At 40.6% G+C, this 144179-nt stretch overlaps 9 protein-coding genes across 15 annotated transcripts in view; 4 read left to right on the forward strand and 5 right to left on the reverse strand.

The window, feature by feature from the left end:
- Positions 1 to 1217: 1217 nt before the first annotated feature.
- On the reverse strand, positions 1218 to 75039 carry LOC117207613 (neprilysin-1). Of its 2 annotated transcripts, XM_033447990.1 has the most exons (19): positions 74801 to 75039; positions 70578 to 71015; positions 69677 to 69877; positions 62186 to 62405; positions 49335 to 49442; positions 34636 to 34850; positions 26464 to 26559; positions 11824 to 11955; positions 11542 to 11640; positions 11287 to 11465; positions 6371 to 6557; positions 6074 to 6250; positions 5874 to 5974; positions 5495 to 5550; positions 5138 to 5424; positions 4910 to 5068; positions 3597 to 3673; positions 3243 to 3512; positions 1218 to 3161 (listed from the first exon to the last, which is right to left on the reverse strand). In XM_033447990.1, exons 2-18 carry the CDS (start codon positions 70578 to 70580, stop codon positions 3413 to 3415), a joined length of 2397 nt encoding a protein of 798 aa, XP_033303881.1. In that variant the 5' UTR covers positions 70581 to 71015; positions 74801 to 75039; the 3' UTR covers positions 1218 to 3161; positions 3243 to 3412. The 2 variants fall into 2 exon arrangements, with proteins under 2 accessions (XP_033303881.1, XP_033303882.1); XM_033447991.1 differs by lacking the exon at positions 26464 to 26559.
- Positions 75040 to 83082: 8043 nt separating this feature from the next.
- On the reverse strand, positions 83083 to 121645 carry LOC117207586 (neuroendocrine convertase 2-like). The gene is given in 13 exon segments (XM_033447944.1): positions 83083 to 86029; positions 86135 to 86252; positions 86354 to 86518; positions 86908 to 87141; positions 90165 to 90265; positions 94624 to 94836; positions 99416 to 99680; positions 102690 to 102766; positions 105632 to 105669; positions 108605 to 108869; positions 109747 to 109851; positions 121217 to 121405; positions 121408 to 121645. Coding segments are annotated over 13 exon segments (2172 nt in total). The 5' UTR covers position 121645; the 3' UTR covers positions 83083 to 85864.
- Positions 121646 to 122454: 809 nt separating this feature from the next.
- LOC117207590 lies at positions 122455 to 125034 on the reverse strand. Its single transcript, XM_033447950.1, has 2 exons — positions 124626 to 125034; positions 122455 to 124556 (listed from the first exon to the last, which is right to left on the reverse strand). Exons 1-2 carry the CDS (start codon positions 124699 to 124701, stop codon positions 122851 to 122853), a joined length of 1782 nt encoding a protein of 593 aa, XP_033303841.1. The 5' UTR covers positions 124702 to 125034; the 3' UTR covers positions 122455 to 122850.
- Positions 125035 to 125207: 173 nt separating this feature from the next.
- LOC117207602 (protein C15orf41 homolog) lies at positions 125208 to 126691 on the forward strand. Its single transcript, XM_033447973.1, has 6 exons — positions 125208 to 125465; positions 125541 to 125645; positions 125721 to 125851; positions 125929 to 126008; positions 126089 to 126138; positions 126206 to 126691. The coding sequence occupies exons 1-6, from the start codon at positions 125368 to 125370 to the stop codon at positions 126588 to 126590; spliced, it is 849 nt and encodes a 282-aa protein (XP_033303864.1). The 5' UTR covers positions 125208 to 125367; the 3' UTR covers positions 126591 to 126691.
- An 88-nt stretch (positions 126692 to 126779) lies between these two features.
- On the forward strand, positions 126780 to 130303 carry LOC117207607 (myb-like protein V). Of its 3 annotated transcripts, XM_033447981.1 has the most exons (4): positions 126780 to 127261; positions 128008 to 128098; positions 128196 to 128628; positions 128912 to 130303. In XM_033447981.1, the coding sequence occupies exons 2-4, from the start codon at positions 128009 to 128011 to the stop codon at positions 129109 to 129111; spliced, it is 723 nt and encodes a 240-aa protein (XP_033303872.1). In that variant the 5' UTR covers positions 126780 to 127261; position 128008; the 3' UTR covers positions 129112 to 130303. The 3 variants fall into 3 exon arrangements, with proteins under 3 accessions (XP_033303872.1, XP_033303871.1, XP_033303870.1); XM_033447980.1 differs by having other exon boundaries at positions 127964 to 128098; positions 128196 to 130303; XM_033447979.1 differs by having other exon boundaries at positions 127985 to 128098; positions 128196 to 130303.
- Positions 130304 to 130336: 33 nt separating this feature from the next.
- On the reverse strand, positions 130337 to 132365 carry LOC117207600 (protein FAM50 homolog). The gene is made up of 5 exons (XM_033447969.1): positions 132034 to 132365; positions 131067 to 131779; positions 130823 to 130977; positions 130625 to 130737; positions 130337 to 130543 (listed from the first exon to the last, which is right to left on the reverse strand). The coding sequence occupies exons 2-5, from the start codon at positions 131716 to 131718 to the stop codon at positions 130423 to 130425; spliced, it is 1041 nt and encodes a 346-aa protein (XP_033303860.1). The 5' UTR covers positions 131719 to 131779; positions 132034 to 132365; the 3' UTR covers positions 130337 to 130422.
- A 98-nt stretch (positions 132366 to 132463) lies between these two features.
- On the forward strand, positions 132464 to 134617 carry LOC117207599 (protein enabled homolog). Its single transcript, XM_033447968.1, has 8 exons — positions 132464 to 132694; positions 132765 to 132981; positions 133085 to 133235; positions 133298 to 133412; positions 133508 to 133561; positions 133672 to 133830; positions 133905 to 134029; positions 134099 to 134617. The coding sequence occupies exons 1-8, from the start codon at positions 132598 to 132600 to the stop codon at positions 134270 to 134272; spliced, it is 1092 nt and encodes a 363-aa protein (XP_033303859.1). The 5' UTR covers positions 132464 to 132597; the 3' UTR covers positions 134273 to 134617.
- Positions 134618 to 134709: 92 nt separating this feature from the next.
- On the reverse strand, positions 134710 to 139951 carry LOC117207583 (probable ATP-dependent RNA helicase spindle-E). Of its 2 annotated transcripts, none has more exons than XM_033447934.1 (10): positions 139866 to 139951; positions 139576 to 139771; positions 139218 to 139515; positions 138671 to 139128; positions 138209 to 138578; positions 137976 to 138142; positions 136706 to 137896; positions 135511 to 136647; positions 135099 to 135433; positions 134710 to 135021 (listed from the first exon to the last, which is right to left on the reverse strand). In XM_033447934.1, exons 2-10 carry the CDS (start codon positions 139753 to 139755, stop codon positions 134883 to 134885), a joined length of 4275 nt encoding a protein of 1424 aa, XP_033303825.1. In that variant the 5' UTR covers positions 139756 to 139771; positions 139866 to 139951; the 3' UTR covers positions 134710 to 134882. The 2 variants fall into 2 exon arrangements, with proteins under 2 accessions (XP_033303825.1, XP_033303827.1); XM_033447936.1 differs by having other exon boundaries at positions 139576 to 139655; positions 139866 to 139945.
- A 99-nt stretch (positions 139952 to 140050) lies between these two features.
- LOC117207585 (protein O-mannosyl-transferase 2) overlaps positions 140051 to 144179 on the forward strand; it is a 4184-nt gene continuing 55 nt past the window's right edge. The window contains exons 1-16 of one of the 3 annotated variants that reach the window (XM_033447941.1): positions 140051 to 140142; positions 140273 to 140325; positions 140832 to 141025; positions 141100 to 141183; positions 141273 to 141357; positions 141425 to 141529; positions 141602 to 141710; positions 141786 to 142054; positions 142121 to 142227; positions 142296 to 142488; positions 142564 to 142767; positions 142840 to 142991; positions 143070 to 143158; positions 143308 to 143456; positions 143515 to 143924; positions 143995 to 144179. The exon at positions 143995 to 144179 is cut by the window's right edge and continues 55 nt beyond it. In XM_033447941.1, coding sequence (XP_033303832.1) covers positions 140910 to 141025; positions 141100 to 141183; positions 141273 to 141357; positions 141425 to 141529; positions 141602 to 141710; positions 141786 to 142054; positions 142121 to 142227; positions 142296 to 142488; positions 142564 to 142767; positions 142840 to 142991; positions 143070 to 143158; positions 143308 to 143456; positions 143515 to 143924; positions 143995 to 144100 — 2178 coding nt within the window. In that variant the 5' untranslated portion in view covers positions 140051 to 140142; positions 140273 to 140325; positions 140832 to 140909 and the 3' untranslated portion in view covers positions 144101 to 144179. The remainder of the gene's footprint in view (positions 140143 to 140272; positions 140326 to 140831; positions 141026 to 141099; positions 141184 to 141272; positions 141358 to 141424; positions 141530 to 141601; positions 141711 to 141785; positions 142055 to 142120; positions 142228 to 142295; positions 142489 to 142563; positions 142768 to 142839; positions 142992 to 143069; positions 143159 to 143307; positions 143457 to 143514; positions 143925 to 143994) is intronic. The other 2 variants (XM_033447942.1, XM_033447943.1) reach the window with 2 other exon arrangements.

Below are 144179 nucleotides of genomic sequence, written 5' to 3' on the forward strand. Positions count from 1 at the left end.
TTGACGAACTTTGATCACGTAGGGATTTTGCAGAGGAATTTTTTTCATCGTTATGGGGTCCAGCACGTGATCGATTACTATGAATTTCTCTTCGATTTCAGTCTAATAACAGTATTCCGTTATTACAAAATGTTGATACGTAGTTCGTGATATCGTACAATATTTAAATGTTTTAATTTTTTAGAACACAGTAGTAAAAGGAAGAAAGTTCTACTAAAAATCGTAGCATCGTCAAAAATTCTATAAAGATCGATAAGCAGAACACCTTGCCGATATTGTTGAATCTCATGCTGATAACGATGTTCCTGATGCAGTTTGTTATCGTCCCTCGATCCTGTTCCTCGTCGTGCCTACGTTTTCCACGAACGTGAAGATCATCCCCTAACGTTCTACGAACGAAAAACCAAGAATCGATTCTGCCAATCGCTTGAAATCCATCGAACTCTATTCTAATTATTCTATATTTTATTCTTTCCATTCCGATAACTATATTATGCAACATTCACATTAATAATGCAGAAGTCAAACGAAAACTTATTGTACTTCTCCCGTGTAAATGCGGAGCAACGAGAAACCGCGGCCCTGATCTCGATCGCCGGTCGATTCCATTCCTCCGAATCTTCGTCGATGTGTTCGCGATTTGTGAACCGAGACGGGCAGTCAGGATTTCTTGAGGGATGAAACCGAGGAACGTATTCGAATTGCGACACATAGGAGGAGCGGGTCGTGCTCATTCTGGGATAAGAGACGAGTGTCATCTGCACAGATCGATCGCGAAATGAATAAAGGAATTTCCCGGACGAGACTTCGGTTATCTATTCACGAAAGTGTATTCGACAGTCGACGCGTTTATCGGGTTACCCAAAGGATCAGGAGATGCCAGACAGCCAGTGACATGTTAGATTATCTGCCAGGGAACTCATCCTCGGCTACAGGCGCGCAGCCTCAAATTTCTCGTCATGTAAGAATTTTCCACGCGTGCAAGAATGAAACTGGATGGAAATTTCTTTCTACCTTTTTTTTTTTTCAAATAGCGATATCTCCTGACAGTTTTCGATTCGGATCGATTATGTTTTTCTTGGATGTTCCGTGAGGTTAGAAGCAGAGGAACGTCGAGACACTCGTCTGTTTCCCGATCGATAGGGAAATCGAACGTTAACGTGATTTTGTTCTGTATACAGGAAATCATTATACTTGTAAATATATTACAATCTCAGTTGTATATAAACCATATTTATTTGCCATATCAGCTATCAGCCATTTACATTTACAACGGTGTTTGAATAACGTGACTTTATGCTTTCGATTCGACGAGGGACATCCGAGCGCCATCGATGACAGCTCTTCTTCCTTTTACGATCCATTAAACATCGTTGAACCAATAGAATTTTTCCTACGATCAAGATCATCGAGAAGACGCGCGTCGAACCGTCCCTCGAGTTGCTTAAGTACTGCTTAAGAATATCACAGATCGCGATTCTTGCGTAAACGCACTAAAATTGTAACAACCTTCGCTAGCCGTCGGCTCGCGACAATCGGATCTCCTTTTTGGAGATCCTTTTCGCGGCACGATTGGTTCTTTTCGCTCGAATGCGAACCATTGCGTCTTCGTTTCGACGACCAAGGGGAATTACAAGCACCAGGACGAACAGCTCACCAATTTCTGTTTCACAAGCTCGTTGATAAAACCAAGTTACTGGGAAACAATCGCTCGACGAGAGTAAACGAAATCTGTGTACCTACCGTACGAGTATTTTGTGCAAGGAACGTTTAGAAAGGGAAACGTGAAACGTGCGACGTTTCTCGAATTGTAAAGGAATCGTTGCGAATTCCTGGATATCTCTTATTTCTAAGGTGTTGATAAAAAAGTTCTCGAGATTCGTAGGGATCAAAACGTGTAAGATAAGAAGATTGAAAGGAGAAAGTAGAGTTTGGTGTGTAGATGCTGTCGTCGATTCGCCGAGGGAAGAGTGAGCTGCTCGCCTGCAGCGACTAGACTCAACTGAAAGCCGAATTTCCATCGAGAACCGAGCGAAACGGTGTCACGAATAAAAAGCGAAGCGTTAATCGAAATTTGTGTCCGTACGGAGAAAAACCGAACGAAACAGGTGAATAGAAGCGCGCGCTAACCAGCTTGATCTCTCTAAGCCTTCGTAGAACCAGCGTAAGGCGATCTATCCGCGACGAGAGATTTTCCAGCCAATCTATTTTTCAAACGATACAACACGGACAGCTCCTTTACGCAAACTTCATTTACGTTAAGTTAACTAAACTAAACCGAAAAGGATCATCAGGGGATACGTTATTTACAGGCTTTACAGACTAACAAGAGCGAAGACAATCGGTGCGCGAGAAACTAAACGATTCGCTTCGTAAATGTTTTCAATTCGCGTTCGTCAAGCCGTTTGCACGACACGGTCTGATCGACGAGATTTCTCTCGCGAAGTACTTGCACTTCGCGTTCCATCGAGGCCTAGTCTCGATCCTCCGAGAATCATTTTCAACTATACTCGTTACTCGAGAGATTCTAGAAATTGTTCGTTAGCCTTCTTACTCGATTTTTAACTCGAATAGAGACGCGATTCAGAGATATAACTCGCCTTTCCTATAAAGTTGCGCGTTGATCACGTGTTCACGTGACTACAACGTGACCGTATACTTTTATTCTTGTCTATCGAGAAACTCTGATCTCGCTAATAAACGACATGCTTTGCTAATTCCATTAGCAAGCTTGCCGGTTCTCTACTCGCCTTGTCGCAAACTGAACGATCGAAGCGCTTTTTGTAAATTTACTTATTCTGCGTGTGTACGTGTACGTCTTTATTAGTTTCCTTTTTATTCGTATTTTGCTCGTGTGTATCACACTCTCGTCTGTTCCGCCGTACAATTTATTGCTTTCACTATAATAAATCTAAGGTCCTCTAAAGCGTCATAGGGAGAGATATTAACATTAATGGCGCGTTTAAAAGAGATTACTTCGACGACCGTACCGAAGATCGACATCTCCTCGGTTGGCCGTTCTTTAGACTCTGAAAACGCTGTAACAAGCTTATCTATCGGTCGATCCTCCGTCATCGCGAATCGCATCTTCCTAGCGCAATACTCGTCCATCTCTCGATGCATCCTTCCACTTCGACTCTTCAGTTTTCCGGATAGAATTCCTGCGAAATATCGATTCACGTAGTTGGCGATAAAACACTAATCAAGATAAAAATACGATATCTTGCAAGTATCGGTATTACCTGAACCGATTCCCTCCGACGCAAGATCGCTCGACAATTGCTGAAAAAATGATTAGCCCTTGTCGCTTAGAGTGTGTCCAACCACAGCACGCCATTTTCCGTATCGAATCCAAATGATCGAATATGTCGTAGATGAAATCTGTCGGTGAACGATTGTCCAAGCCTGATCATCACCATGTGGTACATTTGTTAGGGGGGTTCATTTTGGTTCCGATCGGGCAACGGAACGCATCCGCGAATGCTTGAGAGTTCATCATTATACCGTTGACTCTAAACACATTTTAATGGGTGGTATTTATTTCTCAATAACGTTAAATTCTTCGAGGTACGATTAAAGAGTAAGACGCTGGCTACCTTTCAGGCTGAGGTGTGTGATAATCGAGCTCAACGGAAAGAATATAGGCCTCGGCAGTCATATTGGAACAGTAAGTCTGCAATATAATTCAGAAATAAGATTAGATTCCTACGATCGTCCCTCTCGCATAGTTACAATTACACTAATTTCCATACGTTTATGAGAAACTGAAAGATTCAAAAACGCGTAAAATGCAAAAATACATATATTGAGATATGTATAATTTTGTGTGGTAGACTAGATTAGCCGCGTAGTAGTGACACGCGTATGTGAGTATGAGTGTATGGAAGTATGTGTGTGCACAACTTCTCGAAAATCAGATGAATACAACTGTTCCATTAGTAGTGTGGTATGGAAGATGGTGAGACCAAGAGAGTGCTGAGACGCGTGCAAATATCGACGAAGATGCTGGAAATCGTTTATTAAATAAATCTAAAACTATTTTAATATAAATCCTAACCCCAATCTAAGTATTCCTTTACTTTTATTTCGCTGATTAACCCTTTCGCGTCGGCAGTCCAGTCCGCCGAAGTACCGTCACTGAACGGAAACGCGCGCCAGAAATACGCACAGTGTGCGTGGTTGCTGTATGTTGAGGTTATTAGATATATGAACGGAAGAACGCGTATATAAATTGTGAAGTAGAAAATATATTTTAATACAGATGTGTAAGTACAAGTAGGAATATAATTTGAGCTGATCCCGATCCGCACGCTAGCAGTGTTACCCTATAACTGAAAACCCCGAAGCCATTGTAACGTCAATTCACATCAGAGACCAGGCCACACACCACGGGCACGATGGCGCTCAGATATCTGCACATCCTTGGCGCGTACCCTCAATAGTCTTAAGTACCCATCAGGGGTCTTGGAATTTTCATATCTCTCGAAAAATGGCCGACTCGTTTCTCTTCACCATTCGCGGTTCGGGATAGAATGTCCTTTTGTTCCAGGTCGAACTGATTCTTCCCTTCGTTGCCCATCGATATCCCCACTAGCGTGCGTTCATTAGATGTGCCGCAGCGGCTGGCGCGTGTATGCTCTTCCGAGAATTCGGCGGAAGAAGCGTGAAGATATCGATGGCACATCGAGCACGTCGGTGTTGCGCTTTGACGGCGTAGCGCTTTGTATCACGAAGCCGTTGGAAAGTTCCGTGACACGTGCCGCCACACATAGAGTGTATAATATTTAGCGCAATATATATGGCTACTTACGCTCTGAGCTCTACTCCTCTAATTATATTCATAGAGATACGAATTCGTAGAGTGAGGGCGAAAATCTGAAAATGTGGATGAAAGGCGTCGTATGTTTACCTGGGCGGCGCTTATGAAGAAAAGCTGGCTCGGCCGAAGTCCCTCTAATCCGGGAAGACTTCGATCCTTCCCATTCGTCAGGGTGTGCCAGGTTTTATAAGAAATTTGCAAGGCTCCGATATCAGCGACATTCTCGTTCCTCGTCACGTTCCAGTCAAACTGAAAAGTCATTTGAACGAGTTCCACCCAACTTGCTCGAGGAAAATATGTGAAAAAAATATTCTCTACCTGTACAGCAACGTCGTTCCCATAAAACTGAACCTTCCTCCAGAAGCTTCTGGCATAAAGCCTCGCGACGCATTCGATCCTCGCTTCCAACCTCTTCCAAGACTCTGGCGTGATCCAGAGCCACTGATCGACGTTCATATCGGGATCCAATGGCAGTCGACGTCGATGGAGGTCGAAAGCGTGGAGAATCTCGTGACCGATCACCGATCCTAGAGTCGCGTGCGCTGCATACGCTGGCCCAGCATCCCAGGACCATGACCAAGCTATCATCATCGCCAGTGGAATGCCTAAAATCGATGAATTCCCTCGTCATAATTCTTTCGGCAAGCTTATAAAATGTTCAGAGATCCATTTTACCTATTGTGTTCGTCGAAGATTCGTAGTAAGCGGATACGCTATAGGGATGACGACGTCTGCAAAGATAAAATTAATTTTATCCCATTCTATTATCGATGGGTTTGCAGCAATAAGGAGACAGCCCCGATATCTAAAATCGTATTTATCGGAAAAGAAAGAGAGACATAGGTTTCCTGTTCAAGAATGTAGAGATTTAGTACTACGAATATTAGCTGACTACGACGAATGCACAGTACGTTGCAAAGCGACTCGATTTTGATCGATCGTGAATTAGTTTGCTTTTAAATAAATTTTGTTGCGTCAGATTACTAAGAAAGTGGTCACTCCACTTTTATTTTCGATCCTATTGTTAGGATGTTCGGAGTAAGAAAATGCTCACTTTTCGGTGACGTTCCTGCGCAAAACCTTGTCGTCCACGGTGCGAACCTGTCGAAATCGTTTCAACACGGTGTGGAAGAAATCTGCCGGATCGATCTCCACCTACCGGAAGTGATAGATGGCAGTCACGAATAGCTGACGGAAGAGTATCGCTAGGAATACGCGCGCGTCGCATGCAAAGAAGCACGAGGAAGGCCTCACCTCGGCCATTTCGCGGGCCAGCAGGCTCTCATTGTGGAAACCAGGCCACACGTGAAATCTTCCCCGCAACGAGTTCAGCTTCAACAACGCCTGCGTCCTTGTCTCCTCGTCTAGCCAAGATTTCACCAAAATGCGCTCAGCTACTGTCTCTTTCACGCGTTCGAACAGCCCTCCCACCTGTTCGCGACACGACGCAATTTGTATCGCAACGTTTTCACCAAGACAAAGGGAAGAGAAGAGAGAAAGAGCAACGAGAGTAGAATAGAGAGAAGCAGATGCTATTTTTCATCGCCTTACCTTGTTAGCTAGGTTTTCTAAATACTGCGGTGTGTACTGCTGCACATACAAAGCACCCACGATTTCGCTGAAGACATCCTTCGTCAGCTTGAAACAGGACAGCTCCCAGTCCTTGCTCCCGGTCACGTTCACGATGTCGTGCAGGGTGTCCGTCGCGTACAACAGCAACAGTCCATTGTGAATAATCCTTCGTAAGGATATGCACTTGTGAGTATTGTTTGCGCGTTTAAAACATCGCTTTCTATCTTCGTTTTATTCGATCCACGACTTCGAAAATAGCTATAACTCTCGTACGAGTGTTCGTACGAAATAATAGCCTGTGAGGATATATATTTCAGTGGAAAAGAGAGGATAATGTCCTGGTGGCTATAATAATGAACAGCTGGCCCCGAAAGCATAACGAATTAGCGTTATCGATTCTATCGAACCTTGCCATGCCTCCGCCACAAGCGCGAGCTCGTTTCGACAAATTCGAGGATACGTATCCCTTTCTTGCCTCCTTGAGCTACGTGCATGTGACAGTATTAACGGAACTATAATTTCAATTGAAGTGAAATCATCGTTCCTATTAGTAGAAACTCGATTCTGGTTGATACAGAGCGAACAGAGTAGCGCAGATGGGCGGAATTTTCGCAACGAAGGGTAATGGACGAATTAGGCACCGATTTACGATGCATGCTCGCTGCTGGTATCAAAATTTACGGTCGTACCACGTTTATTAACCGCATACGGTACGCTGGCGTGCACTGCGTACGAACTTCTCTGCTCATAAATGTTACGCCAGACGCTGATAGCGTTCTCCGTGCTAACAACCTTCGCGACATTTAACCTACGCTACGCTTCCATTTTCATCTGCCCCCGAGCTCTCTACGAGATTAATTCTGGCGACGTTGCGACGGTTTAAGAGATGATTTGGAACATCATCTGGAAATTAACTGGCGCACACATTCCTACGAACTTGAAATAAAAGTTGCAAGTCGGACGTTGAAAATTTCAATTTCAAAGTAAACGATGAACGATCGTAATTCCCGACGATTGATATTCAAAGCTGCAGCAAATGTGAAAAAAACGTTCCATATCCGAAGAACGCAACGAGTCCGAATATTAAGGACGATAGATGGGCAGAAATTGGCGGTAGGATGCGAGCGTCTGGTTCTTTGTTGCGCGGAATACCTTCGGCAGTAATTATCGCGGTTTGCTGGCTGTATTCATCCTCCGGTTGTGTCTGTCTGTCTGCGAGAGATAATAGCGAGGGACGAGCATAGGCTGCCAACTGTGGCGTTTCGGAATCCCGAGTGTTTGCTCCGCCAACCAGTCCGTCCTGCTGATATTACCGTAAACTGACAAAGTTCGAGTTTGATAATTTGTAGCTAGCCCGTGTCTTGCTCGTTACCCAGAAGAAGAGAAGAATGTGACAATCAACGATCAAGCTACCCTCTTTAACTTTCCAAGACTAGTCGAATATTCGAAATAATTGTCCCCCTGTGGTGAGATATACAAAAGGCGAAACTATCAGTCAGCTTGACGTTATAACGTGCTCCGGAATCTGTTGCTTCGAATGTAAGCTTTACATCCGATCAGCAAAGAATTTCACCTTGGATTTGCTGGAAAGGCCGAATTCCACGTGTTCAACGACCGAATAATCCGAGTCAAGGTATCCGAACTTGATCCTCCGGCGAATACCGCATCCTGCTACCTCTTTTACAACGTGCAATTTTTTTCCTTCTCTCTCGATTCACTGAACAGCAAACATTGTCGTGGGAACTCGACCGAACCGGGCAGCCAATTTACCCATCGAACTTTCTGCTTTCTAATTAAATTCGATGTTTCGTCGATTTTCTTGTTCCTTCGCGTCGCTACCGTTTCCGATAAACGCTACGTAAGTCGAGTTACCGATATACTTTACGAATGAAAAGAAAGTTACCACTTACCGGCAGTTCCACGCTCGAGCGTTTTACGCGATTAAAAGTTAAACCTTTCTAATCGTTCGACGACGATAATAAGCTTCGCAGGAATCACTTAAGGGTAGAGAACATCGTGTTGCCGTTTAACTACGTTGGTACGCGGCTCATACGCATGCATTATGCAAATTCATCGGCGGCCGCATCGTCAAAGCGGAGTTTGTCAACGTTTACGACGTTCCGCAATCGGTACGTGTAATCCAACCGGCATCCAGCGTGAAATTCAACCGAGCGTGGCGAGAACTTCGTTTAATGTAATCAGTACAATTTGCAATAATCGAAGCTTCTCCAAGCTACTTGCAGCATGACTCGCTATATTCCCGCACATGGTTCAAACTATCCTAATAAAAACTGTCTACGGTCGCGTAACTATCATGGGAGTCAGTTTGTAGGAATTCGCGATCTACGAAACCCATCGCGCTGAATTTCGCATATTTTTTTGAATCTCCCGCTCTGCGCGAATATTCGGATTTCCTCTCTCGATTCGCTTTTTTTTTTATTCGACGTTGAACCGAGAAATTATGGGAAGCAAAGTTTGCTAATTGACGCAACGAAAGGCGATTTAATCGCGTTTCGATTGCCGGTTGTTCCATAGCTTGTTTCGATTACCAACCGGACAAACACACATATCGACGATCTGGCAATTTGTACGTGCGGCTGGATATATTAATCCCCCTGACGAAGAATCCTCGTGGTGATGAAGCTTTCGACCGAATCGGTGGATCGCGCGGTGAAGATCGTTTTTCTCAAACCCCTTGATACGAGGATTAAACGATTGGCGAAACACAATCGCGAAACCGCATCTGCGTGACCGACCGCCATTTCAATTGGCTAGCTCAGCCGTTTTTGAAATTACCACTGTTAATAAAACCTCCAATGAGCGTATCGTTCCTCTTTCACGAATTATTTTACAGATTATTCAACGAAACAATAATGTCATTCACGTTCTTGCTGGCGAATACAAAATCAACAAGCTCTTCTAACGTTTGCCCTCCGTTTAATGGATACTTCATTCGTGATCGAACGTATGAAATGTTAAGCAACTTGCAACAATTCCAATCGATCAGGTTGTCCGACGACAGCGGCAATTTGCAGCTCTCGATCCCAAAGGAGCAAGCCGGAAAACGAATGTATCGGAAGCGACGTAAATTTGAACGCGAAACGTTCTTCCGATCAGCCAGTTGTAGCTCGTTCAATTAATATTCATTCGTTATGCAATTCTCGGATCGGCAGACCGATATTTACACGCGATCATCAACTTCCGCAACATCAACCGCTCGTTATCGGCTTGTATTTCGAGCCAAAGATCAAAACAACATTTACGTCGTATAACGTTATTTATGAGGAAAATCAAGGGAAAATGGGATAACTGACGGTTGAGCTGTAACTTCCGCGTTCGTGAAATTATCACTAGCATACATTGAGTGTTACCTCTGAATATATTTCGCTCGTTGACGAACAAACAATATACGGGGAATGTGAAAACTACGTTTCAAACGAATGTTTTAATCGAATGAGTCCGCCTCGATAAACGAGTTTACGTCGAAAGGAGCCGTGGTATCGATAATTCGTCCTATTTACGTCTGCTTTTACACTCGCCATAAAAGTTCTGTTTAGCATCTATGGCACGACGAATCGATTGGTTCGACTAAAAAATATCCGTACGGCTGCCATAAAGGAGAAAATTACGGGCAAAATGTGAATCTCGCGACGAAAAATGGTATGGCGATCGTAAAAATCACCGGTGCACCAACGATGCTCTCTGTCGTTATTTTTAATACCACGCCGGTAGTTTGGTTAATAAACAAGTCGCTATAATAATGGTGAGCGTGTTTTTACTCGTTTTTTTTTTTTTTTTTTTTGGACGCGTTGCTCTTTGCCGCGGTAAACGCGCGTGCAGCTGCAGAACGGTAAACGTGTTCGCGTGCATTCGATCCGCGAACCATTTGCCCTTGTTTTAATTAACGCAATCGATCGACGAGTATTTTTGTTGTACAGAACATGATCCTAACGAGCAGGATTTATTCCCCAGACGCGAAAGCGTGATTATACTGCTCCACCTAGAACCGTGAAATTGCAGCTACAGCCACGGTGTTGTTATTTTCAATTTAGTTCGTTTATTAGTCATTATGGGATCTATCAATCAACGTCCATGTAATTTATGGTATTTGTATTTCCTCTGCGTTTTCTCCATTTGAGATTCTACTGGCTCGCGTGTTTCATCCTTTACTATCTTAATACTAATTATGCATCTGTGAATCCTGTTATGTGAAAGTGTAGTTGATCGCTTTGACTTCGACCGGTATGAAGCCAACAGATGTCCTAAAGTCTACGAACTGAAGCGTACATTTTCTGCGTTTAAGGTTAAAAGAACGAGGGCCACGTACGAAGACGCGATGGATAGAACACGAACATTCCGCAGTTCTACGATCGATTTTGTTCTACGATTTGTGTAATCAGCTGTTAAGGCAGAAATCATGCGCCGCAGAAGTGTTCGATTAAGCTTCGCGGGTTCCACACGGCCAGGGCCTTTAATACTCCATGGATCGGGCTTAATGTCGCGGAAAGACCAGCAGGAATCGAATTCGTACTTCCATGGAAGATACGAGCCTGCGAGATTGCGCTTGGCGCTGCATCTTTTCACGAACGCGATAAATTATTTCCTAACCTTTTCACGGCGGATTTAAATTCCGCCTTATCAAAGCGGCGATACCGCGAGGTTACGAGAATTTATGGCAGCTGTTTCGTTTCACTGCGATACCGACACCACCTCTTTTCAAATTTTAACGCTGAAAATACCACGCCAGCCCGCGTAAAGTCCACCGCGCGTACGCTCTGATTGTCAGGTGCTAGTTGCTCTCGAGGGAAGAAACTGGTAATCCTCGAATTTCGTGCGAGCGAGAAATTCTGACGGACGTTCCCAGACAATATATCGAGGCGTAAAGTGGCGCTTACCTTCGGGAAAAACGATTCAGCAGTTTCCCAAGGCTGCGGAAGTAACGCGGAGCGGTAACATAAACGTAGACCAGTTGATCGTCGTAGCCGTAAGCAGGACGTTCCCGATTGCGACTGTGATTGTAAAGATCGGCAGTGGCAGCGCCTAAAGTGGCATTCAGCAGCGTCCCCCACCTTATCTAACCCAGGAACCAAGCACATCATTTTTCCTCTGCAAAATTGCCGATGGTATCGCGATGGTTAACGTCTACTCACATAACCGAAACTTTCTTGCAGATACGACATGTTGAAAGGAACGTACACCCTCTGATCCACGTCCACCCAATTGTATAGATCCTTGTGCTTCGGATAGATCTGCAGGGTCGAAGCAAAAACGTTATTCGATGGATGAAATGGCGCAAAAGGGCGCAGAATTGGGCGATGGACAAAGAATGAATGCGATTATAAAGTAAATTGTCAAAGGGTCAAAGTGAAAAACGCTTCAAAGATATTTAGGTAGCGATTCGTTACTGGGCTGTAAAAGATGTATCGACTCACCTTGCTGAGAGATAGACAGAACTGTAGCAGCAGATCGGTTTCCGAGGCGCGATCCTTCGGATCCATCGTCTTCGGCAGAAGGCCGTCAACGATCTTCTGAATCCTCCGCGACCTTTGCTCTTCCATTTTATTCTGAAAGCAATCGTCCACTGCGTGAGATCATCCGATTAATAGACTTCAGATCGGTGTGTATTTAATCGGCCACACGTGTAAAATCTGCTCGCCCACTCAACGAGGATAAGCCCGTGGATTCGTCAAAAAGGTTCAAGTGTTCCTGGTCTGGTGGTCGTTAAAGGATCAGGATTGATGATCGTGAAAGGGAAACGACGAGATAGGCAGCCGGACAAATGCGTCATCCGTGACGGTGGAGAAAGATCGATGGTTTGAACGTTTGTGAAAAGACGGCGGACTGATACTTGGAACGGCGAATCTCGAAAGAACTTGAAAGTTTCATCGCAAAAACTAAACCGCGATTGTCTTCGAAGATGCAAATCCAAGATCCTTCTTTAAAGTTGGAACATCTCAGACGTTTATTACTTGCTTCCATGATAACGACGAACCAACTTTTCCAACGCGGCTTTTCTCGAGGGGAAGGCCGGAATTACTCGAGCGTAAATAATTTCGCGGGAGATCGATGAGCGCTTCCGGCGCGACTCCGCTATCGGAGGGAACGCGTCAACGGGACGAAAAAAGAGAAATTGATCGAAGCTCGCGTTGATAGGGCCATTCAGGACCGAGGATGGCTGCTGGTTCTATCTTTGGCACGCATTTCGTCGGAATTTTTCCGCTCGAGGAAGGTTACAGCACGTGCGCCGCGATTCGCCCCGGCGCCGGTTGTACTTCTCCGAATGTTCATGTATGTAGCGTAATGGTACGACTATCGAACAGCTTCTTTTTGCCTGCTTCATTTCCTTCTTCTCCCCCGGCGAGCAAAGTTTCACGCGTTCCCCCGAGAACTGGAACAGCGCTCGCCGAAATGTCTTCCGGTAGCCTTCGCCGGGCCATTCTCGCCATCGTCGACACTTTCGTTGAGATGGTCTCAGAGAAGAGGTGTATTTAATAGACCGCGATTTCTTGAAATTCTCTTTGGACGTCTCGATGATCTCCGTACACGATACCTAAATTTTACACGTATTCAAGACACGCGTTTAAATGGAAATAATTTCCATTTGAATGGTCGGTCGACTACAAGAGCGTAGATTTCACTGCAGAATTATTAGATCCTCTACATTCTATCGTTTCTCTATTTCCGATATTTTAGCAAGTTCTCCATTAACGTTCTTCTCATTGAGACGAAGAACTACTTGAATCCTCATCGACGTTGGCGAGTAGCATCAGATCGGAGAACAAGACCAAGTTGATTGCTTGAAATCCTTTATGAACAGTTCACGGACTGTACAAGTCCCGTTATTACTAACGGTTCGACGAATTAAAAGGAACACCGTGAAGTCGATGGGCATCGTTATCGAAGTCGTTAGCGTGGCACAAAGCTGCGGCTTCCATTTCCTTTCGCGACAGTGTGTCATCACGTGCGATCCACCCTCTGCTTTTCCTCCCTCTCTCTCCGGCTCTTCAGCTTGTTCGGTCGGCTTACCCACTTTCCACCCCTGCGCCCCACAAAAATAACGCGACCCAATTTCTCCAAGTTTCCACGGGATCGAGCCATTGATTCCGTGGACGTAGGTTCGATGGGACGAGATTCTCGTCCAACTCCGTCTGTCCTCGAGTGTTCTCCAACGATCGTTTCCTATTCGCTGTGTTCCTCCTTCGGTAAATAAATGAAGTCACGGCGAAGAAGCTCGTCAGCCAAGCAGAGCCAGCGAATGGTATGGTAACTAAAGCAATATCCGTTGGTTCGTGTTTTATTCGCGCGGAACGAACGGCGGAATTGAAAGCGCGGCGGGGGATTCCGACGAAGAACCAAGCCGAAAACCGGCGGATGAAACGGAGAAGCCGAGGCTACCCGAAGGAAAAATTCATCTAACAGAAAGCAGCAACGTCCCAATTATGGGAAATTGGCGTTAGATATTCTGGAACCATTGGAAGTTCGGTCGTTTTCTTCGTCGGGGGGAAATTTTAAGGAAAGAATTTTCTAAAGAATTTTTATCTTTGCTAAATTTAATAAAGTTTCTGAGGATTGGTGTGGCAGAACTTGGTAGTTGGTATCTTAGCTATAGCTAGCGTGAAGAGAAAGTAACAAGGGAGAAAGGAAAATGGACTGTAGCGATACAGAAAAGGATAGCAGCGATACAGAGACAGCGATTGTGCCTGGGGAATATTCGGAAAAAAAGTTCGAAACAGCGACGCCGAAATCGAAACGACGCCCAAGCGGTCAGGGCCGAATTAATGAGTTGGATTCGATTACTCGTCTCGATACCTGGTCAGATTTTTTTGTCCCGACCACGCGCTAAAGCGTCGTAGGGATTTTGAAAATTCAGCCCCAGGCTGCTCCGTGCTTCGGTGAATTTTTTTTTTTTTTTTTACAAAACCACCATTCGATTCTCTTCGTTAGTGAAAATTTCGCTCAAATTGACCGAACGAAAGATAATTTGAAAAAATGATAATACCTGGAATTCCAAAGAAAACCTATTATATTGTTTTAGATTAAATTCACGCTTAGTTTTGAAATTGAATTTATTTAAATTCTTTCTAGTTTCTACAGACTGAATTTATTTAAATTTATTCTACTTGACTAGTATCCTTGCATGTTACGCGTTACAACGCGCATGTCGAGAACAGGTACGGAAATAGTAATAATTCGTGGAACAAGGAAGCGTTAATTAAGTAGACGCGTTGTCCAATTCTTTTAATAAACGTTTTAACGCTGCTGGGCTCGAGTAAATTAATAAGGTGAATCCGATAATTCCCGGCCAACGGTCGCGGTTTATTTGCACCGGTTAGAGCTTAACTACTTATATGTATTTTCAGGGTGACAGGGTAGCGCGGTGAAAAAGGTCCGACCGTCGCGTGGCGTTTTATTTCACAGGAGACCGTGCAAAACGCGGCCTGCAGATTAAGCGTCGGAATATAAAACGGTGAAACGCGAATTTATTAAATCCGCGTTGCCGGCCAGTCTAACAAAACCAGTTACGAATGGCTGCTCGTCGTTTTCAGAAATTGAGCAAAATGATCCGTGTCTCTTTGCCGTCATCTGTCCAATTGCCAAAAAAAAAAGAACTTGATGAAACCGGCCGGTGTAATTAATTTTTGGGACGTAGTAATATTTTTAACCAGCAAGAGGACGCGATTGAAATTTTGTCATTCTGTCGCGAGTGCTGGTATAAGTAAACTAATCAAAATTATTCTTTATTGGAATTTTAAAATATCGAAGCTTAGATGAGTCGCATAACCCAATCTTACTATGTATACGTGTCCTTTTCACTGTTCCACCGTACGAGACGAGATATTCTTCTAACAAAAGCCTTTTTCGCATGCAGATTATTAAAGATGTAGCACGACGTCGCATCGAGTCCCACGAGCAGAGCAACGGGGCCACCGACGAGCCCGGCAAAGTCATTAATTTAAATTTCAATTCGATTTCCATGTTACTCGTTCGCAGAAGCGACGGGGTCCGGCAAGAAATCGTACGGTCCAAACGAAGAACGGTGCAAAAGAGGAACGCGGATGACGTCGCCGTCCGCGTTCGTGATGATGCAAACGGTCACGGTGCATTTAGTCGAATTTCCAGCGTTAATTAAAGTGACGTAATCGTGGGACACGTGTCAGAGATGAAAGCGAGGAATCGGACATCGGGTCGGATATGGCTGGAAAATAAATTGAAGATGGATCGTGCTGAATGGTGCTTCTGTATGTTCTAATGCTCCTCGAAGGATGGAAAATAGAGAGCCGCCTCGGCAGAGGCTGACACGGACCAACCATAATGTTCTTTTCACGAGTCAATTTCGTTTCGAGATACGAGTCGCCCGTAGGCGAAAGTCGAAGGCGCATGTTACGTTCAATCGTTCGCTACGCATTTGTTACGCTTTAGATTAATGCACGCACTATTCCACAAAACGAGCATGGAACTACCGTGTCATCGTGTTGAGAATTTTGGATCTTAATTGCCGAAATAATGGTATAGAAATACTAAATTTGCACTTGGAGTTTATATTAGAATAGTTATATATTCATTTGATAAACGATTTCAAAGATATTCATCGATACACACTTGCACGCGTCTCATCTTCTTCCATACCAGACTGTTAACTGAACAGTTTACACTCCTCTGTTTTCGAGACGTCGTGCACGTATATACGTCCACACACTGATATTCACATACAAGTGTCATTACTACGTAGCTAACGTAGTGTAGCACATAAAATTATACATATCTCAATATATCGTATTAATACTGTTTGCTCGTTCTGTCGTTTGCGTATGGCAATAACTGGCGGGAAAAAGATCGCGCGCGAAAGTAATTGTTTCAGTGAGATTGTTTAACAAGTTTAATATCACGCTCGGAGTCTCTAGTCCCTCTATCAATTTTCCTAGTTCAAACATCATCCGCCGCGTAACATTTACTTTCCATTCGTTTTCTGACAGTAGAGCGAAACCGTGTCATTCGTAAAGTGGAGATTTGTCGAAAAGTCGCAGTCATATTTACCGCGATAAATCGCCGGGAAAAAGTGCTTACGCAGATTCATAGCGGATACGAATGTTTTTAATCCGTGGAATATCAGTGGTTTGCGAGAGCAAACGAGGCGTCACGACCTCGCTGTGCATTTGCCCGGATATTCAGCCACTTTGACTGCGGATCGATGTTCTTTTGATTTCTCTTGATAATCAAGACATTGGTCTAGAACCGATCGATTCTAAAAACTTGGATCGAGAATGAAGCAAAATCATCGGCTGGTTTACAGAGGCTCAATCGCTTCGCTGAATCACTGCAGAAATGATAAAGATATCTTACCGGAAGAATTCTGCATTTCCACGATACACGACACATTTAATTACTGATAATTCGTCGTTCTGTAAACATTGGGTTGCGGGAAATTTCATTAAAAGCTGGCACGCGCGCCGGCAGATGTTAAACGAAACCGCGCGTAACTCGCCAAGCTTCATTAATCAAAATCGCCGTAACGTTCGTACGTCGATGCATCGAGGAAGCTGGTCGTCGCGTTCGATGGATTAATTCCACTGGATCGTCGTGTCCGGTGAATCAATTCGACGGTAAATGATACGAATAAATATAGATACGCTGGGAAAATAACGAAGTCGTATCTACTCTCGGAGGACGTTGCCGAAATTTATCGCGTTCGGTGGTAAAAAAATAAAACTTGGCAGATTAATTTTCAGCTCTCGGCCACCTTGCGATCTGCTCGTAAATTGCGAGGTGTGTTTCCTCGGAAAACGGAAGGTCCCTGGCGAGGTATCGCTGTTCGAGTAACGTGCAATTTTTGAAGAGAAAATTCAGGCGCGAGAATACCCCGGGGAACGACTCGATATCGCCAAGTCAGAAAGCGTAACGATATTAATATTCATCGTGCGAATTAATATCAATGGCCACTACTCTGACCGGAATTCGAACGTGGCATTTATTAAATTTAATCGAACCCTTGTATCTGAATTAACGATCTCTCCGCCCGATGAAACGAGCGGCCAGAACGAGGACACTAAATATCGTTGCCGGTTACGTCTGCGCGTTTCGACCTCGTGATATGACCAACAGCCGATCTCTCGTGTTTCTTTCCTCCTTCCGTTGCGAACCGGTCAGCTCGATACAAAATTTATACGCGTTAATTGTTGAATTTATCGAATTCTCTATGTAAATCAAACAGATTTAGTGTGCTTATATATATATATATATATACGTGTGTGTATGTGTGTATGTATTAATATTTATGGATGAAATTTAGTGGCCAGTTATCGTAAATTATATAAAGGGCCACAATAAAATCCGTAAATTATTTAAGACCCACGAGGAGGATGTGCATACAAAGTAAACCAAATATCTGAAATATATGTGCTCGTAAAGATAGTCTATCTTTAATCAATAAACGAACCAGTTTATACAATTTTTTAATCGTTTACGAAACGGACATTTCTCATTTATGCAAATAAGCTTGAGGGTACCTATTAGAAGTTATAATAATTCCATTGATATATCTGCAGGGTTATTACGCACATGTTTTATCGATCGTCGCAAGATTAATAATGATCTAAAGCATAAAACATGAAAGAAAGAGCAAAACAGACCCTTGAACTCTCCCTTCTCCCATGATAAATCACGCACCTGAGAATCATCAATCCAGCCGAAACCACCATCGGTAACCTACGAAGTTATACGGCATTGAAAAAGTGGTTTAGAAAATACAGATGAAAGAAAGAAAAATAAAGACCGCGGAGAAGAAATATCGCAGAGAATGTCATGGAAAATTAAAAAAGTAGTGTTGTCAACGGGCTAAGGAAAACGATGAACAAGCTACAATCAGATCTACGAGGATCTGGAAACATCGGTATGGATTGGGGTATTTTTTTTCGATTAGAAATCAATGTCGAATCAGTAAATTAATTTTCCAAAAGCAATCGAAGGGTATCTCGCTGCTCCAATCCCTAAGCATCCATCTTCTCGTCTCTTGTTCGATTCAAAGCGACAAATTAAGACGAATGGTAGAAATAGCAGAAAAAACTACGCTCGCGAACCGCTTCTCTTTCGAACTCGCAATGTACACCGAGTTTGATCTCCATTCGAGAATTTCGTACGAGTGGCCAGTTCGAGGGGATAGTTCGAGAGGATATCGGCGTAATTTCAACGGAAAGCTGCGATTTGCCGCGTGTACATGATAGCTGAGGCTAAATAGGCCAGCCAACGAGTCTGTCGGACTATTTATTCCATGGATGGACCTCTTTATTGCTATCTCGAGGAAATTTCACTCGATCGTGACTTGTCTGGCGTCGGTGCTGCTTCGAACGATGCGCTTTCACGAAATTTACCGATTCGTGGGAACAAAGGACGCTGGGGCGCTCGTCACTGCTGAAAAATTCGACCAAGACCGATAGAAAATTACAAAAACGATATAATCGTTTGTTAACGCCGACATATAGACTCTCGATGCTTCTATTCAGGTTCAATGGCTGATTAATGTCCCTAACTGCTTGTCATCAAAGACCGTGAAAAATGGGAACGATCCTCGAGCGGATTTGACTCGAGTTTGAACGACTTCGACATGGCGAAGTATCGTTCAGTGGCGTGTTATCGTATGAATAGCTCGACAGTGCCGTTGTTTCTTTGAAAAACCGTACTCGCTCAAACAATAGCCTGAATAGATGAACGTTATAAATTGTATTAAGATGAGTTAGGCAGTTCGCGTATTGCTCGTGCTGCTAATTTCCAGTTCACGTTGAATGCATCAGTCGCTAGTTAATTAAAGCTACCTGTTTCCGCGTTATAATTTTCCCAGTTTGGTTTTCTTCCGCGTGGCTCTTTCCTTCGAGTATATTTTCCGAAACAAGCTGCTCGAGCGCGCTGAAAGGGAAACATCTTTTTAAGTATCCAACGAGCAGTTCTAGCCAGCCCCCACTTCATTTACGCGGCCGCTGAATTCACAATTTCGTTACCACTTTCGGTCCTTGTTTAATTGCAGTTGCAGAAAAGAAAGAATTTATCTCGTCCGCCGACTGAACTAGGCCGAGAGTTAAATTTGTTTTGCCGTATACTGCTCCGTTCGTGATGCATTTTCGAGGAAAATTCGCGTCACGAGCTGCGCTACGTTTGTTCCTCAGCGCGCACCATTTGTCGGCCAACGTCGCCGGATGAATCAATTACGCAAATTAAATCCGACAGTTTCACCCGCGTGGCGGTGGATACGTTTCTCCGGAGGATGTCGTTCGATTTTCATGAGTCGCATTGATTGATTTCCACGCATCCTCGATCTGATCGCGTGCAAATTCGTCGGCCAACCAGCTCCCTCGCGATCTATTTAAAGCTTCCATCAAATTAATTAAGTGAAAACTACCGTTGCAAGCATCGTCGCACTGGCATCGTGTTAAAAATACAACGTTCCAAAGTTGAACGACCCCTTATCGTTGTAGACTCTTCAACCGCGTCGCTTCTTAAATAAAAATCATAGCATCAAAATTAAAAGATCAATAAGAAGGTGCTCGTTATGATCTTTAGTCTTCTATAGTTCTTGTAGTATAGTTCTTCTATAGAAACACGGTGGAACGATAACGTGTCGAAGACAGCCAAAGTGAAAACGGTCGACGATTAACGCAACGCGGTAGACAGGGTACGTCGATTTCCAAGATGATGTCACGACGATTTCCAAGAAATTTGATCGTCTCCCGAATTTTCATCGGCTCGGGCTTATCGACCTTGCTCCCTTTCCCTTGTCCTTTTCTCTCTGTTCGCATCGGATTCTCTATGAGATTGTTTGCCGCCCTCGTGTAGGCTTTCCCGTTCCATGCGCGCCGCTCTTCATTTACTGATTCATATTGCGAAATCGAGTGGAAGACCTCCCTTGGATCGCAGTCTCGCAATCTCGCAGATCGTTCCACCTTCTCTCTTTCTCGCCTTCGCCTGTAATCATGGAACGCGCGTTTCCTTCATTTTTACTCGACTAACTTCATGGAAATGCAGCACCTTGCTAACACAGTCGGAAATGTCTCTGTTCTCTCGCTGCAGATTACGAGAGCCGGTCCTCCGTGTCTGGTTTGCATCTTTTCTGATTGTCCGATTTCTTCGTCGTCGATGTCCTGCAGAGAAGATGATATTGTAGTTATTTCTAAAGCATCGTCGCATCGCGCACCAACAATTCGAACAGGACATCTAGCACACTCCGGTGCGCCTCTAGACGCTATATCCTTTCAGTAAGGAACGCGTGAACGTTGTCGCGTCGATGGTTCCAAAATATCCAATTTCGCAAAGATTTCTTAACGATCGGTGAAAATACGATTGGCAAAGAGAATGATTTTACGCGAGAAAATAAATGGAATAAAATGGAAAATGTTGAGCAGAATTATTTGATGCGGCGCTTCGTCCTCGATAAATTTGCAAACTTGATTAGTATATGTCGTAAATTGCTGTTGTTGCCCTGTATAAAATAAGTTTGACAGAGAGAAACGCGTGACAATTTAGGAAACAGAGTGGAAGCTGCAGCTCGACAGGATCGATGTAACGAGATATAAATCGGCACGAAGTTATGCACCCTTCGAAAGAAGCGTAATTTTTTAAGGCTATGATTTAGTGCATTGATGCGCGAGACTGGGACGATCGTATTTCTGCGGTATGGCGCGTCCTGAATTAAAGACACGGGGCTCAGCTTCATTCTGCACAAAAGACATATATCTGAACGCGTTACACCGCGCCAACCTGTTCGTATGAAAGCTGCCGTACCGTGTGTTTTATTACGATATATTTTTCCGGACAGCGCAATAACTCTTGCGCGAATTTGTACGGCCGATCATCTCTCGGGAATCAGGTTGCCAGTAAAATTTTCTCCCAGCATCGGCGAATCTGCATGTTACACGATCCGAGCTTACCGGGAAATGTTTGGCTTCTCTTTGTACAAACTGAGTGCAGTTACTTTGTGTGCGTTAATTTTAAGTTTGCCTCGGAGCTATAAAATCGTAGAAACTCGTGAGCTCAGATTTTTCGTTATTAAACGACACGGATGTTGAAAACCACGAGGAGTAAAAATTTGCAAGTTCTAATTAAAGGATGGTGACAGATAGCAAGCTCGGCTGTGATAACGAGTGAAATTGAAAAATATCACGTGCGAATATTACAAGCTCTAATTGAGAGTCGGGTAATAGTGGCAAGCACCAACTTTTACGTACTGCAAATTACGAGATACCGATATGACATTGAAAAAAAAAAAAAAAAAAAAAACGGAAAAGAATTGCGAATAAAAGTAGCAAGTTGAAGTGTTATCGGTGCAACCAAAGGAATTGTCAAGTCTAACTAAAACACGATAGAACGTAGTCAGTCGCATTTTTACATTCCATTACAGGAATTTTTAGAAACATTCTTTCTCCATCTGACATCCATACAAACGTAAACCGATCGTGAAACGACAAGGATAGCTTTCGCTGGCAGCATTAAGTATAATTTCGCGTGTATAACTATTGCAGGAGTGAAAAAGAAATGGGAACACACACGCTCGTATATGGAACTATAAAATCTACACTCAGTGGAAACGTACGATCGCGAAAGGATTTTTATTTCTTTGGTCGCTATCGACGTCAATGGAACGTACATTACTGCAGTCTCCTAAATACGGGCTTCTAAGTGGTCGCAATTTCAACTGCTCTTTTCTCGCGACACGGTTAACTGACCGAAATCAACCGTTCGAATAGAGTCGTCAGAGTTCCAAACAAGACAACTGGAATCACGATTTGTCTTGACTAACCAAATCGATGTCGTATCCTACATTCAAACAACACAAATTTCGATGTTCGCCAGTTCGCTGCTTCTGGAAGGAAATTCCGATCGATTTACGAGAGACGGGGAATTTTTCGAACGGAGAAATTGAAATTTATCTCGACGTCGTCGCGTCGTGTTCCCAGCACTGATTTATAGTCGCTTTCCCGGAAGGATGGAAACAAGCGAGTGAATTAGGACAAAATGCAGAGCGAGATCTCCTTGTTGTGGAACTAAGAAGTTTCCAGCCGAGTTGCTCGCCTCCTTTCCCTTCTCGTGTCAGTTTCCCGTTCTTCGTCGGACCAACTCTCCTCCGTACGGAGTTCCGTGTATCAAATACGATTTCAATGGAGGGTTCACGGTTCTTCGGCGTTTCCCCGTGGGACGTTCGAATTTTTGTAGCAGCGTCAACCTAGGGGGAAAGCTGTACGACAAATCGTCCTGGGGAAAAGTTTCGGCGGCTTGGAGCGTGACGAAACGATGGATACATTTATTCGCCTGTCTCCGTAGGTCTTACGTTTTCTTAGAAATTGCCAGTTCCGTATAATTCATGAAAGCCTGACATTGGGCAAAACGCTGTAACGGAATAAATATATGTAAGGTACTTGACGCGAAACGACCTTGCTGCATATTTTACTGGCAGACAGGAGGGTTAGTTCTACACTCGATATCGCGTCCAGCCGTTTTGTTGAACTTTGTGCTTCGTTGAGATAAGTAGGGTACATCTCGCGGATGATTCATGGACCCTAGTTTCTGGGAAAGTCTGCTTGGCGCTCGCCAAGCAAAAGACGTCGTTGAACTTTCGGTCAACAATTTGAAATCGAGTCAGCTTACAGTACATTCATGAGTCGTTTCGATAAAGACGGTTGCCCCTAATGCGCTTCGAGTACCGTTCGAGAATTCGACGTTATCAGCGAGTCACTTTACTGGCCAAGTTCGACGAAGAAGTTGGCACGAATTACGCGCATAGTTCACCGCGGTGCACCATAACTGTCTCGCGATACAACACACTTAGCTTAGAATTAATTCCGGTGGTGGAACCGTAATACTACGAGTGATTTGCTAAGATCGCTTCCGGTGGTGTTCGAGTTCGGATACCGTGAAACCTATGCCAAGGCATAATGCCAAATAACGCTATAACGAAGCGAATTATTGCAGGCGCGAGAGGATGCTGCAAATTTTGACGTTTCGACGCCCACTCGATCGATGCTCGCGGAATTTTCTACCAAATTCGATTACACCTGCCGCATGAAAATTCCTATGACGTACTGCGCGATCGCTTGCATAACGATGAAACGTTCCGAATGACACGGCCTTCGTAAATGACGCTTTGACGAATATACTTTTCCAACGAAGGCTAACGCGATGATTTGGTTGAAATCCGCGCCCCATCAAGATATCGAAGCAGTTTCTTTAAATTTATTCGAAAAGCATCCGGACGCAAGTTTCCGAATTTAGTCGCGCTCGTTCCGATAAACCGAAGTAGAACAGATCGTTTCGTCTTTCCAATTTCTCCTCCATTTCTTCCTCTCTCGTTCCATTAGCACGGTAACTCTGTTTCGCCGAAACAATCGTTACCTCGGGATAGATAACACGCGAAGTTGGAAGTTTCCAAACGTAATCTGATCCTGATACAGCGTGCGTTCCTGTTGCGCTTACGAATCCGCCTGAAAACTATTTCCAGCAACGTCGATCGAACGGAAGTTCGTCTGGAATTAGAGGAAGGGGTTGTCTTTGGCAGGAAAAAAGCGGCTCGGTAAACGTAACTGCTCCAGGCGAAAACTTCGATGCAGTTTATCTTTGGCCGAGAAGCGATTTCGTTATCGGGTCGGCGCTCGTACAGACGGCTGCTTTTTCCATACGGGCAAACTTGTTTCGAATTTCTAAATTCCCTTTCGGTACAGCGGTTCGTCTCGCCAAAGACAATTAATCGCTCCAAGTTCTACGAATAAATCTTACGCCCTTGTGTTTACCAGCGCTCGTTTTTTAAGATTTCTAACACTTACGCCACGTTCGCGTCGACCAAATCATTGAGATCTTCGCTGTTCGCTATTTGCAAAAGCCAGTAGCGAATATACTGTCAATGAATATTTTTCACCACCTATTCATCCACTGCTTTCCAACACCCACCAGGATACAGCACAACGTTTCCTCTCGGAACCCTTACTTTCAACTCGCCCTTTGGATTTTCGCTCGTCACGCACTATTCACCCTCAAGAGATCCCATCCCCGTCTACGTACACTGTATACACACACACACACACACACACACACACAACGATCACGTATGCACGTCTCATAACGCTTGAAATATGCGCACACGTACTTGCACGGTTCTCAAGCGTCTTACAAATCCTCGCGACTCCACTCGCACGACATGACAGAGCTTTGTCGCGAATCATTTATAATCCTCCATCAACACTTGCCGAGCTTATGAATTCAAGCTTCTGCTCTCGCGAATATTCTCGCGATCAATGAAACCAGCGAAACGATTCCACGCAACAGATATCGTTTCGCAGCGTTGGATATCGCGTTCGTTTCGACCCGGTGATCTTCTTTCTTTTTATTTCTTTTATGTAAGTTCGCGTTTAAATAGCACGATATAACGGAGTACTCGACTAGGCTGGATTTATACGACGGTACAGCCAACCTAATTAGGTTCCCGACATTCGATCGATCATGCCAGGCCGCATACCATACCGCGAATACTTCTGGATCGGATCGGCACGGCGATCAGCGGTTAATATCGAGATTGAGATTTCGACAGCACTGACAAGTGGGTCACGTGTACCTGACGTCTCGAGTCGCAGGCTTCTTCGCCACGCATTTACATTCCACGGAAAATGAGAAAAATCTGCATCCTCGGTCAGGTTTTGTAAACTCCGTTGAGTGTCGATCTCGAGGAGGTTGCAAGGTTACGTGTAAGACGAGCTGCGTATCGCCACGAATGTTGGCTCGTCTTCTTCTCCTTTTTACATTTCCTAATCTTATTGCTATATCGTACAGCATAGTAGTACAGACAATTTTTTAATCATTTCTGCAACAAACACGCAACAGATCGACACGCAAAAGTGTCGCTTGAGATTCGTCGTTCAAGTTACCAACGAATATAAATCGACGCGTATTATATGCCAACCCTTAGCAAATGGGACGATTCGATTAATTTTTTCGTAATACGAGAAGCATCGATAGGTAGAACAACGGAACAACGGTTTCGTTGAACTAAATACGTTTCAGGAAACTCGACCAATACGTCAGTCTTCCGAATGCAACCATAATTTGTACTCATCCATTACATCGAAGCAGAGAAACCGCAAGACCGGTCGATCAGTCATCGTAGCGAAACGCTCGATTGCTCTACTCCTACCCCCGAGCAAACTAGAACCAGTTCCCAACATATTAATTGATATTCGAGAGGGGTTCCAAGTGCCTGGCCATGGTTCTCGAAGACGAGAGCTGGAATCCGGGTAGCACGAAATTAATAATAATTTCGATCGCATTGGCGCGAGTTTAATTCGTATTGATCGGCTGCGTCCCAATTTCAGAAGGGAAGGGGGTGCAATTATCCGCCTCTATATGCTCACTGGCAGCCCACGATAAAGGAAATCGAAACAACAACGCAGCATACGCTCGAATCGTACACGAGCTCGTTTATTCGTAACGTTTGTTTAGTAACGTTTCGCTGCGTTCTACTCTCCCCGCGATCGAATCGCCATCGCGAGTAAATTTAGACGATGGAAAACGAATGACCGAGAGCAACTAACCGGCCACATTTCCGTTAAAATGTTGGAAGGTCGATGCTTCGTCGACCGAGATATAAAAGCGGATCGAATTAAAAAGACGAACAACGCGAGGAAAAATGGCAGAGATTTCGTTTATTAGCAACGAGGATTTACGACGGTCGTGCCGTGGCCAAACTTGTTATCGAGTAATTCGGGAAAGTCGTAGAGCACGCAGACAACACGTCACGATCGTCCGACCAAAACTGATAGCGTGATATATTGCTACCACGTTGCGTGGCACGGCTACCGAAATACGAACGTAAACGCGAGCAAAATTCTCGCGCACATTTTGAAAAAAAAACCTGTCCTTTCGTACACAGGGAGACCCTGTTCCATCATTTTGCTGTCGAGTTTCGAGGAAATATTTTTTCCATGCCGTCGACTGAAACGCATCGGTATTTTATTTGACGAAAAATCATATGTTCCGCAGGTTCGCGTGTAAAGATTGGCGTAGTGAAGGAAATTTACTCGGCTGTCAGGATACAATTACTCACGTACCTTGATCATGGTGTAAGCTCGGCTTTCCTCGTGGACCGCCCTCTTTCGCTGCTTCTCCATCATCGAGTACGCCTTGGCCCATCGTAATCGTTCTTCCTGTGACACGACACAGTAGATTCAGCTAATCGTCGATTATCTACGCTAGTGGTTACTAAAACTATCTTCCATGATACATCGAGTCCATAACGGTAGGAAACGTAAACGTGACGCGTTAAATTAATCGCGATATTCCTGGCCAATTTGTTTCCAGAACAAATATTTCCTTTCGTTTAAACGATCCGACGTTCGACTTCGTGCTAGGAATACGTTGCAGCGGAATCGACGCTGGAAAATTCACGCAGAGTCGCGCTAAAAGGCGTAAACGCTCAACGAATCGGTGGGAATGAAGCCTCGGCAGTTGTTTTTCTCGTATCGCTTTTCTCTCCACTATTTACACGCGGTGAGAAACACTAAACGCTTTAAACTCGAACCTCTTAAAATGGAACGGATTTCGCATTGCGCGGGGTTACGCGTCGTTGCCGTTTCAACGCCACGGCGGCAGCGCTTAATTGCCCGGCAAAAATTAGCTCAGCTAATTTCACCCTTTTATCGTGCACTTCACAGTTTAACAGAGAGACGCGGACGTTTTTATTGGTTGAAATTGCGCAAACATCCGACAGCAGAATGCTTTGACAACTCTTTCTTAATTCCTGTCTCAAGTTTATCGATTCGTTCGTTTCTTTATTTATCTTTTATTTAGTTCGCTGATTCGCAATATCTTCGAAACAGAGGATTCGTGTGAAAGCAATTATCGACAGCGACGTATGCACGCCAACGTGTATTAAACGCTTTGACTGCCACATGTTTCGCTCAGGATACCACGGGAGTATTTTTATTATTCAAAGCATATAATGGCAAAATAATAATAAACTGATGATGTAAGACAACGTTCTTCCCCAATGGACCGTTTATCTTACCGGTGGCCACTGTGGCGCCTTGGTAATAGTTGATAGCGACATATTATAACGAGGCTTCGTTTATTTCAACAAACCATGCGCATTCGTTATTTCGTCGTAAGCAAAACGTCCAGAATATATTGTTGAAACGTGTAGAAGATATTAGTAAACAGTATTTGCTCATTCTATATACTAGGTTGACCGAAAAGTTGCTTTCGTTTTATGAGGAAATGATAGATGCACGGCATTTTGTCTTTTATATTATTTTATTGAAATGTACATGACCCACTTTGTTTTATTATTCCAAAATGGATCGTACATGATTCAATAAAATAATGCAAAACAAACCATGTTGTGCATCCACTAATTCCGTATAAACAGAAAGAAACTTTTGGGACAACCTGGTACAATAGTAAGGTATATGTGCACACTTCTAACTGTGCGACACGAAATGCAGAAGAAAGAAGGGCAAGCGTACCTGGTACGAAAATTTTGCAGAGAGTGCTATAAAAAAAATGTTAAATAGTTAGGATCAAAAATTGCTAAGAATCGGACCCAAAGAAGGTGACCACCTATTGTCCAGATTGTATTGATGTGCCACATTTATTTTTAAAGTGTTTTAACACAGTGCACCGTCAGATGCGATATTTGTTCTCATTTTTTTTTTTTATTGATGTTCTAATAAAAATGTTTAATTGTCCAATGGGGCACTTTTTGTTTCAAAGTATCTTCTATTTATCGGTTATATTCAGAATGCCCTAACTGTCAATTTTCATTCAATTTTTACAATTGTAAGAAGTTGAAGCGCTTCGGTCATCAATGACCAACGTGGTATCACAGGAGCAACGTGGCAGTCAAATTGTTAAAGGGACGAGACAAAGAAGTTTGTCTCTCTGGATCGGATAAGAAGCGTAAAACAACGAGGCTCGAACGATATAATCGCGGTATCAATTAATCGATTTTGTTAATGATTCGTAACGCGGATGAAATACGTCGACCGCAACACGAACGTTCCATTAATCATGGAGATCGAGCCGGTAAATCAGTGACAGTGCAGGAAATAGTTACTAACGAGGTGTTTTAATGGCACCGCTAGGAACACGATAGATCGTTCGCAGGTACCATCTTTATGGATAATACATGATTTTGCACGCGGTAGAACGCTTTAGAACGTAAATAAATAAAACGAGCAAAAAGTAACGTTTCTAATTGTAAGCCTGGATATTCAATTTTCGGACGTAGCTCGCTTAAAAATGATTGATAAGCGAATTTCTTCAATTAGATGCCAGGTAAACTGATTAACTCGGCTCAAATAACTTTAACTCGCAGTATAATACAAACGAGATAGTCACGGTTCCAAAAATTGAATTTGTTACGATTCTTAAGATTTCAGCTTAGAGCCGGTTTCACTTAGCGGTCGCGTAATCTGGATATGAAAATGTTTAGGGCAAACACGTTAACAGCGACTGCGACAAGGCCAGTCGCGTATCATGCTCGTCGTAACAGTAATTCTACACAGTCGAATCAGACTCCGTGCATTATCATAATCGATATTTCGTTAGCATAATGAAACGATACTCTTGCTCGTTACGAAATGGAACGTCCGCACGAAACGCGACGCGGCACATCGATGTAATTTGCCCTCTGAAATGGCTACAATCGAAACAGGAACAGTCGCGCGATTAAAATTCTCCTCGCTTCCTGATACACGCGCTGTATCGTTTGTTTGTTTAAAGCAATTAATCGCGCATGCAATTTCCCTCTACACGCATAACCTTTATCCGGTTATTGGCGTATTAAAAAACGATTAGAAACAGCGAAACAACTGTTCCCCGATCTGTCGTTTTATAATTTACCTTTTATGCGCCTCTTGCGAGTACTCGTTAATTCCCCGCGACTTCGACCAAACAGAATCAACGAACAGCATCAAAAATGGTCAAACGAAATGGGAAAAAGCATATTTTCACGGATGTTCGAGTTACAATAGTTCGCGAAAATATTTGCACTTTTGCCACAGAAAGCCTTTATCCACGTATTGTACGTGTTGTACGTACAAAACACTTTGTAGTTTCAGTATCATCGTAACGAGATACGACTGTCGCGATTAGATTGGTAAGATCAGAAAGCACTCCGAAAATGCATATAGAAATTTCAGTAATTTCAGTCGACGTTCATAACCATGCTAATAGGATTGAAAAATGTCTCGTGTGACAAGCGTAATGTATTCACAAAAGACTTCTACGAGCGTTCAGTCATCTTCGCTACTTAGTATCTTGCGCAGGAAACTTTTCTTACGAAATAAAGTACGGACAAAACGATACGTTGACGAGTAATCTGCAATTGCCAATCGACCATCCAAGCGATCTTTTCGTGAATTTTCAAACGTTGGACGATTTTGAAACTCGCGATGATAAGCAAATAATATGGAGAGAGAAGAAATCACGGGTGGTGATGCAGAAGGCGCCGGATCGGAAGGTCAAGCTGTGCGGGGAAGATGGAAAATTAGGAAGATAGTTGTTCGATGTGAGCCGAGGACTTTGGCGGTCGGCCAACCAGCTCCGACTATTTCGAAGTACACCTCGCCGGTTGAAGTTCCTGGCTCCAGTCTGTCCTACTCTTCTGTCTGCCCTAGCAGCCGCGTCTAGCGTAGTCCGCGTATCTGGCATCCAGCTAACGGAGCTGCACGAACCCCGGCCGACTTCCTCTTCGTTTCCAGCCTTCCGGCTTCCCGGTTCTGGCCGAGTTTCCCCACCCATTGCTCTCTTTGCTCCGCGATTTATGTTATTTTTCCAGCCACAGCTTATCGCCTCTCGTATCGCGCTCGCTTCGTTCGCGAGACATTGACAGAATTACAGATAATCTGTTGGAAATTTCTGAACCTACGTTCGAGCTCAATCTTAACACTGTTACGTTCTCTCGGTAGTCTTCGACGTGGAATTCTACCTTTCTAACATTCAAAGATATCTCAAGTTTGAACAAAATATGGAAAGGTTCGTCTTATACGATAGAAATTGGTTTTATTTGAAAGTTTTGTTTAACGTTTAATTCAACGAGGATTTTTCTACTTCCTTCGGAGGAGAGCTATTCCAAGATATTTCGAGCGATCTCCTAAAAGATAGAAGGAATGCATCGATCGAGCATCGATCCGCAAATATGCTACATTTACCACGTCGATCAGGAATCGAGCCATTATTCATCCACAACGAGCTCGTCACGAGCAGTAGCGTTTGATTGAAATTCAGCGTACTGCTGTCTCCTTAGCGACCGAAATGACGCCGATATTGAATTCGTGGCTCCAACATTATCGAACACGTGCTTGCTGCCTGCATTCATACGACAAGGATGATCTTAGCGATACAGGTGTAAGCGTAACAAGGACTCGCATAGATGGGACAAACTTTATCATCGTGAGAAGTTAATTACAAGTCGATTTCGTTTCATTGTCCGCGCTGAATCTACATAATACCATGTTCATACTTCGAACTATTTCATTGTAAATCGTCAAAGATTGGTAAAAAAACTTGCCATACTTCCTACTATTATTAGCATAGAAGTAAACTCAATGGAATATGTTTACAGTAAAACCAACTTTTATATGTTTGCGGTAAATATCTTGCAGCTTTCATATACGTTTTCACGTGGCTTTCGAATTGGACCAACATAATCGTCACAGTATGCAGCACGTGCATAAGCACGTAATCTACGCGTGTGTATATAAAAATTGTTTATGGTAAATGTTCAGATACTTTCGCGAACCAGTGTACGACAGAATTGGACGAAACAAGATACCGGTGAAATCGAACTCGATACCACAAACTCGCACCAACGAGAGCGCGAGAAAGAAAAGAATACCAGAGTCCTGCGTTGATTCTTTTCGTCGGTGTGTCCGTCAGCCATTTTCTCTGCAACCGGTCTACTAACAGACAAGTTAAAGTGTCATCGGGGCTGGTGCCCTTTCACGTCGAGGTTAAGTATTAAAATCCTCTCAGCCTTAAGCTCTTATCACAATCACAAGGAGGTTCGTCAGACAAAAGAGTCGACGCGTTGAGATGGGAACATCCAGCGGGAGCTGCGCCCCGATGCACCGTTTTATGCAGCGTGCCAAGCTCCCAGCGAATGTCCGAACGCCCCTTTTTCAACGTCTCCCTAGGCTTTTATTAAAAAAGTCCTGTCAGCCGCGGAAATTATCTGGCGGTTAATACGCCACCGTGCTTTAATTTATCATTCCGTAATTAATTCCCTGTGCGCGCGTTTTGTCCGACTAAGAATGGATATGACGTTCTTTGAAAGAGCGTTAACCAGAACGGAAATTCGACGAGAGAACCTTCTTCCCTACGAGCGACAAAACGAGGAATCTGCGCTTATGGTCTGCTGCTTTTAGGCTTTTCTCTATTTCCCAGAAAAATAGAGAATCGACAGACAGAGGGTTTTCGAGAGAGAACGAGTAAGAAAGACTCGTCGATCGAACATCACGATCTTGTTTAAGACGGTGAACAGCTGAAAACTACTCGAAAACCCTCGACTCAGCGAAGGAGCATCGAGAGACGCACTCGAAGCGTCTCGAGCCTGCGACTCCTCGTGCACGGACACCGTTTCCCGCAATATTCTCTCCATCCGTGCCACTCATACTTACACTTCACCTTTTACAAAAAGCAACCACTTGTTTTCTAAAAGATTCTTTGCAACAATTAAGCGGGGGAATCTGCAGCTCTGGCATAAGTCAAAGTTGCAGGAAACAATGCGAGGAGCGAGATCGGTATCGCGAAACTTTAACGAGAAATTTAATCACATCGGGCTGCCGATCAACCAGTTCTCTTTAATCTGAAAAGGGTCGTCCCTTTTCTGGTCCAATGAACTTCGCCGCTGCAATTTCGTCCTCAGGCCTTGTAATTAGCATCCGAAATTCATAGGGTAATCCGATTCCGGCCAGACCTCCGCCGTTGACGAAAATTTTCTCGTCAAATTGGCCGGCGCCTGCTTTCTTCGTGCCTCGTCTTCGAACCTCGCGCGCTTTTCGTTAGCTCGCTGTACTCGGGTCTGTCTTCAAGGGGATAGACTCGGAGGAAGATTTTCCACGCGACAAAACGACAACTTACGGTCAACGAGTTTCTTTCTCGAGATCTTTTTTCAACGTCTTTCCTGCAGCCTTTCTTCCACGAATATCCTCGACGAGTACGCCGACCGATAAATTCTGGTTTCGTAGCACTCGACGGAAGTTGCCGGAAGGGACCTACCAGTTTACCGAACACGATCATCGCGCGAGACGTGATGACGATGGGAAACAGTTGAAAGAACCGGCCGAATAATTAATGCCTGGCACGTTCTCCGCCTTGGAACGCGGCTCGATACACGTAGCGCAGTATCGAACTGCCATCGTTTTCAGAAGCTTTGCAAACTTTCGCAGACACCACCGTACACCGGAACTTTTTCCTGCCGTTAATTACAAATTAACTCATCAGAATTATTCGTAATCCCTGGCCTTGTCGCATAGAATATCGAGTACACTTAATATTTAGTAGATAGTTTTTAATATTGTGGGAGTGGAAGTACGACGCTTTAAAGGTGGGCAAATTCTTTTAATCTGCAGACTTAATATAGAAGTGATACGATGAAAAGGAAATCAGTTAATCATCGTTAGTTGGGTACATCGTTCGTTTTAGTCACGCTACAGTTACTTTCAATTCGCTAGCTTGTACCGTTGCGAAAAAGCCATCATCAATGATCGACTTCTTCATAAAATCTCTATAGACTCATACGGTTCACTCTGCCCGACACACGTGTTAGAAATTTTTATGGATTGCTCTTTTGAGATTCCAAGGTAAGTGCCCGTGTGCGATCCCTCACAGTCCGCTTACCAAGAGGCATCAGTGTCTTTCGCACTCCGTGGCCAAATCCTTTAAAAACAAGGTCTCTGTTGCTCGGCAATGCAACGCCGTATCGCTCGCCATTAGCAAACTATCTGCCGCATCCTCTCAACAATCATATCGTCGACAACTTACACACTCGTAGTCCGCACGTAGCTCGGCGACTTTGAGTAGCCTGCTATCGACTTTCCAAACACTCGCTCAAGCAACCTGCCGCGTATGCCAAAGCTTTCACTGAGCCGTCATACATTATGATAAGGTTAAATAACGGCCGACTATCTGCCATCACATCGTCAGGAAAGTACGTTGCCGTTAACGAACGTGTAGCCAGTTCCACGTTCGATATAAAAAATACATACTGGAAGTTGCAACCGCAGGTGCCGCGAGTGCACCATGTTAACGAGCTCATGTTTCGATAATTAATTTATAGACGATTAAAGAACACTATTTGGTCACAGCTTTCGCGCGCTCATTCAAGAAGAAACAACGCGAGAGCTTGGATCCAGCCATCGATCGATTTTCAAAGCCAAGCGCCATATGCACAGGCTTATGCTGTCAAATAGGCGATAAGCCTGGTATTAAACGGTTCCACCGTATAACGAAGACGTTTCTCCTGTATTTTTCACCTAAACCGTCGCGAGCATGTCGACTAAAATAATAAAAGTGTGGCAGCCGATCTCGGGCACAAACAATCGCATTTTCCGAAACCTTGAAGAGGATTTATGCTCGCGTCGCAACTCGCCACACATTTGCTTGAGGAATTAACCGACGCTCCTCCGCTTAATCGCGCAATCAATTAGCCCGACCGAGAAGTATTCGTCCCTGGAGTCTCGATAGCGCAAGCAAACGCGGCGATCCCGCTCGTTAATTTCCTGCGAAATCGATGGACGCTGCGAGATTAGGCAGATTACGCAGGGAAAATGTTGTTGCGCAGCTGAGAAAATGCAGGATGAGAATCCTGGTTGGCTTAATGGCGGCGAGAACCGTGTAGAAATAACGAAGCTTGTTATGCGAGCGAGATGTAGAAAAATAAGTTGGATGGAGCTCGTAGATAACGCAGCGAGTATCGTGCGTAACTACGATCTCGACAACTTTTGAATCGGTTAATAAATCGGTTCCTTTGGTTAATAAATTAATTAGCCGATATTAATCGCCGAGCAGATTTTACGGGAATGCGTTGAAATTTACCAACATTCCAATTTATCGCGTAATGTCGCCAGAGGAAAGCTCCCATGCACTAGAATTCACAATTAAGTCTTATCTACGATCTTTGCAAGAAACAACGAGTTATCTACATCTGTTACTAAGAATTAAACAGCTACATCGCAGTACACGCTATAAATTCTAACAACACCATGAACTGCAACACTCACCGGGTTCTCCGCGAAGAACGCGTCTTCTTGATGTTTCGTAGGCAGGTCCAAGAAGACGGACGACCTAGATCGATCGTAAAGATCCACATCGACAAAGAAGTCGAAGAGGGGGGCGCCGTTCACCCTCAATAGCCTCGAAACTAGGGGTGTAATGTCGGCTGGTGCGATGCTCTTCGGGGGTAGATAGCCGCCGAGTTCGCGTAAAAGCTCGTAAACTGAAACAAGCGATAGTAAACAAGTTTTAACGAGGTTCGCGAAGCTGCAGCGTGTCGTAGAGTGGAATTCGTCGTGGGAACTCGGCGTCTCCGTAACAAAACGAACAGAGAAAGGAGGAGAAAATAGGAAGGAAAAAATAGACGCAACGAAAAAAACACGAGTTCCAGCGGAGGTTTCGTTTAAAAATCGATGCGTCGATTCGACGAATACGTACAATGAGAACACGGGTATTCAGCGGAGAATCAAGTTCGAATCTTGATATATCGCTATGTCCTTCCTCCCTCTTTTTACGAGAGCCTTTTCATCACCGACCTTCGTATCCCTTCTTTATCAACGTTACGCGGTCCAACGTGAACGCAACGATAAACCATAAATGAAATCCCAGCACACGCCGCTTGACACGCGCGTGGGATCCGTGGTAAAGATCAACAACGCCCTTATCGAGTTTAACGATCTTCGTTTAACGCGTCTCCACGAGAGAACCAACGACGACCTTCGGTTCACAGATACACCGCTATCGAAAAGCTGTCGAGCTTCGGTGCTGTATTCCACGATCGTCGCACACCTTTTTAACCAATATTTCCCGATATCTTTGCAATCATGCTATAAAAAGAGAGAACGTTTCTAAATTGCCGTGGATTATATCGTTGAAGATTGGTTGCCACTTTATTAGTTCTTGGTTACCACTTCCAGCGGACTCTTATCGGTCGATTAACGTCGCGCTGAATTCCTCGTTACGTACAGTATGGCGACGTACGACTCGAATTAACGCACGTCGGCCGAACGGAAGTCGGGTTCCAAGGGAATGAAAAAAGTGCCAGTAGCGTTAGGCTCGCGTGTGGCAAATGATACCGATCTCGGTATAATACAGCCGCTTATAATATCATTGGCTCGATTAATCTGACTGCGAGATCGCTATTCGCAATATAATTTATTTCGTAGCGTGCGAATCGAAAGGAACGTGTTTAGCGAAATCGTATTTCTCGTCCTGCAGTTTAACACCGTAAACTTAGGCTTCGATGAAAATTGATTTCCATTTAAAGACATACGCTGCACGAGACCGATTCTATTCGTCCGAAGTCATCACGACAAACGAGAAACTTCTGCTCTTAGCTCCGCCTTTTGCCAAGGATTCGTCCCTGTTCTCATTCTTCTTTTCTTTTCTTTTTTATTATTATTATTATTATTATCTCGACGTTTCGCATAGGGAAATTGTTATACGGCCGAATGGCCGGCGAAGAATTTCGGTCACAAACTCACCCCGTCTGTCTTCCTGGAGGAACCAACCGAAGCGCCATCAAGGGGCGAACCCGGGGCTCGGTGAATATATCCGAGCTCTCGAAATCTGCAAGTTCTCCGTTAAGTAAAGCTTCGCGTGATTTCAATCGCACCGAACAATCGCGCGCGCACCCCTCTTACATATACGAAATCGACATCAAGCACCGCGTCCTCCAGCCACAGCCCCTCTCTGTCCCCAAGCCCCCGACCATTCGGTTACATCTATATCTTTGCATGACGCAAGCTGCACACGCCGGCCAGATTGCTTTCGATCGACGCCCGAAATTCCTCCCTTTATTTTACACCCCGATACGCCCTCCAATCTCTTCTAGTCATTCATACTTCTCTCTGCTACGAAATAACTCAACACGTTCCGTTGTTACGCAACTTTTAATCTTCCGAGCGTTTCTTACTTTGCTACTTTGATTTTTTACATTCTGAAACCTATGGAATTGTGGCTATCCGGAATGCCAACCCTTTGAGAATGAGTTTAACGTTGAAAGTAATCGTATTTCGATAACAAGAAACAAAATCTTGGTTATGTAAATGCAACCGAGAAATATAAATAAGGTCTCTTAGGAATAGAATGTAACAGAAATAAAATGTAATAGAAACGAAATACGCTTCCAATAAAAGGAGTATCGTAACCTAATATCGTAACCTGGCAAATTTCAAATCGTTCTCCAGTAAGGAGCAAGAGACATTTTCATATCAAATTAGTCTCAAACGAAAGACACTTTGTTTCTTCCTCTTTGCATATCTAATTACGACTCCAATTTGCTGCCGATTTCTGCCCAGACTTTTTTCCAAAATATTACGGATCGACGATATCAGCAGCATGTTCCCTATCGTTGAAATAATCATGGATAGTACTGTATATCGAAAGGATACTAGGGACAAGTATAACGTCTGTTATGCATTCGTACAAGTATCTGCTCCAGACTGTTGCTATTCACAACTGTTCAGCTTTGAATACAACGTACCCTTTCCGATTCTCTCGTGCCAAACAAGCATCGCTACAAACCATTCCAACACGGTACGCTGTATCCAATTTCAACTTTGTATCAAACATCGCTCTATTTAGTATCTTTTCTCCACCCACGTAAAATCCTTGAACAGATACCAAACTCATTTCCCTAATTCCTTTGGATGAAAATGGATCTTTGCTCGATCGGTTTGCATTTAATTGTGACGCGACGAATTCCGAGGGTGGCTGGCGCCATTGCGGATGGACGACTGAAGGATCGTCGGCGTGAATTAAGCCGGTCGGGCATGGATAATTTCCAAGCCATAGCTGGCCGTATCTCGATTGAATTCCCATGCCGAGGAAATCGGGGAAGACTGTGGGTTGCGGAAATGGAACTTCCGGATTGTTTCCATCGTGCGGCGGACTCGGCGTTCCGTGGCTGCCGCGTTTTCGATTCGGCTGCCTCGCGACGACCAAGCCGAGTATACGTGCCACGATGTCTCGTTAAGATGCCTCTAATTACAACAGAACCCAGTGAGACCAACTGGCGACGTTGCGCAGCTGGAAATTAACTCGTTAAAGGGACTCGCACGAGGGAGGGAAAAAGTGGCGACATTAGAACCTACGAACAACCTACGAATTTCTAAATTAATTTTCTCGTACTTCGTCAACGTCGACGATGAAAAGCCGTTTCTCTCTGTCTTTCCACGTACAGACGTCGTCGTCCGCGTATTACAAACAGCGAGAAAGTTTGAATTATTGAAAACAAAGGTTGAAAGCAGGTCATAGTGGAAGCATCGGTACTCCTGAGACTTTGTATGAAGCTTGAAAACTATTCTTAATTCCGCAACATTATAGCGCAGGAATATTCATTGGGTTTTGATATCGTTCGATCAATCTACGAAAGATAATGTATTTCCAGTGCTTATTATTATTATTTAGTTTCTTCTCTCCCTTGCTTAACTACTATTCTCTTAATTATTCCAAAGTAATCGACGTTACTAAACAGAAGGTAAACAGGCGTGAACAAACAACTAAACAGAAATTAAATGGGAACATTTCCGCTATGGTGAAGAATAACGCGATCCATTAAAGCTCGTTCCCATAAAGAGGAAAAGGCGCGAAATCGATCGTGCAGCTGGAAACGAGGAAAGCGCGGAAAAGGATCGCACACGTACACAGAGGCGCTCGTCTAGCTTCGAGCTTTGCGCTTCTCAACCTTTCCATTCAGTTCTCCGGCGACGGGGAGACGCGAACTTGCCGCTTTCAGTGAAAAGTGTGCTCTTACGCGTCAAGAGCGACTTTGACGAACACTCTCGTCCGGTTGCTATACGAACGTACGCGAAACATTGCATCCCTGTTGTCTCCTGTCGATGAAATATTTCGTAGAAACTTGTGCCAAACCGCTCGATCCACCGTCGCGGATGAAATTACGTCCTTTTCATTCGTCCATCTTTCTTTCGTCGATCAAGAGGCGCTGAAACCTAAATACTCGGAACGACCGGATCGTGCTCGTTTCCAATGAGCCGAGAAAAGTCACGGCGGTGTCGACTGATCGAGATTGTCCTTGACACGATTCCGAGTCGAGCATTAACATCGCAGGGGGTTAAAAAAAGCTGCTCGTCGACTCTAACTCTCTAATGTACCTCGATGGCGTCTATATATAGAAGCACTTTGGTACCTTGCTTTTTCTTCGCTCTGTCACGCTGCCAGTATTTCGCGCCCAATGTTCCTACGCTTTTTCTCTTTCCACAAACTACATTTCTTATATAATTTACTTGAACATCGATGGCATTGAATATTTTCATACACCGTACGTTTCAATGGATCAGGTCCAGGTTCAGGTTGTCCGCTGGCGCTTTCGAAACTGACGTCCCATTAGCTGAATTTTGCAACTCTATTTCCAGAGCGTAATTAAACGAATACCATTAGCGAAATTATACAACTCGTGCAAGTAGATGGTAAATGATCGTGCGAGCGATCCCAGGATATACAGTTTCGTGTATGGAATGAATCCGTTCTCTGGCTGCGCCGTCAATTGCAGACAATCTGCTTCGAGAATAACTGGCTCTTGATATAATTCTCTATTCTGTATCGTGATACTCGGTTTAAACTGGTAAATAAAGCAAATAAACGAAATATAGTTGGACGAAGAAGGAAAAGTTCGTAACCGCGTGGAACACGACACGGTGGAATAAATAATAAAATAAATCGCGTGAAAAAGTTGCAGACTCGTTCAGCCAAGTTCGACGGATAGGGAGAATAGCTAGGATCGAATGCAACAGAACAAAGTTCGAATCGGAGCATAGTTTCCTCGCGACATCCAACACCGAATAGTTTCTCGACCAGGCGGACAAGTAAATCATCCTGCGGACGTAGCCCGAGGCCAAATTGTCCAACCTTGACACCCTTGGCGACTTTCGACTCGCGATGCGCTCGTTTTCGTCCTTTTCTTATTCGCCAGCGGCTATCCTGCCGCTAACTATGCCCGTACTGAGATTAATCTTCCCTCGTTAATTGGGTAATGGATCGTCTATCGTGCGCATGGAACGCAGGGTACAGGTGGCAAGCTAATAATCGATTTTTCGCGCTGCATCGTGCCGCGTATCCAGAACAGAGGAAACCACTCGATCGTCTGGCTGGGAATAATAACCGTGTCTATCTTGAAATAGAAAACGTTTCCTTCGAAACAATACCGCCGACGTACTACTTTCAAAGTTTGTAGCTCTCGCTATGGCAACTACTGCGACAGCGGCGTAAAGGGGGACGTTACCGCCTATACAAATAACGATAGAATTTGGCGTGCGTATTACGAAAGTATCGGAAACGTATGGAATACACCAGGCGAACTTTATTAACGCGAGCAAGAACCTTGACTGCGACCGCGAAAGACCCAAGTTCGAACTAATGGCAGCCTATTAGCAGCAATTGCTATAATGAGGCCACAGTTAAATCAACATCGAACGAACGCCGAACGTTTCTACGATGGAACTTGTTCCCTGCAAGTCCGCTATGACTACAAATTCTCCAAATAAGGAAATTTCTCTACTCGAACGTTCGAAACTCCGGCGAAAGTTCGCAGAGTATCAAAGCTTGTTGCGAGCACTTGAGAATGAAATCCGTGGAGAGACGAAAGCAAGGGAAAAGCTATCGTGTTACCGAGAGCCATTGTAACGTCCAAAGCAGAGGCTGCTCCTATTGCAAAGTGCAGAGAGAAGGCTGACGAAAGTCGTTGGCGATAGTACGCGCCTGGCTACAATCGTATAGAAAAGAGCAGAGGATCCGTACGACCGCCTCCTAAAATAATGTCGGCAAAGGATGTGAAAGACATCTTCACGGAAGACGTTCGACTCTACCGATACTGCGAGTTCGCGCGAACGCGAATATCGCGACCTTCCTTCGAAGAGGATCGAATGTCGAGCACGCGGTCGACGGGGAGACGAAAGTGGGTCACAGATCGTGACCCCCGTTGGCAAGACGCACGCGAACTCGTGTTTTCGCTTCGTCGTTCCCCTTGGCTCCATAGCATGCGTGTACGCCTTTTTTCCCTCGGGGTTCACCGTGTCGCCGTTATCGACGTCGTACGCACGCGATCGGCTCCGCTGCGCAAAAACCACCACCGTCTTTGCCACCATCTTCGCATCGCGGCTGAGAGCTTGAAAAACTACCTCAAGGACCCATCGCGTGGCCAATGACGTCATCAGATGCGCATTCGTTCGTATAATTACGCATCGGGGGTGTTTCCAACCCCTTGAGCGATTAAGCGCGTCAGCCACGTTTCGAAAGAACGCACGCCAGTACCTGACCGTTTAAAACGGTCGATGATTTTTACGCTCGTCCATCTCTAAAGAGTGTGGAAAGTCTCGTAGCAAGGTTTTCGTCGCAAGGATTATAGTTATTGCTTTATTATTCCGCACGATTTTATTATTCCTTCGAGCTGACAGATACGACTGCTGCCGTTACCGACGCGACTTCGACTTTACGCTCTGAAAACTTTCAAGGTTCTGTAGAATTATTAAGACGGCCCGCGAGCGATATACTCGACGAGGCTCCGAACCGCTTTAAACGCACGGTTATTCCAAGAACATGTTCACTGGATTTACGATTCATTTCCGCGAAACGAGCACGAGCTAATCATTCCATGTTGGAAAAAGTATCGATAGCGTAGTGGAAGACGTTCGACGAACCAGTCTGGTTCCAGTAGTCGTTTCCGACTGTCGCGTGATCGATAGCCCGCCAACTATTTTTATCAATCGTTGCGGTATAAAAGGCAGTCGTCCAAGGTTGTGCTCGATACTACGGACTAATCATCGTTGTTTCCAACATCCGATAGCAGCGAGCAACCTGAAACGTTCTCCGTTCTCGGGGACTCGCAAACGAGCAGCACGCACACACGCACCAACCAACCAGGCGTAATATCCACTAATTGTCCCGCGATTAATTACGCGCCCGTCCGCACATGGCCAACTGCGACCAAGCTAATCCGCCACTGACATTATTATCCGGCTGATTGTCAGCCACGTTACCGAGCTTCGTGCCGGTGTCGTTTCGATCGTCTCGATTAGAAGTCATTTACACGAGCAATTTTCGCGACGATACCAAGCTCGATTGCACCGTGGCCGAGTCGAACGAATGACTGTACGTTACAGGAGTTGAGTTATTTAATGACAACGGCCGAATCGAGAGATCTAATCTACCAGCCACGGCTAGATATTGATGTTAACTGGCAAAGCGCAAGCTACTTGGTCACGGAAAATAAAAAAGCTTGCGGTATTTCGTAGGAATCGATAGCTTTTAGAAATTTAGCCACTGTTCTCTGTTTGATATTAATAACCTCGTAATATCTCCGTTAAAACGCGTTTTAACGGTCGAAGAACGATAATGGGACGTGACGATCATCCTTCGCCTGGTCATTTGTTTTCATCCGAAGAAAAATATGATCGGTTAAAACAAAGGCAGAATAAACAGGAATCCAGTGTACCTCTCAAAACCTCGATAGATTCATATCAACGACGATCCACTGTATCTATATTAATTCGTGACAGCCACTTTTCTTGCGAGCTCGCGTCCAACCATAAATAAGCACAGCCGAACGAATGAATTTCTTTTTACTTTTGAAAAAATTCCACTCGATCCAGCGCATAAATCGCGGTCAGGTGGACGCGCCATCGATCAGAATTACCAAAAGCCACAGCGTCGAAGGGCTGGAAATGCCCGTGGCGAAGGGAAAAATTTGTTTCGACCGTTTCACGCGCGATGTCACTGAAATGCAAATCGCGGGGCGATAAAAAGGCAGCGTGCTGACCGCCGGCAAACTGTCCACCCCAAACGCCGCATACGCTCGGAGAATGCTCGCACGCGGAGCATAATCCTCGAATCAACCCCGAAAACCAGCCGCGGGCGTCGCTAGAAAAAAAGGGATCGCCTCTGTACCGTTTCGCCGACAAGCTAATCGATCGCCATCAGTTCCATTTCTATCACGCTGTACCTTTTTTCCCTCGCCTCCACCGTCTCTCTGTTTTTCCTCCTGCCGATGGCTTTTTTGCGCGAGTTTCAATTATGGTAAAGAATTTTTTGTCAGCGATCGCTGTCGGCGCGTGGTCTGACGCCAGGTCCTCTCGAAACGAACCACAACCGAGCAGGCCGCAGCACTAGAACCGCGGCCGGCACACAGCTGAAATTCTGGCGTTCAATTAAATCCGCGTTGACACGCGGTCAGAAATTAAAGCCGTACCTGGCCTCCAACGAAATATCGCGCTTCACGTCCCTGCCGTGATATATTTTTGCAATTTTCTGATAAGAAACGCGCAGTACGTTCGCGCAATGAGTGAAGCGAGGGTATTTATTCGTTTATGAGGAATTAGAAGATAGAAAAATCCACGGATATATACCTTTGAAACAGCCGAACTAGATTTACATTTCATTTTTTTAGTCACGTTCGTGAAGATATGAACATCCACACTCTGCTAATAACTTACGGTTTTATATTTGCGGGCGACGGTTGGTCGAGTTGTTGTTTAAATGACGAGATTACTTGGTTTTGAAATATCGTCAAATATATTTGAAAATATTATAAATATAATTGAAAGTCAAGCGTAGATTGCTCGATTCTGATCGTTAAAAGAATGTTCGATAAGAACGCTCGATACTAACCGATTCGCTAATTGATCGCTAATAAAATTGCTCAAGACTGAGACTGACAAACTGGTCATCTTACGATCGCGTTCGTTTATTTATACTGGTTATATTGGTCAGGAGTTTGTTTATTATTACATTACGTATATTCTAACGATGTTGATACTCCGAGGCAGAGCAACAACATGATTCGAATTGTCCTCTAGCTCATGTGCCGCTACATATTTTTCTCAGTCTTTTTATCTAGGATTTCGAAAGACTAGGATTTTGTAACGTCGCGAACAATTTGTCGATTAGAGGGGCAACCACAAATAATCCAGTGAAACGGATGATCGTACGCGTACTCGTTTCAGAAGAACTCCCGAGCCGAGAGAGCAACGCGATTCATCGACAGCCGGCTTAACAGTCAATTAACGTCGAATGAACTCGATGCACCGTGGCGAGGATGGCGAACGAGTACATTTTTCCTACACAAAGCGAACCGCCGGCTTTTTGTTTCCCGCTTTAGACCGGCTCCACCAATTTCCAGGGTCCGCATTATCGCGGTGCACCGTGATGACAACGGCCTTGAAGCGCGTTTCCATGGGATATGCGAGACCGTAGTGAAACAAGCTCCGTTTCGATCGTCGTCCCGAATAATCAGTGGAGAGCAACGACTTTTAGAAGGAAACGAGGGGATGCAGAACAAACGGAAGCGAAAGTCCTTCATCCAAGTTTTCGTGAGTGCAAATGGATAGGTAACGAGATTTCGCAGACAGAGACGCTGCGAATTCCCCTCTTGTAGAAATCGTAGTTGCGATCGATTTCCAGCGGAAAGCCGGAAATGATCGGAGGGCTGTGTTTTTCAGGCAAACACGGTCACGAAGGGTATCAGGCATCGATTATATAACCGCTATCGATCCAACTTTAAGAAGCTAAGGTAGAATTGAATGATAGGTCGCTAGGGGATTCCCGGGAGGAAGCACGTGGCCATACGTTCCACGTTGCATTATGAAACGATAAGAGGATTCTCTCTACCTCTGTTCATCTGCCTCGCTCTTTCTTCCTTCGTTCTGCGATCGAAGCGATACGAGTACGGTTCCTAAAAGAGTCATGTCAATTTACCGTGGCTCACAGTTCCACGAAGATTTGCAACGCGATCGTTTCACAAATCTGATCGAAATAAGTGTAGTGTAAACGAGCGAAATCAGTTTCGTCGGAGTTTAACAGCGGTCGCTGCAATCACGTTTTAATCAAATATTCTACGCTAGCGATCGAATCGATCGCGTTCAACGACTGCCGGTATATTTTCGAGCAAACAATCGGTGCTATGGGACAGGTTCCCAGAGCGTAGCCAACAGGTTCTCGTCACGTCGCTTTGCGTACGCATCTCGCGTCACGTCACAATTATCCCATTCTAACCAAGAACCTCTCTTCGCCCGTAAATAGTGCAAATGTGTATCGCAGAAACTACCGTCACCGTGATACCGTAGCGTATGAAAGAATCGTCTCTGGACCGTGGATGACCGTTCTAGCGTTATGTTTCGCTTTGAAGCTCGTAAATACCAGTGCCATGAATCATAGTGGAGCAAAAAGAAGTACTCTATTGTCGCGATCGCTTCGACAACGGCAACGATAGCGAGTATCGCCGTGATATTTCGACGAAACGAGGCTCCGTCGAATTCATCTCTGATTAATGCCGCTGGCCGACGATTTGGCGCCGATACTGATTGATTAATCGCACTGTCGGCCGTACGGTATCGGCTCCACCGTACCCGACATTGCCTTGCTTCTATTCTTAGACCGCCTACATTGACTTTCTGGGTTAAAGCGTGCGGTCGTATCGCAGTGACGCGAGAGTCACGACCAACCTGCCTCTTCTCTTCTCTTCTCTTCTCCGAGTCGAATCGCCCACTTTTTACATCATCGAAAAGTTTTCGATTGATCCTCGTGACCCCGAGCTTTGGTCGGGAGATAAATTTTATCCGAAACTCCACCCTATTCCGTGCTTACAATTAACCCTTTCTTCGGAGAAATGAATTTCCTTAGGGAAAGAGGGAATCTGCTAGATTGGTGAAACTGCACGAAAATTTCAGCGTAAATAATAGCCAACCGCTTGGTCCATGGGAAACGCCCACTCGAAGATGTGGTAGCCGGAACCTTTAGTTTTACTAGATTTCAGTATCGTTAACAAAGTAGATATAATTATCACAGCCAGATATTCGTTGGTTTCACTCGATTTAGTAACATCGTGATAATTCGAAAGTTACATATCCAACGATCTACGTATACGTCTCGAGAATTATTTTATATCTTTGTTACACGATCATACGATTATACGATTTTCTATACGATTTCAAGAGCCATTCTGTTTTATCGTCGCAACGTATCACCAAATAATTCAATTACGACAGTCGCTCGTTCCTAATTCCTTCGGTAGAATGTAAAACTGCATCGATAGTGCAATCGTTCATTGTCCGATGCTGTTGAGGTTATTAGATGTATGAACAGAGGAACGCGTGGATAAATTGTAAAGTAGGAAATATATTTTAATACAGAAGTGTAAGTACAAGTAGGAATATAATTTGAGCTGGTCCCGATCCGCACGCTAGCAGTGTTACCCTATAACTGAAAACCTCGAAGCCATCCTCGCCTGTCTACCGTCTATGGTCTGCCTTCGTCCCAGTCTATACGCTGTCGATGGCTTCGTTGCTTGAGAAAACTAAAAAGACCAGATGTAGAGTTTCCTTAGAAGTGGTGACCACTTCAACAGATGCAAAAAAGCTAAAGTCAATTCTGGAGAGTCAACGAGATATGGTCTTCTGTTTCACCATTGTAACGTATGACCAAGTAATTCAATTATGACAGTCGGATCGTTCCTAATTCCTTCGGTAGAATGTAAAACTGCATCGATAGTACAATCGTTCATTGTCCGATGCAAAAGGATAAAGTCAATTCTGGAGAGTCAACGAGATATGGTCTTCGAGGCTCGCTTTAGAATAGTCTCGCGTACGTCGCTCTTCTTCGCTTATTCTTCACGCATCGCGTTTCCGTGATTCGTTGCTCTCACCACCGTTACAACTCGCTACCACCGATAACTCCGTCTTCCGTCACCGAGTTGTTTCTCCCTCCACCGTACGACTTTTTCTTTCTGCGGCGTAACATCTTTCTCGCCGCCGCATCATAATACGAGAAAAGATGAGAACGCGAGGAAGCATTAGCGACCGCCATCGGAAAATGCCCTCTTCCCTTTCACGGCGATACCTCGCCGTACCAGCCTTTCTCGCACGAAGCGTTCCGACGAATTCTTCGTTATTGTTCGAACGACGGAGTCGCGCGTGTCTCGCTGAATCCATTGTCGTCGACGAGTGAACGAAAAACCGGGCGAACCGCGACGTCTCTCGATCCTCTCCGGCGCCGCGAGTTTTAAACACGCGCACGCGATTCAATGGAATTTAACAAACGCGGTTTGTCGTTCTGCACGCTTCTAGGTATCCTTTTGCCAAGTATCCGTATACCCGTAGCACAATGAAAAAGGCACGACGCGTGTCGTCGCATTCGTATTTTACCGCCACTGTTTCGCTTTCAAGGTTTGACCAAGAACTGAGTAGTACGAGTCAATGATATCTGACGCTGACAAGGTAATGGCATGGTCGTACCGTTTCATTCAGTTCGTTTGCACTTGTAACACGGTCGAACGTGTAATGTACACGTGTGAATTCATATTTTGTCACGATATTTTGCTTTTCAAACTTTGCATCAAGTAATACGAGTCAATGATATCGGACTTCGTTGAATTAATAACATAGTCGTACTGTCCCATTCAGTTTGTTTATATGCCGAACGCAGTGGAGAGGATACAACGTGCCAATGAATTCGTATTTTGTTACGACATCTGCGCTTTTAGTTTGACGGAGGGGAACAGTAGTACGAGTCGACGATATCTGACATTGTCCAGTTAATAGCATAGTTATGTACTGTTTTATTGGGTTTGCTTTACTCTGAACACGGTGAAAGGGATACAACGTGTCACAGCATTCATATTTCGTTACAAACCTCTGATTATTGAAGTTCGACGTGGGATGAAGTACTCAATAACACGCAACACGGCGGAGTTAATATCGTACGTAGTACCGTTTTATCGAGCTTCATCCATCGCTGAATCGGAAACGACGTCTCGTAAAACGAAATACGTAATTTAATACTCGTCGATTCTAGTTGCTATTAATTCTATATCTATACATAAAAAGAGTCGGCAAGAAGGAAACGGTAGGAGTCAATAATATCCGGCGTCGATCGCTATCCAAGTGTCTACCGAAAGTTGCCATCGCAATCGCCCACATCTGCGATTCCAATTTCCCTGCTTATTCGTACTGCTTACGCTCGCTTCGTGGAAAAGGAACCCGCAGGCAAAAGCGAAACCTTCACGATCGTACAAATTTCTGACAAATAATATTTCTTACGATGCGAAACCAACAAACGTATCGTTGAACATGCACTTTTCTTACGATGGAAAGTCGAGAACGTTGCGGTACGAGCAAATAATTTCCGACGTCGTAGCACGCCATCATCGTGCTTCTCGATAAAGACGAACGTTTCGAGTGTCGTTTCGTTGGCGAGAAAGAAATTTCCAACGGGTAAAAATCGTCGTGGTGCGGGCGAACGGGAAACAAATCGCTGAGAAACGTTAACAAAACATCTACTTCGCGAGGAAGCCTCGATGTGACGTAAATCGCGTAAAATATTCCCACCACGCCGTTCATAAATATTACGTAACGCGTTGCACGATACATCGGTGCATGTACACGCGTAATATTTACAGAATCAGCGACGGTCGTTCGAGTTCGATCCGTGATCGAAAATGCTCGTTTTATTGGCCGCGAGAGTTTCGTGATTCCCGTGCGTATGAATAATCGATCAGCGTGGAGCCGTGAAAGCTCGGCCTCGGGGATTCTCCGAAGAGAAAGAGAGAGAGAGGAAATAGAAGCGCGAGGAAAAGAGGCCAAAGAATGGAACATCTGTGTCGGCGATTGAATATATGAATGAACGTCGCGACAGATATATCATGGCTACGTTGCCGCACTACGTGTCGCGTACGATGCGGCACGAAACGCAACACGTGCACCTTTGCGCTAAAATTTATGGCGTCTTCCCCCGTTCTTTCTCTGAGATTTAATAAGATCTTGCGACGCGGGCTAGCTGGCGACTCACGATATCTTATATTTGCTACTGTAGTATCGTGGACAAATGGCCTAAGAAATATCGGCTGAATCGTAAATAATGTTGCGAGAAAGCCCAAGTGCCGACAGGTCCATCAATGTGTCGTCGGCCCTTCGGTCGAATAGTCACGCGGGAAAGAGACCTATGTGACCAAGGCTATGGACAATTGCGGAACGCGTACGTGGTAGGGCTGTGAGAAAAGACAAAGGGATGCTTAAGGGAGAAAGACGAATTAACAGTCAGCGTGAGTTGAGCAGTCAGAGTGTTGTCGAGGAGGATGGTCCGCGTGGAAGAGAGCGTTGGAACCGTGGTGACGAATGTTGTGAATTAACCATTTAATTATCTTAGTTACACTGTATTTAGTTCGCGTTAAATAACCATCGTTTCCTGTTTAATTCGTTCTAAATAAATAAATAAATCCTACTACTGTAATTGCACCGCGATTTGAAATTGCACAGAACGCAATGCGGATGATACGCAGAGATGTACAAGACGTTGGAAATAAAAATATGTCCGTGCAGGTTCCATTTAGTCGCGTTTATAAAAACCTTAATTTGCATAGGTAATTACCGACGATTTGTCGAAAGCACGTGATAGTTGTACGTACATGGCGAAAGATGGAAAGCCAGAAAGATGCGTGACGAGCGATCGTTCGCGTAAATGCGATTCAACGACGAGGATACACGGCGCACCGGTTTCATTCTCATCGCGTGAGGACGTCGCGAGCGAAGAGACGCGAATGTGACGCATCGTCCGCGGAAACGGCGTCGTTAACATGGACGCAACGACGCCTCGGCGTTATTTCCGGTAACGACACTGCATTTGTCTGTCACGCGTATCTCTTTCAAATGGAAAGTCGCCTCTGCCGTCGCCGTATCGATCGACGCGTTCAGGATCCACTTACCGGGTGTAAAATTCACCGGTTTCTCCTTGAATTCCAAGCAACCGTTGTAAAACTGGCCCAGCTTCTCGAACACGCCCACCATATGGCCCGTCCTGTTCCCCAGCAGCTCTGAGAAATGTTAAAAACGCGTTAATTATTAAATAGGTCGAATACGGGACTGGAATTCGGTCGATCGCTACGGGGCACTTTTCGTAAATTCTCAATATAATTTTCGTTGGGAAGTGTAAGACGTTTAGCGATGCTACTCTACTTGAATGTTCTTGTCTTAAAAGAATCTTAACGTCGCGAAAATATTTTTACGCGTGGAGTTGAAACACGAAATTATACACATCGATAGCGATTCTTGTTTCGAGAGTTAACAAACTTTGTAATCCCGTAGAATGCTTCAAATTTTTATACCTCATCTCGTATTTGTTTCACCGAGCGAAAAGACACGATACTTTGAAAAAAAGTTGGGGAGAAAATTGGAACAAAAATTCTTCCCTATTTTCCTCGAACTTGAGAAAAGGTTAAGAAAGAAGTGGAAGAATCGGTAGAGAAGATTGTAGGGTTAAAGGAAATACTAAATCGCGAATAAATTCTTCGAAATGTTTCAAACGCATAGTAGGGTGAAACGATAAAAATGGTAGACAATCGTCCAGAAACGGAATATAGCATCGTGGAAGAACCGAATGTTTCCCGAGTGCACGCGAACTCTTTGTACCGAAATATTTTTCGTCGCTGCAGATGCACCGTGGCACGAGCAAATATAAATCACGGATTCATTGCTCTATAAAAAGATCGACGCAAACCTCGACCGACACTCCGGCCAAATATACCACGACTCGGCCATTCAAAGTTCGAAAATGGCAAAGGTTCGCTTGGGTATCGCTAAAAGCGATTGAGGAGGTTGTCTCCGCCGAAATAGATCGAACGAGGATTCGTTCCGTTTTAAAAGCCGGTGTTACAGTAGTCGGAGCAGTTAATAAAACTAAAGAAAAATAGAGTCGCTGTACGTTCGTGCTAAAAGCGTAAGTTCGCATTCTAACGAAGACAGACGCGCACCGAAAGGATTCGGGAATCTGGTGAGCTGACATTTATGGAGATAAATTTTCAGTATTATACCAGTAGCTTTCCAACTATCGTTTTAATTAAAATCAACCGTCGATTCGAAATTCTTTCCTTTTCTTCGAATTCAACGATTTTTATACTTGCAATTTTATACTTCTGCAAATCGATTTATGATAGCATTTCAGCCCGACTACTAGTAAATCACCGAGAGCCGAACGAACGTGGAATGGAGAAGAAAAGGAAGAAGAAACGGGAACGATGGCGAGCGACGAGGCAAACGTTCGACTTCCTCCGTTCGTCGAGGTCGTTCGACCAACGATCGTAGCCCGTATGTGGAGCATTGTGTCGAGTCATGGGACAACGTGCATGACACACTTCCGTGTGCACGTATATCGATTAACATGAAATATTTATAGTACGGCCAACCGAGTGGCCGATCCGGCCTTCCGTGAGGCCTTTGCTGACCTCCTACGGGACGTCCTCGACTTCCACGTCTTCTCTTCGTTCCCACTTTATTTCCACTTTATGAGCTTTTATTGCTTCACGCTTTGCATTGCGCATATTCGCCGGCCAATCGTTACCGTCCTTGCGATCCTTGGCCATTTTTCAACGCGTTTCTATAAACTCCATCCATCTTTTCCGTTTCCACTTCTCTCTTCTTTTATTCTCTGTCTCGCGAGATTTTCCACGATCGAACAATGGACTTTGGCGGACGATAACGTCGTGAATCTAAAGAGGTGTCGCCAAAGACGACCTTTCGCCTTGCTTTTACGAATCGCATTTACGAGTCGTTTATTCGACGATTATTACGTTTTCACAGACTCGTATACGCTTTTTCCATCCCTTTGAAGATTACAGTGGTTAAACTCGACGATGATTGAATTTCTACAAGAAATAAGACGAAGATCCAAAGAAGCTTTCGATTGACAATTTCTTCGAAACGTGTCAATTCCGCGAGGGATAAGACCGCGAATCGAGGAAAGCTTCGATTAATAATCTATGCGAAGACTCGTGACCGCGGCAACGTATATTGAAAATCGATATCACGTCTACGTTCTCGCACTACACCCTCACACTCTGTGCCAGACTTAGCGGTCGTACAAGGAATTAGAATTTAATGCAATCAAGAGCGACGCCGTCCTGGGTATCCTGACGCGCTCAACAATTTAAGCGAAAGAAAAGCGCCGTTCCTCGTTGCTTTGTCGATCATTTCGAATCGACTAAACTAAAAGCAGCGAAACACCGAATAATGCCTCCTTAATCGATCATTATACACGACTAGGTATATACTCGATATTCAAAGGTTCTCCAGAGAACCGTGTTTAATCGGCCAGTTCGATTGTACGAGCCTAGTCGGTTGAATTTTCACGGCAACGAGATTCCGCGCGAGATTCCACGAGCAACAGTTATTTCCATGGAATCGCGCATAACCGTGAGCTATCCGGGAAACACGGTATAACTGCTTTCGTTAATTCCTTCTGTATCGATGCTTTCCATTCGAAACAGACCGCGGTTTTGGGATCGTTGATTGCGCCAAGTGAAAATCAGAGAAGCACGAGAGGGGAAAAAAGAAACGGAAGGAAACTGGAGAACAAAACGGGCAGCCGCACGAAATAGGTGAATCGCTATCTGCAAGCTCGTTACACGCCGTTTCGAGACGAGTTTCGCAGCCACTCGTCGCGACTTCGCGATTCCAAAGTACCAGCGGAAGTCCGCGCCCGGTTCTTTCGTTTCCAACTCTGTGCACGCTCGCCCCTCCCTCCTTTTGTCGTCACTTTCTCGTGCCGCGGTTCCGTCTAAATGGAAACTCGAAATTTCGGCCTGCTAACCACGCGTACAGAAGCCTGGCCAGCTTTTGTCGACACTCCCGAGATAGCCCGGACCTGTTTTCATTTTCTCCATTTCGCCCAACCCCTCGTTTTCTTCAATTCATCCTTCTCTCCTACCTCTTCGTGCTACCGCGTTTTTGTTTCCCTACTCCATTCGTTCGCTATCCGTTCCCTCTCTTGCGTGTTTCTAAAAATAAGAATAATAAAAAGAAAAAAAGAAGAATAAAAGAGGAATAGGAAACATTCAACCGCGTACGAGCGTTCTACGAACGCACTACGAGGGCCAATGGAACGTTCGCGTCCGCGGAAAGATTTCCACTTGCAAAGTTGGAAAAGTATGTCGGTGAAGTTGTCTTGGCGCGAACGAAACCGAAGTTTCGACGATTGAATTGTCGTTAAGACGTTGCTTAAAAACCGCTAAACGCGAACGTGAATATTCAATCTACGGCAGTGAAAAGGGGCTGGAGAACAAAACGCGAGAACTCGAGTTCGCTGTAACTTTTTCTTTCCGGATGAATCGTGAAAGGTTTTGCGGAAGAAGTTTCCACGGCGATGGCAGTTTCCAGGCCATGCAACTTCCCGGCAAAGTCCACTGAATAGATTAAAACGCGACGTTTCAGGATCTTTGCGAAACATTTCTTTTTACAATTAAACGTTTGCTTTGCTTTTTTCTTTCTTCTTTTCTCCCCCCTTTTTTTTTTCGTTTGGCTTTTAAAATACATATTTACGAATAAAGGCACGAATCCAGGCGATGCATCGTGACAGCCATGATGCAAATTACGATCACATAATACGGGATTTTTTACGAGCAATCCGGTTAGAACGTTAACAGAGGCTGCTGCGTAGTATTTCAGCGTAACATCCCGGTAATGCGCCCGGACATAATGGCCGGCCCGTAATGTATTCCATAAAAAAAAAGAGACATTAAAAGCCGGCTGAACGCAAACTTCCCTACACCGACCGAATAATCTTCCATCTCCTCTCTTTATGGATTTCTTTGATAGTTAACAACCGCGCGATTAAGATCGCGATTTAAAATTATCCACTATCGAGTTGAGCTTATAAAAGTCGATTGATCGTTGAAATTTTTGATAATCTTACAAAGCGATTGTAACACCAGTGTGCGATGTTGCGTATATTCTAATTACAAATTCATTTTTAAATGCGGTAGAAAATTATCACAAGCCTCGTTGATCCTTTGCCTTAATAATATCGTATCATATTCGTACCGCCTAGTATAATCAATGAGACAGCGAATTTTAGCGCAGCTATGGGAATCGTTCTTATTTCAGCTACTGGAAAAATCGCGAAACGAAAGTTTAAGCTGATGGTCTTAAAACTAGCTACATTCTCATACTATTAGCTACATCTTTAAACGCTAGTAAACAGGAAGAAGTGTCGCGTTACAATACCTTCACAGTGCAGTTTCGCTTCGCTGCGGCAGCGTTCCGAAACGACCAAAGAAAAGCTACAGCCCCGCGGAATTTCAATTTCTCGCTTTATTACGTTTCGTTGCCCTAAAATAACCAAGCGGAAATCCTACGGATTCACGGATCCAAAAAAAAAAAAAAAAGAAAAAGAAAGAATATTCCATGGCTACACGCAATCCTATTACCAACATTACAAAACGGTTTTGCTTTTCCTATCTCTTTCAACCTGCTTCTCCTTTGCCGGCCTATCTTTTCATGAACAAATTACGGAAACGATGCATTCAATTGCCAGTGAATATTGCACGCAGTCAATCGACAGAGAATTACTCTGCCCAAGCTCGTGCTCGATCGGATCCCATTGCCATTTTCAACAGGATCGATAACAATTACGGTTACGCGCCATTAATAACATCCGCGCGTTAACAAACGGAAACACAAGACCAGAGTATTCGACAGGGTGTCGAACTATTCCTTGACCAATCTCAGACACGCGTCGCGACAATTTACGAAACGACGAGGCGCTGGGATTCTCCGTGTCGCGTCGATCGAACACGCAATTCCCAGTTTAGTAGCTCTCCTAGTTCTGTCACTAGATACGGATATATTGGAAAATATATTGTTGGAAATTTTCGTTCGATGTTTTTACCGGACACCCGGACACTTGAGGAGAAAATTATAGGTTTGAGGAATTAAAGAATTCAAAGTTTGAGAAACGCAATTACGCTGGCAGCTCAGAGCTTGGCATCTCTCTTTGATTAAATCTATACCGAATTTACTATAGTAGCATAGTATGAAATTGATACTACGAATATCGATGGCAATATTCTTCAGCTGGAAAAATACTTTCCGAGTGTAACGGAATTCTAAGCTTTGGATTCTGTAGAAAAATTCTTGGATTCTTCGACTATATGGAGCGACAATTCCAATTTCTAGGCTGTAGATATCACGCCACCGTGTGTAGTGCGGATATTCGTATTATCATATAATAGAATCTTCGAAGTTGCTTCGTATCATAGGGAATTAATTTTCTTCGTCGCATTGAACGAAAGAAGAAGAAACAAAAGCGTCTATGTCGTGTTTCTCTAAACTAATCTTCGACTACGAAGTTACCGTTTCCTGACAGATACACCGATTTGGTTGCACAGTCTCGTTCGTGGTTTCCTCGGCTCTCATAATCGTTTTAGGGTAATCGGTGTCCTCGGGTTATTCGCTACGGGTGGTACAAATGTTCGCGGGTCGTACGAGGCGATTTATCGTTGAACTTGCAGCAGTTTGATCGCTTTAAATGGGGGCACCTTTTTCCCAATTACCAGTTCAAATTAATCGTTCGTACGTTTCCCGTAAGATCAGATTTCCACGTGCGTTCCACGTCCATTTCCTCGATTGAATCAATTCGAAAGTGGTCGTTACCAATTACACGGATAAAAAACACAAGAACGTTTTGGCGAACACAGGAAAAACGCGAATGAAAGTCGATACGGTGGCAAATTTTCGCGGCGCCAAATAAACGCGTAGTCGAGAACGGTACGAAAGAAAGGAGAATCTCGACAGAAGGCAATTTTCCTTGCGAGAGGCAGAGAGAGCTGAGAAAATTTATCGATGCAAACTATTAAGACTCGGCAGGGACGAGGCGAGTTTCAAGGACCATCGAACGAAAGGCTAATTAGAGGAGTTCTCTTCATTGCCCGGAGCTATGCCATCGAAACTGGGCTGTTTGCACCTCTAGCTCTGGTCGTTTCATCGTCTAAGAATAATTGATTCTCTCCTTGATGTCCCTTTCGAATCGAACGTTTGGTTACCTTCCGAATTTTTTGCGCCAACGAAACGCCAGCCATGTTGTCACAGTACTTGGCCATCTAATTATCAACACTCAAAACTTTCCGAATTTTTCACTTTTCTAGCAAAGTAGTGGGAACCTGTGGCAATTCTAAAGGCAAAATTTACCGAGATGACGCGTATGTTTCTAGCTTTTGCCTTTTTACAAATTACGAGTTCCACCGTTTTTAATACGCGCGCCATATATTTCCTGTCCTTGTTATTTTACTAGGCATCCTGAATTTCCGTCTTCGAATTTTCGGATAACGAGATGGTCTATGATTAATACAGAAAAAATAAAAATAGCAAGAAAGTAAAAAGAAAATCACTAAACTTCGGATATGTTCGATGTTCGAGTAGAATTGCCAGATCACAGGAAATATGGAGGATATTCTTCCGGCCAGGGACAACGCTCGATGAAAGATCGTACTGACAAAACTTCGCGTATCTGAATCATCTCGCGTACAAGTAGCAAATAAACTGCGTCCAGCGTAAAGCAGTGTCACAGTTTGCGACCATGAGGTTCCTTTGCTGACACTCGGCTACGAAAATAATCTTCATAAATAGCGTGGCGTATGTAAAGAGGCAAAAGAACAGTATTCAAAGCTCGCGCGCAGTGTCACGCCGCTTTTCACCAACTTTTTTTCCGCGCAACTTTCGATAAGGGGGATTTATGAAGTGCAGTTTGCCAGGAAATTCCCGTAACACCGAGTCGCCGTCGCTGCGGTCATAAACGGAACTTCCACGGAATATAGTCAGGCGCCGCTTAAGACCCTCTTGCGAGCCGCGTTCACGCGGATTACGATTAGCAGCGGAATTTCAGGCGACGACGATGTGCTACCGCGCGTCTCTACTTCCCCGATAACTTCAATTTGCATCCTGTTTCAACCGCCAACAGTCATCCAGGAGAAAAGTTCGCCGAGGGACGATGCTAAATTATTTGATACGTTGCTAACTTCTTCCGAGATATTTTGCGCAAAATTAACCCGCTTGTAACTACGTCGGTATATCTGTGTTCGACTTTAGGTCACGCTTGCGATGTTGATGAATGGTACAGTGGACAGCAATGAGAAATGAAGAGAGTTCTTGCGGATGAAATTGGTGATTCAGATTGTAGCACAGACATTGTTAGGTCAGTGAAACGGGGATAAAGAATATCCGACAGTGACGATGTTCGTAGTGATAAATATATCGCGCATGTTCACGCAAATTTGTATTTTTACGAACATAGTTAAAAAAGTGAAACCTATGTAGAGGATCGTTTTACTTGTTCTATATCACAACGAGTACTATGTGTTTTTAATATTTCGTGTATTTTCCCGTATTATGTGCGTTCGAATGATTTTACGAAAAAAAGGAAAAACGACGCTCATTTATAACTTCGTTCCGCACGGTAAAAACACCAATCTGCGTTGCTTCTTTATTATCGAATATATTTTTTTCTGCATAAAATGCAGGAAAATTAACGCGTACCACAATTAGCATTTCGTTAAACAATTTCTCCGAAAAATTTCCCCCTATAATATATATAGAAGACCGAACTTTTTCAGGCGTTTGTCTCGGTAAGGGACTGGCTCGCCGCGAGTACAATGCGATTACAGGGATAAAAACGTACATACGTAATGAACTGTCGGGGGAGGAGGGGGCAGCTGCTTGAATTTGAATTCCAACCGTATCCTTAATGCCTAAGAGCGTCTGAAACACGCCACGTTCGTGCCAACGGCATGTTCCAATTCGAGTCACCCTGTCGCGTCGTGTGTGCATACCGTGCACGGACGTTTGCGAATTCGTCGCGCGGAAAACGAGAAGAATACAGCGTCTCGTGGTCGAAACGCGTGCCCTCCGACTTAACGCGAAAGTAACCGTGAAAAAGGTGCATTGAAAGAACCGTACCTCGTCCTTTTCCACGAAATCTTGGTAATCGTACAACTGCCGAGGCTTAGCTTCTTAAGATTTCGACAGAAAATTAGGGAAAAGCTGGTGTAGTAAAATTAAACGGTCCATTCTCCTCCGCCTGCAGGGATTCTTAGAATGCTAATCGTAGAATTGGCGAGATTTAGAAAGAAAATTATAGAAAAGGTAGGAGAATATAGGGCGGCGAGATTTAACAAACTCCACTTTCGTCTACTTCTCATAAAATCTCCGAGTATCTCGATGGCTAGATTCGAAAAATCTCGGAGGAAAAATCAAAGGAGAGTTCCGTGGAATTAAATATGGACGACCCAATTTTTGCACAAGATTCACGGTGGCTCGCTGCGCGGGCCAAGAAACAAATAGAGGTCAATTTATTTTCGCGGGGCGAAGCAAGTACATAAACTGCAGGCGAAAATACCATGTCTAGACGAGGTTGAAATAGATCGAGCAGGCCGCAGTGATAAAGCTAATTTCACCGGAGCCCGAGAGATTATCGAATTTGTGGTCAGAGTGTGTTGCCGCGCGTCAGGCTGGATCCGCCGCGTGCAATACGAAACCAACTTTCTCGCTTAATCAGTGAGCTTCCCTTCGAGGGAAGGAAAACCGAACAGTTCTACTGTCGGTTCGTTTAAACTTTCGCAGCAGAGGCGAACAATAGCGAATTAACTGAACTGTATCTTGCGAAGAACTCTAAGAGGAAACAGCTTTCTGCGAAAAAGAAGAATTATCGTTGGCTGGATATTTTGGTTGAGACGCGACGTCGTCGTTAAGATTTTGCTATGCGATTCGGCAGGAATATATTTTTAATGGCGCAACGTATACGACCGGTTGCTTCGCGTTATTGGGAATATAAAGCTGCTACGTCGTCGCGTCTAACCGATGACGCATCGCTTCTCTGTACCGAGCATGATATTTCCAAGCCGCAAGACGAGTGGGCAGAGTTACATTTTTAATGGTACAATGCACAGTCGGTCACTCGTCTGCATTGGGATTTAAAAATATAAATCTCGAAAATAGCGTGTGCTTAAAATCGCAACGACGTCGTGTAGCTCGTTTGCACCGAGCTTCGTATTGCCAGGAATTAAATTATCGATCAAATTTTTAATAACGTAATGCACGAAAAATTGCGATTTCTCTGTTATAAATAGAGGCGTAGTCACAATATGGCGAAGAGGTTGCATCGTTTGTTCGCATCGGCCTTTAAGAATACAAACCTTGCAAATCTACAACGTCATTGCTATGCATCAGGAAATCACGACGACGTCAGACGACTCATCTATGTCGAAGTCTATTTTTCGAGGCTTATTTACGTTGCACGGCGTTGAAAGATCGTAAATCGAACGAACCACGAGGAATTTCGACTCGTAACTCGTCTGGCTTATAGGGCGAACTTGACCCATTAAGCAGGTTGGATTAATCAAGTTTGTAACCCCCTTCTTTGTTCTTACGTAAATTTAGTAGCTAAGGCTTCGTCGCCGGGGTTCCGGAAACTAAGACGACGCGTACGCGACCATCAGCCTATTTCGCACCGTCATAGGTTTCTATCGGTCGTACATTGAAAGACAAACAGGACACTAGATCGCTCTATGCGTTTCTGTTATAATATAATTCGGCCATAAACGATTATCGATCTGAAGCCGAGCATAAATGGAGCATATTGTTTGAACGAGATAGGGGCGAGCGAAAAATTACGCCGCGCACACCTGAAACATTCAAGCGGAAATCGATCGACCGAGACTCGCACAACGTGCACATACGGAGGACGATAACTTTCACGAGCTATAGATGTTTAAAGACGCGGCGATAAATATTTGGAGAGACCGCCCACGGAAACCGGGCTTACGGGCTAGGCATCGAGCAATCGGAAATTCGAGACGTCTGCCTTTCGCAATCAGAATTTTGGTAATCGTTAGCGTATCACATTTTAGGGGACTAAAAAATCTCAAATCAAAGGAAAAATCTACGTCGTGATTAGAAAAATTGGAAGATTGTCGCGATAGAAAAAAAGAGGTAGATAGTTGATCTATACTTTCAGCAACTTCCAAATACATTTTCGCGTCTCGTCACTGAGTTAATGAAACGTTAAAATATATAACACACACACACACATACGACATACATATACGAAAGAGTTTTCTATGATAAGCGTTCAGATACTTTGGCGAGCTATCCGATCTCGTGGAAACGCGTTCAAGGTGGAGAATCTGCAGAAGAAAATCTGCTGGAAGAAAAAAAAATAGCCTAAACGAATCGTCGACTGACATCGAGGCTGATCCAACGTGATCCGTGGCGAGACGAATCGAGCGAAAAAGGCGTGTTTCCAAGGCGAGAACAGGCAGCCAGGGAGATTTCAGTTGATGAGAAAATTCGAAAAAATCCTGGCGCCAAGCGGTCGTATCCCGGACAAAAGAGGAGTTGATTTTTAACCCTTTGCCAAACCCCTCGTTTCGTTTCGCTCTTCAGCGCGACAGTTTCTCCGCTTTTTGTTCGCCTCGCTTGAAAACGTCGGATAGTCCGAGATCCTTTTGGAGAAATAGGAACGATAAGTCACTGGGAACGATCGCGTGACGAGCGAGCAAATGCTCGGAGCACTCGTTTCTATTCCGAGCCGGAGACATTTTCCGGTCGAAAACAATTCCATAAATGCGAGGCGCCGTGATATGCTACGAACGAAAGATACACGACCCCGCGATTCGTTTCCTCGCATTAATCTCCATTCGAGCAGGTTCTCGCGAGCGTAACTACGACTCGAAAATTTACAAGCCCGAGTGAGTGGCGTTCGCGCGAAAAAATGAGCAGGAGAAGCGATGAATTATTACGCGGCGTGTCCATGTGTTATTCTTTGAGCACGCCGCGTGTTTTTTTCATAGACTTCGTCCCTGTAAATCTTCATTTCCGCTGACCCTTTTTTACCCTTCCATTCAGAACGTAAAGGGGAAAGGTAGTCCTGCACGGGCTACGAAAACGTGTCCCCCTTAAAGGGAACAAACCGATAACCGAAATGCTGACTTAACGACACCACAGGAACTCGTTTAAAACACTGCAACAAGCAATCTGTACCGTGTACATTACTGTACATACGCACGCGATTTTAACGAAGATGCTGCAACAAGAATAAATAGCTTGTCGATAAAAATCGCGGTAGCAAATACTTTCGCCGTGATAATCCAAACTAGTTTGCAGTTTGTTGATAATTCCAGCGTTGGGTTTCCACTAAAATTATTGCATCCGACGACGATTGAGATGGAAATAAACGTAGAAAGACAAAGTGGAACGTATCTCCGTAAGAGAAGACGAGTGGCGGAGAAGAATGCGAAGCAAAGGGGGAAAGAGCGAAGTTCTGGTTTAAATTTTTGAAAGAGTTCGACAACTATCGTGCCTGCGGACTATTCGCCAACTTTCCAAGTAAAGCAACGAGAAACAAAGTTGCTTCGATTAAAAGACCAGCTGTTCGACGCGTGAAAGTGTTTAACCGTGTTCGCGGTACGCTGCACGGTAGAAAGAAATCGCGAAATAAAAAAAAAAGCGATCGGGTAAAGCGCGTCGCGAAACTGGATATCAAAATTTCAGAGGGTGACTGGTCGTTACCCAGGGTGAATTTAGGAAAAAGCAACGAAACTGGCCAACTTTTTTCTCTGTTTTCGTGGGTTGGACACTTAGCGGCTTGTTTTTCAACTCCTACGTCAGCGTACCGTGACGTATGCACGTCCAGCTCTTTTAATCGCGTGTGACCTACATAGCCGCGGCTCGTCTTCTGTTTACTCGCATGTAGCCGCGGCGGATATATCGGTATCTCTGGATAATTCGCGTGCCGATTAATTCCAATTGTCGCAAACCTCGTTGACATTTTTCGCTCTATACGTCCGCCAGTTGATTTCAATTTGCAGCGACACGGCCGCGTATCTCCGTGGCATTCTGATTCATTCGAGTCGACGAGCGATCCAACTACGTTTGCCCGATAATTCCCGTGAAAAAATAGCCGACGAGCCCGATCAATCTCGGCTCGCTGAACCATTCGATTATCCTCGACGAGGAAGCCATAAGAAATAGGGTAGTGGAAGCAACAGATTACGAAAGGGATCGCCGCGGCTTGAAACGAGCGGCTATTCAAAGAAAACGCAGCAACGGAATTTTTAACGGCCACTTTTCGTCCACAGACTTTTTCGTCCACACTTTCTAAGGACACGGGCCCGAGCTGATTAAGGTCGGTCAAGTGGATGAAAAGGAGGTACCGAGGGAAACATAACTCCGCCAGTCACGATAAGACGGTGGAAAACGGACGATCACGCGTCTAGGACGGTGTTTCGTATCGCCAGGATGCGAATTGATCGGACGATCCAAGCTCGCGCAAACAGCGACACGTTCAAGGCTGAAACTTTCCTACTCAATGAGAGCATTTGGTTAATTGAAAGTTGAAATGACGGCGGGAAATTTGGCCGCGGTTCTGAATCAATTATCCATCCCTCGTCGTGCTTCGAGTTTCCCAACGATGGAAAACCCCGGCATCCTCTCTCGTTTTTTCTCGGGTCGACGAGAAATTAATTCCAGCGCTCGAAATTCGGTTCCATCGATTGCCTCGGTGTAACGAGCCCGGCGGAACGTCACGGATAACGACGCTCCTCGGTGGAATTATTTTTATACGAGAAATATGTAAAAATACATTTATACGTGTAAAGTACATTTTAATTGGAGGCGGGGACTCGCGTAAATATTTGCTGCTTCAAGAGAAACTTCCCCTGCGACTATCTTAGCCAGCGAATGGAGTTCCAAAGGTATCTTAATGGGAAAAAAACGAGCAACGAGGTTCACTCACTGTGAAGACGATCGTCGACCCTCGCCTGAAGCATGTTGAAGCTCGAGCTTGGCCGATACGGCTGCTGATCGCGAATGCCGCCGCACGCGAACTGATAAAAGTCCTTGCAAGGATCCACCCCCTTCTTCATGAACGCCACCATCTGCTTCGACGCTTCCTCGCAGGCTTTCGAGTCGCACAAACCCTCCGGGCCATCCCTCTCCCTGATGCAGGCTTCGTCCTGGAATGGAAATTCTTTTTCTCGTGTTTCTACAATGCTTCCTATCTTCCTTTCTTTTCTTTCTTTTTTTCTTTTTTTTTTTAATTGTACCGTCACTTGACAGGAGCGAAAAGCAATTCGAGTTAGTGTCAAGGATAGCATCAAAGATTAGACGGCATTACGAGGACAATTTTCCGTATTCCGAGACGGTAAATGAGGATACGGGAAACGACTGAAGAACAAAGTTTAAGGATTAACGAGAACATCTCGCCGAGAGGCGAAGGATATATTTAATCGTGTTATACGTTCAGACGTTTCATCGTAAAATTATTAACGCGTGGAGAGACGTCTTCGCGTTCTATTTCGCTAATTCGTTCGCGCTATGAACGTCTACTGTACTGGATCGTGAATGATCGGAGCAACGAATGTTTTTTTTTTGAAAGTTGACTCGATTCCTCGGCGTGTAAAGGTGAGCTGCTGGCTTCATCCTCTTCTTGCTGGTTAACGCGTTCAAGTCGCGGAATTTTTGCCAGCGAAATCTGGCATCATACGTCTTCCTCGAAAGAGACGAATGACGCGACACGAAGTTCGGGTCTCGCCGAAGATAAATAAGAAGAAAAGAGAAAGGGCAAGAAGGTGTGAAGAATCACTGGCGAGTTACGTCGGCAACCTATTCGACGAGTTGCTAAAAATTCGAGGACCTAACGAAAGGCCAGCCGTGGTTGCGTCCACGACTTTCATTGTCATCAATTGCTTTTCATCCGGACCGGATGGCCGTACGTCTTTTTGACAGAGACGAATGATCGTTCCGCCAATTGTGCCTTACTTCGCCAACAGACCGGAAACGACCGAGTGAAATTAACGTCAACTCGACTCTCCAGAACTCTTCGTTTATTTCCGTGAAAAACAGCATCTAAGCGTAAGAAATCGTTCGAAATCGAATCCCTTAGCTGCAATACTTTGATAACTTAATAGACAAGATCCGATATAAATTGAATTGGTCAGAGGGAAGGGAAATCTGACAAGTGCAAGTTTCTTCATTTTTTTTTGATTTTCATATTATTTGCTAGTTAAAAAACGTGTACTTTTCGTACAGTACGGAAAGAGGAATAACTTGTTGGAGGTGACGTAGCGACATGTAAATCGCCGTCGAAACATTTCACCCTTCAAGGAAACCTAATCTACATCGTCCAGTTTAGCCGCCGCGAACCTCGTAAACATCATAGAAGCCATGTTATCAGGCAGTTATCTGCTATCGAGCCGCCAAAATGGGGCAAGTACGATCTCGACCCTCGATAAATCCTTCGAGTATCACGACTCGTTTCACCACAACTCGTCGGCTTGTCTACTCTACGATTACCTCTGATTTCCTATATCGATGTATCTCTTATTAATCTGATTAATCGGAATTCCTGCAGACTAATCAGACATTCGTCTTGGGCGATCCGATCCGGCTTGCCTGGCGCGAGCGACTTACTCGTCAAATTTCTCGATTCAGAGACGCGAAGCTTGCGAAATTCTTCGCCAAGTCGTCTGCAAAATTTCGGATTCTTCAACGCACGCGAAATGGAAGGAACCGCCGAAAAAGATCGCGTTCCCCATCGCAAGGGGAATATCCTCTGGACCGATGGTTTCTTCGATACGAGGAGTCTCTTGATACGCGGGAAAAATGAATTCAGGATAAATAGAATGAAATTACGCTCGTAAGCTTTCAATTTATATTCCAGGCACGGCCTACCGCTCTCTATCTAAATCACATCTTGGAGAAGATGGCTGAGCTCGTTTCACCGTGCATTTACCTCGTCCCGAGCTAACCCGCACGCACACACCGCTTACGGAGCGAAATCGTAGCTACGACGAGCACGTTTCGTGGTTGAACCTCGGTTACACGTAAGAAAGCGTTCCAGATGCTATGGAATGCAAACGGAATTTTCGCCCGCCTTTGATGCCACGCGTCGATCCTCAACGTGAATTCTGAAGTTGTGTGTATGATATGCGTCTGCGACAAGGAATACGCTGTTCTCGTTAAACGCGTATTTCTCGTGGTTGTGATATTGTGTTACAGCAACGAGGCACGAGGGATGTGTTCGCGTGACATTTGGTATATTTGAGTTTCGTCATAATCCATCGTCAACTATTTTTAAATTTCTTACTTTTCCTCCTCTCGTTACCGATTATTTCTGTTTTAAGCAGTCGAATTTAAACTACCTTGTTAGAACCAGAAGACTTCTCGTTTTCATCTGCTGTGATATCCATACGTGAAGTATCAGCAACATTTTTCCACAATTTAGTGATTTTTAATTCGCGTTTAATTCGAGTAACGCGCATTACGCATAACCCGAAATGTTTCGAGAGGATGGCAAATACGCTGGATTATCCAGTGGACTAAATACCGTGAAAGAACAGGTAGTGTAGAGTACCTGTTTTAATCAGACACTTCTGACTGTAGCAACTTTCGAGTTGGAAGTTCGAAAAGGAATGAAAAGAGGAAAGTTGCAAATGCACCGGACGAAGGAAACTTGGGAGAGTGAAAGAAGATGCAGCAAAAGGATGAGGGATTTCCTCGTCGATTCAAGAGTCCGGATGGGAAAAAATAAAGGTCAGGAAGAAGGGCGAGACCTTGATCCAGCGTAGGGTTGACATTTGCCTCGAAACCTTAGCTCGTAGTATGGCTTCGTCGCGGTGCAGCACGTGCTGCTCTAACGACCCGGCTCGAACTTCCATCGGGAAAAGCATTCAACGACTCGAATCCATCATTTGTCGGCGACGCTGAATATTCGATGTCGAATAAATCATCCACAGGATTCTCCATATATCCGCCACAACGACAACTACGATCTTCTCGACGTTCTCGATTCTCGTTTACCTAATCCTCGTTACCTAGGATCGTGCAAACGTTTTCGAAAGTAAACTGCACAATATATATCCTGTATATTCGGACGGCGTATAATTCACATATTTGACCGCGATTTGAAACCAGTTTGATCTAATTAAGTCTCAAATTTTCGTTTGCGTGAGGTGCCAACACTTGAAAATCCTTTCAATTAGTTTAACAGTTACAGCTACGAATTCCAAAGATTCTCTCGATATTATACTTCCACATCGTTTCTTGCAATTTGATTCTACAAGAAAATTGAGCTATTTATAAACCGTGGTCTGGTAATAACAAAGAACGGGGCTGTTGGCTTTTCGTTTTTATACGAACCAGCAAGGTTTAAAAAGGCGGACAAAAATGAATACGCAATGAGATTAAGATAAACATTGTTAGTTAAGCTAGAGATATTTAAGCGAGATATTCCTAGCGTGAAATAGCTGTATATAAGGCAAATGTGTTAAGTTAGGGGAACGTCAGCGGTATATTACGTCGATATAATCAATCCTCTGGCTACGTCCGGGAAATTCGAGCGGCAATCTGCTTCGAGTCCCTCTAACTACCACCGCAGACGTAATTGCTGCAAACTTATTAACAGGCTAAAACCGAGCGAAGACACGGCGAAAAAGAACCGTTTAATTGATCGCGGATTACCTGCAGGCTTTTCTTCTCCGTTTAATCCTCCGGAAACGGCGTTTAACGTGCCAAAGAAAATTTGACGATTATCATACAACCGAGACGATTACGATATACGATATTTAATAAGATCTGGTGCCAGAGAACGATTCGAACGAACGCGTCCGCCGAGCATCGACCGCGCTTTAAATAAAATAGGGCGTCAGCGAAAGGCGGCCTCGGTTCTGATAATTCCCCCGTAAAAGTGTCTGTAACGGGCGAAGGGATTTTTATACAGCTGGCCAGGCAAATTGAACCACTGTTTAATCGAAACGTATGTATTGCACGCGCCACGTCGAGTTTCGTACTATTCGCAATAAACTAGCCTGCACGACGACTGCGTATAAATTCGTTTCTTGCTCGTCTATTTTGAAAGGAAGAGTCGGTGGAAATTCGCTTTCGGGTGAAAGTAAGCGCGAAATACTTCGCTGGTTTTTCCAACTTTTCGACGAAAGTGGAACGACAGGAATTTGACAAAAGAGAGACAAACTCCGAATGAGATGGAAGCAATTACGGGGCTTGACTTTGCGGCTGATCGATGTATCAAATCCGTTGAACAGAGTTCGAAATGCGATAGGTTTCCGATATATGTGTGTATAACTCGAAATATGGATATTGGTATCGATTAATAGAAGTTTGTCGGGCATCTCGTAAATGCACGTTGATGACAGACTAACGCGTAACAGTCATTTCTGTCGGTGACAATGAAACCATAATTGATAACGTTATCCTGGAAATTTCGAGCGGCTGTTGATGATTAACTACTCTCCTTTCCTTTTCAGTCATCGCGTACATCACTCGTTTATAATTCCTTTTTTTCTTTTTTTATATTTGGAATTTCTCAAACGGCGAAACACGTCGTTCGAGTAACTTTAAAGTTACAACGCCCCTTCGCCCCGCGGTAATATCCCGCCGATAGAATTAATAAATTCTTGTCGAACAGACGGTCGTTCGAGGGAATCTATTTTTATATTCCACAGTTTATTCTCGCCTCTCCGCGAGACGATCGATCGATCGCACGTTAACGATTACACCCCGGCCTTTAACCCCCTTTCGAATTTGCAAACAGCTCGTTTCGCGGCCGAGCGTCCAAGCTGGCAAATATTTTTTCGCTCGCTGTCCGCGAACGTACATTAACTGGCATCGAAGTAGCAACTCCTGGAGGCAACGAATCCGCGAGCAAAATTAATGTTGTCCGTAAAAGCAGCGTAATCTCAATAACCCAGCTCTGCTAACAATCAGTTGAAACTTGTAAACAGCTTCCTTCTATTAAAATCTTCTCGTTCATATTTCCCTGCGAAAGTATTTCAAATGCTCTGCTGCGAGTTGAAATATCCGACTCATCTATATAGATCGTTTAGGGAAGAAGAAACGCGATGAATCTGCTCGATGGCGATCAACGTATAAACAGCTTGTCCAAGTGCATATTGAATTACGATCGTCGTATCCAAGGACCTTTAACTGAATTATAGCTTGCTTAATGTTAATTGAGAAGCCGCATAAGGATAACTGCGAACTGATACCAATTATACGGCCATTACTCATTCGAGAACAACAAGGGGTGCTACGCATTTAGCTCTGTTGAAGGTTTCCGGCAACGACCGTGTCAAATCCAATTGAGATTACATGCTCCGTGTATAATCGCGTTCTATCCTGTTGATAGCGACGGTTCGCATTCCAAGGCATCGAATTCAGATTCGAGATACTTCGTCGCAAACACGCGAAAGAACGAACATTCGATGTTGCAGATTTCGATTTGTGCGTTGTGATCCCCAAGGGGCGTACGTTTCAAAATATTTCCTGAATGATCGACGCGGTTATTGCATACACGGATATCATTTTATATATTCTACAGTAACATTTTCTATGAATTATCTTTGACAAATATACCGCGGAATTGTAAAATTTTAAATATACAAAAAATGCACACAATGCGCGTAACATGTACACGGAACAATTTAACCAAAACTTCGGTATTAGCCGAGGTGCTTTGAACTTTGCCATAATTTTATCTTCTGCGAAATTTCAACAACGAAAGCTAGCTAAACACGGCCAGGTATCGTGAAAGCGTTTGATCAAACTTTCCTTCGATTAAATAATTAACTGAACCTAAATACATGTACGACATTATACGATCAAAACGTTTTCTACGAACGCTAATGGACTTTTCCGAGTATTTTCTTAGGCCCGAACCATATTACCTCTCTGACAATCGAAGTTCTACCGTACATTCAAAATAGGACACTTTCTGCCTGATACCTGATAGGTGAAACTATTTATTCTTTACACAGTCGATAAGCGAAACGGTATGTTGTTGTTGCAATTATTTGCCTGTTACACGAGGATGAGCAATTTTAAAACATATCGAGCAACGCTATTCCGAGTTGAAGAAAGACTGAGAGACACCAGCGCGTCTCAATAAAACACATCTAGAAAATATTCGATCTCGTTTACATCTGGAGAACGTCTCTTATATCGGAAGCGAATGGAGAGGAGAAAAACGCGAGGAATCAGCTAAAAGACGGAGTGCGACATTTTTCTCATTCCTTGGCGTGGCACGAGTTCGCGAAACCCTTCACGACAACTGATCGCCGAGATATATGGGCGAAATTTCCGTGGATAACCGCTCGTGTTTTGCTCGTGACGTCTCCAGCTTTGGCGACATGAAAGCGCGTGATATAACGCTTCAGGGAAACACTGCCGGTGAGGACATAAACTCTCACGGTCTGGCTCGCACGGACAAAACCTGTTACACCACGCTAACTAGCAAACAGCTTACAAATCGTGCTCCTTCATTGAGCCTAGACAGCAGCAAAGACAAATTTACAACGTACGTCGAAATTCGTGTGTTGCAGTTAAACGCGGAAATATCTTTACTTCATCGAAGTGATAAATCATCGCGAGCCAATGTACATGCATGGATACGCGGTTCGCGTATAATCGAACGTCACAATCTTTCAACAACCTATTGGATAACTCTATGACGTTCGGTTAGTTACGCGGATCGTTTTCACGTGAAAAATTGAGCCTCTCAGAAGCCAAACTGATCGACTTCGCTTTTTATAAATCCCTTCGTTTCGTTACGATCGATACTCGAATTGCTCACTCCTGTAAGTTTATCGGTCGCCAGACGACAGCGGCGAATTCCAAGGTAAAAAGTTTCCACGAAAGATGGTAAAATTAGAGACTGGATAAAAATTCGGATAGCGATCGTTCGATAAAATAAGCGAACCGATGCATCATGCAAAAGACCGGTGATAAAGGTATCGATATCCCAGCGATCGAAGCAGCCTATAGAACACGAGACAAGACCGAGAAGCATCGAGTACATACGTCGCTTTATGGTGCACCCTTCGTTTTACGAGGATACCAGCCGACGTCACGTTGGATCTCGTGGAAATATCGTTCGGAACGTGGATCGGTCTCCCCCGTGATTTCATTTTTCGGGAAAACGCGACACGTCGATGAAATTCTCTCGGCAACGTCTCGAGATTTCCACTTACTATCTTGTATGGCGCGCTTTATATCTCCTTGACAGACATTTAAACGCCGATTTATGCCTCTTCATCGCATTGAACCGCGTGGAAAAACATGAAGCTCGTCGTGCTACCTCGAGTTGCTCTTAATTCGCTAGCAAGGGAACAACGATGCAGAAAGCACCGCGATATTCCATTGAATAGCGGAGAGGTCTCGCGCGGAATGGTAAAAACAATGGTGCGGATTTGAAAAGATGGCTGTCACTCACCACCGGTACGCATTCACGCGGCTGCTCTCCCTCCGGCAGCGTGGTGATGAGGAAGAGGACAGGACTGGTGACGAGCAAACTGGTGACAAGCAGCATCGCGAACGTGAGCAACGCCTTGTGCACGGCCTTACTTCGACGAAGCCAGTAACACGGCACGCAGCATATCCAAGTACCCTGTTGCGCGGCTCTCTCCACATGTACCTGAACAACCAACACGTTGCTTCGATTAACAAGAAAGTTGTAGTTGCGGAGTTTCTTGCTCGTTGCGGACAAAATTGCGCTTTGGATTAAATAGAGTTCGATACGAGGCAAGAGGGAGTAGAAGACGTAATATAAAAGTTAGAGAACGAAAGACACTGGAGAAGAGACGCTGGAGTACGTGAAATTGCGTTAACAAAAGATGGGTGAGAGCTTCTCTGCTGAATTCTTTTATTAGGACAGCAATCGTTTAAAAGGAAAACAGAGAAGGAATGGAAAAGAAATGTCGGGGAAATGGAATGTCAACACCATACTGGATTACCGTGAGACGACGGATAAGTGACTGAGTGAAAAAGGAGGATCAAACACAGCAGAATGTCGTCATTTAACTTCCATGTTATAGATCCTGCTAATTTCAACTGCTCGTAAACCGAGTATATCACCAGCTACTCGCAAACTAAACTGGTCAACTCCATTTTTCGTCAATTTTCTCCATTTCTTTGCGTATCTACGTGCTACGATCAATGTCCAATCTTCAAGAACCACGTGATTATCTTCAAAAAATTCGCTCGTAAGGAAACACAGCGTAAATGACGATAAATTTCAAGTTAAATTTAAAGAGACCACGTTCACGTTTCTCAACCTTTCTATTGGTAAAGTTGAACAAAAAATCGTACGAAAAGTCGCGAGGAAAAATAATTACCATTGGCTCGTCTGGAAGGCCGGATCCCTCTTCCGTGCCAGGATTATTTCCGGTCCCAGGGGGACCGGTCGGCGCGGCCGTAGTCGCGCCGGGTCCGGTGCCCTGTGCGTGCACATGTGCGCCACCTCCGGCCCCAGGGGCGCACAAAGTGCGAGGACTCAGGGGTAGCCTCACGCTTGCCTCGCCACGGGATCTGCTCCCACCGCCACGGGCCCCGCGGCCCCCGTAACCCCGGCTCACCGTGCACAGAGCCACATTTGCCGGGTCCCGTGGAACTCCCTAGCTCTCTAAAGGCCGCCAATCTCGAACGACACTTCGTTCGCGATCACCAAACTTGCTCAGTACCCACCCCGTCACCGATACTGGCCGAGTAGATCAGTCGATCAGCACCCACGAGTCTCTCTCCCACCTCTGCATATTTCTTCGTTTCTCGTTAATCTGTCGAAATAAGAAAATGGAATCTTTTATCTTTGTAACTATTAATATATTGTATGGTATTCTTATAGTATGTTATGTAATATATTCAGTAACGAATAGGCTGCGGATGTCTATGTATTTGTCTATGGGAAATTTAGAAAAGAATTAGTACAAATATAGATAGCATATAAGTAAGATGAACAAATGTGTAACTATGCAAAGATGGTCTATGAAATTTTCCTGCAATCTCGCGATCTACAGTAGCGAATTACAGCAACTGTATAGACTTGTTAATTATTGGTATTTGGAATAATCTTTGAAAAATAAATTTGATATTTGGGTGGATAGCGAATAACGTTCGAACGATAGAGAACTTTTGTCTATTTAATGGTCGGTTTGATCCTCTTTCGAACACCGTGTAAAGATTAGATTCAGACCAACCGCGACCAACTAAAGTACAGAGTTAAAAAGGAACCGCCGATAAGAATGGCTTTGCCAAATGTGCTCTCGGGTATCTTGCACACCTTTGGTTGTCTCCCTGGCATTGCAATTGTCGGGCTCATCTAGATAACGCGATCTTTTGTCTATGTAACACTCTCTAACTTTATCTTGCATTAACGCTATTGTTTAATACGTGTAATCTTATCCTTATCCTGTCTTGACGAAGAAGAATCGTCTCAACTTGCGCGAATTATTACGTACTAATTAGCACATGGATAGATGGAATTCAATCCTTCAATGTCAAAACGTCAAGCACAATGGACACGAACAGATTACTATAATCGAGCTAGTGAACAATTAATTGTCTCGGACGTCAAGTTGACGTGCGCGCACCTTCGTGACGAAACGTAGGTCTCTCTGAACTGAAATTTCTGTCACATTGATCATTCGGTTCGTTTCTTCAAGATATTGTACTAGGCTCGATTAATCGCTCGGTTGATCTCGAAGATAAGATCGTTCAGCTAAGAATTCGATGGAGCAGAGTGCGTGACACGGAATCGTTTGCCCTGGAGCGTGTCGCAAGAGCAGAATTATCCAGATTTTTCCATGCTTCTCTTTACGATGGAAATTCTTACGCAAAGCTGACTTCATAAATGCAACGTTGTTGCACTGGTAACAAGCCACGTGCGATTTATTTTCACATCAAAGTACGATCGTATCTAAACGACTCCCGATTATATTTCATTAGAAGGGAATTATGTTCGTGTTTAGCGGTGCGTAACACTGTGACTCATTTTAAATGGGACAAAAAATTTCAGAATAAGTCCTCTGCTCGAACGTAGATGTAGATAAAACAAGATTTATAAAAGCCAAGGTTACGCACGAATTAAGTCATTCTCCTATCGTAAGAAGCGATCTTAGGAGTCTACTAAATCGCCTTTATAGAATCCTCCGTTTAATCTGGATTACTTCCAAGTTGTTTGCACCGTGGGATTTCTAATTTATGCGCATTTCTTTGTCGCAGCGAAACGCACCGCTTCATCGACCGAACGCGAATCGAGAGCATTCTCGAAAAAAAAGAAGGAAAAAAAGAGGGAATAAAACGAACGAGTTAAACATCAAGATCCGCGTGATAAGCTACGACAATCTTAAAACGTCCACTTGCATGTACGCTTTGGTCACGACTAGGCCGCCCTGCCTATCTCATTTATTTACAAGTAGCGTGATTGCCTTAACAATTCATTACGTTTCCTTCGTTGTTAACTTCTCAACTTTGAAATTTACATTCCAGTCGAAACACGGCCAATGACGAGACCAGCTGCTCGACAGCCAACCTTTCCATCGACGTTGTCCTGTCCAACAACCTTTCCAGCTTCCTAAATAACTCCATTGGTGGGGCCACGTGGCGGAGGTAAGAGGACAAATATGCTGGGAAACTTTGGCAGATTTTTCTTCCTACCGTTCAAATTACAAACAATACGAAACTTTTAAGCTGGGCCAATAAGAAATCTGCCGGATAACTCGATAAACCAGAGACTTTGCGTATAGTATATCCCGCACGAGCGCTGAAATTTTCTCAACATCGCGGAGCTGTCTCTCGTTCCGCGAATAAGAAATAAGGTTTTGTCGTTGACTGAAAGTTGCAGTCGTCTGATAAGAAAAGTATAAGCTGCCCGACGTAAAACCGACCCCATTCGCTAACCAACACGCTGCAACTCGCCAGAGACGAATCGGTCTTACGCGGGGACAGGCTGTGTACGTTTGCTTTGCTCGATTGTTCGCAACTTTAATACGAAACATTCGATAGATCGTATCTATCAGGGGGAAAACGGGTGAAAGGTAGTTTGCGTTAGAGGTTTCATGCATACGTATCATCGAGATGATTTCAAGAGTAGGTCGATCAGCAGTTGGTGGAGATTTGCCAGCCACATCAACGTGTATCGAATAATTTGGAGCGGGGCTTACGCTAATATCGCGCGGCGCGATAAGGGATGGCCGATCGGCCGTCAGGATTTATGAAAATGACAGCAGACGCGTCGGCATAGTTTATTCATAGGAACGACAGCCACCGAGCTGATATATTCACCGATTATTTTTTGCATCGGGATAAAAATATTCAGGGCCGATGCGAGATCACATTTTCCAGTCAATGGAGTACGTGATCGAGGCCTCGGAACCGCGGCGAAAAGAAAAATGTAAACGAACCGGCCGAGCCGAATCGGGCGTGAAACGTAAATCCAGAAAAGAATGGCAAGCGCACTTCCGCTTCGTGTCGCTGTTTCTCTTTTCGTATTTCACGCGAGCATAGAGAACGGCGGCTCTGTCTTCTTAAAGTTCGCCATCGAGTTACGAGGATCGACTACGCTTCGAATATCGCGTCTTTCGAAACGTTGATCTCGACCAACTTTTGCGCGGCCACCCAGAAAACTTTTCCAACGGAAGCGGATTCGCTTCTACGCAGTTTCAACGAGAACGCACCGATCGGCGGGACCCATTTCGGATTGAAAAAGTTTCGGCGCACCCACGTCCTCTGGTTAATCGAACCGATGCAAAGTTTCCAGTATTTTTAGGCTCTAGCATTTTCGTATCGAACGTGCTCTACCTTACGTGCAAATAAATCCCAAGGTCGAATCCCTGACCGATCCATGTTCGCGAATTTCACTAAGATTTCGATCGACACCGATCGCTTCTTCGAAGAAACGTACACGTAGAGAAGCTACAGCAATTGTGTAAAGCTTAATCAATATCTGCGGAGTACAATACATCGAGCAAGGTATCGTATCGGAACATGTGGTCGTTTCAAGGGTAACGTATTTCTCTGTTTCGCGTAGGACGCGTCGTCAAACTGTGGCAAGTTTGATACACTATGCGACTACGAACGTCATACGGTGCTATTTTCGCGACATCAAACGTTACATGTAAACAATTACATAAAGTCGCCGAGGCTCAGCTCATTAACAAGGTCGTTAGTGGGTACAAACTGGTGCGAGCTTGCTGGTTCGTGTAACAATTTTTTCCCAACCTAACGCACTACGCTTACTATTTAGAACGTTATTTATACGACGCTATATAAGAAAAAGAAGAAACGAACGTATCAGCCAACTCTCAGCAACAACGATTAATCCGGCATCTGAATTTTCCAATTGTAAATTTCTATCTCGAGGAGAATCTAAACGTTTACCAAGCAACGAACTTGCTCGTTTATTTATTGCAATTTCGAAGATCCGAGTTTGCTGGTTAACAACCACGGAGAAGATCAACGAAACCGACCATCAATTTTCACTCTCGCCGTGTATCATTTCCATACTATCCTCTTTAAAACGGAGAAAGGGGAAAGAAAAAATGAAAACAATCGATCGTCTTACCTGTATAAAATCCAGCAACGTGACGACGAAGCTTCGACGAGGATTATTTCCTGGCGATTTCACTGGTTCGAATGCCACTTCCGGTTCACTGGACGTCCGCGGGAACGAATGACCGAAGCGCGGTTCGCGTATTTCTGCGTCTAGTTGTGGCGGGTACGGGATAACCGGAAGTCGAGAAAACGCGGCCCTGCTTTACGGCTGGGGGTAACACGCGGACTGTCGGACCAGACTCAACCTGCAACCACCGTGCCGCCTCTCTCTCTCTCTTCCTCTCCCACTCTTTCTCTCTCTCTCTCTCGCTTCGCCCACCACCTCCCCATTCTATTTCTCCCTCTCTATCTGCCTCTCGCCCCTTCTCTTTCTCGTCTAGCGTCCTTCTTCAATTTTATCGTTTTCTTCCTTCCATCTGCCTTTCGAAATCCCATTCGCGTTTCCTTCTTTCCTTTCTTCAATTCACTTGCTTCGTTCTCTCGCAACGAACGTCTTTCTCGCCCCATTTTCTCTATCTCGCTGTTTATTCCCTTGCCCTTTGTCTCCTCCCGTCTCTTATACAAATATTACCTTCTCTGTCTTTTCTTGCCTCTTCCCGTCTTGCTTCTGGCTTCGTCCACCTTCTCCTTCTCTCCAACATCCGCTATCAAAGCCCGGTCGCAACGCGCAAGCCCTCGATATTCAAACGTTGCGAGCGTGGTCTACGAGCCACTACGAAAGCTCCGAGTGCGTTCCTTTTGTTCGCCGTGGAAACTTTGTCGGCCCGGTAACGCGGCTCTAAATAATGGCTTTTTTTTCACCGAGTACACACCCGCTACGAATACGCTGCCACGGGGAAATTACTCGTTGCTTTTTGCCAACCGGGAATCGTTGTTGCCGCGCGTTTATCCGCTTAATCTCACCGACAGTCGAGATCGATTAGAAGCTAGACGAGCTTCGATCGCCAATTGATCGCGTTCGCTGTCGTTGGATATAGCAGGATATAAGGGGAGTCAAAAGTGTCCTTGAAGCGATTTCTGTCAAACTATGCACCATTCGATAGTTTAGCAAAAGAAATGATCTTGTCAACTTGTCTTCGACCCTTAACCGAAAGGCTGGTTTATAGGGAAAATTCGGATTTTCCCTATTTTGCCTATTTCATGGAATATAGAAATTGTGAAAAAATTCTAGGACACGTTGTGCGTCGATGAATTCTTTTTGATTTTTTCGCTGCCTAATTTTTTAATGAATTATAAAGCATGTTCAGAAAAAGTTTGTACAAGTATTTGCAAATTTTATTACTTGTAAAATTTGCCTCGTAGATTATACGTTTTACTTTGCTCGATACTTTCTTTTTCTTTCTTGCGTTTGTCTCAAATTAGTCGGTACGGATCGTTCAAGTTCTTCCGAGTCCAAGTCCTCCCCAGAAGTCGTCCTTTTATCTGCGTATCAATAAAAAGAAAGTAAGCAACGAAATAAAAAAGTAAATATTGTCTGTTACCATTTTCTGTTGTCTTTCGCTGTTTCATAGGCTTGCCGCGAGCTTACGTCGTTTTAAACTACTACGAGCTGCTGTAATTGCTCGTTGCCCGCTTTTCTCAACTTCTGCATTAAAGCCAGCATCAATGAAACAGTGATCAATGCAGTGACGTTTTATACAGACAGAATAAGCTTAAAAGAAAGTAGAGTAAAAAAAAAATGTCCACAAATAATGTGTCGTTGTTTGTAGAATTAGCTCTCTCTCTCTCTCTCCCTCTTTTTCTCTTGCCTCCAAATGACTTTCCAATCTTTTTCCAAAATCGTTTAGTACTCAACCTGCCTCCAACCAATTTTGTCCAACGCGACTGAATTTTTTGCAAACAAAATATGTCACCAATAACTTAAACAAGCAATATAATAGAAAACTGAGCATATTGAAAATATCTCGAGCCGGTCAGAATTTCCAAGGCTCCGGACAATTTATGAAAAAACCCAGCAGCTCTCGGGTTATTTGTTTCTTTGTCAGAATGGCAACGCAAAGCTTTCTCCGATATGCTGTCTGAATCTGAAATGGTACGCTATATTGGACAAGTGTAACTTCAATTCCGGTCGAGTTTCATATCGCGCATATTTGAAAATGAAACATAGTTGATAAAATAAAAAAAAATGCACACCTCTTGAATGATAGCTCTTCCTTCTACGATCGATCAATTCTCAAAGATCCATTTTTTTTGGCGATCGCTTCCGTGAAACGCTATAAACTATAAACAAACACTGTACAACGTACAATGGCTCACGGCATAAAACCAATCACTCGTATCTGTACCACCGTTAGTGATAAAATAGCAAATGCTGCGGGCTGATATGCTATATATATGTAGCAGTTATCAGTGGCGCGAAGGAGGGTGAACAAGAGGGCACTGATATCGGTGAGCGCGAAGAGAAGCGAAAATAGAGGGCATCGATATCAGTGGCGAAGGTAGAATTGGTAGGAAAGCACAAGATGCATGCGCGGAACGCGACCGTGCGCGGATCCGATTCCTCGTGTTGTCGCCATATTCATCTTTCTGGTTTCACTCGGCGGACGCTGGCGAACTTTGAAAATCCCCTCGATCTTTCATCCATCGTATCGACGTTTTGACTTTCGACGATTGCCGGCTCGATCACTGTTGCAACGATAAAACGACGATATACGGGACGAAAGTAACTTCTGTTCTGAAAACCAGACAAAACGAAATGAAAAGCAACGAACCGCCGGTCAATTTACCAGCGATATACATTTTTCTGCCGAGAGTACGCACACGCACGGCCAACAGCGTGCGTGTGTATGTAGGTCGAGTTAATGAAACACCAACGAAATCTTATATTTCGCGTGTCAATTTGCGCCGTACTCCTCTCTGCAGCAGTTTATTATCCTGATCCTGCCGGACGAGTGGCAGTCGCGTATCCCTGAGTTTATGCGGCGAAACGAACGACACGCTCGAAACCGTGGTAAATGCTTCCATTTATACGGAAGCAACAGCTCGAGAAACGAGTACATCGTTATTTCGAATATTCCATCGCGAATAACTGTTGTTACGAAATTGCTCTCGATATGCTTCTGTAACTGACGTTTCAGCCTTGAACCCTATCGGGATAGGTCGAACTGTAAAGTGATCTGATCATTATATATACATATAATCTCTGTGAACATAAGCGTGTTACGCTGTATGTGTTAAACACAAATGTTTAACACATTCACCTACGAACACAAAATATCTAGCGCAATTTGATCGTTGATTCACCAACGTTCCTCCGTTGTTCATTCTTTGTACACTTCTCGCTGTAACTGGGATCAATTTGTCTACTCTTAATACGTACACACGTGTTGCAGATACTTATCTATTAACGAGATCCTGGTCGCACGAGAGTTCCACGTTTATCTGTGATAAATAGCTTTCAAAATATAACTAGAAACATGTAATTTAATCGTCCTGAGATCTCAAGATCGAACAGACTCGCGTTTAAAGTCACTTAGACTGGCATCAATTTTCATCAATTTTCAATTACTGTCGTTTTATTAATACAAACTAATAATAGCTACCTGTTACCTTTATCGGTATCTTCCAACTGTATCACACATTTTGCGTGAAATAAGATCAGAAGGCAAAATTAGGTTAAAGAGGGCCTCGTTTAAGATATATGTTATAACTGTGCAATAATTTAAAAGTAGCCAAATACGTATGGCCGTACATTAACAGCCGTCTACCGAGGAAAAAATACTGCCACCTTCTATAGCCAGAACGTTGTTATAATCTTGATATCGCTGGTACCGTGCTATTGTAATTTCGTGACGTTGAAGCATCGTTACATTATGACGTTTCGACTTATATCACCGGAATGATGTAAAGTCTTTATTAATTCAGGGGCTTGAAGTTTTCGAATATTTCTCCGCGTCTAGGCGAGCAGACTCGTACGACCGGAGCATTAATCGCGGAAGGGCTCGCTTGAATTTATGAAGCCGCGTAAATAACGTTTTAACAATGCCGACCCAATTATGCAAATTGGCAGTGCTCACGATCCGTTCTCGGAGCAGTTAATTACGCGGATCGATGGCAATCTGTCAAGCCTTGTGACTGGGAACGCGCGAGCCATTTTACTCGTTACTTACAAAAAAAAAAAAAAAAAAAGAAAAGAAATAAAAAGCAACCGACGTGACGCGGCGTAACGCGAGGAAGAAAAAAAGCCGCATTAACCAGCGGACCTGTCCGCGTCGCTAGAAACATTCGGATCTAGACTTCTAAACAATGGTTCCACGTCGTCAGAACTTCGTCGTTTCTACCGTTAATTGGAGCACGGCGAGTTAACTGAAAATTATTTTTAGGTCAAGACTGAGTCGTGTTTAACTATCGATTTGAAAAAAGCAAAAAAAAGAAGGTGAGAAAGAGAAGGGAAAAAATGGTCGATGTTATCGCCATCGTCTTGGCGTCAACCAGCCGAAACAATCCATTAAAATATTCCATCTGGAACCAAATTCGGCCACGTTTTATAGTCGTCGTCGTCGTCGTTCTCCTTTGGTCGTTCTATTTTTCTTTTTTTTTTTTTTTCGACGTTATTAGTGGAAACGTTCGTCGCGTTATCGATTGGATAGCTGTTTAGAGAGAAGGGGAAATTGATTTTGGCGAAAACAGAAGGAACGCTCGGTCGAACGGTGATTTTCTGGTAGACAAGCCGAAACGAGAAATCGCCGTGTCATTATTTCACGGTTCTTGCTATTTTACTCTGTTCGCCATTCATTGGTGAACGAAGCTCGATTAAAAGGAGAAGGCGAGATAGCTTGTTCTTTTTGCCGCGAAGAATCATTGTCGGAATGAGACAAAAGCACGGCCGATAAATGGCTCGTGATATTCCGTTCTTGATGCAGCTTTGTGCACGGCTGATCCGTTTTTCGACGGCCGATCGCTTTGTATTTTCTCTTTGTATTTTCGCATTGGTTCAATAAAATGCATTAAGCGCGTTACGAACGGAGCGCGACGTATGGAAGTTTTAATTTCGTTACAGGACACGTCGCTGCTTTCAGATTTTCCCGCCTGTTTCTATATTATTCCCTCTACGATGCAAATTTCCCCACCTTTCCCGGACAACCTGCTTATATTCAGCGCTGTACCCGGATCAGGAAAGCCAAGTACCATTCCATTAGAAATTAAAAGTCGTACGCGATTTTATTGCATACTGTACCCCAAACACCGAGTCAAGATTTCTCCCCTTTACTTGCGCTTTTATGCCATTACATTTTTACGTCTTTGTACTTTTATATCGATACCATACAAGAAATTCTGATTTTCCTAAGACCGATAACTTTAGGAAACCATTGAACATTTATTCCATCGTTTAAGAGATTTAGGCTTCTTCTTGCTGGCTTTCTGTTATGCGTTGTCCGATTCAGAGTACTTCACAAAGCCTGTCGGGCTATCACTGTTTAAAATCCGCGAAAATTCTCGTGTATATCATTCAAGAGTCAAGGTACACGCCATATCAGAGATTGGCGTTTGCTTGGCAGAGGTCAACTCGTTTTCAAATCGATCACCGCCCTTGCAAATTCGACAAATATTTGGATACCCAATTTGTCTCGTGCGAAATGTCTGGCGACAATTTTTTGGACAAGTCGTCACCCACTTTCTTATGTTCCTTTCAAACAACTCACTTCTCGATTGTCAAAGTTCCCTCATCTTGTTCAACCTTCGAACATACGACAGACATTCTCTACCATTCATATACCTACATACCGCGATGGCGATTGCAGTTAGATTTTCACCTTGACCCAACTGACCTTACAGTCAGATTTTCACGTCCATTTTCAAATTCCTTGCACGCCGCTTCACCGACGCAATCTTCGTTTTCCCCAATATTAACGTGTCTGACAAGAAATTTTTTCTTCAAGCGCACTCCAAGCGCTATCTTTCGAAAAAGTCGTGATATCAAAGAGCTGTTTGATAAGATGGAAAACACGGATCTAGTTGCGCGCGTTTGCCTATGCAGTACGTAAAATACAATTTTCTAAATTCTGTAACACTGTCGAAATCCAGCGTAAGTTTAAGTACTTGTTCTAACAAAATAATATAAAGGAAACTCGGAGTTATTTCGACGACGATACAAACTATTACAAACTCGCAGTGTATCCCGTGTAATTGTTGTATTAAAGTTTAAATGTTCCGTGTTAATCGGCGAGAGTCTCGTTCATCTAAAATTACTATCCTTACCGTCTTAACGGGTCGTAGGGAACTTTAGCGCGAAACTTCGTCGATAGAAATTGTAACGGAGATTTACGACCTCCGTCGACTACGTCACACTGCGGACTTGTCTCGTCGCGGCGCGTTAAACAGCGCTTAAAATAATATTATTCTTTGTACGCGCCGTTGCTTTCTTTTCCATAAATTTTTATTTACGTACCAAGCTACGTAGAGTTCCAGAGAAACATACTATGACGATCTTTTTTTTTTTTTTTAAATTCCTCTTCTTTATTCACGCAACAATCTTATTATTTATAGCGTTTTCGCGCAATTTGCAATGCTTGTTTTACCAGCATTCGCTCGATCTATTTACTCGTTCCACTTATTCCTTCACATTCGTTCTCCTCGCTTTCACCAATGTTCCAGCGGATATTTGTCCAGTGCATGTGACCTGTGTAGTCGCCTTGGTAGTAGTAACACACAGTGTTTTACGTATTTTGGTGCGTGTTGATTTTGACCTGATATTTTTCAACAGTTACAGTTGGTAACCAACTATTTTTGTGTATTCTGTGTTTTCTATATCGTTTTTCCTCGCCTACCGTACTGCATCAAGCATCATTCTCAATAATTTCGATCGTGCAGTTTTAATTTCCTCTCGTAGCTGTACTACAGATATCCACATTGGTTTAATCATCGTTGTGTCATCAGATATCGTTATTTTATTTATTATCTTCGGTTTCGATTTCCCGCTGATTAATCGATACAGTTTCTAATATATCCAGTACAATTCCTAAGCGTTTCGTTTCTTTTGTTTATGGTACGATTGTTTGCTTTTTTATATTGGATCACCCTATATGTATGAGTCGTTGGTTTACGTATTACCAGATGAAAATAAAAAATTACCTGCTAATTGGCAATCGATCGATGATGAATTTTCTTCTATTTTTTTTTCCATAATTCGCTGTCTTTTTCTGCGAAGTTTTCTATTGCAATTTTTTTCAAACTCCGATTGTATACAACTACTCGTATTGTTTTAAACTTTACTCTGAGAAAAATCGTTTTACGTTTACGATTCATTATACGTACACCGCGCAATTATTCTTGTCGATTTAACGCGAAACATATATTTGTACTTTTCTATGGATTAATTGTAATTTTCTTTCGTATCATCGATCAATGCAGTAGCCTTACTTTACGCGTTAAATTTCGTACTGTAGCGGGATCGGTGCCGATGTCGAGAACTATGGGATCTTCTGCAGGGAATTTTTGAATTGCGTGTTCCAGAATTGTGGAATTATCTTCAAAGAAGAAAAAAAACCATCGAATTCCTTATTTCTTTAGATGATCATGAATACGCATGATACGTGTCTATGTTTCGTTTTATAAGGAAATAATAGACGCACGATGTTTTTTGTTTTATATCAGTTTATCGAATTACGCACGAACATAATAATAGAAATAGAACGAAATGGATCATACTTAATTCAAGAAAATAATATAAAACAGAAATTGTCGTTCACCTATTATCACCTTATGAAACGAGAGAAACTTTTCAGACAATCTACTTGCGATACAATCTACTGATTGTTTCCTCGATTCCCGCTAATTCAGAAAATAACAGGACACGGTTGGAACAAGTTTGCCGGAAGTGGACCTCGACGATGAATTATGCACGCGCGTGGACGTCATTGGCATTGGCTGAGGGCCGGGAGAACTTGCGAAACTCGGAATTGATCGATATAGATCCGAGCGACGAAGCCGTACGTTTAAAAAGAAACAATTATAACTGTGATCCTAAACTTTGCTCTCGATACGAGATATTCTACTTAGTTCTGATGCAATTAGAGTCTGTTCTCCTTCAGTCAACGTTATCTTGTACGGTGTTTCTCTTGATTCGATAGTTTCTTGAAAACTGAAAGAACATTCCTTCGTAGATCGACAGAGAACGAAAGAACGGTCCGAATCGGTCGTAACGTTTTACTGGCTGACTCGAGTGTTCGTGATAAGAATAAAAATGAAGAGAAACGAAGCGAGGAAGAGTGACGATTATCCAGAAATCGTTCGACTTGGATGAGGAGGCGGCGACGTGAATGGATCGCGGGTACAGCATATAAAAACGATGCAGGCCAAAAAATAAAGATTTTATTCATCCACGTACCTACATCACGTACAGAATAAGATCAATTAAATTCACTTCAACTATATAATATGTATATTTCTGTTGATGTTCTTCCTCAATGTTTATGCACAAGTTTCGAACTCTCTGATCTCTACGTATCTAGAGTATCTACACGTCTTTTATCATTTCTTTTTTTCATATACTTTTTTTTTTGTTTTTTGATTTCTATATGATATTCTTCTCTTTTCTATCCTCTCGTTTAACCTGCGCGTCGCCTTCCTTCGCGTTCGCAAGGTCGGAAATCCTAAAATTCTTCGGGCAAACGTTTATGTGCAGTGCGGCGAGCACCGGCCAAGTTGACGTTAGATTACGACGTCGTTATATAGTACAGCGCGTGCACGTTTCCTGTGGATAATTCGCTCGTTGTTAATTAACAGCTGTGCCTTCCACTTCGGTTGACTCTTTCGATTAGTCTCATTCTACGATCGTTACTGAATTACACGTTTCTTAAATAAAACAAGAGGCTCCTTTATATACGAGCACACACAGAGATCGTGTAAATATATGGAACGTTTCTCGAGGAAGACTCTGTGGCGAGATTGGGAGCCCAACCTCGTGGCCACGTTCGCGAAAACGCGTGAAAACGTGAATGCACGCAATCCCAATCGCGCCATCGAGTCTTCCTTCTCATTGATATACATACGTAGATCTGAAACAATCTTACAATTATCCTCTAGCCGACAAGAGGCGTCGGTGTCATTAATAGTAACGAAACTTGCAAGAGTTTCCTCGATTGGTAATCAATCGTCGGCCGATCGTATAATACTGATGGATGTCCCTGGCAACGAGACTCTTTTGTTTTTCCCTCGTAAAGTCACGAAACGTCTGCCGATCTGGAGGGAGCATTTAGTGGATACGCCCTAGCGAAATAATCTCTTGTTCGTCTTACAAAAAGCACATGGAATAATGGAGAAATCACAACACAGTATCAGCGAGTACATAAGCAAACCGGCCAATCGCCTCTTAAAAAGTAGAACACCGTTTCATTTGGAACGTTCTCAGAGAAATACAATCGAACGCGATATAATAAATTAATAAGAGCGTGCGACAAAGTGGATCGATTGCGTGCTTCGAATCAAACTGGTCCATGCGTGCGAACGTCGAACCGGCATTGTGTTCTTCTGCTTCTACGTATCGTTAAGAATTTTCTATACTAACGAGAAAGTCTCGAATTTCGACTCGCTACTGATATATATTTATATAATGTATCTCTTTCCGCGGTCGTTCCTCGCGCGGTTGTTCCTCGTCTGGCGAATTATCGATAAATTTTGTAAAAAATTATCCTTATTATCGGAAGTACGCTGTGCGTCGTGTGAAGGATTCGACACTCGTGGATATGTAAGTTCAAGGGTGAATAAGTTACAGATAAGTACGCTTCGCGCGAATACTTGTTAGAGACAGAAATGTCTGACGATCGGAATAGGAAATTTGTAGATGTAGTAACATCTGAAGCGCGCTAAAATCTTACCGATAAAAAGAACAGTCTGACCGGGGTCGTTCATAAAAAAATTAGATCCAAGAAACGAAATGTTACGTAATCTTCTGTTCAAAGTTCTGCATGTAGATCGATAAATTTAAAGTCTTGAGTCGCTTAATCGGTGTAATGTTTCGTTTCTTGAGAAATTCGTGTATATATAGTCGAAGATCTAACAATCTACGATTAGATATATCATCGAAAATATTCGTATCGTTCGAGAAACTTTCGAAATGCTTCTGAAATGCTTTCGAAAAAATCTTACAGGGAAAATCGCAAACGTTGACACGCGTGGACCGTCATTGTTCCTGTCTGCTCGTTTCCATGTTTCGTAATCCCTCCCAACTCGACACGCGCTAAAACACAGTTACGAATTCAATGGTTAATTGGTAATAAATGGATACGGACGGGCTCGTCGAGTTGCGAGGTCAATTCCGAATGATTATTGTTCCCAATTGAGACTCTTTGGCATAGCGTTCTTAAATTTGAGGATACCTTTCGTACATCAATACTGTTCGATATTTTGTTCAATATCTTGTTCAATATTCTGTTTGATAGTTTGCTCGATATTTTGTTCGATATTCAATGCTTCTTTGCGTTAGCGAAAGGACATGCCTCGTGGAATGAAACTGAAATCGTCGGTTTCCCTAGCCGTCGAACTTCGTTTAGTCTCCTCGAATGCTCACGCAGCAGTGATTACTCGGAAAATGAACAGTAAACGTAATTTAGATAGATGTCAACTTCGTAATTTCTAGATTAGTTTTTAACGTTGAACGAATCATGTGAAATAAGATATTGACGAGAGATCATCGAAAGAATTCGAACACGATATCGATAAACGCGCATGTTGTTCGCCTCTAATAAATACTCTAATAAATAATCACAAAGATAAAAACAACGATGATAAGTAGCACGACGCAAAATTATTCAGACATAAATAATACACGATATCACAACGATATCACAACAAGAGAAATTACTCAGGCATAAATAATACACGATATCACAGGGATGTTCGCAAGAAACCTAACTGTTCAAACATAAAATTCGAACGTAACTTGCCGATATCAGAGATCAGAATTGTCCATATACGAAGCTTCTTCATACAAGTAACCAACGAACGATTAAGAAAAGACAGCGTGGTTGCGCTCGAATTTTGTTTCATCGCCTGTACAAATGAGATCCTTAAACAATAAGACTAGTCGCGTGAACATCTCTCGATATGAACGTATCTAGGGTCCTCAGGATCGTCGTTACATGGCTGACGATCGCTCCTCGTGAGCCTTTTTCACGATCGCCAATTTCGAGTGCGGATCCGCTGCCGGAAGCCCAGTGTAAGGGGGCTCTCTGGTGCCATGCAGCATCAGGGTCCATTCTTTGAACCAACCGTGTTGCGGAGTTTGAGTATTGAAGCTCACCTGAAAGAAATTTAGCTTTATCGACTGTTCAAAATATATTAACGTTTCTAATTTCATTACCATTAATTAACTGAAACTTATTAACTGAAATTTTCATTTCGATACCTCCAACAACCAACTGCCTTGAGGATACTCTCCCCAGGTGTGAGTCGTCATGAAAGGCCATTTCGTAAAGCCATCTCTGTGATCGTCGTCGTTTATCCTTCGGCTAAGGATCATCGATCTGAAATCGGTCTTTCCGTTAACTGTGACGTTTCAACTGAAAATCTTAGAACCATCTTAGGACAAAACGACCAACAGCCTGCGCTAAACTGGTCGACGTACCTAGTCCCCATGGGAGAAGTTAGGAACAACTCCAGATCACCTCGGCGTGTGGCGTTCACGGAAATGACGGCCTGCACGTGTTCCAGATAGTTGACAGCGTACTCGGTACCGGCGCAGGCATCAGTCTTTATTTTCAACAGAATCGATCGATCGCTTGTCACTTCCCTGAAAAGGAAATTGACGGGCGTTCGTCGTCGAACTAGCGAAGGAGCTTAAACGCTACAGCAAATTCCTTGGGAAAAGGTTATCGAGGGAAACGCGTGTCCCGATCAGAAACGTCGATGCAAGGAAAACGCGTTAAGCAGAAAAATAACATTAATCGCGTGTAGACTAAAGCAGACAGAGTGTAGCAGAATGTAACGCGCTACAGGAGGAAATCGAGGAGGCCAAAATCGATACCTCGGTCATCCACGAATCATAATTTAGTAAGCGTTCACTGTTCGATCTACATGGTGTTTGACTCTCGAGCAGGGAAATAGAAAAGGACAAGGCATTCCTCCCCTCTTAGTTACGAACCCCTAAGGCGGAATCGATAGCAGCACGAAAATACTCACTGACTTTCGAGCACCGAACCAGCCTCGCAGTGATACCGTGGCGGCACAGTTTTCCAATTTTTCGCCAAAGCGACCATCGCTCCAGCATCCAATACACCGTAACCGAAAAGATGATTGAATTCGAGACCAACTCCATTCATCGTCCAATGGAATCTTCCCTTGGCATCGAACAGCGAATTCCTCTTCGACGTTAGGACCGTCAAGTGTTGCACGTCACGCCAGGTCAACTGCGGACTGAAATTAGAATCAATGGTTCATTGTATGCTTCTCTTTTACATAATTGTATTCGATTCTATGAAATTTATTAAAAACTCTTTGATCTTCCATCGACAAATTCGTAACACTAATACGCTTGTGGAAATTGAACAAAAGAAAATCACACGTTCGATTAAATACGAATAAGTTGAACTGACTTGGTCCGATTAATTATCGAGCGCGCTGTTGTGCGAAATTCTTTGGAACTCGTTCAGTAAAAATGTCTGTACCGAGTTTAGAGGCAGGAAGGGAAACATTTTCGGTACGTTTGCCGAGGAACCAACCATTTGCAAAGGAATCGATATTCGCCGGTATCAGTGGACGATCAAAGGAACTGCAACAAGAAAACACAGGGCTCAGAAAACACGCGAGCATCGAAGAGACAGCGTGATGCATTAAACCTCGGCCTTTCAACGTCACATCCTCTGTTACTAGGTCACGTTTCACCGACTGTGTTCGACGAAACACGGAGCCCCCATTAGCGCAGCTTTTGCTCTCCGTAAGCTGCTGCTCTGTTTTTCAATTTTCACGACTCCCAACGACCAGCGCACGGTTTGAATCGCGGCCCAATTACCCCTTTGAATAAGTTGAAATTTATCCTCGCTGTCGTTTCCAACGATCGTTTCTCGAAATTATCGCGATTCATTCATACCTACAGGTACATTCTCACCTGCAATATTTCGAACCATTCCTTTCCTTTTAGTTGCTCCTATCGACCCGTGATTTTTCAGTAGAACGGATCAACGATATCTGGTCCGAAATTTTCAAGAAATACGATACAACAAGATCTGGTCTAAATCTCGTACGTGGAAGCGTGCGATAGCTATAATTCTGTAGAAAATTCTCTAGAGATCTGTAGTAGGGCGATTATATCAATTTTTATCGTTCGCGATGCTAAATATTTCATATCAAACGCGATACCTACGCAGCCTCGTTTACGTCACAATTTGCAATATCGTTCGTTACTGAACGAACGATAAAACTGTAAGCTGCACCGTATTTCAGGCAGATGGTACTTGCCGCTTTTTAGTGCTTTCGGATCACTCTCACGCTGATGCGGCTACAAAAAGTCTGAAAGCGTATAGCGTGGTAATTTGCAATTGAATGGCTCTCTTCTAAATTGCAGTTTATTACGGGTGTTGCAGTGCAACGATAATATCATGAAACTATCGAGCCTTTAGAAATAATAAAATATTCCTTAAATTATCTTATCTTTCTTCATTTCTTTAAATCGTTTCATTTCTTGCCGCGTTTTATACAATATCGATTTCACCTCAAGTATCAGAACCAACTTCTCTTATCTATAATCGATTTCCGTTTTTACCGTACTTTTTCCTCTCTGTTTTATACTTTTAGTTTTGCAATTTACTTCTGTTTTTCTTTCATTCTCTTTTACTATACCTTTTACCTCCTCCATCGTTGTTTGACATCGGTTCTTCTTTTTTTTCTTTTTCACCCTTCCATGCTTTCCTTTGCATCACGCCCTTTTACCACCTTTTTCCTATCTCTTTTTACTCGACGCACTTTTTATCTCTCTTCTGCCGTTTAACCTTCATATTTCGTTCGACCCTTTTCCTGTTCTCTTTCCTTTGCCATAAATTTCCTGTTATATTTTTTACAGATCATTCGCGTCGAGTATTTTCGATCTCTCGTGCGACTGCACGACAGTTGAACCTTAACGCGAGTTAGAATCAGGGTACAAATTATAATAATATTATTTATTATATATAATATATAATATTATAGTAATATTAATATTATTTATTTTTCTCGTACTTGGTCGCTCCTCGTGCTTTCGAAATGAAATATGACGTACATCATAATTTATTCGTATGTTGCGTAGCAATTTTGCCCTCTGCTTGCGAATTCTCTCTATACGCGTATAACAGAGTCACAATGGTAGATACAAATTAACGTTATTGCTAATTATCTACCCACGTCACCATTGATGGAGAAGTATCTTCGGTATTTAACACCCGTGGGTCAGCACTCGCGTCGATGGCTATCGAAATTGCTAATTCACATCGTCGATATTCATGTAAAATTTATTTGCTCGACAGCGCGGTTAATCATTCATTTACCCTATTTCCCTTTAATAGAAAAACGAGTATCGCGAAAATACCGAGCCCGTATCGTTCTCGTTTAACCGTAAGCGTCTATCTATTTCCGTTCGCCAGCGAAATTTGAATATGCAAATTAAACGTTAAATATAAACGAGCAGAAAATGTTTTGCAATTAAGTTTCGATCAATAATTCTATATTTATTCCTAAAACATCGATCGAGCTTACCAATTACTGTAAGTAGTAAAGTACAAACTCGAGAATGCTCGAGAATTGAATCGTGAAATCATCGAGAAAACGCTAATTACCAAAAATCAATGTCTCATTATAAACACTTGCACAAATCACACGCCACAAACGTCGAGATCATTGCAGGTTCTTTTATTCGTAATTTTCTGACTGAATTACTTAATATCAAAGATAAGGAAAAAGTGTGCGACTAATTTCCAACAGCAATGTATATGCGTATTTCAAAACTTACATCACACGATTGCTAATGAACGAATTTCCTTCCGATTAAAAGCAAGTTATCTGGTTGTACTAGTTGCAACCTTGTTGCAAGCTCTGTAAGATACGTAAGAATATACAGGGTGGTTGGTAACTGGTGGTACAAGCGGAAAGGGGGTGATTCTACGCGAAAAAAGAAGTCGAAAATATAGAATAACAATTTTTCGTTTGAGGCTTTGTTTTCGAGAAAATCGTCTTTGAATTTTCGCTCGGTACGCGTGCGGTACCTTATAACGGATCTTACTGTAGATCGTTGTCTCGATGGAAAAATTTAATTCTTTTTTCGCGTAGAATCACCCCCTTTCCGCTTGTACCACCAATTACCAACCACCCTATCATATCACTGTAAGAATATATAATACACAGGACAATCTGTGGCGAGAGGAGATCAAAGAATTCTTCGACATAATATTAAAATTGACTGGCGCACTTACTTGGCTTCGAGGGCAAGTGCAAACACTCCCGCAGCCTCGGGTGCAGCGGCTGAGGTTCCGCTGTGCGTCGTCGTGCATTTACCGTAAAGGTCAGTGGTGGCCTGGAAAAAAGAAAAGGAAAATATATCGTCTAAATGCAATTGCAAGTCAGTAACCGCTGTCTCTTTCTCTCTCTCTTTTTCTCATTTACCGGCTGAAATTAGAACGTACTTTAACTGTTATTTGCATTTTAATGACCCTACAGCACGTTTTAATTGTAATTACGTTTTCAAAGCGTCCTCTGTATTCACGTAGGTAGTTTGTCATGCGCCTGTTACCCGGAAGATTTTAAGTGACGGAATTTTGAATGCTCTTTTAGCGGGTTTTCTTCTCGACGCTCGGTCCGTTGTTCGCAATGCAGCGTAATATTTTCGCGTTTCCAAGCGAGACGGAAGCACATGAGAACGTTGAATCGCGTACGAGCTAATCCGAGTATCGTACACTGCCATTATATGGGAATAGTTTCGACTTGAAACGATCGTAAAAAGCGTGGATCGTTCGAGAAGATTGAACGTAGCAATTCGTACAGAAGGAATTAAACGTTCTATTTCCAAACGTTGTAATTTCCTCGAGTGCAATCGCGCGTGTTCCGCGTATATCGAGAAAGTTTCTATAAATATATGCGATAAAGTTGCTATAAATATCCGCCAGTAATCGTTTCAGTGAACCTCCGCTTAAGACTAAGCACGTCCTTATGTGGTGAAGTAATTCAAAAATCGACCATTTCTTAATAGTGCAGCCGGTTCTGGCAATTTCTTGTAAGAACTGAACTTTTATAAAACGTTTCTACAAGCGTGCGAAATACCTTGGCGAGCTACGGTGAATTGTTTAAAATACAGCGATACAATTTGGAAGGGGAAGAAGAAAAAAGTAAATGCGAAAAGAATCGATTGGATCGAAATAAAAAAGTAATCCCTTTCTTTCACTTAGCACGCAGACGATCGGCATTGGAATAAATCTTATTTGAAAGTGGTCCTTGTAATCCGTGCCATGGACGTCCACCCCCGTTTTCTCTCCTTTATTTTCCCCCTCGCTCAACCGTGAAATTTTCGTGGAACAGAGAGAGAGTGCAGGAAATCCGAGCGGACCGTGTTCATCCATAAAGTCCCGGCTATCGAGCGCAAAAACGTTCAGGAACGAGGGCAAAATCTATTCAGGAACATGCTCGCCGCTGATATGGGTGTTGTGAACGAAACGACGTGACACGTTGTTAACAACCAGTTTATACAAGATTATCGAAAACAGAGTCTTGTTATCGTGGAACTCGCGTTTCGTCCTCGACCACGTCAGCCTAAACTTCCTTCGTTAACTTTCGTGTTTAAATATCGATTTCTCTCGAGCGTGCTTCATGAAGTGGTTGGCAACATCAAACAGTATCTTTTATTTAACTCTTATCTGTTCACTTCTTCTGCCTCTTTCCGTGCTTTTCATCGTTATGAAATGACGAGCTCGTTCGATTTTCCGGCTTCATAAATTCAAACGATCGATACATTTCTGCATTTGATTTAGCGATATGCTCGGATCCTCGAATCACACCTGTTCGCTCCTTTTGTCATTCTACGTGCCTTGTTGTTACGGGTTGACTGCTTTTCACGAGGATCGTTCTCGTTGAGTCAATAAAAGAAAGGAACCACGAATAACAGCGGCAATCCTTCTTTTCACGCGAGGAAGCTTCCATACCAGAGCATCTATCGACGATGAGCGTCCATAAAGCCGCGGTATAAAGTTTACGAGCAAATCAGAAAAGCTTTCATGAGCTAAGAACAGGAATCTCTCGTCCCCCGTTAATCCCTAGCGATGAAAACGATCTTCTCGCGAGTTACGCTTCCGCCAACAGCCTTTCTTTCAGCTGACATGTGCAGGAAGGCGAAGATATGGTTTAATATTCCATCTTGTTTCGCATATCGATCCAACGTCTCTGGAGGATAATGTGTGTCCATGTCCTCGTATCGAATACCTATTCTCTCGTCCCAATTCCTAGAATACGTCAACTAGTCGCAAAGCCCAAGTTGATCTATAATTTTCAAACATCCCGTAAGCAAGATATCTCAGATTGAACGAGCGCAAAGTGTCTCGACACGACTAACCATCAGACTAACCATCTAATCTCGTCTTTGCTGCACGAATAATAAGGACCGTGCCGGGGCAAAATTTCATTCCAGTTCGCGATCATCTTCCCTCTTCTCGTTGCTGTTCCTCGCCTCTGAAAGTGGGTAACCATCTAGGAGTTTTATACGATAGTTACTCTGGAGAGTACTTTCAAATTGTGTATACACTTAGGACTAGCTTCGAGAATTCTTACTTTAAGATAGACGATGGAAAAACTTGCACGTTTTCTTATATGTTTTATAAGCAATTCCTCGTTCGCTGAAGCGAGTGATAAAACTGTAAAACAGCACGTTCAGATGCAGTGCTCGCTTCGCGATAAACACTTTCGTCGCCAACTGGTGATAATTTTTCTCTCAAATGGATATCTACCACACAGGAAGATCCACGTGAAGTTAACAGGAAATTAAATTCAACGTTCGCACGGCCTTTACGCGCCAACGACATTTTTCCTGCTTTTTAAACGAAGACGCCTCTATTTACCAGAGGATACGTGGCGCTCCTGCTGAGCAACCGGGAGTTCTTCTATTTCCCCAGCCAGCATTTCGCCCATATTATTTCAGCAGGATGCTCCTCAATTCCCTAGACTAGCGTGATCTACTGCTGCGTTAAAAGTGGCCCACGTTAAGCACCGTAATAACGCTGGAAAAATGCAGCACAGGAGTTGAAACAGGTAATTCCCTCTGATCCTGCTATCATACATTCATAAACTTCTTATCTTAACTTCCTTCCACTTGATAGGTAAAAGGAACCAGTCTTGTCGAGCCGTGGAATAAAATTTCGACGAGAGCCTTCTTACGATATCACTTATACCCTTTATCGTGCGCCGAGTGAACTGTAAAAAATTGACGAGCTTTCTCTTCGTGTGTGCTCACGCCTACACGTTGCCCGACGGCATTTTATACCTCGCTATGCGATATTATACTTCCTACCTAGATCTTTATCCCAATTTAACAGCTCCTTCTTTCAATTCGCCAGTTCGTTTTTTTCGTCCATCTCGCGAGCACGAACAAGAAGGATCGTATTACGATCATCGATGGTTGTTGATATTTCGCAGCCGAAATACGATATTCGTCCTCAGTCAATTTATCTATTTCTTAGAAAATCGGCTGTGACCAAGATCCGCTTTCGTCGACTTTCTTCTTCGTTTTTTTCTTCTTTGAATCTCAGCATCATTCGCTGAAAGGAAGGTTCGTGCAATCGGAAGACGCAGACATATATATCGGGTGACCTGACACCGAGGTAACACGAACTGCCACTGTTATCCACTCTAATTAGAGAGTGACCTTTGTCTGGTCATTAACTAACAATCCGGTAACAAAGCAATTTTCCAAGTAGGTGCAAGTTGCGCTACGTCGAGAAATAAGAATCACTGTAACTGTTTCTTCGTACAGTGGACACGACTTTCAACGCTGTTTCGTCTTGTTCGTTTGCGCGTTCATTTACTACACGAGGGAACATATTAATATAATAAACCAAGTGTGAAAATTGCAAGATATATTTGATAAGAAAATATCGAAAGAAACGCGGGAAATGTCAGCGAGAAGTTAACATGGTTCGTTCGAGTCGCACGTACCAGCAGAGCAGCAAGATTCTTGGCTCGTGTTCACGAAATTAACTTATTTTTACTTGAGTCCTCGCGTATTTCCTCCGCGAAGCTGGAATTCTTTCCGCCGTGTTCCAGATACTTGCGAAATTGCGTTATCGTGACTTCGACCGCAACTCGAATAGCAAATTCCACAAACATGGCTTGTAACTTCGTGTACGATGAGGTGGCACGTTGCAAACGCTTCGCAAAAATATCGAAGATTCTAAGGAAACTTTATAACAGAAAGACTGTCGAAAATTAATCGAAAGTTTAACACACTTCGAAGGATAAATACAAACTTTCTATACAATAATCGCGCCGCTAAATTGTTTAAAAGGATATTAAACGTCGAGGAAAGAATATAAAGAAACGTCGAATCTTCTAATTTTCTACGACGAATCATCGAATTCCGATAATCCTCGAAACTCTTCAAAGTTCTCGTCTTATCCTCTGATTCTTATCCTAAGTCTATAAGACTTTCAAAATTCATAAATATTTGGAGAGTTCGAGGCATTAACGTCGTCTAAAGACCCTCCGTAATCCCAGTTCTACACATATTTCCCATAAGATACCCCGCCAGTTCTATACATATTTCCCATAAAATACCCCAGTTCTATACGTATATCCCATAAAATTGTTAGAGCTCACGAATCTCACGAATCCATTAAAAATCCCCTAAAATTCGAGCAAGCTCGCAGAGTCTGTGGTACGTTTCATGCCACTTACTACTCCAATATTGGGATCCTTAGCGCCGTTGCTGAACGTCGAGGCCAAAGTACTCGAACAGCTCTCATCGTAATGAGCGTTTTGCCCGTCGTTGATGGCGCTGTTAATACTAATAGTCCACATACTCGCTGCATAGCCATCGCAATTGCAGTCGTCCTCTTCACCGCCGTCACCGGAAGCCCACACGTAAATGTTACCTAATCCTCTTCGACCCTGTGAACCAGGTATATCCAATTTATCAAACATTAAACGTGTAAAATCTCTGTTAACTTGTAGACAATTTAAATTCTCATTTAAATTACGCTCAAGTTGTTTTGGCCAAAATTATAATGACTCGCCTCTACTACTCCTCGTTACGCGGTTAAATTTAATTCTAACGACAAGGGCATTTTACATTTAAAATTAACCGAAAAAGTCAGCGAATAAAAGTTAGTTTCATACTTCTTTTTTCTGTCTGGGGCTTGACAAATATCTTGCAAGTAAAATTGCCATACGTTCCATTTCCGCGAGAACTACGATGAAGTTTCTCGATTTATTGGAATTTAAGAGACCAGTAGTATTTCTTCTTAGAAGTATTTGTCAAATATAACGAAGATGGAAGATCGTAGCGCAGAAACACGTACACTTGGAGTTTATTTCTCGGTCGACAGCTACGTCCCCGAAGAACTTCCGCTCCCAATTGGCCGGCAGCGCGGCGTAACAACCTGTCACAAATCGAGTGTGTGACGACTGGTTGTTAAGGGGAAATTCCGAAACGGGAGACGTGGTCCCTGAAATATCCGTGAACAGAGCGGATCTTGACACTTATCGATTGATGCTTCTGTCGTTCTCAGCGAAAGATCGTCATAGGGCGGTGTAATTGGAAAATAGAAGTTGCCGAGCAATTGGAAAAGTTCGATGGAAATTAATTAAGAATCGACGAGCGTGCTTTTTAATACACGCTTCCTCGACATAGTTTGAAAACACGAGATCAAACTAATTTGCAACAACGGGACGAGCACAACGCAAATAAACATACGAGATTCGACGAAATGAATTACTCGGCTAATTAGTAGTAGTCACGTTCACGCTACGAGTACGATAAACAGTTACGCGTCGATCGACGTTCCAGCTTCCAACGAGTCCTCGAACATCTCGTTCCGATTCTCGTAATTACATTCCAAATCTAATGATCGCCGCGAGCCATCGACAGCAATAAATACGAATGCAGCTGCTTTTCTTCGAATCTGTCTAATCCTTGCCTCTAAATTACACAGTTAGAATTATCGTGATGGAGAAAAGTGATCGTAAGCTACGTCCGTGGCTTTTACGCGAATCGATTTCATTATCTCGGTAATTAAGTCTACTCGACTACGCCGTCTTTTCGATGAAAATTATCGACGCTTTCGTTCGCAATGACGTGGACACTGATTGGATTCGAAGCAATTATTGGCTACTCGTTCGTGGTTTATGGGAATTGCGGAAACTCGAACAGGTCGGGTTCTCTCGGAAAAATCGAAGCACGTCTTGCGTGTTCTCCCTTCAGAGTTCGAAACACGTACTTATTACATGCTTGACAAATCCAATTCCATCTACGACGTGTACAACACGACGTTCGTTCGGAACTTTTGGAATCTCGATAACTTTGCTTGTAAAATAAATAATTCTACCTTTATCCTGTATGCTACCCACGATAAAAAATTTAAAATAGGACGATGATCTTGATAAAGAAGTCGTGAAAAAGATGGGCACGTCGCGAGTACGTTCTGTCGAGGAAGACTTTAATTACTCGATCTTATTCACGCTATACGCGAAACTCTGACGAATAGTAGCGAACCAAAGGATGTATTCATGAGCTTTCACGCAGAACGATCGATGGAGTCGAAGGATACTTTGTTTACAGACGGCTTGAAAGCACCGTTGAGCGACTTCCGTTGACGTGACGACCGTCAGAAATTCACGGCGCAATTACAAAGTTAATTAGGACACCGTTTCTGCAAAGACGAAGTTGGCGAATTAACTTTATTACCTCTTGACCTTTCTTCCCATGGAAAAACAAATTCTCTCGGTTGAAGACGGAAGACGAAGAGAGAGAGAGAGAGAAAGATTTGATAATTAAAAGAAACTTCGGTAGAAGTTGCATACGAACAGCGTTCAAACTTATTATAACTCGTGAAATATTGAAAATTGCGACAGACCGAGCAACGATAAAAATTATGCAATTAAATCGTCGTATAATATTGTTAGGAGAGTGAACAGAGGAAAGCATGATAAGTAAATTAAACGTGGGAAATATAAATAGCGACAGAGGGTGGAAATGCTAAGCATCAAAAAAATATCAAGGAAAATATGAAAGCTGAAATGTCGTAACGTTTTTAGCGAAAACACGGAAATCTCTGCGAACACGGTATACGCGTATCCTGGAAATTGCCGTATGTGCCGCTGGAGTACGTGATTCGAACTACAGAGGAAGCAACTTTGATAAAAGGAAGACACATATTCTTTGCGAGAACAAATTTCACGGTGGAATTATCGTTAAATAAGAAACGTCGTAGAAAAGTCTCGTAAATACTATGGCTTGCGTAAATTACATAAACCATAGCTTAAACTTACGTCATATATACTTGTAAAATGGAGAAGCACTAAAGGTTGAACTTAGTCCTTCGAGTTTTGCCCGCAAAAGATTACTAGAATTCCAGAGTAAATCTATTAGGCACTTTAAGCCGTGTGGCTGAATCAATTTCGATTCATGCAGATATTTCACGTTTATTACTTTCCAAGTTACACTTTCCTGTACTATTGTTCTGTCCAACTATATGAATGATTTTATCTCTTGTCTCTGTTTTTATAAGTACAATTATTTATTGTACAGAGATAAAAGCTTTTTCAATCGACTCTTCTCTTTATTCGGTGAAATAAAATATTCACTGTGCGAGAGTTAAATCAGATTAAGCAGAAATAATATAAAATAAAAGTTGAGTGCGATGCAACATTATTGAAAATATTAATAAAGCGTGTTATTGTTTCATCAATTTACAAAAAAATATGTTGGAACGGCAGATGCATCGTAAAAGCTTGTTACACAGATCAGAAGTAGAAAAAAAGTTCCTATAATTCGAGCGAAACGTTTCATCGTACAGTGATGGAAAAGAAGATTCAATTTCATAAAATTTCATAAAATTGTAGATGGGAGAAAAAGTAATAAAGAATTAAATTGATTTTTGAAATTTCTTTTCGTAAATACAGTGGAAGTTCAATAAAATTTAACAACGCGAATTGACTGAAAAATAAATCGCAAATGAAATATCGCAACTTTCGACACCAAAAAATAGCAACGGATTAAATTGAATCGATTTTTGAAATTCCTTTTCGTAAATACAATGGAAGTTCAATAAAATTTAATAACGCGAATTGACTGAAAAATAAATTGCAAATGAAATATCGCAACTTTCGACACTAAAAAATAGCAACGGGTTAAATTGAATCGATTTTTGAAAAATGCAGGGATTTTGAAAATCCCTTTCGTAAATGCAATGGAAGTTCAATAAAATTTAATAACGCGAATTGACTGAAAAATAAATTGCAAATGAAATATCGCAACTTTCGACACCAAAAAATAGCAACGGATTAAATTGAATCGATTTTTTAAATTCCTTTTCGTAAATACAGTGGAAATTCAATAAAATTTAACAACGCGAATTGACTGAAAAATAAATTGCAAATGAAATATCACAATTTTCGTACACAAACTAAAAGTTCTACCTTCGTTACAACAGTTGCAATCGAAGTAACTGTAACATGATTTTCAACGTATTCAGCCGACAAAGAAAGTTCAGTTGGTTAACTAACGACAACAAAACACATTAACTTCACCGTGGAAACCGATCCTAGTTTAATACCATTTGCCAACGTCACGTTTTGTGTTCGAAACTAGCAACTAGATAACATTCGTCCCCACAAGATACAATATCAGAAACAGATTGCGTATCGTAGAAACGAATCACGGCAAGTTCCTCACGGGGAAGTTCCTCTGTGCCCTGCCTGAATCGCGATACGTTACTGAAATATGGATGACACGTATCGTGGGTGAAACGGCTGTCACAGTGTGTTTATCAACGTAAAAATTACATTCCGCTGTTTCCATAAAAGTTTCAAATGGAGCGCGCTGAAGTCCCCTCTCATGAGAAATCAGAACGCTATACGGTGATGGCTCGCGTAAAGGTCACCACGGTTTTAACGTAGAATGAAATCCAAAAGCAACTTCAAACCAACACCAAACAGTAAACGTGTCAAAACGACATCGAGCAGATCGATAATTTATTATGTTTGAACAGAATTTCATCGGTTATACCAAACGGTTTTACCAATGATGTTCGTTACCAAAATCTCATCGATAACGCAAATTTGTATATTCCATGGTGATGCGAATTCGTACAGCGATGAGCGATGTAATCACATGATGATTGCACAGCAGGAACGTAAAAGTTAAAAACAGACACGATTTATCGTTGTACTGCTTTCTTTTACTTGCTTCTACACTCTGTGTTCCGACGATTAAAATTCCTTTAGACACCGATTTTGCAACATAAAATGACAGATTTATCGAACCAGAAACTTTTCCATATTTCTCTATGTTCTACGGTTACAGAGTTTGGAAGGTAGCGATAAATAATCGAGCAAGTTTCAAGGTACGGGGGTTAATCCCTCTCTCCCTCCCTCTCTCTCTCTCTCTCTCTCTCTGTCTCTCTCAGGACGTTAAGAAGATCCTATGGGTGATGTAGAAGAGGGTAAAAAACGTGATACTAATACGCACCTCGTTAACGCCACGCACGATGGCCCTCATCGTCGCATTTCGCGGCCCGTCCACGGTCTTTCCGTCGTCCGTCGGTCCCCAAGAGGCGCTATAAATGTCTATGAGGTCAGGTTCGTGTCCCATGCTGTTAGCTTCGATCAGGTCGGTCATGTAAGGCTGATCCAACATTCGGATCCCAGCGACTTTCGAGTCGTAAGCTACGCCCACGCCGCAGACGCCGTTGTCCCGGGCTGCTGCCACCTCGCCGGCGCATCTGGTTCCGTGGCTTTCAAGAAAAATAACACCTTAATTAGACCCGCCGTGTCTGCGTGACAGGGAAAATGTTTTTACTACAGACTCTCCGTGCTGGGAATCTGGGTGTCGATTATCGGATGATTAGCAGCGATTAGAGCGTGTAAATCGAATTGAAGAGACTCGATTAGTTCGTGGATCTGGGTTATCAGAGTTCGTAGAAACGTTAGAGCGAGGAATTTCATAGAGGGAAAAACGAACTATCGTTTTCCTCCTTCGAATCGTCTACACGGTAGTCCTCCTTCGGTTATTCGTTGCTTGTGCAACGCTGAAGGCAATAAATTCGTAAAGAAACAAGACGGGTGAAATGAAAACAAACGATGCACGAGATTTGAAAAGTTCTTTCCCCGTTGGTTCATCGCAATCACGAATAACGTATCGCCACGAAACGGATACAATCCTCTTAAATGAGAATTTATGAGCGATCGCGTCACAAGCGTACTCGCGTCGCGAACTCAAGAACAGTCAAAGGAACGCCATAGTCGATACCTGAAAGAACGTTTAATGAAAATTTTATTGCGGCAAATTTGCCGTTGGAAAATTACCAAGAACGTTTACCGCTTAATAAGCTGCCTTTATTGCTGTGTACGTCAGGTTGAAACAGCTGCGAACTGAACAAGCGCATCTGGTACCAGAGGTACCGCAAATGGGCCACGACAAATACGATTTTATTATACAATCCGTAGCCAAGACGATCTACAATTGCCTGTGATAACATGCTGCTGGCGTTTATAACCTTTGTATTTTCTAATTAAAACAAAATTAAATGAATATTCCCTATTACATGGTATCCCTTCGATTCGAGCTATAGAGCGATATTCATTCGAATCAAATTAATTCCCATCTCAATGGTTAAACGATCATTTGTCGTGTGACGTCTTCGCCATTAAATCTCGGCCAAGCGGGTTAAATTACACCCAAAGTAATTAACGAAAGGACGAGTGGAACAGCAAGTCACGACGATCTTTGAATATACCGTGCGACTGAACTAAAAAGCGGGGAAACCGAGACACGGCTATTTATCATAGAAATTAATCAAGCAAAATTCCAATTAATAATTAATAATAATTACAGAGAACAGACAGCGTTCGTTAGAAGTTCGATGACATTCAAAATTTTATCAGGCTTGTCTTCTCAAAAATTTTGAGGATGCACCTTCCTTAACTTACATTCCATCTTTGATTTTCTCTTCTAAAAGTCCATCTATCGTGAACGCGGGCGGAACTACCAAACGTCTGATCAAATACTCCTCAAAGCAATACCGCGTGACTATCAGTTTCGCTGACGATAAACGGATAAAGCATGCGACACGATATTGCATTGAGCAAGTGGAGGCGCAAACGAAGCGTTCAGAAGACAGAAAGCGAACTGCTGAAAGCTTCGCGTGTACCACGATACAGCGGAGATATTGGGAAAGACGTGGAATCTCGCGATTCTCGAGTCCAAGTCGCGACGCAAACGTTCCAACGAATTTTATCGTTCGCTTTATCACGCCCACTCGATTCTCTTTCGTCACGTTCCTGAAAGCTTTAGAGTCCAGCTTTATTACAGCGTTCTGATTGAGCCAATAAAATCGAGTAGTGCACGTCATAAAGAGGATATGAACGACTTTGTCGCAGACGTATCAACGTCCAAATCGAGGCGATCACCGTGAAACGCCCGTCTCATTTTCCATCAAGCTTTTCACACACACACACATACACAGAGTAAGAACGATGAATTACGTTAAGACGGGGTCATGGTGTAATGCCACATCGGATTGACAAATTCCTCGTAGAGATGGTGCAGAAAGCGTTTTAATCAATTCCTCGTTTATTCGCTGAATAAACTCGTTTCCTTCGATTAAACGAAGAATCGAATTATAGATACGCTCGCTGAATATACGAAACGAAGCGTGATTCGTTAAATTCTTCGCTCCGTTGGGAAATTCAGTGAATCATTAATAGAGTTGTGGACGATTGTCTAGAAGTTCTTTCTTGATGAACTTGTTCCAACAGAGATCCATGTTTCTCCGTCGAAACATGCAAAGCGGAAAGGTTAAAGGGGAAAGATTCGACAGAGAGATATTTGAGAAACGAAAAATGTTTCATCTCGAAGGACGAGTACCGATGGAAAATAGGCAACTCGTATGATAAATTCCCTTACTGAGATACTTTATAAGAACGCTGGGCGAGAAACGCTTTGAGTAGAACCGTTCGCTCGTCGTTTTAGGCTTTTCACGGTATTTATTCGAGGTAGAAAGCTCTTGTCAACGGCAGGAACTCGCAGAAATTGCTGGAAAAAGATTGCGTAAGCCATCGCGGGAAATAAATGATGGGTTCATGGAAACATTTTTACGTAAGAGATACGACCGCTCGACAGCTGTGCTATGGGAATTATGGAGAATAATTCTCCAAGTGAAATTAAAATAAACAGTGGAATTGGAAAAGAAATACATTAGTCTCCCTCGTCGTGATGTAGGAGGTTTTTGCGTCAAGCTACGCGATCAGTTTCTTTCCACCGTTTCATCGGATCCTCCTATCGACTTTAAATGTAAAACCGAAGAAAGGGCCGTTCTTTTCGATTCGCTAACTGAAAAGTCCATTTCTCGGTATCGAATAAAAAGTTTCATCGATTTGTCCCGGCTGCAACATCGATATCCTGTTCCTTGCCTTCTTCTCGGTGACCAGTGTCACCTTCGATCACCGTGGAAAAACAACATAGAGTTGAAATAAAAACTCGAAACAATTTCCCAACGTTAATAACCATCTACCCCAGCGTCCACGCTAATTGCTATCCGGTAATCATTAATTACGCGATCGTGCCGAGCTTTCGCGTTTCTCTCAAGTTATTATTAACCAAGGCCAAGCCCTTTCTAATCTTGTTAGTAAAAATAGCCGGTTGTACCTTATATAGGAAATATTTAATCCTGTAAACTTCGTTAAAATTCCACTCTGTAGATTGCAGCTTCACGGTAATACGGATTTTGTATCATTTTACTCACCTATTGAACCAATCGTCGGTATATCGTGGATACGGATAAGGATCGTTACTGCTGAAGTCGTAAGAAGCTTTGGCGTTCTAAAACATACGAAGGATTTTTCTTTAGTTTCGTTGAATCTTCCAACGAAAATGGTATCCTATTTCCTGATTACAAGGAGAATTCTAGGAATTTAAAATTGATAGAAGATCGACAACCTACGGATTTCCAGCCCACGCCAATTCTTTTTTCTCATTTTAAGAAAATGAAATAAAAATACGTTACGACAGCAATTCGATTGGTAAGTATAACACGCCGGGGAATCGATATTGGTCTGAGTAGCGATATTCTTTAAGATGAAAGTTTCCTGGAGCTTTTCCAATGGATGAGAAGGTGAAGGAAATACGCTTATTTGTTCTTTCGTAACGTAACTTTTATGTGACCGCACTGCTGAAAGTTTCATCTTTGTAATTTCTATTTGTTATTTCTATTTACTTACTGCGCATTCTAAAAATTACATTCTGGTGTTATCGACTGGGAATTATCCTTTTCTTACTGTCATCCATGTTGTCGATCAGATCATGACATTATTTTATTTTATCCGACTGAGAATCGAATTCTTGTTCTCCAGGTTGATAAGCGGTAGTTCTCTCAACATTGTCATTACAATGTTCTTCGTGTCAGCTTTTCCTTTTACACGGCTCTTGCAAGCTCATGCCACTTCTGTCATGACAAAAATATTACTAATATTTCATGGGTAATCTCCTCGTTGCTCTTCATAAATATCACGTTGTCAAGGGAATTTTTCGCGCATAAAATATCTCGCAAATTTGTACAACGATAAATCAGAATAAATCTCCGACAAAAATGACTAGACTTGTTGGCTTCATTAATTAATCGAACACAGAACCCAGCGACATAATTTGCGCAGCATAGGAATTCTTCCCTATTAATTTTACACCCCATAAATTCCTCGTATCCACAGACGTATCGCTCGACTATTAATCTTCGTCTTGAAAACTGCCCCTTCGGTTCATCCCTTCGTTCTTCCCAATCCCCTCCCATGTTTCTCCTCCCGTTTCACGTCCATATCACCTCATTTTTTACCCTCTAATTGAATGACATTGATAAAAATTCCAGAATCTTTAGATGTTTTAGTATAATGGCCCAACTTAACACTGACAAATTCATTGTCGTTCCTGTCATAAAAAGCACTCGACCAAACTTTATTAAATTCGCTCCATCGAATTCCTTCTTTCTTATCTGCGAATTTATCCCTCGACGACGTTGAACGACGCGGTGAACATTGTATCAGGATGAAATAGTAATTAGTTTGCCGGTTTTTATGCTGGAAAATTCCATCCTTTGTCATTTAACGTCCAGCCAACTTTCTCCCCTTATTGTCTCCTCCCTCATAAAGTTGACAACGAGCCTCTGTGACACGTGGGTGTTGCATTGTCTGTCCGCCTTTCAGCCTCCGATCTTTGGAAAAACCCTGAGAAACTTCACCCATTTATTATCTTTTCCCCCTTCACGTGTTCACGACATCTCTGCTGTTTTTATTCATGAAACGTTTCCACTGACTGTTTGCTTTAACTACATTCGACATCAACTCGACATCCCAGCACATAGGTTGAGCGCTCGTCGTCGCCGCGAAACAAAATAATTCTACGTCGCTGTTATCCAAAGTACATCTGCCAAGTATTTGCTGTAATTTCCGAGCGTGAATTCTTCAACTTCTCCTTCAGCATCATTCGACACACGTTATCGTCCTCTTTAACTAACCGCTTTTAACGCGCTGACTTTCTTGTTCCTGCAAGACATCGAGTAGATCTCGAGGAGCTAGCTAAGCTACGTGATCTGAATCGAACGTACCAGAGACTTCTGCACTCGGAAACTCGTGGCCAAGACAGCTCGTAAAACAGACTGTTCTTTCGCGAATAATGGAAATTATGTCCCTCCTCTGTCTTCGTTTATTCTCCGTAACACGTACGTCGTCGCCTTCGACGGACGATCTTTCAACTTGCAAGGCAACGACGTTTTTCTAGAGGCGCGTACTCGTCAGCAAATATGCTCGCTACCGATGCTTTCAAGATTTTTGTAAATGCCTCGTAATAAGACAAAGTTGTTGGAATCAGAAGGATATTTCAGTCCAGCCGAGCAATTTCGTCAGATTTCGTTGCGAATATTTTCCAAACGATCTACATTTGAAAACAGATTAACATTCGTCATTACATGGCGTGGCAAACGATGAAATATATCGCGTACGTTGAAGATTCAGCGGCTCTAGCTTTCTACGAGGATAGAATTTCCACTCGTTAAAACGATAGAAGTTGATATTCTCTCGTCAGTTGTAATATATCGCCGTAGTAATAATTGCATTTTAACTAACAAATCGCAACAGCCGAAAAATGAAAACGTTCTAAACGTTCGTAATTGTCCCTGATAGATCTGAAGGTGCGTTATCCAAGCCGTGCGATACGTTTCCCTGTGATTTTCCATTGGGTCGGGTTTCATTTCCCAGGACAAAGACCGCTGGTAAAGACACCTCGTCGCGTTGATTAACGACGTTATACCGGGGAACAATGGCCGTCTGCTCGAGTAGATCCTGGGTAGGACATCAGTGCGACGACTGCCACAAAATGGACGCTCCGCGGATTTTTATCGTCGCCCGTTCGTCGTGATAAAATGGTTACGAACTCGATTTGAATTTCAACGCGTGCGATTCAGTATATGCTAATGTACCTTATGAATGTGTTGCGGTTACAATAGAACGCCACCGAGATGTGGCAGCAAACGCGTTGAAAGGAAGGTAAACAGAATGATCTCCCACGCAATTTTTCAACCTTTCAGACATCGACTTTATAACGAATTTCTACAATATGTGTTCGGAGTATTCGCTTGAACCACGGTTACGTATAATAATCACCATACTTTCTTCTTTTGCGTATAGTGATCGTACTTACGTAGTTGTATTTTAGATCCGGATGCATGTAGTCGACCCCTGGAACAAAAATAAAGAACCGACGTTTTCAAAATAGAATACGTAATCCGGTAGACCAAGGAATGGAAACACTAGAGATACTTGAAGATTACGCCAAGTCCATTAAAAGTTTCCGCGGGCTAATCATTCGAAGAGAGCTTTAAGCCCGAGTCCCGTGTAAAGATGAAGCTTCTCTTGCGACACGACTGACCTTTTACTTTATGATTTCATCAGCGTATTCTCCAACGTTAGATATTTACATATCACGTTTGATGGGAAAGACCGAAATACTTTAAAGTCTTATAACGCGGAGTTAGTATTCCATAGTCTTATAACGCGGGATTAAAGCTGTTTCCGCTGAACGTTAAAACTTATTAATTAATATAACTTAAAATAATAAAATAAAATATAAAATACAATTAAAATAAAATAAAACATAATTAATACATCATCGTGAACCATTCAGATTGCTTCGTATTTTACCGATACTTTCATCGTAGTCGAGTCTCGATACGTTGCTAATCGAATTTCCAAATTTTTCGCGTAATCCATATGATATAAATATTCGTAGAAAAATGTGTATATTCAAGTATCGAAAAGTTTCATGAACTACCATAGATTTAACATACACGAGATATAATTGGAGTTTCTACGACTATTGACTCGCGAATTGATGAAATTCCTGATCGTTAATCTTCTAAATCCACGAAACAATGCTTTATTCGCCGAATATTATACAATTCACTTTATTCGAACAGATTACCGGAAGATTAGAGCGAAATGATCAAAGTCAACCAAATAATGGAGCAATTTGTTTATCTAAAGTATCAACGAGTTTCGTGCGGCGTTAAACTCGTAATATTGCGTGGTCGACAACGCTAACGGCGGGATATTATCGCTATGTTTGCCGAACGATGACTGTCGGGCGAAATCGATAGAACCGAGGTAAAGCCGTAAAAGGCTAAAATCTTTAACAAGCTGTATCACGAGATATCGCAGATTACAGTTTAACAGAGACGATATCGAGGCTCTGGACTTAATAAACGATCGAGATTGGCCATCAGTTACACGCCTTTCTATCAGGAACTATCGATTGCTATTTACAGAATGGGAATTCTTCGTTAATAGCGAAAAATCCTCTTTCTTCGGAAAAAGCAACAAAATACTCGAGCATTTCTAATTTCGAGATATATTCAATTCTTATGAAACATTTAAATAAAATATTCTCTCTGCTACTCTAACGTCTAATTACATCGTAAAAGAATCATACCTAATTCAGTCATGAAGTTATGAACGTCATAACAAATGTTTTTATAGCATCGTTTAATTTTCATTGGACGATAAGCAAAGATATGAATTATTTTTTGTGACATTAGTTTAACTATGTGAGTTTAGTTCCTGACTACCAGCAAATGCATTATTATCATAGAAGTCGATGAGTGAAGTTATGACTGGCTCAATTGCTATATCACGAACAGCGATGTGGCGAAATTGTTATTTACCACGAAACGAAGTTTGTATTTTTAGAACGTTCAGTCCATACATCAACTGCCAGTGTAAATCCAACTTTTATTTGAACGTAGCTACTTCGATATATGATCCAATAACAGCCACACTAAAAAAAGGAAATAAAAAAAAAAAGAAAGCAAGAAGTCGTTGAAAAGTAACAAAAAAAACGAAAATCCATAGGCAAACGATGGAAACGCATATCTGTTCGTTCAATGTTCGCGAGTGGAGCACTGTTGCGATACCGAGTAACAAATATTTTGCACAGAATCCAATCGGATATCAAGCTGGTCCATCCTTATTTATTCAAAAACGATAACTCGTTGAGAATCGGTTTCCAAAAATTGTTTACAGCAATGTAAAGAGAATAAAAAAGCCACGAGATGTCGAGTTTCGTGATTTTATAACCGAACAGAGCGATAGGATCATCACAGAATGTATCATCACAGAACTGGGTTTGTTACATCGATTTTGATCCACTAGCTATCGGCTATCACTGAAAATCCCTCGTCTCTGTATGAAACAATGTACGATACGTACGATTCAATCAATCCACGAAGTCCAAATACAGGTTTCTCTTCGTGTTTCGTTCGCGTACATTAATATGCATGTTGCTAAAGCGATTACATTGTATCCTTGTTATCACGTTTATGGAAATAGACTAGAAGAATTTACAAAAAAGATTTACTACCCAGTTATCTTCTATTCTGCACGATACCAGTGAAAGCTATTTTCCACAAAAGATTAGAAACGAATATTAGAGTATACGAGGAAACAATGTATAACGATAATTAATGAAGCTATGTCGCGATAGCACCAGTAACTGATTACCTAGTAATGCTAGTCGACGTGCAATTAATACAACCAACCTCGGGAATACAAGACATTCATGCGTGGCGTAATTTAAGTTAAAACGTTTTCTGTTAATGAGATTTCCAGATGCCACGGGCAAAATTATGCCCGTTAAATCGCGCCAAATCGTCCTACGTATCCGTATCTACATGACCTAGAAAATACGTGTAATATGTATATGTAAAAAGTGATAATCCGCTTCCGTGATATCGTAAACGCTGCATTTCTATGCCAGTGTGAAAATCCAATAGTACATCTGAAGTGATATCTAAATAGTTTTAGCAAGTATGTTATACAGTTCGGCAGAAGTGTATAAATACACTTAAATAAGTGTATAAATAAAGTGAAGGAAATATAATCGACAAGAGAAATAGAAAGATTGACAAAACTCGAACCGGAAAGAACGCTACAAAATGCTACAAAATGTAAGACGGTGCAACAGAGAAACGGCCGCAACAAAGACGAGAACCAAAGGAACGAAACGATCAGCAAATACAGTAGCAGTAAGAGTTAGCGATAAGAAGATGAAATTAATAAATGGTACTATTGCGCCATTATCCAAATAGTTTAAAATAAAGAAATCCAAGTGGAATCTCACCATCGTCCATTATAGCTGTGGTAACGTTTTTTCCAGTAACACCCTGAGCCCAGGCTGCCTTCACGTTCAAGTCTAACTTCGCTTTGCCACCGTTTTGTCCAGTGTTCTTCAAGTACCATTGATATTGGAAGAACGGATCCGACGGATCTCTATTACCAGGATTCATTTGACTCATTTGGTACGGTGGCACGAGATTATCCACGCTGAGAGGTTTATAGCCTCTCTTCACCCTCTTGAATCCGGGTTGTTGCACCGCTGTGTGCACCTAAAACATTTATTCGAATCCACCCTTACACCAACGCGAGAACTCCGACCCCTCGAAAATGCCAAGTAGTTAATTTCTCTTTTACGAGCTTCGTCGAATGATTAATGGACGAGATCATAAATAGTCAGAATGGTCAACAGAAAAAGGGTAAAATAGCGATAAAATGGTAACGGGAACGTCAAATATTTCCCCTCGGTGGAAACCAAACGTTTTTCGAGGAGGATAAACTATAGCAAGAGGAATGCGTCTAAAGACAGATTTCGCTCGTTTTCGTTTGACATTTTCCTATGACCATTTTTCTATGACCTGAAGCAAACAATGGGAAAATAATGACTGTTTGGTTAGAGTTTCTCGCGTTCTCAGAATCGAGTAAAAGGGTCGGGAAACGGATATAGAACGATGGAAATTTATGAAAGTATAATAAAAAACGGAACGTTCTCTGCGAAGTGATCGATGACAATATCGCGGCCGCACTCCACGCGATCGAACAATCGTAATTTACCCGATCAATCTGTTCCCTTTCCAATTATACCCTCCATGTCGCTGGAAGTTACGTTATTCATTTACATTTATATCGGTAGTCCGGACGAGGCTTTTCAAACCGAGTTCCACGTATCCTCCCACGAGCCAAAGAATACGTTCCTTTGGACTTTTCAAAGCGACCTCCCGTGAAAGCTATTATTCGAAATGCTACATTGATTTTTCTAAAAGACGATAACAATCTTTTATCGATGAAATTTACGGCGAACGGTTAAAGGGACGCTTTGAGAGTGAAATTTCAGCCTTGCGAATAATAAATGTGATATAACGATGGAACGAAAATTCTATGAGAAAAAAGAAACGATAAAAACCCGGTGTATTTCAAGGAATCACTTACCAACGGATCCACTTTCAACCTTCTCATGTGAGGTACAGATCTCTTGTTCCTTGCGTGTGGTAGGGCTTTATGAACGAAGTGATATTCCGTTTGGCTGCCCAATATCTACACAGATAGGAGAACAGCAATTTATATTCGCTGCCACTTCGTTTCGTGTCACTGGTACGTTGCCTCGATCCAATTCTTGCAAGATAACGGAAGACAATTTTTATTCGATTACGCGATGAACATTCATCGACACGTAATAAGAAAGCGGTTCCAGTTGTTCAATCGTATGATCATCTCTCGAAGAAATGGAAGCGACAAACAACTAGAGAAGAAACGGCGAGACAGTTGGTTGGTTAAAAGTGACTTGGCAAGCTCGTTACCGTCTTTCCATCATCTTGGAAGGAGCAAAAGGATTCTAAGTGGCCGGACGAAGTGAAATTCACCCGTTGCTTCGCAAAAATTCCTCGATATACCTTAATCCAGACCGGATGTGCGAGTAGGAGAATCCTTTCGAAACGTCGATTCGCTTAGGATATTGGAACACGTAGGTAAATAACGTGATCTGATCGAATTATGCGGAAGCGAGTTAACGTCGAACCATCGTTTCGACGATCCATTCGAGCCAATTACGGACAGATTAAGTCACCTCGGTTACGGTACGGTCTGTTATCGGATTCATAAATTATTTATCCCTCCCAATCGTTAATTCGTCTGAAAGAGGAAACGGTGGGACACGGAGAGAGGAAGGAAGAAGGGGAATAAAGGGAAATAAATAACGGAGGGAAGAATAGAGAAAAGAAGAAAGGGAGAACAGTAAAGAACGAAAATGTAGAAAGCAGAGAAGTATCTTTTCCTGTTGATTCCACGACTCAACGGCTTATACGTTATCTGAGCTTTTCGCAAAAATTAGCTATTAAAACGCTTTTTAAATTTGAAAGAATACTTATATGTTTTTTGATGAAACGCTTACGAAGAGAATAACTAATAGCCGATATCCTCTGAAATCGAGAAACTATACACGTTCGCTCCAATCCAATAATACCAGTTCTCACGGGACACGCGACACACCTTGCATTTAAATCACTCGTTTGCTAACAATTTCATCAGGATCGAGGAAGAATAAAGTAAAATTTCAATCGCATTTTAATCCTCCTATTTTACTATTAAAATAATCTTCGCTCATATACTCGAGAAATCCGATCGCTGTTCGATAATTCGATACAAAGAATTGCCGTGGCAAAGTTGAGAACTTTAACAAGAAGGAAAAGATTACAACGAGAGGCTAACACGTGGACGATATCGATGGAGGCCTACACGTGACCATATCACAGGATATCTCATTATTGATGATATTGGAATCCTCGTACATATAGGTGTCTTGAGTCGACGCATCTTATTCCATTCCATATCCCATTCCCGATACACAGCCACCTTCCAATGCTACTTATTCGTGTACAAGCTCGATTCTAACTCAAGAACTAGTGCAATTTTCTGTAAAAGCCATCGACGAATTTCTCTCCGCATGATGCTAATGAAAAACTACAAACTACTTGGAAGCTTTAAAAAGTATTGGATCGTCCGAAAAGTTTCTTTCGTTTCATAAGGCGATAATAAATGAACAACAATTTCTGTTTTATATTATTTTATCGAATTAGGTATGATCCATTTTGTTATATTTCTATTATTACATATTCGTGCGTAATTCAATAAACTAATATAAAAGAAAAAACATTGTGCGTCTATTATTCTCTTATAAAACGAAAGAAACTTTTCGGGCAACCTAATATTAGTTACTAAACACGTGTTGTTATGAAAAAAAAAATTGTTCCTGTAATTTTCCATTCTTAGCGTTTGAGATCTACCTTTGACGATTTCGATGTTCTTCTAACGCACGACTATATTAAGAGAGTAGGAAAATGAAAAGAAAAACAGAGAAGAAGAATATTTCGAATCGTGATTGCTTTTGAAATCTAGCGTAAAATTTAGCTTTAAAAACTACAACAGCTACTGTAACGAATATTAACCGACACTCGAAATAAAATCCTGGTCGTGATAATTTAATACGATCCACGTTATGAAAATTCTTCGTTAATCGCGTTATACGAGTCATCTTCCATTTTCAAGCTTCAAAGAGATTCTTTCTTTTTTTTTTTTTCTTCCATTCAAACAGCGAAATCCCAGTTTTCTCTGAGGTACGAGGAAAGGAACAGACGAGGGACATATTTTTTTAACAGACTGGAAGAAATTAATGGGGTGGAGAGATAGATGGAATGGCAGATCGATCGAGCAATAGACTCCGGTAGCTTTTTCGGTAAAAGGAAGGTGAACCGCGACGAAGAGAAATCAGGGACCGACAGTGTCTTATCATCCAGTTCTCGGCTCACGATATTCAATTTCCATGCGTGTGTCGCGTCATGGTTACCCTGCAGTCGTTTCAAAAATAACAACAGCGCGATCGATGCTCCGCAAGAGTCGATATCGAACCGAGCTACTTCGTTAATTACGCGGTTCCTCGGCAACTATCGACGCTTTACCGCCGTTTGTAAATTTCCTTGAATATCGACAGGTGAAGATACAACGAAGCAACGTTGATTAACGATGCACTAACTTTCCGGTAGGATACTTGTCGCGAAGTTACTTACAACGTGAAAGCGTTGATTCGTATCGAAGAGGAGATCAAAGGCGATCGTCGCTCGATGCCACGAATTTGTAAGATAAATAACGCGGTAAATGGTAAGAAACTTCCGTATGTAAGTGCGATCACCAGCCGAGGCAATATCCAGACAAATCTGTTATCCGAGAAACGTGATGGTTGCCGCGAATTCCAATATCAGGAGGCGCGAATACGCGTAGGACGTCAACGAGAGGTCGGTGGAAAAGAATTTTCTCATTTTGACGCCGATTCTCGTGCATCGTTGCTTTTATCCTGAACTCTGTGAAACCATATTTTCAATGAAACGGGTTATGATACTTTTATAAAAGAGGAGATTTAGGTAAGTCGCAACAACGAAAAGATAAATCGCCTCCTTTCAAACTCCGATGTTTCAGTGCGTATACGAATTTGATCGTAACAAAGTTCTGTTTTTTCATATTCGTTTGAAACATTTTCGTACTCCTTTTCACCTTTTCTTTCACAGACGATTCTATTTTGGATTTAAATTTGTTATCTCTTTGAAATTTATTGGGAATTTATTTCCATACAGAGTTTCTGGAAAAAAAAAGCAACTTCGTTTGAGTCCGCTCGTTGCAGATGGATAGGTTCAACACGTGCAGCACCGAGAGATTAGAATTCTATAGCGATGCAACGCCTTTGAAATCCTCAGTGACGATGAAGCTCTCTACGAACGTACAATGACGCTTCTAACGCTTTAATGGAGAAACATATTGCGTGCATCCCGGATTTTCGTCGACCCTATGTTATTTAATCAAGCTCCACTTCTGACGAAACAGAACCCGCCAGATGACCGATCAATCTGGGTGGACTTTATTTGGGTCAACGAATCTACCTGTTCCATTAACTGTCCTATTTTTACCATCGTGAGAGAATTAAAGCGCAATATTTCCTTAAATATATCTGTCAAATTTCTTTACATTACAACTATCCAACTTAATTTTCTACTTCTCTTATTCAATAAAAAAAATCTTAGATATATAATCGATGCAAAATATTTTCCAGCTTCCATGTAGATTTTCAGTCTTGTTTTAAAATATAATTAACAACAATCGAATCTCGCTACGATACTAATAAAATTTCAAAATGGTCTGTCTAGTACACGTGATATGTTGATAAAAAAAGTAAAACTTTAATACGTCGCTGTATTTATATCGCGTATTTAGATACGCTTTACAGATCGGTAATTTAGTGTTCGAAAGGATCGTCTATATTTTAATGCAGAAGAAAAGAAGGAAATAGAGGATAAAGCGGGATTCTGATAGAAATAGACGTTTTATCTCGAGAGACATAGTACCATAATGTAGAACTAGTCGCCTCTTAATCGAGTTTAGCCTGGGCTACACGTGTCACGTAATCTAATTAACAAACGTGCACCAAGTGCGTAACATCGAACACAACATTACGTTATTATACATACGTTCACCGGATAAACCTTTCCCTTCAGCCACGGCTATCGCATATAGATACGATTTATCGAGCCGACGCGACGTTGTATTGGAAGCGTGCGTCGGCGAAGCTCGTGCGGTCAGCCCGAGCGAAGAAATATGGAAGCCAGCCGCTTTAATTTTCCCTACGGTTTATCGGAAACGTGGAAGCTTTTACACGACGTCGCGTCGTGTGAAACATCGTTACAAGCGTGCGAAGGTTAAACAGAAGGAAAAAATTGGAAGCCCGTGAAAACTTTTTCCCACTTAATCCAGTTAATAGATAGATAGATAGAGTTGAAAAATCAATTTAACCGCACCAATGCATAAACTATCCGCGTACAAAGAACATCTGGAGAAATATAAGCAAAGTACTAGAAAGCTGCCACCTTCGGTCACTGACAAGTTCAATAGATACTATACGAGAAAGGTTTCTTTGAAAATGTAGCGGATACAATGTACTTGCATTACGCAACTTCGGATAAGAGAACCAAGAAAAATGTTAATGTATACGTCTCTCGAAGCTCACAGTGGCACAACACTGTTGTTAAAGGACATACGGTAACCTCGATCTTCCATTTCCTACACAATTCTGGTACCATTCGTGACACATACGTATATTACATACATATACATATTAACAAAGTTACAGGAGAAAAGAGAGAGAGGAAGGAAAGTCAGCATAAACAACGTATGGTTAAGGAAGCGTGATGAACGTATCTTGTTTAACATTACGATGTGTGCACAACTCCTACCGTGAAACACGTATACAACGCGAAACGTTTTCGGATTACTGGTGCATGAATAAAGTACGTTTTCGATGCACTCGTCATCTCCAATTGTCTGTTTGACCTTACGAACTTAACTGCTGCGTGGGCGTTTTTGGATATATCACACATGCTAGACATACTTAGAAAATTACCCTTAAAATGTACTGTTTTGTCAGGAGAATGGAAATTGCTTCCAAAATCGAGCTGTTAAGTTATAACTACGAAAAGTGTCGCGCCCAGTTTCTACCATCAGGAAGAAGAGAATATTCCGACAAATAGAATTTCGGGAAATTTATATAAATTTGTATATACAAGCGGGAAGTAATTTTCTATTTAAAAAGGAAGAGGATATTCCGACGCCTCGAATTTCGAGAAATTTGTGGACGAATAGCAAGCAATTTTCTATTTCGAAGTTAGGAAAAATCGAATGAAGAGAGAGAGAGAAACGAGTATTTTCTCCTATTTGTAGAATGTAGAATTTGAAATATAAATATGAAATCGAAGGTGTATAGAAATGGAAATTACGTAGTAAGATATTTTCGAAGAAAAATTCAAATGCAGGCACACGAGAAATTAGCCGAAAAATTAACAATCAGAAGCTTTAACATTTTCTCTTCTACAGCAATAATATTCTCTCATCTTTCAATATTCATAAAACGAAAACGATTTTACGTGTATCACGCAACTAATTAAGTCAACGGAACAAGGAAATAAACAGAATGATATTAAAATAGAAGGTCGAGCCATTAAAATCAAAAGAAATATTCCATTCCATTCCATCAGCAGGGTAATTATTCTTTGATCAAAGTTCAGGCATAAAGAGCTAGGAATCAGTTTATTCGGCAAACTTGCATTTCTTCGGCAACGTTACCTTCGTAAATTAACTGGCTCATAATTTTCGTTTGCTCGTTAAGAGTCTCATCTTCTCGATCGCAACGAAAGTTCGTATGATTCCAGATACGAAAGTACTCGTTACGTATTTCGTAAGTTTATTTCCTATCCTTCCCGTGGAAACATTCAATCGCGCGCAAAGTATAATTTAATTAACAACTTGTGTTGCAAAAATAACCATTGTAACGACCTATCGATTGAAAGATAGTCGTATTCGACGCGAGATACGTATTTGCAAAATATGACTGATTTCATCGTAAATTGGACCAACGATCTTCGCATTGGCCAATTAATAAACCAGGTGCACGGTGTACGTAACTATGGAGATTAAAATGAATCGATTTAGCGTAATCATTCATCGTTGCATACGGGTAGTCACGACCAACGCTTAAAGTATTGCGTTACGTACAGAGATAAACTTAAACTGTAATTCGGAATACTTTTATTGCTGGCTTACGTTTACGTATAACTAGACTGCGGATCTTTATGCAAATTCGTACTTTTATGAATACGATTAAAGCACTGGAATACATTTCGTTTTCATCGTCTAATGAGAAAAGTACTACGAAATGCGAAATACGAAGTTTAATATACTTGGATTTAATTAATTGATACTTAAACCTTGTAATAAATACAATAGCATGGTAGAACTTCTTGTAGCCAGTGTAGCTGGACGAATATGCTTGAACAATCGTTTATTTAAATAACAAAAACGATCGATGTCTTAGATTATATTTAACAATGTAGCCGATTGACAAAGCGATATGACGCTCGTTTACACTTGCCAAAGTGTGTTAACAAACATTTTCTATTAACGAAGGAGTACGATATAGTTGGTGGCAATGTTTCTATCGAAGTTTCCCTCAACCTGAGAACACGATTGCGTAAACGTATAGAGGAGATTGCCAGAGTTTGTGAACCGCGTTAAGTATAAAAGTTTTCCCTCTCTGTGTCCGTTTTCTTCGGACTGTGACAACGAGAAACAACAATGATGAATAAGGCTTCCGCCTTTTTCATATTTTTCCAAGGGTTTCGCACGAGTTTTACAACGATAAATCGAAAGGTTACCGGCGTTACCGCAACATTCCAATCGATCGACCTATTTAACATGATTATTCCACGCGGCTTCTCTCGGCTAATCTTTTTATTATTCGCGGGAGGGAAACTATCGCGTCTTCGTGAAGTTTCCTTGCTCTATGGAATCCGCTTTAAAAGGTATTCATAAGATGTTACGCAACGATCTATCAATACGTGACCCGAAAGCCTTTCGCTTGCTACTCCCTTTTTATTCCCTTCGCGACGATGAAAATCCGTCGTTACCAACGATGACAGTTCTAATCGGTGGCCGGTGGAGGCGATCGATCAACGTGATAATCCAGCGTGTACGTCACTGCACGATTAATCGTGTGAGACGGTCGGGAAACCCAACGATCAGATAAAACAACGTCACAGACCGTTGTAAATATGGCGTTCAAGAAGAAATCGATTCTCTGGAAACCGAATAAATTACATTACCTACACGACTACGGACCAACCATCGTCATATTCGCCAATCTTTGTCAATTGATTTTCTAGCCAATTGACTTCACAACCCTCCACGTTGGTTGTCGAACCCGAAACAAAATTTCCGATCGGCTGACTTTCAAAACCATTTAGAAATTCTATTTCACCGACTGTTCTACCAAGCAACTAACTACCCTTCGGTTAAGAAGATCATTCACCGATTGCTAGATGGCTAGATCGTAGACTGAACGGTACCTTAACACTTTACCGACCGATAGCCTATTAATCGGTATTTCGTCGCCGACGTTTACCGACCGATAGCCTATTAATCGGCTTTTTGTTGCCGACAATCTTTCTCATTATTTGAACAGTAATTTGCTATTTAGTACCAAGGTACCTTGCTCAGTTGCGTCAGTTGCGTTGCTTTGTAAGCTCCCACAATTTTATACCGATTCGAAAAACTTACCGTTCGCGATGAACGAAAAGAATGGTATTGAAGAGTCTAAGCCGAAACAGAGCCGGCGCCAGGGAGAATCTGCGACTAAGATACCGGTCGGACGTTGCTGAGATACCGGTCGGATGCTGTTGAATCGTTAGCGGTCGGTAAAGTGTTAACGAACGTCTTACCGCGTAGGACGACAGACAAATCTGATAATGTATTAGGTCGTCCGAAAAGTTTCTTTCGTTTCATAAGATGATAATAGATGCACATTTTCTGTTTTATATTATTTTATCGAATTACGTATGATCCATTTTGTTTTATCAAAATGAAGATCACAACGTTCGACAGATCAGGTTTCATATTTGTATAAAGACGCATCGTTGTAAAAGACGTGTCCGTAAAGGAAAGACACTTCTCGGACAACCTGATATTAAACGCAGGCGGAAACGTACGCGACAAGACGTATAAGATTACGCGGTATCGTGAAACGTGAAATGGCGACATTAACAAACATAACATGTTATAACGAACTATTAATTAAGACGCGTAAATCTAAATCTGCCGCGTTTCAAGATACATGCAATTTCTCTAGGTCAACTTCTCGTGTTTCCTTTAACCGGTCTTTAAATATATGGAGGGCTGAAGATTATCATGCAGTAAGGCAAGATGTTGAGAATTTAGGTTTAGCCGTGTACTCTGACTCTCTGAAGTATCGTAGCTCTAATTCCGCAATATAATACGTAACATAATACAATACATAAAAATATAACGAATTTTTTACAACGATAGAGGCGGAACGCTGTTTTATCAAAAATCACAATGGTCTGATTCACAGCACTCTGATTTTCAGCCTTCCGCATTTACTTACAAAATTAAAAAAGAGTCCCTTTAATCGAGGCATTATAGATATTACGGAACGAAAGAAAATGTTTGCCCAAACTTCTCGCATAAAGTCTCTCCTATTCTAAACGATTCAATACTGGAAAGTTTCACGTTAAAAATGAGCGTAACGAAAGTTTGACTTATCCTCAATTATCGGAGATATAAAATACATCGCAATGCGGTGAACTGCTGCCTACACAGATTACGAGAAATGCCTGGAAGCTCCGATATTTTGTTACTGCTCGTTAGCAGAAACAATTCTCGTTAGCTTCGGCCATCTACTAGGCAAAAATAAAACAGAATTATTCTTACTGACGATGATAAACGATAGCGTACGTTGAACTAAATGTTACAAGGTACGAACTGGGGCACAATTATCGGTGAACCGGTAACGAAACGAAGGAGTGGACTTTTCCGAGACAAAGAAGAGCCAGTAACTTTCGTCCGACGAACCCAATAAAAGGAAATAACCTCTGGACGTCACACCGAGCTACGACTAACGCAATTTATCCGACAAGATAGACCCTTCCTACAGCCTTCCGATTAGAACTTGTACCCTCGAGTAGCGTTTCGCAAGAACCAACGAAAATTTGAAACCTGCCTTCGCCGTCTTGTTAGTCGTTGGTTTTCCACCGTGAGAACTTTTCTCCTATTTTAATAGAACTTCGAGGAACATTCCTATCGTCGTAAAACGCCAGAAACGAAGGTTCTCCCCTTGTTTGAACCTCGCAAGAATATCTTTATCGTTACTCAATTTCATGCTTGTAATTACAGACTGCGGGCAAACTTCGTGGCGAAAAGGTTTTCTTATCGTCGAACCAATTAATTACTCTAACGTACATATCCGCTTTTTAATTGCGTGGCCTGTTACGCGCGTACCGTTAACATCCGGCAGGAATTTTTAGTTAAACTACCCTCGGAAGCGAGAAAATTCTCGGAAATTCATTCAACGAGATCACACGGTCCGAATTGAGTTCACGAATACACGTGTCCCTTTGACGAGCGCAAAATGAAACATCGTTTAACGAATAGTAATAAAATTAGTTTTCCAGAAAGGAAAAACATCTTAATATTTTGGCTCAGTCGTTGTTTGTAGCAACGAAAGGGAAAAGATTCGTCTGACGAGGGAATATTTCATTCGCAAAAGTTCTACCGTTTATAAATACTCGTAAATGGAAGTTATAGTCCTTTATTCGCTATCGTTCGCTTTCGTCGAAAATATATATCGTTTTTCTGGTAAACGGACGCTCTTTATCGTGTAATGAAAGCAAAATAGTTAGGGGAAATGCTAGCTATATTGAACAATGCCTACGCAACGTTTACCACGTAGGCGTTGGATCACGCCGCGTCGCTTTCACTGTTGCGCTGTCTGACCATAAACTGATGTTTTCACTTCGATTAAAGCAAATTAGAGATCCAGCTACGCTAGCCAATTAATTGACACTTCAATGGATATGCTAAGAATAGATAAATCTACGACGTTGCGAGTATCTTTTTCACATTGGAATTTCGAAGAATTTTTTCCATAATCTTTGAAACATGAGAAAATAAGTGAATGGACACGGTGCTAGATAAAACTCTTCTTCTTGGTACAAGACCGCTCTGCGAGCAAAATTAATCTTATCGTTAGTACGTATCCTACGTGTTTATGACGTCGACCAACTGTTTCGAACACGTTTTCACGATAATGCGGGTGGTTGTTCGTGACAACGGGCCACGAAATCAATGCCTCTGGTAGATTCGGCATACCTGCGGTGAATATCGGTCGTTCATGCGGCCAATTGATAACGATTTCGCGTCGATATAAATCAACAGTGAACTGGAGCAAGAATAAACAGGGCCAGCAGAGACTTTTTCAACGATTAAACCAACAATACGTATCAAGAAAATTAAAAAACGAATTTTGTCCTATGATTCAACGACCATATCGATATGTTGAAGATTTAAAAGAAGATATGTAATTATAAAACGAAAAGATATATGTATATATGTATGAGCCTCTCTGAGGCTAAACAGATCAATTTTATCTTTCTTAAATTTCTTAATTTCGTTACACAAGTACACGAATAAGTTATTAGAAAAATGTACTATTTCATACAAATAACAGCAAATTTAAATGAAAACTTAGAAAACAGCGTTTATAACATCATCGCTTTTCTGTATTTTCCAATTTACGTAATTGATGAATGTGGCTTCTCAACGACCCCATGTAATAATAACATTCCTCTGTGTGTTTATTCTCTCATTAAAATTTAAATCGGAAACAGCGAGAATATCGACGCTAAATATGTTTGTTTACATCGTTTAACAACTTTATTGCTTCCATGAATTGTATGCTCGGTATGCATATACATATGTGTATATGTATATATCTAAGGGGAAGTTCGACTGGAACCCAAACGATAACATATAAATACAGTGGCGTTCTTTTTAAACATTTTTTTATTTCTGAGCAAACTTATCGATCGTCCAAGAGAAATTTCATTCTTATCCTAGCATGTTCACCCTATCCACGCTCCGAGCAACACTCCTTCACCCCAGATAAGCAATTTCCTTACAACAGTCGTGTACGTGCTACATTCGACGATATGTGTCAGTGTCAAGAACTCGTGGTTTTGTAGCCTAGCATTATTGCGTGATAATTATATCGTGGAAATTATTTCACGATCAATTCCATCGTTCTCTCGATTCCAATACTATCTCACTAAAGAACGATACTCGGCGTAACCGTATTTATTCTAACCAAAGTAAATTCATACTCTGTTCATAGATTCATTGGAAACAAATAACTCGCGTATCTTGTATTAAAATATGGACAACAAGGTTTCTTCGACTCTCTCATAATATCATTATGATAAAAACGATTATTTTTACGAGTAAAGGTCGAAAAACTTACCGGTCCAAGATTGAAAAATCCATTTCTAGTTGCCACACGATCGGCAACATGTCTTTCCGCAGGTTGCCTCATTTTCACGAGAAACGTGTTCGTAAACACCTCTGCACTGCTGCCGGCGCATAGGAGCGCGATCACCGATAGTAGCATCGTGACAGGCCGGTGGGGTACGCTGATAAATCTCGCACTGTATCGGGCACTGTACTCGGTGTACGCGATGGTACTGCGATTTTCGAGCTGTCAACCACCTCCACGGAAGGGGAAGCCGATGCCTTTTTCTCAGTGGTAGTAGCGACGCTGGTGGCGTTACCAACAACGTTCGTGTCACTGGTGGTGAGGACGTCGGCAGGAGTGGTGGTAGAATCGTGTGAGTCGACGTATGAGCTCGCCGAATCGAGGGCAACAATGCAAATGACACGTGTTCTTCCCATGCTCGTCGCTGGCCGACTAGCTTGCTGCCGTTTCTCGATCGAACCGCTCGACCAATCAGGAACAGGTATGCGCGGCAGCGCAACTTCTGATTCGTCGAACACGTATGGTGGGGATGGACGATAACGTGCGCGAAAATAAAGCGCGTAGAACAAATTGAAATATCACATATTCAAATATTTGAATATTCAATGCGTTTAAATTTGCTCGTATTATAGGAAAGAATTTATTACCGATCATAAAATTGTTTCACGTGCACGAGTGGAAACACCGCGACGTATTCGAGTCTGACGTCACGTGTGTATCGATTAAATACACGTTCGAGTAATGGCGCTCGACCACTAAACATGCGCTATAACAGTTGCTCTTAAATATTTACGTGATTTATTATTATTTTTTCTTATAGCAGACTTATGTAAATTCTTTACTTTGTTCGTAATTGTTTATAGATATTTACTTAAATCTTTCGATAACCACGTTAACGCTATTGCTTTTGAACATACCTGGTTTCGCGCGATTTCCTAAGTGGTAGAAGCTTTTACCAGACATTTCTAAATGTTGTATCTTTAAAAAATAATAATTTATTTGAATGTTTTAATAGTTCTGGATTCGTTAAAAGAATTCCTATAGCACAAAGTTTAAGTAGAAAATTTCGAAAATACAAATTTTTTACCAATTCTTTACCAATAATATGTAAATAGATTGTACTGAATGTGCTATTTTTAGTAGTATATACTCAACTGTATCAGGCGATGGAATGACACTACATAATGTACACTTACATGAAAGATAAATAAAAATACTTTTATAAACAGGTTTACAAAACGATTTGGCATTTATTCTGAGTTCTTAAACTTATTCTGTAAAATTAGTACACATTACAATATATGTTACAATCAAATAAATATATTTTTTAACATACCCGTAGTATTTTAACATGACAAGTATTATTTACCATCCGTGTTCTCTGCAGAGTGATACTAATTTCTTTAAGAATAACCTAAGATTATTAATGCGACTAGGTAATATTTAAAAAAATCTTTCTGTATTAAAAAAAACTTTTTTTATTTAATAGCTCTATATTTAGGTGCAGTTGGAATCACAGAGGAATGAACAACAAGCACAATAATTGTACATAGAACAATAGGGTATTACGACATAGTGAGAGGTAATTTCATTGGTTCCTGTAATTAAAGAATACCAGTCTTTCACCTTTTTACAGACTTTTCCTCTGGATTTTCTGATATAGTACCAATTGATCTCCTATTCGTATGTCGTAATTTTCTCTTTGCCTCGAGTCTCATCTTTGCCTCTAGCCGTTTTCTTTCTATTTCTTCTGGAGTACATCGTACTGGCTGAGACTCTTTCATGCTAGATAAATTGCTAGTAGATTTGTATTTAACAATACAATTGCCACCTTCTTTTTCGTTTAATCTGTTAATATCATGCGCATTTTCCATACCATTAATCGATGGAATATTATTATTTTTATATGGGTTCTGACCTTTTACAATTGATGATGAAGTACTTACTGATGAAGTCGAATATGAACGGACTTTTGATGCGTTTTTATTTTGATAAGAACATAGATCTGATAAACATTTCGTTTTAAAAAATTTTCTGTTTTCTAAGGAATTTTTACTAGGAAAAGAATTTTGTATTACTTTTTTATCAGTTATAGTCTCAACTTCGTCTACTAAATCATCTGTAAAAAGCTTACTTTTACTAGGGGTTACTAATTTCGTAGCAAAATTACTTGGCATTTTTTTATTAATTATTGGATTAGAAATAAGTTTGAATGCTTTTTTGGAGTGATTTGTATTATGGCCTGAATTTGAAGGATTAAAGTCATATTCTGATAATCTAGACAATAATTTATCATCTTCTATGCAAGTTGCCAAACAGTCATCAAAGGAATCATCTGGAAAATCTGACATACTCTTATCTTGCAATGTTTGTTTTCCATGCGATACATTTGTAACATTATTCCTGATATTCTTGGAATTAAATGTTGAAACATTTATGGTAGAATTCGTTTTACTTGAATTATTTGAATATGTTTTTAAATGACCATTTGTACTAGTTAAAGAAGTTCTAGAGATATTAAAACTTTCGGAGCATTCACTAGAGGTATTAGATGTGATTAAACAGTAAGTCTTCTTTTTAGGTGTAGAAGACAATTCGTTTTTCTCATTTATTGTAGATAATTCTATTATTTCATTCTTTTTATCTTTACCTAAGTTCAATTTTTGTTCAATTTCTTGACTACATTTTACCATTGAATCATCAACTGAATCATCAAATAAATCTGCATAACTTGCAGGGTTTTTGTTATTACTATTAATAGCAATAAAATCCATTTTAGGTTTACAATCCATTATCATATCGTCACTACTATTGCTCTCCAATTCTATTACTAGCGTACTGCTAGTTTCAAAGTTTGTATTATCTTCATTTTCAATATTATGATTATCACAATTTTGTTGCATGCTTTTCATCTTTTCGCTTAAAGCTTTCAATTCTGCTGTCAGTTTTCCAATATTTTCTATATTTTCCATTTTCATCTGCTTCCTTTTAAGTGGCTTTTGCAGTAATGGAGAATTAGAGTTCCGTTTCTTTTGCAACTGTTTGGTTCTTTTTGGTGTTTCAATGAGACTGTTTGATGGTGTTTGTTTGTCACAAGAATTTTTAGTACTAGATGTCTGCCAATCCCAAGCAATTTCATTACCTCCATCTTGAGTACAAGATATTGAAGTTGGACTACACCGATAATATAATTCAGGAGAATCTTCTACATCATATATTACATAATCCTTTTTTTCAATTGGTGTATTATAACCACAAACTCGTGAATCATAAGAATGTTGAGGCGAATTATTTCCTATATCAACCTTCATACTTTGTTTAAGTGAACCTATAACTCATAATTTACATTATTAAAAGTTAATTAATTATATTTATAGAAATAATATTAATTAATTACCTTCTTGTACATTGTTAGTTTTACAATTTTCTTGTTGTACACTACATTTTTTTTTTGAATTTTTATATTTATTCATTATTTTTACAAAACTAAAATATAAAATAGAATGGCAAATTAACCAAATCTGTCAATGCTATCAAATGCTATTATCTTTATACTTATTTAAGAGTATAAATATTCGAGTTTTTATGTCCTTCTTTTTGAATTTTTGCGTAGACAGTTTTGTTTTTGTTATATATACTTTAAATTTAACAAACTTACAATAAAACTAACAAAATATAACAACTAACACACTCCACAATTCTCTAACCTTACTTCAACCTTTCTTATACTAAGTGAAAGTAGTCACTAACAGCCTATTAATGTATTCCACTATCACAATTTATTACTCCAAGATAAATTCATAAAATATCAAGATCACAACCTTAATTTTTGTAAATAATTATAACAAGTACTTTTTATGATTTATAAAAGACAAAAAAATAACGGGCCACGGTTATTTGATCTTAAATGATAAATTTAAATTTCCCGCAAAATTAATATAATCTCAAACTTCAAATGATAATACTGAAAAATATATACTTCCTGTCAATAAATACCAAGAGTTTACATCTCTAGGATAGTATCCATGAAGAAGTTTTTGAAAGTATCAATGTCAAGTATACAATTATACGATAATGTTAAAAGAAAGTTGAAATAATTTAAGGAAATTTATTTTGGACTTATAAAATAAAAGTACAAGATGAAGCTTGAATTATACAACGATATAGTGGCAACAATTCGAAAATTTCGAGGTTTATCAAAGGATTGTAGGGATATTTTAAAAGAGAAGTATAGCGAGTAAGGTTATTTTTGGCAAAACCAATTCTTATTTATTATTCACTGTAATAAAGCATTAATTTTTCTTTTATTTAGGATTCCAATACATACATTATACAGTATATTATCTTTAGAAGTACAACACAGAATGAAAATTAATCATAACAAGTTATTTGGTAATAATAAAAACTATTATGATACGTACGTATATCTTTCATTATGTTTTTAATATGCAGAATTATATACACTGTCATTATTAAATAATTTAAATAATAGTTACATAGAAGCTGTACAAAATGGAGAACCTGTTGGAATTTTATTGAAAATGGCAAAGGATATTGGTGCACCACCTGCATTATTAGCCAGAAATGTTCTTGAAAAACATTGTGGAAAAGATGAATCTAATGGTAATTTATATATGATTTGAAATACCTTACAACAATATGTAATTCTTCTTGAATTATAAAAGATAACATATTTTTAGTTTCCCGAAATGAAGTTAGTAAACTATTTAAGGATACTACCCTCATACAGGACAAAGATCTTGCATATGAAGTCTATTTGGTAATAAATTTAAAATAGCTAATAAATTTACTAACTTAAGAAATAATTGTACTGTATAATAATTAAATAATGTTTTACAGTGTATATTATATGACAATTTGTATGGCCCTATATCAGATGCTGTGGGAACGTACGTATTATGCCATTAAGTATTTAAATTAGTCAGTTGTGCATAATCTTATAAATTAAATTTGTAGTTCTGTAGGTCAGGAATATGAATTAAAGTTGCAAAACTACTTAATAGAACGAAATCTTGCATTTCGTAATGAGAAGCATTTAAGATCAAGGGGATGTGATAAAACTCCAGACTTCAAGCTTGAAGTACCAATTGCAGTAAATGGTTTTGTAATTAACTGGATAGAATCTAAGGCAAGATTTGTAAATACGGAAATACATCAGAAATATATCAAAGAACAATTTCTAAGCTACTGGAACAGATTTGGTCCAGGACTTGTAATTTATTGGTTTGGATTCTTAGACAATCTAAATGAACCTAACGAAAAAAGATTTATCATCATGGATCATTTCCCAGAAGATATTACATACATGGATCCTACTTGTATTAAATCTACAACTTTGTAATCATAACGAGCGTAATTTTAAAAATTTTAATAATGCTAATATTGCATGATACTCATATAATAAGAATTACTGTTAAATATAAATAGACATTTTCGTTAATATCAACTTATGATATTTTAAAGTTACTTAAAAAATGTTCCAACAAGTAGGCGTCACGTTTTTTCTCCTTCCTTTATAACTAAACTACGATTAATGATATTAAAGATCACAATTACAGTAGAGAAGCACATGGTATATCGCGCAAGCGAGCTAATACGTTTATTTATATATCGAGCTGTATCTGGCCATAGGCGCCGCTACTGTCGCTATTTCAAAGCCAGTATGCAGTGTCTCGAACAGCTTTCAAGTGCTTACTAATATAGCACAACAAAAAACCCAAAGAAATAAATATCAAAACGTTTTATACTTGTGAATCGGTCTGTAATACAAGAATAATAAAACGTCACATGCCCGATAAACACAACGTAATAACAAACCCAGTAATGTTGTAAATGAACATTTCAAAACTAGAAAATATTAATTGCGCAAATTAAATCTTCAAGATGCAGTTCGATAACACCTGTCATTATTGAGAGTCATTGCACAACCAAAATTAGACGAAAATTACCACGTGAATCTCGTTCTTCCTCACTGTACTTGATTCCAAGAAACGTGAGACCGGAAAGATCGAGGTAATGTTTTGAAAATTCGCCAATAAAATCATTTAAATGATCAAATTGCACAAAAATTCGTGACTGTGCATTAACAATTTTTTTTTTAAATAAAAATTTTTTCGAATTAAGTTCGCAAAATAATTATCTACATCCAATTTCATAATAGTGATGTTACTTGTTAAATGATTTCTGGTCACATTTGATAAAAAACAGTACTCTTAATTTTAATAGCACTACAAAGATGAGTAAATAAATACAAATAAACAAACACCGACATTGAAAGTTGTGTGAAATTATCATGTGTCCTTGAAATATGATAACATTGATAAGTTATCCAAAAAAAAATACTTTCGTGGTAAATTTCAAATCATAACAACTATCAGTGATCGTTTGCACTTATTGTGACACGTAACCTTGACCTATTTCACCCTCGTTCTAGATTTTCATAGTTCAAGGACACTTCATATACATGCGTCGAATTGATTTCCATTCACAAATAAATTTGAAAAATTCTATAAACGCAATCGCATTCGATTTCCCAGCAATTTTCTTTCGAAGAAAGACGCAAAGGACCAATGATAACTTTACACTAATCTTATCGAGAAAAATCACGATTATTACATTTCTGTTAACTCTTTAAACATCTTACTCATCAATGATCTTTTTGATGCTAAATATATATCCTTCATTTTCCATACAATATTCGCATGTGTAAAATTACAAGATTATCTATTTGTATAGCATCGTGATATATTTAATAATAGGATGGCTGAGAAAGTAACGAAGAATCAAAAATTGCATGAACAGTCAATGAAAACCGCAGTACAATCTCAACTCGCCAAAATAAAAAAGGAGGTGAAGTAACAAATCCTGAAAAGTTGCCGTTTAATACTTATAATTTGGAAAATAAACGGGTATTGATTGAATAACTCAAATTTCAACATTTCTATAGGAAGAAGAAGAATTATGGATATCAGGGGAAGAATTGTATACGGAGGGTAGCAGTGACGAAGAAGAGTACGAAGCGCAATTACGATCGCGCCGCAAAATCAATAGCAATCAATCATCACGCGCCTCTTCGGCTAATCCTAGTGTCGAACGACGAGGTCATTCACCCGTTCCATCTGAAATCAAGTCGAAATCAGGCCATTCTATGGGTGCTCGTATGGATATTACTGAAAATCAATTTATGCTGAAATTTGTATCGCAATATGACAAAACCTCGTCGAAAGATTCGAGTCGAACGCCGCCAATAGAATCTCCAAGATCCGATCGTCTTCCTACGACGGAAACATCTATGAGTTCAGTTACAAAAGATTTTTCTGAACTTTCAACCACGGAAGACCAAATAGAAAACATGGAAATTTCATGGAAAGCAAACAAAGGTACTTTCGTCTTACCTAACTCTAGTAACGATATAAAAAAAGAAACGAACAAATGCTGACATATAGAAAAAGTTGCATTTTCATTGTTATATTCTTATTAATTCGTTCCAAAAGTATTTATTCTATTTACTATGTTCTATATACTTATGTAAACTATTTAACCTGAAATAATTCCTTAAATATTCGATTTGATGTTGCTTCTACTGTACATCTCAACATTTTTCGCTATGTACTTCGTTACATACATACATAAGATTTGGTAAAACAAATTGTACTTAATTAGAGTTGTTACATAACAATGAAGAATTGTTCAGAAGTGAATGGGATGATGACATTAATATTTCAAATATTGCTGCGCAAGATGAATGTATACGAAAAGAAATTTTAGAAGTGGAAAATCTTGATAACGTTATACACGTAATGAACGATAAAGTAAAAGTAAATTGTTTGTATTGTAAAATAAAACACAGATCATTTTTTTAACACTGTAAGCGAAAATGTCTTAATCATACTGCAGAAAGCAATCGAAGAAACTGTATTGTATCAATATGAAAATCGAAAACGGCTAGAAAAAATGTTAGAATCGAATCCATCTGAAACTGGTAAATTAGCAGAAAATACGCGGCAATTCTTTTACTTATGTCCCAAATATACAACGCTAAATACAGGTATGACAATAAAGTTATAATGCACGAAAGAATTCCATAATAATATATTAATCAAGAGATTATTGGATATTTTAAATAGTATATATTTTATATCTATATATTTAATATTACGTTTATTTACATAATTAAAAAGTCTAACAAAAAAATTGTATTTTATAAAATTGCAAAAGCTAGAAATTCGTAAATGTAACGACTCGAACATATTGATCGAGACGAATAATTATAAACGGCGACTATTTCAAAATAAAGATGGTATAAATCTCTTAAATCTTGATAGCAAAGTAAGTTATATTAATAATCGTACTGTATGAGAATTACGATTTTTCATTTATTTTTCTCAAACTTTATCTCTTACCGGAAAGGATAAATGGGAGTTTATTGATTCAACTTATTATATTGAAAATATAAATAATGTAATAGAAGATTCTAGTAGTAATCCATATATGATGAATGCAGAGATGAAAGAAATGTTATTAAAATTGAATAAAAGAGTGAGTTAGAAAAAGTTCAAATTAATCAAAACATTATTTTAAAGTAATAGATTTTTCAGGAAAATTTATCTAATAAACAAGCATCTTTAAAAGAAAATGATAGTATATTTGATATAAATAATGCAATTTCGACATTTGGTAATATGTCAACAATAAAAAGTGTGCAGGATATTTATAATGATCTTATAGATGAAGTAATAAAGGAAACTCAAATTATTAATACATCATCAACTGTAAATATCGCTGAAAACGAATTAAACATGTAAAATGGATCATTTTTCTAAATTTATATAATTAACTTCATACTGTTACAACTTTGTCAAAGTATATTAAGTAATAGATATATTATTTACAATATATATGAAATATTTTTTATGAAATTACTGTACATTATTCGAAATATACAGGATACATAATATTTAGTTTGCGGTGCCTATTCATACTACGTAATTAAGGAATTTAAAATTATAAATTTCTATGAACTCTCTATAGTTAAAATACAGGTATTAATATTTATTGATTATGTAATACTTTTAACAAAACAAAAAGTTCTCCTAAAATAACAATTTTCCTTTACTGAACACAATATGTATTAATTCTTTTGTACAATTATTTCCTATACAAGCTATCTTTCATTAAATTTTATCTTTTTTCCTATTTTTATCTGATATTGTGTATTTATCATAACTTTTTGTTGGGTCAAAAGGTTCCCATCGACTGGCAGGAAATATATGTTTATTTCTTTCATACCAAGATCTGAAATCATAACATAACATAATCAAATATAATTAATCATATACATACAAACATCACAAATAATGTTAAAATAAATAGTACCTAAGTAATACTTTTCCAGCATGAGATTCTTCTGTTTCAACAGAAGCATCATGCATAACACGGATATCATCATGAACATCAAATGTAAAAAGAGGCCCACTCTTTCCTCTTGCCTAGCAAAAGAATCGACTAATAATTTTTCATTTTAACAATATCACATATAGGTATATGAACATGGCTTTCTTATACTACATTTACCTTTGTTACAATAAAATCATAAAATGTATAATGATGTGGCAAAATAAGATCTTCTTTGACATACATTAATTGATCAGCCATGACTGTTTTAAGTTCACTGAATTCACGTCTTAAAACTTCTAAACATCTCTGAAGAAGTTGATAAATGGAATTACCTACCAACAGTGCGAACTAATAACAATTAGTATACAATTATTCTTTTGATAAATTTAAAAAATATTAGTTATAATAATTAAACCTTTACCTTTTTTCATAATAACACTTCTTCTGTGTCCAGAACCATCCCAATAACTGAAAGTAATTTCAATCTCTTCTTCTTTTAATGCATTTTGTTTTCTAGCCCACTCTTGTCTTAATTCTTCCCTTAATCTGTTCTCTTCTTCTTCTCTTTCTCTATCAGGTAGAAAACTTGTATCTACATCTGGATTTTTCTTTATTTTTTTTATTACTGGTCCAATATCATTATCTTTTAAAGTTTCTGCTTTTGATTCTACCTCCTCTTCAGAAAGTTCTACTTCATCTTCATCTAAATTAAACGACAAAGCTTGTATTTGTTTCTTCTGCTTATTTTTTTCAGCTTGCTTTGCAGCTAGGGCTCTTTCTTTTTCTTGTTCCTTTTCACGTTCCTTTTGTGCTAATTTTCTTTCACGTTCCTTTACAATATTCTCTTGTTTTGCTTTCATTTCATTTAAGGTGACTAAACCAATAGTAGAGGTTTTCAACTGTTGTTCAACTGCATTGTAATGAGTTGCAAATTTATTTTCTATGTTATGAATCTTTAGGTCATCTTCTATTTTCTTTTTCCTTAATTCTATTTCTTGTTGAGCAATTTCTCTTTTTTTCATCAATTGCATTGCTCGGCCAGCTTCGCTGGCTGCTCCTTTATAGTGTGCCATATTTTCTAATGTATTTGAAAAAATATTTTTCAAAAATCTTGTTACTTAACACTGTTAAGAGCTGTAAAAAAACACCATATTATATACATTCTTTATATTAACTAAATCATCGCCAACTTTTACCAAGATTGATTTCTACATAAAAAAGCCAGAGATTGAGGTTAGGTATAAGAATATATAACAAATATATTTCAACTGTATGTGACAAATGCACTTTTAATATTTGTAACTCGTTAAAAGGAGTGTATATTTTAAGAAGAAAAATTATTTTTATTATACGGTAAGTTTCTTAGTAATAAAAAGTATGTAACTTACTAAATTCTTTTATTCATTAGAAATATTATTAGTTGTAATTCATGTATATTTTATAATGTAAATGTTTCTCACTAATTTCATTAATTTCTCACCAACATAAAAAATATACAATCACATCATCCACACATTTCCAGATTCTGACTTGAACTTATGGACATAAAATATCGACTGTACAGAACACGGTTTAATATATATTATGGAATATGAAATATGGAATTTCGTGTCTCTCTACTAACAAGGCTCAGAATTTACATAGTACAGATGTAATATGCAATGCTTTTTCATATCCCACATTTTGAAAATCACTCGCTCATATACACTGATATCTGATACAACAATGTTTTTAAGTCTAAAGTCGACGTTACAAGTTGTACAATAAGTTTGTGTATACCTTGTTTGATACGAAATCTATCCAATATGTAGTCTGTGACCAAACTGTCTATATAATATATAACGTATCCATAACGTTATCCATAACGTATACAAAAAATATGTCTTGACAGGTTCATTATTACATAGTAACGGATTTGCATTATTTTAAAATCGAAAAAAAATTAATTAATCATGCCGGCAGTAATCGTCGGTCCTCCTCAACGTAGTGAACAAATGTGGCGAGCATTAAAAGCTCATATTACAAGAGAAAGACAACGGAAGAAACAAGGTTATCTTTTTTTTAGGAAATTGCCATTAGATTTTCACTTTTACTCTAATTTTTTATTTTAAATGTACAGAACAGGAAGCAGATGCAGAAGAAGAACGGTTAAGGAAAGAAAGAGAACGGCAACAAAAACAAGATGTAATGACTTTAGGTGAAACTAGAGAACAAATATCAAATCTAGAAAATGAGCTTTCGCAATTAAAAGATGAAAAACATCAATTATTCTTGCAACTGAAGAAAGTTTTAAATGAAGATGATAATAGAAGACGGCAATTAATCAAAGAAACAAGGTTTATACTATATTTCTTAAAATATATTGGAATCAAACGGTATCAAATGGGATATTGGTATACATTTAATGATATATCATAATTGATTATTTTTGTTATACAGTGTATGTTCTGAAGTTTTAACAGCAGTAGGGGGATACCCTGGAGCAGGCCCTAGAGTAGTTCATCCACAATTGTTTCTTCCTTTACCAAGAAGCAATAGTCCACTTTACAAAGTAGCTGTAGGTGCACCAACACATACTTTATTACCAACTGTAAGTATATCAAATTTGTTTATTTGTAAAAAATTAACTTACTTATAGATGTTTTTCTCTAGGGGCCATTAAAGAGGACACATAGTCCATCACCACCTCCAACAGCTTCCCCATATCATGCTGGTTATGGATACAAACCAACGCCTTCGCTTCCAAACTATAATCCTCCACCTTCCAGTAAGTATATAAAAATACAGAAGTTACATTTACAAAAAGAAATATGAAAAAAAGAGAAAAGAGAGTATTAAACGTAGATGTTTGTACCTGTATAGAATCTGAGGAAGCAGCTAGGAGATCTGGCGATTCCCGAGCTGTTCTCTGGAACAGTGAGTGAATAAACCTTCTTTAATTTCCATGCTCTTTCTTTACAAAGCCATCAACAACAACGTTCACATTTCTGATCCTCAATTTTGAAATTTTATGCATTTTCTTACAGAAAATAATCAGTACTCCGCCTCCAATTTTTATTCAGCCCCTACTGGTCAAAGTGTTTATAGTTATTCTGCATCAACATCGCAACCGTCCCGCGAACCTGAACCAACTAAGTCAGTATATCTCTCAGGCAATAGAGCAACGTTGTCGACACATCAATCTGGTATATAATTGTATTTTTATTGATCTAAAATTATACAAATTAATAAAATCCCTACAATACTATTCTTTTATTAGCATATGTTACAAGTTTGCATTCATTGGACCATAAAGGTGCCTATGCAGAAGATAAATTTTATTTAAGGCCAAGTAGCCATGTTACTGTTCATGGTGGGGCTATTCCAATTCAGCAACCTCCACAGGTATCTTTTTATATTTAAGTATTATATTTCCATAATAATGCATCATCTTAACAAAAAATTTGATAACAGGGTGCTAAAACTGGAGGAATTACATCAGGATATCCAGTAAGACCACCGCAACCACCGCCAGCTCCATATCCACCACCACCACCAGGTACATATGTTAGCGCCTCTGGTGCTAATGTTCCTGGACGATTGTTATATACCCAACCTGGAGCTCGTTATATCCAGAGAGAAGTTTAGAGTATGACTGATCACACATACTTTTGAAACGACTTGAGGTAACTGATTGTATTATTTATATGTTTCACAATCATCACCATACAATATTATTGAAAAATGTTTGAAAATGGGTGTATTTATCAATTTCATAAAAATATTGTAAAAAGAAGTATTTTATATGTTGTTACCTAAATGCTATAATACGTGTAAAATGTATAGTTACAAGATTTATAGATATATTGTAGTAGGTGCAACATTTTTATTTGTATATATACTTTATTTTATATTATAAACGATTTTGCAAATTACAGTAAAAAATATTCAGTTACACAGCAAATGAATATTAGTCATAATTTTGTAAAATTACAAAAAAAAAAGTATAGTCATCACGCTTTCTAAATATAGAATTCAAATAAAAATGCGTTATGTTATCATAACAAAGTAATATACATTATGAACGAAACTTAAACATTTGTAACAAAAAGTATGTTTTAAACAAAATAAAGTTGATAGAAGTTTAATTCTTCCAATGATATATCTTCAATACGTAGAATACTAAACATTTTATATTTTATAGTTACTTACTAATAATAATAATAATAATAGTCTGTGTAGTCTGTCATGTTATGGTTCAAAGTTTAACTCCTAATATATTTTCGTTTTGCCTGTGCCTCGCTGTGTACAAATGATTGCGAAGGTCAAATATATCACATACTGTAATGTTACATAATTTACAAGGAATTTGAGTAATTCCAGTTTTCCTTGGATCTCTATAATATTAAAAAGGAATATAAAATAATTGGGAAATGTCACTTAAACTTAATAGATGTTCCGCTAATTTACTTACTCAGTTGCCAATAATCGTAAATCTTTTATATGTTCTATAATTTCATGTATTTCATTTGCTTCTTCCAATTCTAATGCATTATGGAGTCTGTATATACTATTAGTGATCATGGATTGTTTATTAGGCCGAAGCAACAGCTTTTCATTATACAAGTTCCATCTATCAAAATTATTAATTAATTCTGTAGCTTGAATCTTTCTTTCTTTCTCAATTAAGTTGAACAATGCATCTTTTATTCTATTCTGACAGATAATAATTTCTTCCATATTGTTATTGCTATTAAATTGTTGATTAATTTGCATTCCAATATTCATCCAATGACGTAGTCTATTTATCTGATAAACAAACGAGGAAACTAAACAAATATACTTAAACAAGAAAAAATATTTAAAACAATATGAACTGCTCTTACAAATTGTAAATCATCTATAGTAATTTCGGTGTCAAAATAAAGTTCTATATCGTGTTCCGGATAAATACTATTCTTTTTAATAGGATCAAAACCTAATCCACATAATGCGCCAACATAACAGGTTCCAAAATTATTGCGTCGCAATTCCATATATGGCGTAAAAATCAATACAATTAAGGCAGTTAAACCAGGAATACGTGGCATTAATGTTGTATTATATAATGTTAAATTTTGACCACGTGCACTTTGAGAAATGGATGCTGCTACTAAAAGTCGGTGAGAAGAATCTTCAGGATCAGTGTCCAAAAGAACAGAATTTACCGAATTCATCGCCATTCTCACAGTTTTATCTCTACCAGCCTTAATAAGATGAATTAAATCAATTTCTAGTGGTGAAAATGGACCTCGTAATTTTTCTGATGTGTTGCATTCTGCAACTGCAGGAGGATCTGGATAGATATCGGACATATTGTCTTGATCATACTGTAACTTTTCATAGTAATAACATTGTTCATCCGACATATCTGATTGTTGCAATCTTAAATTATGATTAAAACGTGACAAATAATTTTCCTCTTTTTTTATTGCAAATGTTTTTTCAAGAAGACACTGATTTATACTAATTTCGTCTTCTTCATTTTTATGAATTAAGTCAATCACAACAACGCTATTGACAACAGAATAAATTTCTCCAAAAAGGAAACCAGGTTTATTAATTAATGTCCAGAATAGATCACATGCAGCCTGTGACCAATCTTCACTGAAATTATATGCTACAGATGGTCGAATGTTTGCTAATTTACATTTGAACGCTAATGCAGGAATATCAAAAATATCACTATCATTCTCTAAACGTTTTAAATCGCACAATCGACATTCACTTGAATAACCATAATCAATAAAAAATAGTCGTACTAATATTTCTGGTAATGATACATGACCTTCCACTACTGCCCGAAGATATGTTTTGCGATTGTTTTCTTCATATGGAGCGATTACAATTGTGCCAATTTCCGGAGCCACCTTGAATGTTTCAAATTGATGTTGCATTTGTTCAATAGCTGATTCTATTTTATTCAGTCTTTTCATAATTATAGAATTACGCTGTTGAGCCCAAAAACAACCAGGATTTTTAATCTGAAAATTTAAGTTATAGATTAACTTCATATTTTGTAATTTGGTTAGAAATACGTACGTTTTGCATAATTAGAGGAATGCGAGTTATTCGCAAACCCGGTAATTCAGGTTTAATTTTGTCCTTTAACACACTTTTAGGAGTAAAATAGGATTTTTGCTTTAAATTCATCTCAGTTGCTCGTTGCACAGCCATATCTTCATGTAAAATTGGTATCTCTATGGGGATATTGCAATGTCTCATTCTGATTGCTTTATAAATAAATGGAGATATTTCTCTTGCTTCATTTTTATGTTGTTCTTCACACATTTCTTGAATGAACTGAACGTAAACGCGAGAAGAATTGTCAAAAGATACATTTATTTTTCCAGTAGACATCTTCAAATTCTTCTTGAAGATATCCTGAATTCTGCGGGCATATAATAGTCCAGGTTGTTTTAAAGGCCAACCTTGTAAATATACTGTCCTCAAGGGATCTAAACCACCTAGTAATTTTATTCCAGCATGTTCATTCAATTTACTTTCTGATGCTGGTACGTTATTGATAAAGTAATTCGGATAAAATGCACCAGCAATTACGATTTTTAAAATAAATGGCCGTTCTTCTTCTGTCCAAACAACTTTATTAACACCGGCACTTTCTTGTATACCTAATTTTTCTAATCTACGCGTTAATTCTGTTACCAGCGCTTTAACCTCGCGCAACACTCTGATTTGTACAAAATTTCTAATTGCCCACTTTCTTTCTTCTGCATCACTATTTAATCGACGATTAACTTTTTCGGTAATCCATACCTTATATACATTCATGAAAGTTACACAGTCACTGCAAGAATTAGCTGCCCAATTAAGTCTGACATTGAAGGCCAACAGTTTTTGTTGAAATGGATTATTAAGCATATCTTTTACAGACAAAGCAGCTGCAATAATTATTGTATCTTTTAGAACACTAAAAACATGGCCTAACATAATTAGTTTCGATACATGGATATTTAGTGGTAGATTAGCCATAACTCGACCGAGATCTGTTAATTCTCCATCAAAAGGTTGTATTTCATTGATCTTATTTAGCAATGCTCCTGTTTCCTTTAATAATAGTATTGTGTTTTCTAAATTTCTAAGATCAGGTGGATCAAGAGAAAGTGCTAAAATAGCTTTAGGTTCTCCCATATCTAACAACTTTGATTTGAGGATTAGATTTTCTAATGGAGCTCGTAATATTTCAGGTGATACTTCTTGAGGCAAAACATTCTATAAATTTTATAAAGTTTGAAACATATTTTATATTAACATTGTTACGTTTTTAAAAATGTTTTTTGACAGAAATTACCTCATAAAATGTTTGTGGTACTAATCTATATACTCTACCATCCATTACTCGACCTGTGCGACCTGCTCTTTGTTCGCAATTTGCTTTACTCGCCCATTTTAACTCTAAGCACGAAAAATTCGTATGTGGATCCGTAATAAGATGTTTTATTAAACAGAAATCAATTACTGAAAAAAATATAAAGTTAAATATTGCTTTATATACAAACTTTCTTTTGTTGTAGTTTAACAAACCATATTTTACATCAGGAACAGTAATACTGCTTTCAGCAATATTTGTAGATAAGATAAGACGACGATAGCCATGGGGTGGTTTTTGAAAAATCCTCTGTTGTTCTTCACTTGTAATTGAGGAATGTAATATCACTATATCCCACTTACTCTGTTCATGTTTTGGTAAACACAACAAATTATTAATTTCCTCAATCTCATTAATTCCTGGCAAAAATATGAGAATCACATGTCTCTCATAAAGATTTGTTTCTGAATCATACTTTGCATCATCAGCTTTCATGTCTACATCATCAAGAACTTTTATAAGATTAACACAAAATTCCAACATTTTGCTTGTAATACATGGTTTGGTAGCAGAAACTTCAGGTATCTGTAACAAAGTAGAAATATAATGCAATAAATACATCCAAATACACTAAATTTTAAATATTTTTATTTCAAATAGTAACATGAAATATTTACCGGTCCTAATGTAACCATTTGACAAAGATAATAGATACCAACATTAAAAAATGTTTTCTTTGGAATGTCAATAACAGGGGCAGGAACAAGTTTATTTCCCACAGGTGAAGAAAAATATTTAGCAAATCTGTCTACATCAAATGTAGCAGACATCAAAATAACTTTTACTGAACGTGAATTTGTATATAATAGCTTTCGAACAACAAGGAGAAGAAAATCCATATCTTCATTCCTTTCATGAACTTCATCAAGTATGACATGTGTATAGTCCAACATGTTTTTGTTATTTACCAATTTATGTAAAAGAACCCCAGCAGTGCAATATGTTAGACGTGTATCTTTACTTGTGTGGTTTATCAGACCTACTTGATATCCAATAAGGGTACCTATTGGCCACTGTCTTTCTTGGCTGACACGTTTTGCGATGCTTATAGCAGCAATTCTTCTAGGCTGCGTAACTATGAAATAAAATTATATATATTGTAAGAATTCTATTTAAGTATCTATTTAAGAGTTCAACTAAATTATTGCAAGGACATAAAATTACCTATAATATTACAATGAAGTCTTTTTTTATAACAGGAATCTAAAATAAATTGCGGTACTTGTGTAGTTTTGCCACAACCAGTCGGCCCTTGAATTACTACAACTGAATTAGTTTCAATCATAGATACTATCTGATCTCTTTTATTACTAACTACTAAATTAGGATTTGCATGATAAGCAAACTGATATGTTTTGTAAATGTTTAATGTTTGTTCATTTTGCATATCTTCCGTGACGTATGTACCTACTGATACATTTTCAAGACCACCTTTATCATTTGTATTATAATAACTTGCAGCCTAAAAATATATTGAGTTAAATAAAGTTCCTAATAATGTTCAAATTACAAATTACTATACCCGCAAAAGTTCTTCTTCTTCTTTTTGTACATATTCTGCTATATAATCTGTTCCTTTGTCTTCCCTTTGAGGATTTGTATCTGGTAAAAATACATTCGTAGATAGTCGTTTTTTCCGGCTCGTTGGGCCAGGTAATACCACTGGTCTATCATAAAAATTAGATAAATTACATGTATTCATCTTATATAAAAGATACCTAAAACAGTAAATATTTATATTTATTTTTAATTAATCTATACAAATACAATTCATACAACTGTTAAAATATATCTTGTGCTTCATTTTAATACCTTACAGTTTACACGTTTTTCAATAACCTTTAACAATGCCTTATTTTTTCCGTTAGTCAATAAATGTGCCCTAACAACTAGTTCGTAGTTTGTAAACATTAGCGAAACACATATCATAATACCACATACCACAGGCGAGATGGTATAAGATACTCTGTAATAATAACATATCAGTGGGTATAAGTCTGAATAATGATAATACACAAGTCAGGACCGATGAATTACTATCGTTTTAGTATAACAATCGAAATATTGTTATATTTTTCATCTATCAAATGTACGTAAATATAATGTGATTTTAAGATATATTCATTCTTTTAACTTCCGTAAATTAATAATAAAATAGAAGGATAGGGGTTCAGATTTTTATTCCTACGTCCCTATAAAACATAACGGTCCTTTTTTAGATGTTCTTGGAGAACTAGAAGTTTGATAAGTAGATAGTTAGGTGTATATTAAGGTATGTAATATAACTCAAGTATTTTACGTTCTCAAAATAATTCCTTATAATTATATATTAATTAATATATTGTACAAAAAATTATTATAAGTTTTTATCCCGTTAATAAGTGCATTTATCTTAAGTAATAAGATAAATACAGTCCTGCCGCGATAACTAACTGCGGGTCGGGTCCGGTTTATTGACTTAATAAAGAAGGATTTATGTCAGGAATTTTGCCTTAATAACCTCAATTAATGAGTATGAAAATCTAATACTCAATCCAAAATACCAAGATTCTAATGTGTTAATACGTCTGTCAGGATTTAAGATGAGTAAGATTAAAAAGTCTACATATTAATAACACTGAAGCTTGTTTACAAAAGTTATTTACTCGGAAAAAGTAGTGGGGGTAACAGTGGTCAATTAGTAAAGTAAAACTGTAAACTAAATTTAAACACCAATTATAGATTATTGCATTTATTATACTAGCTATAAATAAATCCTTTACACATTTTTTTTTACAGTTAACTATTTTTCATTTTCTACCTGCCAAATAGTGTTTGCAGCCTATCCCCAATTTACAAACCATTATGTTAATGTAGATGATATCTGGTAATATGAAGAATACAAACAATTACTCTCAATGTGGACACAAAATAAAAAATATATATTTACATAAAATGTCTAAAACTATAGAAAAAGAAGGGACAATGGATTTGTACGTAGCTTTATATTATAATTTGTTTAGAAGTTTATAACATTTTTTTTTATTTTTTTAATATATTCATACAGGAATTGGTGGCTTTTATTTGGAATCATTGTAATACTTACAGCAGGGACAAGATTTTACAAAGTTACAGAACCACAGCATGTTTGGTAAGAACTTAGAGAAGAACATTAATAAATTATATTTATGTCTGACTTATGGGATATATCTGACATATGGGAAATATTGGGTATTTTAGTTGGGATGAAACTCATTTTGGTAAAATGGGAAGCTGGTACATAAACAGAACATTTTTCTTTGATGTTCATCCACCTCTTGGGAAAGTAAGTGGCATATGTGTGAGTTTTTATTTATGATAACATATTAAAACTCTATATTATTATCTTTCAGATGTTAATAGCATTATCTGGATATTTAACTGGATATGATGGAACATTTCCCTTTGAAAAACCAGGAGATAAGTTCGAAAATGTTAAATACGTTGGTATGAGAATTGTAAGTGCACTTTAATATTTATTATATTAAAATATTGAGTAATACTTTATAAATATGTTCTATATGTTCCAGTTTTGTACATTTTTAGGTGCAACGATAGTTCCTCTATCATATCTCATTGTATGGGATTTAACAAAATCTATTCAAGCAGCTGCATTTTCTGCACTATTTATTTTATTCGGTATATATATTATATTTATGATACTTTTTCCATATGATAAAATAAGTATATTGCTAAATAATTCATGTGTTTCAGATGTGGGATTATTGACATTAAATCAATACATTTTGTTGGATCCTATATTATTATGTTTTATGATGTGTGCAACTTGGGGAATGGCTCATACGGGTTCTCTTCGTGATGAGTCATTTACATGGAAATGGTGGGGATGGTTATCATTCACAGGAATTTCTCTTGCTTGTACAATTAGTGTAAAATTTGTTGGTTTGTTTGTTGTTTTATTAGTTGGACTTAACACTGCTTTTGAATTATGGAGAGAATTAGGAGACCTCACAAAATCTATGGTAAGCTTCTTGCATGTATCAATCGTTTAAAGTTAACAAATCAATTTTACTCCTACACCTTTACAGATAAATGTAGGAAAACATTTGTTAGCTCGGTGCATTTGTCTCATCTTTATCCCGATATTATTGTACATGTTGTTCTTTTACATTCATCTTACTGTATTAAATAAAAGGTAAACGATTTATTTATTGTATATCTACACGTTTTTAATGGATATACTAATAATTTGAAATATTTCAGTGGAAGTGGAGATGGATTTTATAGTTCCGAGTTTCAATCCTTATTAGAAGGAAATTCTTTATACAATGCAACAATGCCACGACAGTTAGCTTATGGAGCTACAATCACATTGAAAAATCATAGAACTGGTGGAGGATATTTACATTCTCATTGGCACCTTTATCCAGAAGGCATAGGAGCTAGACAACAACAAGTACTAATCTTGTTACTTTATACATATATTTTGATAATACATTTTGATAAAATATTAATACATTTTTTCCATCAGATTACAACTTATTCGCATAAAGATGATAATAATTTATGGTTAGTAAAAAAATTCGATACTGACGATATATCGTCGGAGCCAGAACTAGTAAAACATGGTGATCTTATACGCTTAGAACATGTTATTACCCATCGAAATTTGCATTCGCATAAAGAGATTGCTCCCATTTCTAAGAAACACTATCAAGTTACAGGATATGGCGAAGTAAGTCTATCTTTTTATAATCTTAATTATTATTACTTTTAATTATACAATTACTTCTATTTTTATTTTTAGAATGGTACTGGTGATGCTAACGATATATGGAAGGTTTTAATAGGAAATGGCAAAGATGGAGATGTAGTTGAAACTGTAACAAGTAAATTAAAATTTGTACATTATTTACATCATTGCGTTTTAACATGCAGCGGTAAAACATTGCCAAAGTGGTTAGTTATGAATTTTTATATGTTTTCGAATGAAGAAGGAAAATCGAGAAACGTTCTATGGAAATTATAATTTTGTAGGGCGTATAACCAACAAGAAGTTTCCTGTAATCCAAACATGAGAGACAAGAATGCATTGTGGAACATTGAAGACAATAATTATGCGAAATGTTAGTGTCTAATAATTATGAATATATATATATATATATATATATATATATATATATATATATGTAATTAATTATATATATATTATATAAATAAATTATATAAATAATAATATATATAATATTTTGGTAATTAATAATCTTTTTTACAGTACCAAATGTCAGTTTTCAAGTATATGCACCTGGATTCTTAGATAGGTTTCTAGAGTCACATGCAGTAATGTTGCAAGGAAATTCTGACTTGAAAATTAAGGAAGGGGAAGTGTCATCGCGTCCTTGGCAGTGGCCTATTAATTACAGGGTAAGTTACATTGTTATCAGTAATGGGGAAATATAATTAAGTCATAAATATATTGCAGGGTCAATTTTTTTCTGGAAACAGTTTGAGAATATATTTACTAGGCAATCCAATCATATGGTGGGGCAATATTATATTTTTAATACTTTTTATCATACTATACGTCCATGCTTGCGTGAGACAACAACGCGATTGTGTAGAAACTCCTGCTGTCCTTAAACAAAGGGATAAAATATTAAATGCAGGAAAATGGCTTTTTATTGGTTGGCTCTTGCATTATATACCATTCTGGGCAATGAGCAGAGTTTTATACTTCCATCATTATTTCCCAGCTCTGTTGTACAGTTCAATGTTAACTGGAACCACTTTAAATTATATTATCGAAAATTTACTTATTTTATTTCCAAATAAAGTTGGAAATGTTATATATCACACAATAGTGGGGATTGTTGTTTCAAGTAGCATATACAGGTTAGTACAATGCAATTGAATAACGAATATTTAAGGGAGCAATTATATATTATTTATTCACATTATATAGCTTCTACTTGTTTTCTCCACTGGCTTATGGAATGGTTGGTCCTTCTTCACTAGATTCTGACAGTCCAATGCATTCTTTGAGATGGATGGATACTTGGGAATTTTAATAAAGACTGTTTAAAAGTGTTCTAATATTTTTAAATTCACGAAAGAGTAATATAAAATGGTAAAATCAGTACTTACATT

The sequence above is a fragment of the Bombus bifarius genome, unplaced genomic scaffold (genome assembly GCF_011952205.1).
Source record: "Bombus bifarius isolate JDL3187 unplaced genomic scaffold, Bbif_JDL3187 scf7180000008039, whole genome shotgun sequence".
Lineage (NCBI taxonomy): Eukaryota > Metazoa > Arthropoda > Insecta > Hymenoptera > Apidae > Bombus > Bombus bifarius.

Excerpts from the sequence above, each read along its gene's own strand:
- LOC117207599 (XM_033447968.1), top strand. The coding sequence starts at position 132,598 with ATGCCGGCAGTAATCGTCGGTCCTCCTCAACGTAGTGAACAAATGTGG. Across the intron at positions 132,982-133,084 it reads CAATTAATCAAAGAAACAAG|TGTATGTTCTGAAGTTTTAA; the intron begins GTTTATACTATA and ends TTTGTTATACAG. Across the intron at positions 133,831-133,904 it reads GTTGTCGACACATCAATCTG|CATATGTTACAAGTTTGCAT; the intron begins GTATATAATTGT and ends TTCTTTTATTAG.
- LOC117207607 (XM_033447981.1), top strand. The coding sequence starts at position 128,009 with ATGGCTGAGAAAGTAACGAAGAATCAAAAATTGCATGAACAGTCAATG. Across the intron at positions 128,099-128,195 it reads TCGCCAAAATAAAAAAGGAG|GAAGAAGAAGAATTATGGAT; the intron begins GTGAAGTAACAA and ends ACATTTCTATAG. Across the intron at positions 128,629-128,911 it reads TTCATGGAAAGCAAACAAAG|AGTTGTTACATAACAATGAA; the intron begins GTACTTTCGTCT and ends GTACTTAATTAG.
- LOC117207613 (XM_033447990.1), bottom strand. Across the intron at positions 6,558-11,286 it reads CTGAATCGTTTTTCCCGAAG|GATTATTCACAATGGACTGT; the intron begins GTAAGCGCCACT and ends ATCCTTACGAAG. Across the intron at positions 6,251-6,370 it reads TAGAAAACCTAGCTAACAAG|GTGGGAGGGCTGTTCGAACG; the intron begins GTAAGGCGATGA and ends TGTCGCGAACAG.
- LOC117207583 (XM_033447934.1), bottom strand. The coding sequence starts at position 139,755 with ATGAATACATGTAATTTATCTAATTTTTATGATAGACCAGTGGTATTA. Across the intron at positions 139,129-139,217 it reads ACTTCATTGTAATATTATAG|TTACGCAGCCTAGAAGAATT; the intron begins GTAATTTTATGT and ends TTTATTTCATAG. Across the intron at positions 137,897-137,975 it reads TACCACAAACATTTTATGAG|AATGTTTTGCCTCAAGAAGT; the intron begins GTAATTTCTGTC and ends TAAAATTTATAG.
- LOC117207600 (XM_033447969.1), bottom strand. The coding sequence starts at position 131,718 with ATGGCACACTATAAAGGAGCAGCCAGCGAAGCTGGCCGAGCAATGCAA. Across the intron at positions 130,978-131,066 it reads AAGTGTTATTATGAAAAAAG|GTAATTCCATTTATCAACTT; the intron begins GTAAAGGTTTAA and ends CACTGTTGGTAG. Across the intron at positions 130,544-130,624 it reads GCTGGAAAAGTATTACTTAG|ATCTTGGTATGAAAGAAATA; the intron begins GTACTATTTATT and ends TTATGATTTCAG.
- LOC117207590 (XM_033447950.1), bottom strand. The coding sequence starts at position 124,701 with ATGAATAAATATAAAAATTCAAAAAAAAAATGTAGTGTACAACAAGAA. Across the intron at positions 124,557-124,625 it reads AACTAACAATGTACAAGAAG|GTTCACTTAAACAAAGTATG; the intron begins GTAATTAATTAA and ends TATGAGTTATAG.
- LOC117207602 (XM_033447973.1), top strand. The coding sequence starts at position 125,368 with ATGAAGCTTGAATTATACAACGATATAGTGGCAACAATTCGAAAATTT. Across the intron at positions 126,009-126,088 it reads TTGCATATGAAGTCTATTTG|TGTATATTATATGACAATTT; the intron begins GTAATAAATTTA and ends AATGTTTTACAG. Across the intron at positions 126,139-126,205 it reads ATATCAGATGCTGTGGGAAC|TTCTGTAGGTCAGGAATATG; the intron begins GTACGTATTATG and ends TTAAATTTGTAG.